Source organism: Solenopsis invicta, chromosome 15, assembly GCF_016802725.1.
Source record: "Solenopsis invicta isolate M01_SB chromosome 15, UNIL_Sinv_3.0, whole genome shotgun sequence".
NCBI classification, from domain to species: domain Eukaryota; kingdom Metazoa; phylum Arthropoda; class Insecta; order Hymenoptera; family Formicidae; genus Solenopsis; species Solenopsis invicta.
The window spans coordinates 6750472-6894650 of NC_052678.1; the positions used below are offsets into that span (position 1 = coordinate 6750472).

Below are 144179 nucleotides of genomic sequence, written 5' to 3' on the forward strand. Positions count from 1 at the left end.
AAAAATTGTTACTATTATTATACTTACGAATTTGATATACATTTCAAAAAAGAAAGTGGAAAAAATTTGTTTTCTGATACTCCTATTATATTGATTCTGTTAAATTAATTAGCAACTATCCAGTCGACACTAATTATCAGTTACATTATATCTGTTAAAATTTCGTAATGTAATTACGAACGTGTGTTATATCACATTTGCTTTGTTGAGTGTGAAATATTAACATAAATATGTATAACTGATACTCGGTGTCGACCAGCTATTGAAAGAATAACTACTTTCACGTATTTCATTATTTTTTTTAATTATTAATGAGCAAAATAAAATATTTCAAGAATAAATTTCTTTTGAAAACGAATACATTACAAGAGAAAAATCAACATTAATTCGATATATTAATATTGATTCTGATCTTCTCAAGATTCTCTTGCAATAAATAAATACTAAAAATCGACAAAAAAAAGTACTAACATATAGTTAAATGTAAATATAAATAGTTATTTAACTCCGTTATCATTTTGAATTGCCGTACTTGTTTATATTACAAGTTAAATTAAACTGTAATTTAATTGTAACGATTGTATGTTAATGTAGCTTGTCCATGTTAATTTTATACACGCCGAGTGTAAATGCGTCTAAATTGTAAAATACCTTCATCGATACCCTTACGTCCTTTCATATTAAACCATGTGGGAGAAACTTGAATAAATCATCATCGAGATGATGGAGTAACAAAAACAGCACGAATAAACGAAATGTCTTCATTCTTTCCTTCTCCTCCACGGGGATGACAGTATAAGCGCGATTAGCAAGGTGCGTAACCTACGACACGCTCACGAAGGTGTTCGATCGTAAGAAACGATATAAGGCCCTCTGATGGCGGTGCGGCCTCAGTTTGTCGACTGGTGCCTCGCGAAAAAGGTGCTCACACTCGCACGTTCTTCTACCTCGATCTAATTGTCTTTTATTTTATCCCTTCTTTTCTTTCTTCCCTTTTCGGTTACCTCGCGAATTCAGCCCCGTCTCTACAGTGAAACTTTTGCACGCACTTTTTTCGCATCGGGGGGATTTTGCAACGACAGAGGCGACACGTAGAGTAGCACAGTGAGTATTAAAATGATTTTACGTGCGTCGCGTGCGAATTGTTATCATCGCGAATAGTTACGCAATTTATTGTCTATGAAAAACATTCCTTTAGATCTACGATAGTAAGTTAATTTCCGTCTTTTTTATAACATCATAATAATAATTATCAATTTTTATGCATCTTGTTATGCAAATTGTAAGGGCGTATTTGGCAAAAGATTTTTAAACAAGACATTGATACGAAAAAAATAGATTTTACGTTTCGTTATGTAATGAAAGTTATACGAGTCAATATAATATGTTGATATTACAACATATAATAATAATAATAATATGTTATACATACATATGCTATAACACGTGCCATTTTTTAGAGTAAAATCTCAGCTGGATTTTCACTTTTTTCCAATGAGATTCCGCTCCAAAAAATTTAGAGAAATAATATTGTTATTATTATTGTTATGTGTAAACTAATGCACTCAATAAAATTATTATTATTATTATTATTATTATATGTTGACTGTTTATAGAATACGTATGCATGTATAAAATATGTAATAAAAACCAAAGAGAATAAATTAACAAATAATTTTTAAAAAAGTATTATAATTATAATTAATAATATAATTATAATATAATTAATATTATAATTATAATACAATCACTGTACAATTTTTGCATTTATGATAGAAAAAGATAAAAGTGTCATAATTCAAGAAACGATAAGTTTGTTTTTTATTGCTGCACTGGATTGCATTAGAATTTTCTTTCTCACTTTCACCAAATTTCAAACACATGCCTATTTCTTTAAGTACAGAAAATCTACACTAGCTTAGCTATTAAAAAATAGGCCTAATTTAGTGCTTTTCGTGAATCCCTATTAAATTGTATCAGTATATCTATCTTTGCCAAATAATACATACAATAGATACATGTGCGCAAAAAGTTAAACACATTGACATTATATACATATAAATATGATTATCAATTATATTGAATCACGTCCAGAAAAAATAAGTAATAAAATATGACAGAAAGAGTGCCACGTTAATATAAATGAATGATAAATTTCCAACCTCGTACATTATTATGTCATACATCAATACTGACTCTAAATTCCATTTAGAATAATTAATATCCTAGTAGTCTCATTCAATCATTTGATATTACTTAATTTTACTATAATTTATCTCCTAATTCCATTTGTGTTCGTGTACAATCAAGCTTTGTCTAAATTGCTTTTTTTCCGTCCAAACTTATTGGACGAAATTAAAAAGCTTAAAGAAAAAAGAAATTTATTGAATTTTAGATTAAATTTTTGTTAAAGTTATAAAATATAAATGTTAATAATCTATTGAAAGAATACTTGTCAATCTACTTGTCAATTATTTTAATAGAATCCAATAATAATTTGTTTTTTTAAACATGTCAGTAATTGATTTTTTAACAATTATATTTTAATTAAATACTTAATAATGACAGTTAATAATTATCTTTAACTAAACATTTTATAATTATATTTAATTATATAGTTAAGAATTATATTTGTCTTAAATGTTACACATGAAATAAATTCTCCCAAATCAAGTCGCAGATATAAATATTTTAAAGTTTTGTCAACAAAATATAACATTTGCATCTAATACATATAATAAATTTATATTCCAATAATTTAATATACTTTTATGTGCATGTCATATACGAATAAATTATTCATCTGATTCATAATTTAATTAAATAATAAAATTATTCAAATCTTAATTCTGATTGTGTAGTGCACAAAAAGTAAGCAAATACATGTTTTTTCTGTCAATCTCGGTAAGATCGTACTTTGTTCCGAACGCCAACAGAGAACTCGTTCGTCCTTCGCAGATTTTTTCTCGATGGCACATTAGCGTGCTTGAGAATCTATTTTTCTTCGTTCCTTAAGGTCGGGCGAATTCCTTTGCGCGGGCATAAAAACGTTGTACGTAATTGAAGGCGAATTAAAATGTGCCCACACGGACACACGCATACGCGCGTTACGCGACATTTATCGAGGGCACGTGCGTTAAGTAACGGCTTAAAAGCGTCGCAACTTACTTTCGTTATCAAATAAATGCGGGAGGATGCACCTGACTCGTCAAGCAAATGGCAGTCTTAAGAGAACGATTCGAATTGCATCACGAGCCGAGCGCGAAGCTCTATATTGCGAATCATTTTTTCACCAAATCAATTTTTCTTTCGCGCTTCGAAATTCGTGTCGCCGTTCATCGAAAAATTACACGAGAACGTTTGAAATTTATTATAAAACACGAGTTCGAAAGAAAACATAAACTTTTAGTGGTGAAGGACGAAGAAGAAGAAAAAGAAGAAAATCCCCGCTCGGTGCAAGAAGGATGCGGCTCCGCGGTTGATGACGATGTCACGGAAATTCCACGGTGATTACCGTACTTTTCGACATGATTTACGACCGTGTGTCGAAACATGTTTGAAAATTCTATGTTGCGCGTCTCGCTGCCTTGCGCGCTGTATGGATGAAAAGTATTCGTACAATCGAACACAAACAATTTTAAAAGACACATAAACAGCCCAGAAAATTGGCCGTAACGTTAGATCGTCGAAAAGCGAGAAGCGTTCCGTGACGTTTTGCGAATCAAAATATTTTACGACGAGCGGATTAACGGTAGCAGCGGTACTATTTCTTATTGAGATCACTTATACAACACACAAGGGCAACCTATAATCAAGAAAATTTGTTAATGTTACACTCGCGAGGAAAGTGAGATTGTAAGTTACAAGAAAATCGCTCTACATCGCGATACGCGATTATACAAACTTACGACTTTGTGTAACAAACACACACGTCCCTTCGGCAATAATAAACATTTACGAGAGGTAAGCCAAGAGATAAAAAGTCATCTGCGCATCTCGTCATTGATTATGATAAATATCGTAATATCTCAAGGAAAGGAAAGAATCATCTTGGTTGCCGATCGGAGATGCGTCTGTTTGATGCATCAAGCACGCTACGTTTGATCGTAGATAAGCTCTCGCACCGTCGCGCCGCGCCGCGCGTCGTCGCCAACAGGTGTCGATGTCTAAATGTTATACGCATCATTAAAAATACCTTCAATATTAATGGCCGTAGAGTTGCCGCATTGCTGCAGGTGCAGGTCGACTCTATTAACGCGGCGGAGTGGAGGAGCGAACAGGATTACAAGACGAGTATCGTATACAGTTACAAACGCGTGTGAGGAACCGCATTTTTCTGCGGTGAGAACGAGTTCTCAGTCGCATGCAGTCTTTAACGAGACGGCCACTTTTCCTTTCTGCAACAAGCGCGCGAGTTGCGAAATTCGCACACGGACCTAAACAAGTCGCGCGGGGCACTGCCCTCCCGTCGTTTTTCGTCAGAATAATGGGGATTTGTTTTTGTAAAAATTTCGCAAAAATGAGTATCGCGTTCTCGCGCCTAGGCCCCCCTTGCGAATCGCGGAACGGAGATATCCGAGAGAAGAGCAACGCCGAATTGGCCGTGAGATCAGAAATACAGGAAATACGCTTCGTTGTTTACGAGACGTGATCAAATCGGCAAAGGGAACCAGATTGACTGGTTTAATAATATATGCTTCAAATGCCAATCACTCTAGAATTGCTAAATCGTAAAAATACGAATTCCAGTTTGCAAGTATATTTGGTTATTTCCATGCCCTAGCTCTCTTGTTCAATTTTATTACAATAAAGTTGCAACAGTAACAAGCATTAACTTTCGCAAATGAACATTAAATTTATGGTCATCAGTCAAAGTTATTTCTCCATAGTACTAGAGTATATAGAAGTTACATAGGTCTTATTTACTTCGAAACTGATTTCTCATTAAAAATACGAATAAAGATCGTCATTTATTACCAGTTTCCAATTTCTGTAGTAACGTTTTTATGATTAAAAGCCCAAGATTAATTTCCATTTGTTTGACTGAACTTTATTCTCAAACTTAGAAAAAAATCCTTTATCCTTAGCCGTTAATTGCTCAAAGACTACTGAAGTCTCCTTCAGCACTCGTCATCTTCAAAAGATTGTAAAGAGATCTATACTCTCCATTCTAAGTTTGTTTAAAGAATCTGTAATTAAATCTGTAATTAACGGAACATTATTTAACATACCTTGAAAATATTACTAAAACGCAAACAGATGATCAATACTTGTCATAATATTGCTACTGTAGAATCAAGTATGTTTAGTTGGCTTTTATGCCATAGAAACGAAAGTCAAATATTGGCATATTTAATGCATTAAAAGTGTCGGATGAACATTGTACAATATTGTAATGGAATCATTGATGAAATCATTACATAGTCAAATTTTTATAGCATGTGCAACTGCACTGCGCATAATATTGAAATGATCATTTTTAAATACTGAACGAATTAAGCATGAAAAACTGAAATTATTCTGAAAATAATGGATTATAAAAAAGAAGATAATATAATACTAAATAACAAATTAAGCTTGGAAAACTCTAAAATTATTAAAAAAAAAATTGATTATAAAAATTTGATAAAAAACATTATAAACAATATAATATGATAGATGAAGGAAATTATCTTCTAGACTTGATTATATAATTAAAAATGAAAAAGATATAGCATCCTCGACTTTCTTGCCCAAATATTTTTGCATGCGCATTCCTTTTTTCTTCTATCTGGCGCGAGTAATATTCTTGTCGTCTTATTTCTGTACAAAAATTTTTTGCAAAAATAATAGAATCCTCTACATTCCTCCTCATGATTAATCGGAAACTTGTGAATCTTGAATAAAATAGTCGCATTTTACCAAAATTATCTTTGAAAATAATGTAACAAAATGTAAAAGTTAGACGAAGTGCAACGCCGCCGTTGACGTCAGCACTTTGTCAAGGCTGAAAAATAAAACCAGTATTCGCTACTGAGGAAAGATCGGTGGGAGCAAGAAGGGAGAGCAATATAAAATCTGCCACAAAGATTTCTGCTCGCGGGGGAAAAACCATTTAGATCACTGGTGTGTTTCCGATCCACTTCAAGCTCAGTGAAAGGACAGTAGTTTAACCTTCCGAGGAGGGACTTTGCGATCCATAGATTCTCGAAACTTTGCGTCGAACAGAGTAGAACAAAGTCGAATAGAGCTAACATCGAGTCGCGTGTCTCGTGAATCAAATCAACAGTTCATCGAGTTGTTCAAGCCGTTCCGTTTGTTTCTGTTGTGCGCTTCGCGATCTCAAAGTGACAAGAAAGAAAAATCACGATAACAGTGTGTGTGATTAATTATGCGTTTTGATTCACCGTTCTTCTTGAATAGTCATATTCTCATCAACTGAAAGAACAAATAATTTTACCAAGATTTCCAATATTTTGAATATAATTGATTTAAAAAAATTCTATTTTATCAAATTTTAAAAATATTTCTTTGACGTTTATACTTTTTTATGTCATTAAGTACGATTGATACAAAATTGAAAAGCAAGGTCTAATTAAAATCGCTGCGCTCCCGCAGATTGTCTATTTGTCTCTTTCTGATTTAATATAATTAAAAAAAAAAAATTTTTAATTAAATGTAGCACGTTTCTTATATTCCAATGTTTAATTATTAGACTATTGTAACCGATATTCTAAAATTTAATTTTTAAATTTAATATTCAAAATAAACCCCCCTCTTAAATCTTTTCTAATTGTCTGTGTCATAATTTCGCATACATGATAAATCTCACAGTTGACAAACGTCATCGACGACTATTAATTATATAATAAACATATGATTCTAACAGCTTCTATATTTCCTAGTTTTGCAACGGGCGTTACGCGCATTGCTTAAACCATGCACTTAAATCGCGTTGCTCAAGCAATAAATATAGTCTTTTATTTGAAACGATATCTAAAATAATCGGTCATCTTATGTAATAATATCAATTGACCTAAAACAGCACTGTTTTTTTCTCTACCACAAAACACGTCGGATTTGTAACTAAATAAAACGACATAAAGCACATTAAACCATGATTACAAACGTCTTCGCTTTAACAAGATTGAAGTAACAAAAACAATGATAAAGTACTTGGATTTTAGATGGCGCAATTAGTACAAATGATTTACGATGGTTATCGAGATCTGATGGACAACAAAAGCGATCCGAGGGTCAACGATTGGTTGATGATGAGCGGCCCATTCCCTACAATAGCGATTTGCTTGTCCTACGCATACTTCGTTAAGGTCTTGGGACCAAAACTGATGGAAAATCGAAAACCCTTCGAGCTCAGAAGAGTGATGATGTGGTACAATTTCTGTCAAGTATTCATCTCCATTTGGCTATTTAACGAAGTAAGTTGCCTAATGAATTCATACTTCATCTAAGAGAAACTCATCAAGATATTTTATCTTTTGTCTTGTGTTCGCAGGCTCTTTCAGGCTGGGGAGGACAATACTCCTTTAGGTGTCAACCAGTGGATTACTCAAACAATCCGCATGCATTGCGTATGGCACGAGGTAGCTGGTGGTATTATATGTCGAAGTTCATCGAGCTCACAGACACAATCTTTTTTGTATTAAGGAAAAAGAACGATCACATTAGCACTCTCCATGTCATTCATCATGGTGTCATGCCCTTATCCGTTTGGTTCGGAGTTAAATTTACCCCCGGTAAGCATACGATCGTTATCCTTAATTTAGAGAACATAATCGATTAATAAAATATAGATTCAAGACTGTGATTCGTATACAACAAATTAAATAGAAGATGGGCCAAAATGGTCATAGCAAGATCTTGGTGTTGAAATAATATTTCATATGCGGTGTTTATATACAGCTTAAAAATATTCCTGGCTGTGATAACATTTTTCGCAATTTTTTCACTTTCTTCGGGATAGGGGAAATTTTAGAGAAGCTAGTTAGCATCGGTATAATTGAAATTAATTTTTAATTTTAATTATATGATAATATTGTTTTCTCAAGTTTATTTTCAAAAGGTGCGTTTGAAACCGAAAAGTAACCGGCGCGCAGTATGAATGAATTTGGTAGCTGTATTGGTCCATCTTCTATTTAATATGTTGAATACAACCGATCAATATCCATCGTCTCGAAATTCGAGTCTATATACGAAATTTTACATTATCATCATCGATATGAGAAATCACATTTAATTTTGCAAATGTGCATATATAAATTTAAATTTTGCGAAATTGATTTCACATTCACTTTGATTAAAAACCTTTTTTTTCATTCTTTTCACTCTTAGACTGCTTAAAATAAGCTTTTCATTTTCTTCAATAATATTATTTAATGTATAAACTCAGGATTTTTCCGTAAACGAATTTGAAATAAATTTGAAATAATATTCAATTCCGTTGATAAAATTGATAAGACGCAGCTTCTCTTAATATTGATGATCTTCATATTTTGCAGGTGGTCACGCCACTTTCTTCGGTTTTGTGAACACTTTTGTACACATCATAATGTATTTGTATTATTTCCTGGCGGCGTTGGGACCGAAAATACAACCATATCTGTGGTGGAAGAAATATCTGACTGTTATGCAAATGGGCCAGTTCGTTCTCATAATGCTCCATGCGTTCCAATTGCTTTTTATCGATTGCAATTTCCCGAAAGTCTTCGTCTGGTGGATCGGCATGCACGCCGTAATGTTTTATTTCCTTTTCCGTAACTTCTATAACGAAGCATATATTAAAAAACAAAAGGATATGAAAAACATGTCAGACAGACCAAAGAACGACAAAAAGGAACTGAACGTGCACAAAGAAGATCTCAAGGAGAACGAGAACGAAAAGGGCGTGATATACGCAAACCAGTACAAAATGGCCACTGGTTACATCTCAGACAGTGGTCTTAGGAATCGTGTTTTCATCTACAATCAAGGCTATAACGAATAACAAGAAATCTCCAATTCAAAAAGATTTCAATTGTGTGTTAAGCATTCAACTACGAATTATCATCGTTTAGAGCACTTTGCTACGTTGCACCACAGTTCATATCCTTTTGCCGTGATCGAATAAAAATAGTTTAGTAAATAGACAAAAGATATTAAAAGACATGAAAAAGGAGGCGAAAAGCGCATTGACGACTACCGCAATTATTGAAAGTCTGATCTTGGTAGCGTTCCTTCTGGGTGTTTCTCGGCGAAGTTTTCTATGTGTAAGAAAATTTTTCTCGCGTTTTCTATTTATATTATGTGTATAAATGGATGTATGTGTACGAATGTATATACTAATTCGTGTGAGTTTCTTAATTTATCAAGCGAAAACAGACTGGAAAGGAGGCAAAAAGCGCTATAACAAAATTACCAAAATGACAAAATATGTTACTCTTCCCAATTAGGATATCGAATCGAAACGCATGCTTTTATGGCTTATTTCTGAAAGAGGTGGCCGTTAAAGAGATGGTTCTTATTGTATGAATATTTACAGACCGTCTACGGATTATTTCCTCATTATTTGCTCATATGGCATCCTCTTTCAAAAATAAAGTAGTAACGTATCGAACTCTTGCCGCGTTTTCTATAAACAGAATAAAAAAAGAAATACAATATTTTGTATGAGCAAAAATTATTTAGCGAAATTAATTTTAGTGGATAAGATGTCCACTAAAAATTTGTAAACCCATTCCCTGAAAATTCTAAGAAAATCCAATTATTCAAGAATTTTTATCAAAATTCCAGATTAGAGAATTTTTGAATGTTGCTTTAAAATAAATTTTTTTTATTATATATACACGCTTTTTAACATTCTCTAAACGTGTAAACACAAAGAAGAGCTACTTAGATTTGAATATTACATTGGAGAAAATATTAAAAGAAAATAATATCAACTAAATGAACTAAAAAATTAATATTGAGTATTAATTGTAAAGTTAATCTGGATAATATATTTATCAAAAAATTACAATAAAACATTGAACGTATCAGAAAGATATACAAAAAAATTAAAACTATATTATTATAAGAAAAGAATAAATATCGAAATATTTAAAAAAATTTTTATTTAGCAGTTTAATACTCTAATACAAGTTTTTGAACTAAAACTCTCAACAATCATTTTTCTTTAATGGAGTACCTTATTTTTGATTACAGAATCTAATAGCTGGTCTTAAGAGCTGTTCAAAACGCTATAATAAAGTTTTTTTTTAAGTATTTTCCGAGTTATGATGTTTAATAGTTCTACGGTAAGAGCAAAAACTGATGTGAGTGAAACATAATTATTTGTTCTACGTTGAAGTAATGAATCTGTGAAAGAATACGAGTATTACAGACAAATATAACATTATTAAATATATATGTATAAACATTCATAATTTCAAAGAAATTGCAAATTTAATATTACACTATTAACCCCTCAATACACATAATCAAAATACGCGATCTCCGCGATGACCGCCGCTCTGGAAGTTAACGCAATAAGAGAACCAATCAGCATCGCAGAAAAGCGGCAACAATAACTGCGATATATTCGATATACTTATTTTTTACATGCTTTAAAAAAAAATGCCTTTTTTTAAAAAGTATTCTAATCGTCTATTCAAATTTAAATAAGGATGTATATGATACCTAAGATAGTCTTAAACATAAGAATCGACTATGAATATCGACCTACTCCAACTACAAGATTTTAGCACAGACTTGAACCATTTTTATCGGCAGTGTCGCAAAATGGATGTGAATTTACATTCCGGCCCAAATGAATGTGATTTGTTAGTACGCCGGGAAATTATATAATAATAAAAATACTTATGTAAAAATTATTTATCTTGAGATATAAAAAATAAATTTCTTTCAAATTAGATCATGTTTGTCGACACATTCTTTATAGATATCTTATTAATTAAAATTACAAAATTATTTAATTGAATTTAATATTTAAAATCTGGAAATAGTCTTAAGTCTCATCTTTAACATAAAAATCATTAATTTAAAAAAAATTTTTTTAAACATCGAGCTACTGTTAACATTTTTTTAATTTTTCTTTTTTTTACCTCTAATTGTTAATAAATTGACACACTCGACTGTAGTTCGTGAACATCTTGTAAAGGTAAGGAAGAACTGTGGTCGCATATATCAATATCAGATAACAAAGAGTTAAGTCCGTTATAACAGAAAATATTTATATCAATATCAAATAATAAATTTTGACCGTTGGTAATAAAAGAATCTTTCATATCTTCTAGGAAAATCATTGATCCAATATCACTATCTTTTTACCAATTTTTTTATTTAACATTAAACCAAAAATTAAAAGTAACCATTAGCAATTTTTTTTCTTTTTTATTTCAAAGTATAAGATATTTTGCAATGAAACACTAATTAGATAACCAATTTTTTGCAGAAATTTTATTAATTCTTTTTTTATTTCTATCTTTGATAGAAAAGACCGAGGTTAAACTAAATCTCACTTACAGTTAACTTTAATTAATATTTATGAAACCGACTACATGACACAAAAATTGTAGTTTAACCTATTATCCTTAGTTTAGTATTGTGCTAACTTTATTGCAAAGATTAATAATTTTTTTAATAACTAACAATAAATTTTAAATTTATGATATAACCCATTGTTAATTTGTAATTTTTATCGCATGTGAATTATTTTCCAAACAACAATGCAAGGCTAAAACCTCTAAAAAGTATTGTAAGAAAGATTAAAAAATATTTTTTAGACATACGTGTTATTTGAGTTTAAAATATTGGAGAAACGTTCAAGATTAATTCTCTACCAAATAATAAAATTTTTAACGCAAAATTAATAATAATAAAAATATATATTTAAACCTATGTCAATTATCATACACAAACCAAAAATTTAATAATAATGATTACTAACAAATACTTATCTAATACAATACAAAAAAGCATGTATTTTATGCTGAAGCGTGATGAGCATTGATCCTTTGTAATAATCGGTTAAATATCGAAGAGAAATGTGTACTACTTGCGAATGTTGAGAAGTACATCAGCGGGTTAACGGTAAAAAAGTACCGGCTTTTAAACTCGTTGAATGGCGATAGCAATCTGCCGGTTATCCCGGATCGCAGTATAACCAAATTCTCGCTCGAAACAGGGACAGCCTAATCGCGCGCACCTCTCCTGAGAATGGGCGAAATAGACGGTGCTAATTTTCAACGGTGAAAGTACACGAATGGTGAAAGTCTCGCAAGACGCAACTTAAAGCAGCCATCGAGTATGTATGTAATCGGCCGCGTTCCTTATAAATAACTCATATGCATCAGTATATGAGACGCATCATTCGTAGATCGAGTTTTTGCCGCGATGCATTCCTTGCATAAATCACAATAAATCAATGTTAAATCCGAAAAAAGGCCTGCGACTTCATTGTATATCTAGAACGTGGAAATATATAATTAAACAATTAAACTTTAATTATATAATATTACACAAATAGAATTATATATTGGAAAGTAAATGCAAGCTTGTTACGAAATTGAGATACATTAAGCAATTTTCTTGTTATATGTGCGTTTTGCTTTTGATATAATAGCAACCTGAAGTCTGAAAAGCAAGTGCTTGTAAACTCAAAATTAAATTCGCATCACGTATCTATTAAATCCTGCGAACCGTAACAAATTATACTCTAATAATGCCATGACAAGTGTATAGCAGTAATCTTACTTTTCCCGGATTTCTTGAAAGAAAATTTATTCTCGCCAATTTATACTGCTTGTAAAGCATTAAAAAAAAAAACCAGATAGAGTGAACAAAAAAATTTAATACTAAAATTGAGTATGGAATAGACACTATCCTTTCTGAAAAAATCCGTGTTAAATCGATAGTCGCAGTCTCTCGAAGTTTATTGTTGCCGCTTTTCCAAAATGCTCATTGGTTGTGCTCGCGTTGTGCTTACTTCGTGAGCTGCTGTCATCGTGGAGATTGCGTTTTGACAGTTATAGTTTTAACTACGTTATAGCTGCGCGCGCGCGCGCGCGCGTGTGTGTGCGTGTGTGTGCGCGCGTGCGTGTGTAATACTAAATATACTAAATTAAAAATGGGAAAAAATGTCCATGTAATCATGTAGATTTATTATAAAAAATATATATTTAGTTAAAAGTATAAATATTTTAATAAATTGGTAAATAGATATGGTAATTGGTGCACACAAATAAAAAAAAATTTTTTAATATTATAAAAAGTGTATAAATTTTTTCACATTTTTTATATTATATAAATTTGTACTCATTTCTTTTATGCTTTATCTGTTTATATCATTACTATTATTTATTTTATCTCCCTTTTTTAAATTTTAGTCATCATAATCTTCTGTATCGAAGTTTGATACGTTAACTTCCAATTTGTATCTTCCGTCAGTTATTGAACCGCAACCTATCTTTTTATTTAATTTATTATTATATAATGTTACAAAATTTATTTTGATATAACCTTCTATCACTATAATAATTATTTATTGTTAAAGAAGAATTTTATTTTATATTAAAATGTTAATGTGATGCATTAAAAAATGTGATGTATTGTATAATTAATTTTTGTTAGTATTGTCGACTTTCTTTATTTATATAATAAATTGATAAACCTGAGAAACTTACTGACTCTTGTTGTTGTATTCAAAATTTCCGAAAAATTAACTTCTTCCGGTTCTGGTAGATTTAATGTGTTTTCAAATTTATATTTTCCTAAACATGAAATTCGGGTACTTAATGAAATTTGTAATTCATAATTAACATTTCCATTATTAAATTGAGTTGCTTTTGGTGGACGAGAATGTGCACCGTCTAAATAAATAATCTGTTAAAAAATGATCAAAATAATTTATTAATTATGCGACATTTATAATATACGTATGTCGTACATGTATGTATACATACATGTATATATAAAGAGAATAAAGTGCATGATGAAAACACCTACATAATTTGATTTTATGTGAGATTCCACCCGGTCAATTTCGTCATTCCAAGATATAACTTGGACACGGAAGTGTTGCAATCTTTTAGCTCCTAACTGTACATACTTGTATGTAGTTTTATTAGGCCAGTATTACATTTATCTTACAAATCTTTCTAATGTATTGAATGGTTACAAAAAGAGGAAAGTCTCAAATTTATAAAAATCTATTATTCTGCAATCAAGTAACAACTTAGAAAATCTGTTCTATATAAATGTAACAAAACTATAAAGGATAAATAAAACATATTTAATTTCAAATGTATTTTATTATAATTGTTAATATTTTAAACATATGATTGATTCTGAAAAAAGAAAGGATAACAATTGTTATTTTAATCCTGTGAGTTAAAATGGATTATGTAACCTATAAAAACTTCTTTTGAATTGAAAGAATAAGAACCACTTTATTTCAATCCAGATATTTTAATTAAAAATTTAAAATGTTCGTATTATTTTCATTAATTTAATCAAATATTTTTTCAAATTTACAAATATATTTTAAATATATTATTTTAATATATTAAAATATCTTTTAAATATATTTTAATATATTTAAATGTGTTAAATTAATATGTTTCAAATACGCTCTGATTTTAAATAGTAAGAAATATGTAGAAAATATTTTCAATTAATTTACAAGTATATATGTAAAAAAGTACATTTGGATTTAAAGTAAAATTTTTATTAAGTAAAAAGTCTTATCATATAACCAATTAAAATTAAAATTTTATCTAATACTTCCACAAGTATGCGATTGAAAACTGATTCCTGTCGATGACACAATCTAAACATGAGAGCGGCAGCTATGCGGCAATAATAAATATATCAAGGCAGTATCCTTGAGACAAACTGCAGTTTTTTAAGAAAACAAAAAAATTTCCCGGTGTTTACCGCTGAATTTTTTTTATGGTAATGGATTAAGAATATTCTTTCCACTACTATGCCCTTTAATTATTCAGAAGCAGAAGCACATACAGACACACACACACACACACACACACATCTTTAGTTATACTTAATTATAACTGTTTTACATAAATCAATAATAATAAAAAAATAAAAAAAATTGTTTTTATTAATTTATGTAAATTTTTTTTGAACTTGATTAATTTTTTAATTTTTTTATATTTATTTAAATATAATATACATTCACTATTAAAAGCTTTATAGCGCTCGCGTAGCGCGCGCTTGTTTTGTTCTAGTATAGAAGAAAAAAAGAATTGCTAATAGATTATTATTATCAACAATTTATTTCGATAGACTTTTATGATATAAAAAGAATAGAAGATATAATCGAATTTAACTTAGTATTCTTAACAATTTCTATTATTAAAAAGAAAGATGATTCATCTTTACTTTTAATTTGTCCTACTTTATAAAATGTGTGTCAGAGCTATCGCCGCGGGTGGAGTAGAAATGCTGTACAAAAATAATTATGTGACGTATATCTAGAAATGTATGTCTATATATGGACCGAAAAAAGTAGTTTGAACGTATAATATTTTTGTAGAATTCATAATATAATATTTTTTGTCTAAGAGAACAGCAAGTATAATCGTTTGTATAACAATACAACACTATGAAATAACAGTAAAGAAATTACGCAAAAATAGAAAAACTCACGAGTTTTTATAAATTTGCACACGTTTACAATTCACTTATAACGCAGAAAATTATTCCTTGCGTGTTATAAAAATAAAATTTATTTAAGGATGTCTGGAGTCGTATGTCATATCTCAAAACATTACAAAAATTTAAAAATTTTATAGAATATTCTATAGACTAACGTTCAAGTATCTGTATAAAATTTAAGCACAATTGACTTCTTGATTTAAAGTTATTTACTTTTTTGTTTACTCTTCATTCTCATGTAAAATCGCGTTTTGTATTTATTTGCAAATGAAGAAGAAGCATAACATATAAGTACTAATAAATATTCGTGCAAAAATTTAGTTTGACTTCTGTTTAATTTACTCTTTATCCTTTTACAGTTCTAAAAATTAGAAAAAGGTAAAAAGATATCCCGCCTAAATGTAGTTTATAAGATTAACTGTAAAAATTGTGATGCCTCATTTGTGAGGCAAACTTGTGAGCTACTTAAAACAAGAATTAATAAGTACAAGAATCGTATAAATAGGGACACTGCCCAACAATCTGTACAGAACATAAAATTGAATTGTCTCATAATTTTGACTAGGAGAACATTGCGATCTTGGAGGAGGAAAAGATTTTCAATAGAAAGCTCATCAGATTTTTTAAATTACAAAAAAAATTTTATAATTTTAAAACTAGTTAATATTAAGTCTTTAACCGAGTTAAGAAGTGTACCGCTACCAGACTATACGATATATTGCCGAACAGTTTATAGAAGTAAGATTTACCAACACGTTTAAATACAGAGCATGTAACAAGATTTTCTTAAACGCAAATCTACTGTTCTTAAGTTTGTTTCATGGAAATAAAAATTAAAACAATTAAATTTAAACTATTTATTTTGGTACATATTATATCTTCAAAACTAATATTACATTATCTTTGTAAAAAATAATTTTATTTCTATTTACATTTCTATTTTTAATATATGCCAAATATAATATATTTTAAAGAGGCTATACAGTTAAGCGCGTAAAACAAAACCTGATTTTGTGAATTTTTTATGAAAAAATGGGAACTCAAGTAGCACATGAAGCTAAAAACGTTTGCGCTAAGCTAAAACGCTGCGATTTAAGACATTTTATAATTTCTTGTGCTACTTGGAGAGATAAAGAAGTCGTATTTATTTTAAAAGTTATATACTTTTAAGTAAAAAAAAATTCTTTCATTTAAATATATTATTAATATATTATTAGCACTATTTAATTAACTTACTTATATCAAACAAGTCAATATTATTTGTTTAATATTACTAGTAGTAAATATTACTAGTTTAATAAATGGTTATTTCAATATGACTAATAACTTTCTTATTTAAATCAAATAATTTTTTCTCTTAGTATGCTCTTCTTTATTTGACATTTTTAAAAAATGACGTTGCTATTAAAGTTTTCCTTAATCGTGTTTTGCGAAAATGGAGTTTACGATGACCACTGCTACTCCCATAGAAAATAAAATGATACAAATAACTTTATAAAAAATTAAAATATAAATCTACACGGTTTTCATAGCCGATTTTTATTTCAAATTGAAGTAATATTTTAAAATGCTAATACGGCTCTGATTGATTGTTAATATCTTAGATGGTACTTAAGATGATCTTAAATATAAGAATCAATATGAATTGACTGTATCTGTTTTTCATAATAGTTGATCAAAGTCAACATAGAAGCTTTTTTTATCAAATTATGAAACGTACAATTAGATCGTTTTTTTGGCTGTGACAAATTTACATATTTACATATTTTTTTATGTAAAAAATTGTATGTAAGAAGTCGATCAGTGGAAACACAAAAATCTGCTTGCTGTAAGATTTTTGAACGTGTTAAATAAAAATTAATATCAATTAAACACGTTAAGAAATCTTACATCAATCAGGTTTTTGTGCCTCCACTGATCGACTTTTTACATAGTATGTTTTACATAAAAAAGATATGGAAAATTACAAGTCGATCGATCACACAGTCTTTAAGATGAATCATGTGTGTCGCATGTTTCTGAAAACAATATGAATAGCAACATGCTACATTACTTTTTAATAAAGTTATAACATCATATGGAGAAAATTTTTTTTATTTGAGAACATTTAAATTTTATTAAGTATGATCTTTACAATAAAAAAATTCGACTTATTTATGTTCTTTACAAAAAAATTTGTCAATTTAAAGCATCGTCTAAGTGTATATGTCCTTTTAAAATATATACCTTTTCTGTTCATTTATAATTGACTAGAAAAAAATCTATATTCTAAAGCAATTTAATTATATTTACTTAAGCAACGTTATGTATATCATTTAATTTATAGAGCAAAGTTTGCATTTAAGTAAACATCATGTTAATTTGTAAAATCGTAATTGTATATATTCTTATTGGTCTTACATTGAATACAAAAAGCAGTTACATAGTAATTATCATCATATTCACTTAATAAAAAGGATATTATAAATAATTATTCAAAACTTCTTAGAATCCATATAGATGTATCTTTTTCAAACATTTACTTAGTAAACAGCATTCGCAAGCATTGTGTTAACGTTAGTAAAAACGCAATTGCTATGCAAAGTCTTGTCGTATACATTCATAAATCAAAATTATTTTCTTTTTATCATGTATACGCTTTATTTAAAAATAAGTGTACATTTTAAATCACCTATGTACTTTTCTAAGTCAGTTCTAAAAGTTTTACAAAACGGTTTATTTTTATTATAATGTCGATATTTAATTTTGGTTGCAGTTTATTTAACGCTACAAATGTTTCGAAACATTCTTTGATTAATCAATTTTTTAATAAAATTATTTGTGCCAAAGTTAATCAAATTCTTCAAAGTATTTGTAGCGTAGACAGCAGCTTTTATGAAGGTTTTACGCAAAATAATTCAAATGCACGTAAATTTTTGTGTGTGTTGTATAACATTCTTATTTTTTACATTTTTGTAAAGATTTAATATCGTCGAATTGATTTTTTAATAATTATATATATTCGTGTATTTTCATATGTACTTATTTATATACACTACTCAAAAAAAAATAGGGAACACTTTCCAGACACCAAAAATTAGGCTATTTTCAAATGACTGTAACTCGGTGAAAAATCATCGTAGATAAAAAATAAAAAAAACATTTTGAAGCTTGAAGATCCAACTTTAACGCTTTATTAGCAGATTTTCAAAATTCTTTTAACTTCCTTGTCTTATGCAGTAAAAAAGCACACCCTGTTTTGTTCCTTAAAATTTCGTATTTTTGACACTTTGCAGCTCAACCAACAAATTTTTTTCGAATAATTCAAGTAAAGCTTCATAAACTACAACATTTTGCCTACAAAATGCTTTTTTAAAAATTTCTCTACGATTTTTTTTGGCCGAGTTACGCAACTTTGAAGCTAAACCTGCATTTTTTACAAATGATATCCGTACTCAGTGAAAAATCATCGTAGACAAAAAATAAAAAAACCATTTTAAAGCTCGAAGTTTCAGCTTTAACATGTTATTAATGGTTTTCAAAAATTTTTTCAATTTCTTAGTACTATGCCCCAAAAAAGATACACTGTTTTTTCCTTGAAATTACGTATTTTTAACAGCCTGTAGCTCAATAAAAAATTTTTTCTCGACAAATCCAATGCAAGTGCCATAAAGTATGACATTTTTTCTACAAAATGCTTTTTTTAAAATTTTTTCTACGATTTTTTTGACCGAGTTACAAGACTTGGAAGAAACACATTTTTTACAGTATCTTTTTCTGAAAAATGACGTCTACCGCCGACATTAGCATTACCCAATATGCACTACGTGGAGGTTGCCGGTCGGATATTTGCACATCGTGTGTGTGTGTGTGTGTGTGTGTGTGCGTGCGTGCGTGCGTGCGTGCGTGCGTGCGTGCGTGCGTGCGTGTGTGTGTGTGTGTGTGTGTGTGTGTGTGTGTGTGTGTGTATCACAGCATAGATAAGGACCCCACAGTTCGCCACTTCTGCGGTATTTAATGACTCCAAACCCCCTCTGCTGTGTGTGTGTGTGTGTGTATGCGCGCGCGCGCATGAGTGTTCAATAGTGTGTATTTCCTCTTCTCTGATCAATTACTGCTTGCAAGCGTTCTCGCATATTTATACATCTTGCAATCCGATCTTGCGGAATGTTGTGCCAAATTTTCATTAAAATTTCTCCTAATTTTTCTAAATTTTGCGGCTGCAAGATGTATAAATATGCAAAAACGCTTGCAAGCAGTAATTGATCAGAGAGGAGGAAATACACACTATTGAATACTCATGCGCGCGCGCACGCACACACACACACACACACACACACAGCAGAGAGGGTTTGGAGTCATTAAATACCGCAGAAGTGACGAACTGTGGGGTCCTTATCTCTGCTGTGATACACACACACACACACACAGCACGCGCGCGCGCGCGCACGCACACACACACGCACACGCACGCACGCACGCACGCACGCACGCACGCACGCGCGCACACACACACACACACACACACACACACACACACACACGATGTGCAAATATCCGACCGGCAACCTCCACGTAGTGCATATTGGGTAATGCTAATGTCGGCGGTAGACGTCATTTTTCAGAAAAAGATACTGTAAAAAATGTGTTTCTTCCAAGTCTTGTAACTCGGTCAAAAAAAATCGTAGAAAAAATTTAAAAAAAAGCATTTTGTAGAAAAAATGTCATACTTTATGGCACTTGCATTGGATTTGTCGAGAAAAATTTTTTATTGAGCTACAGGCTGTTAAAAATACGTAATTTCAAGGAAAAAACAGTGTATCTTTTTTGGGGCATAGTACTAAGAAATTGAAAAAATTTTTGAAAACCATTAATAACATGTTAAAGCTGAAACTTCGAGCTTTAAAATGGTTTTTTGATTTTTTGTCTACGATGATTTTTCACGGAGTACGGATATCATTTGTAAAAAATGCAGGTTTAGCTTCAAAGTTGCGTAACTCGGCCAAAAAAAATCGTAGAGAAATTTTTAAAAAAGCATTTTGTAGGCAAAATGTTGTAGTTTATGAAGCTTTACTTGAATTATTCGAAAAAAATTTGTTGGTCGAGCTGCAAAGTGTCAAAAATACGAAATTTTAAGAAACAAAACAGGGTGTGCTTTTTACTGCATAAGACAAGGAAGTTAAAAGAATTTTGAAAATCTGCTGATAGAGCGTTAAAGTTGGATCTTCAAGTTTCAAAATGCTTTTTTTATTTTTTATCTACGATGATTTTTCACCGAGTTACAGTCATTTGAAAATAGCCTAATTTTTGGTGTCTGGAAAGTGTTCCCTATTTTTTTTTGAGTAGTGTATTTTTCATATTTTTTTCATATTATTGTATAAAAAATATATAAAACATTAAATTTGTTGATATTTTACTATAAAATAACCGTATTTTTATTTTGCTATTACAAATTACTTATTAAAAAAAAAACTTAATCTAAAACTAAATCTAACACTAAACTATTTCCAAAATCAATGCAAATATAGCATAAGCATTGTATGGCTCAAAGTAAAATTTTGATCAATTTTACAATAAGAAATGAGTACGTATGTATTAATAATATTTATTAAATATTAGTAAAATTTGTTATGACTTATAGAAATAAATTGCGTACACAATGTTGTTTTTTAACAATAATAAATATTAACTTGTTCGAAAATTAATTGCAAACTTTAAGATCACCAATTTGTCCACTTCTTTCATATTTGCTATTACTTTTAAGTAGTCAGAATCTATTTTCTGTAATCTTAGTAGAATTATTTTAAAAATAATCATAACCAATAATCTTTGACATTTAAAATCAGATACGAGCGTTCATTATTATGAACAACGACATAAATGAAGTGTAAAGTGTGAAGTACAAAGTGTAAAACTCGCGTAAAAGAGGATCGGTCGGTTTCGCTAATAAAGCGTGGAAAACGTGAACTTTGCGCGAAACGCGACCGTACCTCTTGATACAATTAAAATATTTCAATAGTTTTTTATATTTCTACTTAATAGTACAATTTGCAAATCTGCGCATTAGTTGGTAATTCAGTAGTTACATAATTCATAAAGACTTATACGTATTAGATAGAACACATAACAAATAATTCTTTAGTTAGAAAAAAGTTAATGGTATTTACGTCAAAAACTAGTGCAGATAACAAACTTTGATACGTTTATTACCAGTTTTTAAAAACTCGTCAAAGATTTATTATAAAAGTAAATCTAATAAAAAAAAATTGCACAATTAAACGGTTTATTTAATTAGATAATAATTAGATATCAAGAAAAAATTGATTGGAAATATTATAGGAAGCAATTACTTTCTGTTGAATTTTTTTCTCCTTAAAGTAGAACATAAAAATATAATTAAAATATAAAATAAAATAATTGAGATGCAGCTGCAATTATATTAAAATATAGTTAAAATAAAAAATTCTTGCAAATAAATCATTTGCCTATTCTCTGTGTTCTATAAAAAAAAGTAGAAATGATATCAAATTGTTTGTCTCTTTACACAGAAAACCGCGTTAGTTTTCATGAAACTAATAATAATCTATTATACAAAAGATAACATTTGCCGAAATATGATAAACATTATCATTACGTTTTCGACTGCGTTTACTCCGTAATTTAAGGCGAATAATGTTTGATATAAATATATATATTTTTTAAATTATTAATTAAATTAACAATTCTTTTTTCTCTAATTAAACAATAAAAGAGAGAAATGTATACGTTAGATATTATATATCTTATATGTACATATTTGTTTTAATCATTGGAAAAGTCTGAGCGTTAAAGTGGATCACTTCGGCGAATTTTCGAAAAAATGCGAAGAAATAAATACGCAGCGTGTCATCTACGTAAGTAGATTGTCATGCAAACATCATTAACTCGATTCTAAGGAACGCAGTTGTACGAGCGCGCGTTTTAGCATGTGCAAAGATGCTAAAAGCATTTATGAATATATCTCACGTTGATCATTGTAAACAGAGATCATGTGAATGCAGTGACGTTTCGTGCAAACAAAAGCGTCGGCTGTTCCTTGAAATTGTTGAAAATTTTATTATTCATGAAAATCGAAAATATTGACGTCATCGAAAATATTGACAGCTAAGAGTGCCGCGTATTGTTCGCGTCGCAACTCCACCGTCATCTTCCATATATCGACGCGAAAACAAAATTCAATGAAAAACGACGCGTACGTCGTTCACGTTAATTTTCTTAGTAGGTTTCCGGCGAAAACATCACCTGCACTGTCAAATCTATGAGCGGATTACGCGAGAGACAGACTAGTCACGAAGAGAACGTGAGTCAAAGCTGCAAAATGTTCCGAAATACTTCAGAGCGGAAGAAAATGCCAAGATGCGGGATTTGAGCGATGCGACGTCGCGTTCTTATTTGTCTACATACGGCTTAATTGGAAATGCTTGGAAATAGTTTCTTGAATCAACATACGAGCTACATCTTCCGTGGAAAAATACTCGAGAGTGTTCCGATTCGCTTAGAAATATGTAAAAAGCCGCTCTTTCTCTCTCTCTCTCTCTCTCTCTCTCTCTCCCTCAAAAGGTAGTTTATTTTGCACGCAAGAAGAAACTCGTAAAAAAGTTCTCTCTTCTTTGTACTGGTTGTACTATATATTTAAAATTTGAAAAATCAGAAAAAACTTGTGCGTACGTTAAAAATATCGAATTGTTCATTGTGAAACCATCGCAGAAAATGAAACGTGAAGAAATATTCTATAGAAAATTACATGCAGAGATGCATTCACGCGGATGGATAAGGACTGACCGGATGAAATCTCGTGTTTACGAAATTTCATCCGGCCAGTCCCGTCTGCGTAAATGCATTCCTGCATGTAATTTTCACGAGATACGAGAAACGGAATGAAAAATCGCCGTTCTAAGGCCACGAGAAAAATTGATTTCTGTCGGAATGGCGCACGAACGGGCCAGCATCCCGCGACCGCTCTCGATGAGGACCAGCGGGCAGCAGATCACTTTCGCTGATCGCCGTCGCCGTAACCGTCGTCGATACACACCAGCCGACCGGCATGACTTGCGTAACTTCGCGGAGACTGTTACGTGAAACGGCGACTACGCTTCTTTTTTCCTCGAAGATAACCGGAATCGCTCCCATTCCGGTCCATTTACTCACTTTCTTCTCTCCCGCGATCTCGCGGCGAACTTGACGCGGCGAACTTGCGTACTCCTCGCCGGTAGAAGAGAAGTCACGGCGTTACGAAGTCGGATATGTGATTCGCGAGTTAGCCCAGGGAAAACACAGCCGATTTTATATTAAACGGATTAAGATTTGCGACTGACTTTTACCTCGCATAAAATACTAAATAAACTATTTCAACATAAAATTTTAACGGGCCTAAACTATAAATAAACTATTTAAATTTTAATTAAATCACTTTAGTTGCGTATTTGGGTTGATTATTCTCATATAAAAATATCGAAGTCATAACGGTCAATTGAAACAAAGCGTTGGTACAACGTTTAGTACAATAAGTGTAAAGGTTACATATTCAAGATTTGTAGTTATACGTAAATGGACGTAAGGTAGACATAAACATGACATCCATCATTTTATTATGCACATCTGTTTTCTATTTTTGCTGCCGATATTGGTTTTTTTTTTTAGTAATTACGCATAATTTACCAGTGATTTCATAACAAGACGAGATTAAAATTTGTTATTTCTTCTCTTAGTTTGACAGTTCTCTGTCATAACGTTCGTAAAATAGACGTGAATGTGTATTTTTAGTCGTCGTGCATAAATTTTTTTTAAATAGAAAATTATTGTAAATTATTGTGTAAAAAGTGTAAAAAATTTTGAAAGATAATTGATTTAAAATAATTATGGCGTGTGAAATTCAAAAATATAAAGCGTTTTGTGATTACTTTTGCAATTTATTAGAGAATTTGTTTCAAAATTCGAAAGGACTCGTGTCGGACCTCTACACCGAAATTGTAATTTGGAAACTGCAAATAGGTCCGATTTACCACACTCTTCCTTAAATAATTTTTTAAAAGAAAAAGATATTGATGAACTGTTAGATTATACAGCGTATACAGAGTGTTCATTAATGGTTGTCCCTACGTTTTACCACAGGAGTACACATTTGTTATTTCTAATATAATAATATGTTAAAAATACATATCCGTTGGTAAATCATGCTCCTGTGGTAAAAAGTGGGTACAACCATTAATGAACACCCTGTATATGTGTATATATGTTGGGTCTACTTACAATTCTAAACTTCAATTTATTTATATTTTTATAAAAAGTAAGAATTTCCGCGTAATACTTGAAATATTGAGATTCTAATCTAAACTTTCAATAAATTAGTAGAGATATTTATCTTGTACAATATCTGATGCAACAAAAAAAAGCAGGTTTCTGTAGAACTGGTATTTTACATAATGCAATGATAAATGAAAAAAAAAAAAGAAAAAAATAGTTGCGCTTGGTGCATAAATGTATTGGTATATCCCGTTTAATGATTTATTTTTTTGTAATGCATACCTTCTATGAATAGTTGCAGAATGAATAATAATATGATTATAATGTAGTATGAAAGGTGGTATTGCAACACAACGCATACACACTCAGCGGAAATGGATTCAAAATATTTAAAATAGAAATAACTAAATTCAAAAGATTAAGAATTTGAATTCGACAATGACCATACAAATTCAGTTAATGTTTAAGAATTTCTTGGATCCGTTTTAATCCATAAAAAAAGATTAAAATTATAGAATTTCAATTTTTTTCAAATAATTATAAAAATGTTATATCATATAAATTAGAATAATCTTAAAATGAAAATTTATCGTGCATATCTACATTCAAATGGATAAGAGAATTTATTTTTATTTTCCTGCAAAAAACGTTTAGTCAATAGCATTCTGGTCGTAAGTTCGAAAATTTGTAAGAAGCAATCATAAGTAGAGGATACGTTTATATATAAGAATTAATTTTTTTAATTTCTTCTAAAGTCGAGACTTTGCTTACGTTACATTTCTGTGGGAATTATATTATTCTTTTCTATGGAAGTTATTATTCTTTTAAGAATAATAGGAATCAGTAGATTAAGACTCAATGAAACTGATTATACACTCATTAACACTTGATTTAAATTATATATTAATTTTGTAACACTAAATATTATTAAAAAATTATATTTTTAAGATAAAATAATACTGTATTTTTAATCATTTATTGAAGTTATTATCTGTTAAATCTGTGCCTAATTTTCATGATATTACATTTCTAGGAAACAAAAATTAAAATTGCATGCGATTGGCTTACTGTTCTCATATAAGGTATAACGTCATGACCAATAAAAACGTGTTGCCAGATTACTATTAAAAATTTGAATTTTTTCGTTTCTTTAATTGAAAATATTTCATATTTAAATGATATAAAATTTGAAAACTACTCATTCTTAGAAAAACAATGGATTTATTTACTCGATAAAAATAAAAAAAATATTTTTTAAAATGTCATAATTAAATTTTGGAGTACTTATTTTTATAAAAGTCCAATTATTTTTCTAAACTTTGATCCGCCATTTTGATTTTTGAAATTCTGACGTTGTATTCAGAGATTTAGAGATTTCAAAAACCATAAGATACAAAGTTTCATACTAACTGAAAAAAGATCTTTTCAGACATGCATATATGCTACACAGACTATGAAAGGATTAAACTAAACATTTTATTAATTTTAAAATAACACAAATATTACATTAAATTATATTTAAAAAAAAAACAATTTTGTTTTGGCATTTTTTTATATAGACTCGTCTATGACATCGTTTTTAGTAATAAAACGATTTTACTTAAGTGTTTTATTTATTATATATAAAATAAGATACTATTAATATATCAATTTAAATCGATGTTTGATCAATTTGATCGAAGTCTCAAAACGTAATTCTATCATACATTTGTAATCAGAGAGAAACCTGAGAGAGGCCATGCCGTCGATTTTCGTGTGACGTTTTCTCTAGGTCGTACAGTGGCGCCAATGGATCCACATTTTCAGTCGGCGGAACTTCGGTAATATCTTCTGGTAAGATTTCATTATGTTTTACAGCCGTTGCAATATCTGTAATTGCATGAGTAAGTTCATCCCTTGCTGCAAACATAAAAAAATATAAAAATATATATTTCTAAATTACGTATTTACGTAACATTGGAAAAAAATGTAAATTTTCATTTGCATTTAGTACAAAATATAAAAGTGAGTGCATATATAAATATGATTTACGATGATCATATACTTACACGTATAAGCGACAGCAAAATTTAAAAATGCTTTATTATTATCCTTAGTGGCAATTACAATTTGAGCCATTAATTGGTTTATATCTTCTGGGATCAAGGACAAATTTCCAAACGCACGAAAGCACACTCCAGCATCCATCAATATGTCTCTAAAAATCAGGGTTAGGCACGTTATTTTATAAAAATAACGCGTTACATTTTGTAAAAAGTAACTCGTTAACGTTATTCGTCAGTGATTTTATAAAAGTAACTCGTTACCGTTACCGTTACTTTGAAAATAACGATTTGTTATTTTTTTGTCATTTTTTTCTAATGCTAAAGTATCAAGTTATTAGATTTTAAAATTACTTTATTTAATAATTAATATTGCATGTAGTAGTAAATATTAAAACTTTAAATTCTCTAAACTTATATACAATTGTATAGAACATAGTTTTTTTTATATTTATTTAACTTGTCTAATAATTTTTCAAATTCCTTATATTAATATCTTATTTACTTTTTACTATTTTTATACTGCACAATTTTTATAGACATTTAGATTAAACATTGTTTTTAGATTTAAACTTCGTCACATTTTACATCTCAGAAATAAATCAAAATTTTTTCAACAATATAGTGTGTGTGTGTGTGTGTGTGTGTGTGTGTGTGTGTGTGTGTGTGTGTGTGGGTATTCATAACGAAAGAAATTTTAAGTTTTTATACCATAGTAAATACAAAATTTGGAAAAAATTCCATACAATTTATGTAAAAAAAATATTATCAATTAATTGAATTTTCGTCAGAAAACTGTAAAATATTAAAAATAAAAAATTTAACCGATGTTTTTTTCTTACTCAAATCGTATGGAGTCTTTTAATGTAGAACAATGACAAAAAACCTATTTATTGTGATAAAACGACATTCTATGTACACTCAAAAACTGATTCTTTCACTAAAATTTATTACAATTACGATTCATAATCATCACATTTGAATGATTATGATTGATTATGAATGATGATTAATCAAACATTATTGATCAATATAAAAAAATTGATCAATACAAATCAATTTTAAACTAATTTAATGAGTAAGTGAATATTTAAAACCATTTTCTAATTGTATGTACATTGCGCATTATTATGATTTTGAAAATTTATTCTTCCATTTGATTTGGATAAAAATATTTGTATCCAATCAATACTCTAATGCGCGATCAGCGCGCGATCTATTGAATAAATAATAAGGAACTAAGTAATGAAAAAGTAACGGATGAATTCCGTTACTGTAAAAATGTAACGACGTTACCGTTACCGTTACAGACATAAAAAGATGACGCTCGTTACCGTAAAAAAAATAACGAATAACGATAACGACGTTAAGTCTTGTGTACACCCAAGGACTTTGATTCTGTCCATGTGGAAAATTTCCAAACAGAGAAGTCGCTATCTTTCTACATACTTACATTTCATGATTAACGTAACGATCAATAAGTTCTAGTCGTTATATTAATCATGAACTGCGAGTATGTAGAAAAATGGTGACTTCTCAGTTTAAAAAATATTCTGAAGGACAGAATCAATTACCGTGGGTGTACTTCATAAAAAATAAACATTAAAAAAGTATTAAAGAAATATTGAGTACATGTTATATGAATATTTACTGAAATCATTTTCTCAAGTGAATAATTAAAAGCAAATTTATATAATGTTAAATAAACATTAAAAAATGTTAAATAAAATTATTTTTTGAAATGAATAATTCATAAAAAATAAAAACTTGAAAAATATTTCTCCTATCTTTCTCTATCTGAAAAAGTGCATGTTATTCGATATTATAAATCGATAATTGTATCTTTCTCAAAGTTTATTGTTAACGCTTTTTCGTAATGCTGATTTTGGTTCTCCCGCGCTACACACTGATCGCGAGCTACTGTTATCGCAGAGATCGCATTTTCACGTTATGTATATCCAGGGTTAATAGTAAATTTATAATTTGAAGCTTATATATAATATCGAAAGTTGTGTAACGCGCGCTTGTTTTGCTAGTACATATAAAAAAACAAAGTAAATTAAAAAAATATTAAATAAACGTTACGCAAATGTTTACTGAAATTATTTTGTATAATGAAAAATTAATGAGCAATAAATGTTTGCATAATGTTAAATAAAGATTTAAAAAATGTTAACTGAAATTATTTCGATAACAAATAATTAATGAAAACTAAATATTAACCAAACGTTAAATAAACGTTTAAAAAATGTTAATTAAAATCATTTTTTCTAACCTACAATTAATAGCAAATAAATGTTTACATAATATTAAATAAACATTTAAAAAATATTTTGTAAAATCGTTATCTCAAATGAATTATTAATGACAAATAAATATTTATAAAACGTTAATTAAACGTTTAAAAAATGTTAACTAAAATCATTTTCTGAAATAACTAATTTATGAAAAATAAATGTTTACATGATATTAAATAAACGTTTTAAAAACGTATTTTTGAGATAATAATTTTTAAAATAATTCTTCAGTAAAAAAAAATGTTAAATAAATGTTAAATAAATATTTTTTTCCAAAATAAGTTGAGAAAAGGAATATTAAAAAAAAATAAACATTTAAAAAACATTTTTTAACTATTTCTTTCCTGCTTGGGAAGATTTAAAATTGTGCCGCATTGTAACGCTTGATTTAAAATACATATATATTTTTTAAGAGGTTGTTAAATTTCTGCCTACTGAGATCCATGAGGCCATCAAGTTCCTCTTGGCTACGATTAAAGTTGCCTATGCTGAACGCATAAACTGTGATTTCTTTGATACCAAGGTCCATGCACCAATTCAACGTTTCAATCATTTTATCAAACCTGTCACAAATAAAATATGTAACACATATACAGATTAGCATTTGCAAACTCTTTTCTCAAAGATACATACCCCTTTAAGTGTCCCTCCTTTTTTGTCATGTTTCGTTTCTGCGCGTAGCGTCTGTTACCATCCATGATGAACGCTACGTGCCTGGGAACCTTTCCGGTCTTTATGATGTTCAAAACCAAGTAGGAGAGGCCGAGGTAAGATGTTCCTGGGGTACAATGTTACGGTGATTATAATTTCAACATAAAAAAAATAGCGATATGTTCTAAGTACGTCACGAAACAACAACCGATCACGCAAGTGCGGCAACTATCTTAATATTGCAAATAGCGTTTAACTTAATTTACGCCGCGGTCTGTGCAAAGACATGCTCGTAAATCAAGTAAGTAAATATTTGTCTATCGTAATTTTTTGGTCTATTTTGCTTATTTAAGGTAGTTCCTATTATTTATTGTGTTTATGTAGATGGATAGACATTCAGAAATATGATACACTAGTGTTTATTCGTCTATTTTAATATGTAAGCAAAAAATTGTATCAAGATGTTACATGTGTCGAATGGGGCTAGTTGTTACCGTAATTTGGGGTACGCTGTTACCTTGGAAAAATTTGCCCTGTCGCATATGTGCAGTTGTCTATATCGATTCTCATTTTATTATAGGATGCGGACATATAACAAAAGACAGGAAAAGTTTTAATGGAATATACAACATTTAGTGTCAAAGAATTAAAGTGGAAGCAGAAATGAGAAAATTTTATTAAAATAAAAAATTTTTAAACTACAAAAACTTGACGCTCTTAGATATTTAAATATCTATCTAATAATCAAATGTTGTAAAGTATAATAGTAACTTAGAAAATTATAATAACTTACAATGTTACTTAAATGTTAAAGAAACTTAATCTGTAACTTACTTCTAATTGTTTTTAAAACGCATATTTTACAAGTGTTACATTTATTGCATTCGTTCTGCCAATTCTTTTCCTTGCTTTTCTTATCCAGTAGCGCCATATTTTCATAGGTAAAAAATTTTTTATTTTAATAAAATGTTCTTATTTCTGCTTTCTTTTTTAAGTTTTTAATATTTAACTTTTTATTGTTCTTCTAAAAGGTTGATTACATTTTTATTTTATCATTATTTAAATTAGGTACGTAAAAAGATTACAAAGATTATCTTAATATTGTTTTCCTAAAAAGCTGATCATTATTTTATTTTATTATTATTTAGATTAGATTTTTAAATTTATTATTTAGAAGGATCGTAAAGATCATTTCAAAGTACTGATCTTATAAATACAAATGTTTGTCACAAAAAAATGAGATAAAATATAGTTTCAAATGTGGTTTATAATTATTATAAACTCTATGATTATTAACATAATTATAATTAAATATAAATATCAGTTGTTTAGCTTTAATGTACCTGATTGTCTCGTTACCTCATTAAATATTAATTATAAATGTAATTCACGTGTTTTGATTTATTAAAAGATGTTTTCTTTTTTTCTTTAAATGACTTTATATCTTTTGGTAACAAATTACCCCAGTGCTTTTGGTAACAACTAACCCCATGAAGGGGTAAAACGTTCCTCTCTGACTCTGACACTTATAAATAACTTTGTACAAAAATCAATGATAATATACTACAATTAACCTTATAATCCTAAAATACAATAAATTTGATGATAAATCAGTCAATAGTCAAAGGAACAACAAATTATTTTACTAGTTATTTTTGATATTTTCTTAAAATCGGAACTTTTCTCCCCTATTGCAGCCAGTTCATGATACACTTCGTTATCCATGAAGGTGCATTATCCATAAAGGTGCGTTCCGAATCTAGGGACTCTAGTAGAAGTTGTTAGAAAGTTGTTCCGAATTAGCTATTGCTAGAAACCCTCTAACTATTGCGCGCTTTGAAAGTGCTTCGAGAGTGCGTATAGATACATAAAAGCTACTGCGCTGCTCGATTGTCGGGCGGTCTTTTTATACTGAAGTGATTACGCTAACATAAGCCGCTGCTTGGCGCAATTACTTCCGCTTTGTTAGCGCGTACGCGCGTACACATTTTCGGTCGTTGCCCGATGGATTTATGGGATTGTTGATTTTGCCTCGTATTGCGAAGGTGCTTGCTAAATGGTTTTACTTTCGGGTCATGGTAATTGATTCTTGTTGCCATGCACCGTGTTATGGCTAGGCTATAACACCTTATTTGTATCCAGGGATGGGCATTATTGAATAATTTTTCATTTAAATAATAAAAAAATCACGAATAAAAATTTATTCGTTATTCGGTTATTCTTGTAAATAATAAATAAAAATGTATTTGTTATTTGACCTCTTATAAATGATGAATAAAAATTTATTCGTTACTCAGCCTCTTGCAAATAACGAATAAAAATTTTTTCGTTATTCAACCCGTTGTAAATAATGAATCAAAATTTATTTGTTATTCGGTCTCTTATAAATGACGAATAAAAATTTATTTGTTATTCAGCCACTTGTGAATTATAAATAAAATTTTATTCGTTATTCGGCCTCATATAAACGATGAATAAAAATTTATTCGTTTTTCAGCCACTTGTGAATGATGAATAAAAATTTATTCGTTATTCGGCCTCTTGTAAATAATGGATAAAGTTTATTTGTTATTCAATATTGTCGGAAAATATAATTCGATATAATTTCTTTTTTATATTTTAGCGTTACAAGCGCCTTTGTATTTATATCTAAGCGGCTCATTTCGTTGGTGTCTCGAACCCAAATAACTCACTTTTGTTTATTTCCCCGTGCGTATAGACCCCGCGATTTTCTTTTTTACACAACTGCTTATTTAAAATTTTGATTTCATTCGTTTAAAATATTAATTATTTCAATAATTATAATCGTGTCTTAAGTGTGTTTTCTTGAGCGAATACTATTCGCTAATATTCCGCAATAAACGCCTCTACAACAAATATCTTATAAATAATGAATAAAAATTTATTCGTTATTTGTTCTTTTGTAAATAATGGATAAAAATTTATTTGTTATTCAGCATCTCACAAATAATAAGTAAAAATTTATTAGTTATTCAGCCACTTGTGAATGATGAATAAAAATTTCATCATTATTTAGCTGCTTGAAAATGACGAATAAAAATTTAAACGTTATTTAGTTATTCTTAAATAATGAATATAATCACTTATTCAATACAACCTTTATTCAATACATCTTGAATAAGAAACAAAAATTTATTTTTTTATTCAATTCTCTTTGAATAACAAAATAAACAACTGAAATTATTATTATTTTTATTCTATAAATTCTGAATAACAAATAAAAGTTAATTTTTAATTTTGTTCATAACAAATAACTACCTTAGCATTAACTGAACATATATATTTTAATAATTTAAAATGATTTTGTACTAATAATTAAAAAATGTAAAGGAGCATTTGAAAAAAACGTTATTGGTTAACATAATTTCATCAATAACATCAGTTATTATATTAAATTAATCAATTTAATATAAATAGTGATATTACTAACTCTTATTCGATTTATGCTGTGTTACGACCGAAAATTAATTTGGCGCACATTCTGCTTGAATTCGAAGAAGTATATAAAATTACACAAATAAATATAAGCACTAAGATCTAGCTGCGACCGAAGTAAGTCTTCTTACTAACAAAATCTTAAACATTATTTAGTCATTCTTGACTAAATTATTCTTTATTCAATACTTATTCCTTATTCAATACATTTTGAATAAGGAACAAAAAATTATTCTTTTATTCAATTTTCTTTGAATAACAAAATAGACAACTGAAATTATTATTATTTTTATTCTATAAATTCTGAATACCAAATAAAGATTAATTTATAATTTTGTTCGTAATAAATAAGTACCTCAGCATTAACTGATCATATATGTTTTAATAATTTAAAATTATTTTACTGATAATTAAAGAATGTAAAGGAGCATTTGAAAAAAAAATGTTATCGGTTAACATAGTTTTTAAAATTTTTAATATAATATATTTATTACATTTATTATGGAATTTATAGAATAAAAATAATAATAATTTCAGTCGTTTATTTCATTATTCAAAGAGAATTGAATAGGAAAAAAAATTTTTGTTCCTTATTCAAGATGTATTAAATGAAGATAAGTGCTTATTCATTATTCAAGAGTGACTAAATAACGTTTAAATTTTTATTCATCATTTTCAAGTAGCGGAATAACAAATAAATTTTTATTCATCATTTACAAAAGGCTAAATAACAAATAAATTTTTATTCATCGATCGTTAATCATTAAAAGTCAATCATGCCCATCCCTGGTATAGATAATTTCTTAGATTTTAGTCTTTGTATCTATGTACGATGAAACGGAAGTAACTGTTCATTTTTCAATATTTTGTAAACTGTTATTAACATCTAATTGCTTATCACAAATGTAAATTTATTGTCTTCAATCATTTCTAAAATTTTCTCTTTTGTTTCGATCATTCTTATCCGACGATCACCATCAGTTTCAACATAGTTTTATTAATTAGAAGAGAAGGAGGCTACTGCGGATATTACCGCTACTCCTGTTATTTTCATTATTAAGTGACGAATTCTAACAATTGCTTATAGACTTATTCGTTTGACAACTTTTTGTAGTTTTACCAGTACACTAATGCACAACAGCTAACAATTAAGTTATAAGTCATTTTTATTCTTGAACACTTCTAAACTTTTGAAAAGTATATTTCAGCACTTAATTACATATAAAATAAACATGGGTGTTTCTTCTCCTCTACTATTCCGAGATCATCTAATGCTCAAAAGATTTTCGATCGGAATGCATGCAATTTGGATAATGCTTCGCATTCAATCTTTCCGTACGCACGTTTATACAATTTGCTTCACAGTAAACTAAACATATCATTGTATTCGTTGTTATATCGGTACATTTTTTTTTCACAAAAAGTTACTTTTATGTGAAATACTTAGATGATGCGACCAGTAAAATATTCATAAAGTTTGTAATGTCTGGTGCCACCTCTGGGAAAGTTGAGATGTATCAAATACACAAATATAAAAAAATAATGAAAAAAATTGCATCTATCATGATTTCCTTTTGCGACTAAGCATATTATTGTTTAAAATTATTGTTTATAAAAAGAAAATTATTGTTTATAAAAGAAGAATGCATCATTATAATAACAACAAATACGCCGATATGTATTTAATTTATGGTAAAGCACACTGTGTAAGTATACGTGCAGCAAGATTATATGCAGTACGTTATCCAAATCGTATGCATCCTGATTGCAAAACTTTTTAACCGACTGGACCGCAGAATTCTAAATAGTAATTGTTTGATGTCGGCATCAAAAGTTGACGTAGGTCGTAATCGTCGAATAAGAACGATCGGAATGAAAAAAAGAATTGTAGAAATAATTGCTCAAGATTCTATTACTAGTATGTACACGTGTAATAAGTCACGAATCAGCTACAAAATCTTAGAAACGACCTTGATAACGACTCTCTTTTCGAGGATTTGAATTTGATTATAAAAAAGATGAAAAGATTTTACTGGCTCTTTATATAAAGAGAAGAAGGAAACTATTTATTAGATTACTTATTATTTCAAAATTATTTTTTAAAATAATTTAGGACAACTTAATGATGTCGGTGCCTTCAAATATAGTTTTCGTCTTTTGGGTGGTCTTGCAGGTTTAATTACACGTGTTGGTTCTTTGACATAAACAAGGACGTGAGACGTACTAAATCGAGAATCGGGACATAACTTTGATGTGAAATATCTATGTGTGAAGAAAATACAGATTGTCGTGATTCATTTGTTCGCGAGTGAACGGAATGTAACACTATTGTATTTCTTTATCTTTCGCCGATTAATTATTACTATATTAATGTAAGGTCATCAGCAGGTGACAGAGTTCCGAGCTGGTATCCAACGCGGTATCGCTATAAATTAAATTGTCAGTGTGTACCAGCGAGCATAACATTATGTAACGTTAAAAATGGCATACAAATTTAGAAACTGAAATATGAGATTTTTACTCTTCGCTATCGTAACGTGAGCTTTAACGCGCCGCTCGGGAAGAACCGGTTTTATGAATGGTCCAGTTTTGCATAATTAGTAGGCATCTCTTTCCGCGTAATTACGAGGTGTGTTCAAAAAGTATCGCGAATTTTGAATTTTCGCGGGTTACGTATATTCGAATTTCGATCTTTTTGTGGCGTTATGTTGGTACTCATGTCTCTCACTTATGCCGACAAGCTCGGCCATTTTGAATGTTCACTTAATTGTTGACAGCTGCTTTGCTTGCACGTGTTTTGGATCGTCTTCGATTTTTACCTATTCAAAAAAATGGATCAAAGAACCTGTATCAAATTTTGTGTGAAAAACGAAATTAAGTGCGCGGATGCATTCCGAATGTTGACTGTGGCATACGGAGAAGCTACCTTGGACCGAAGCAACGTTTATCGGTGGTACAAAATGTTCTCAGAAGGCCGAGAAGATGTGAACGACGAAGAGCGTGCCGGACGCCCGAGCACTTCAACAACAGACGAAAAAATTAATGAAGTGGAGAAAATGGTATTGGCCAATCGTCGAATCACCGTTAGAGAAGTTGCTGAGGACCTAAACATATCGATTGGCTCGTGCCATTCGATTTTTATCAATGATTTGGGCATGAGACGGGTCGCCGCGAAATTCGTACCAAACGCCCCTGCTCACACATCGTTGCTTGTGCGCGACTTTTTGGCCAAAAACAACACACTAATGATGCCGCAGCCACCGTATTCCCCAGATCTGGCCCCCTGTGACTTTTTCTTGTTCCCTAAACTGAAGAGGCCCATGAAAGGACGACGTTACGCTACGCTTGACGAGATAAAGACGGCATCGAAGGAGGAGCTGAACAAGATAAAAAAAAATGATTTTTGAAGTGCTTCGAAGATTGGAAAAACCGTTGGCACAAGTGTATAATATCTCATGGGGATTACTTTGAAGGGGACAAAATAGATATTCATGAATAAATAAATAATTTTTGAAAAAACACAAAATTCGCGATACTTTTTGAACACACCTCGTACATCGTTGGCGTACCGGCCAAAACATTTAGTATTTTTAATATTCGCGAAAAAAAAGATTCTATTGTCACACGAAATCATACAAAAATGAAACAAATTGTGTTATTGCGCGAAATGCTGATGTTTATCTTACTTATGTGCTCGTAAAATAGATCAGTTGTTTTAATCCAGCAATTAATCATTGTGCGCAAAAAAATTTTTTATAGTTACTCAAATATGTGTGAATAATAGTTTTTTGCATCAAAACTTGGGTATTATTAAATCATTAAAATGGATAGTAAAGTAACACAGTTCAGCGTAGCTGTCAAATAAATCATTCAAAACACGGCCTGTTAAACGTAACTTTTAAAATAGCTTAATTTTATAAACTTTTAATTTATGTAAGTTTTAAAGAAATATTAATTTAATTAATCCTGAGAATGTGCATAAACAGTAAAAATGATTCTATGTAGTTCTAATTAGCTTACCTAAAATGTATTTAAATCCCATATTCTGCAAATTGCGAAACTGATGATAAATAAATGATATTATCATTGCCAAACAATGTATTATCGTTGTTGTTACATCCGTCATTATGTTCTGTTAAAAATAAATATGCACACATCAGAAATTTTTTCTATTACAATACACGAAAAAATATAGATTAAAAAACAATAGCACATATGAAATTTTTTTGCAAATTACAAAACTGTATAAATAAATAACATCTGTAAGCAGTGTATTATCGTCATCACGATAATATCAGCTACTTTTTGATATTGTCGAATAATGTTCGCGTATATAATAGCAATTTTTTCTACTAATGTAAACGGAAAAGTAAAGATAAACAGATAACAGTGCATGTAAAAATTTTAAATGCAAAAATGCGCAGATTTTCGGCGCCTATATTCAATGCCTATTCGTCGGAGTTGTTAGCGAAGGGGAATGGGGGTTATTGATGGGCGGCCGAATCCCAGGAAAGTATTGGGAGCACTTCGCGTAGGCCAAGCCAGGTTTACTGCTTACGTAAAACATCGTCGTTGGGTTAGGGTAGGTTAGGCTTCGCGGTGAATGTTTAGTTCGATTCCGTGATCCGTCTCGAGATCAGACGCAAAAAAAAGTTGGGTTTTGCCGGTGAGTCTAGGTCGGCGAGTCTCATATACCCCGCGTACCGAGCTGCCGATCGCGCGCCGAGCGCTGTGGCCTCAGGGGCGTTTCCATCTCAGAAGTATGTTGAATATATGCCCTTCTACTAAAGTACCTCAAGGGTAATGTGGAAAGCTATTGTCTAAATTCTAATTACCGTACATAGCTTTCCACATCACACATGAGGTACTATTATTGATGCGTTTTTTTTATGTGGTTTCCCAAGTAGGCCTAGTCCACTAAAAAATCAAAGAAAATAAAATATGTACTGCATAAGGGTGATGTAGAAAGCTATTGTCTAAATTCTAATTACCGTACATTATTGTTATTATAAAAATTAAGTTAAAAAAAAAGTTTTTCTCGAAAGGTACGCTACTAGCGTATTTTTAACGGATGTTCCTGAGGCAGAGCGCCGCTCGCGTGATCGCGAGCTCGACCATCGGCGAGCGGAAGCGGGGGTAAAAGTGAACGTCGCTTAAAAGGAATCGGCCCAAAATGCGCAGATCGTTGCGAACTCTGAGTTAGAGAATAGAGCTACAGTCGTCGGACATGGGGCGACCTTGGAACAACCGGATCCTAATTCCTCGGGGGCAAGCACGACAATCACTTCCATGAAATAAATCTTTTCGTGTCAGCAGGATTCCGGCAGAGCACGTTATTAATGGAAGTCTGCGTGTCCTTGGGTCCGTGTTATATAACAGGTTGACCGTGATCAGTTGACTGATTAAAATTTACTTTTATTTTCATCCAAGGGCGCCGACTACATGAGTGCACATCTATTCGACGTCAATGCCGATGGTTGATATTAATAAGTATTTCAAATCCTTTTCAACCACTCGAAAATTTCGTTTCTATTAGATGTAGTTTTGCAAATATATAATTAACAAAAATAATTAACGTCACTATTGTCTTCTCTTATCCAGATAACATATAGTTGAAAATTGGGTCATGTAGACGTTTTTTATTAAACAGATTTTCCGAAATTTTTTCATATTTAATTTAATTATTATATTATATTGACACAAAATTACTAGTTGCATTCTTATTTAAACGAATAACAGAAAAGCTATTCCAGATGCTATTCCGCATTTGTGAAAATAGTAAAAAAGAATATTACTGTCTGCCCTCAAGCCCCTCACACCGCTTGCAGGCCCCTTAAAACTGAGCTGCCCGCCTAATCTTCGAGCAGGTATCGATGTGCCGTAGGTATTCTTCATATTCATATAAATTGAAATAAGTTAAATACAATATAATATTTAGTCTCCAAAAACTATTTAAAAAAATGATAAATATATAAAGGTAAAAATTAAGTAGCAGGGTGATTTAGATAAATTGTTGTGTTAAATTTTGGATGATAATGGTTAAATAGAACCGAAACGTTGCGCGCCTGCTCACACACACACGCGCAACACACACACACACACACACACACACAAGCGCGCGCACAAAAGCGATGTAAATCCAATCGGACAACCTCCACGCTGTACACTTAATGACACGGATAATTCTAATGCCGGAAGTACTGTGCATTTCAAGCATCATAATTTGCAAAGTACTTTTTGTACTAAATAACTACCAGTTGCTAATAAAGATGAAAAAGATTTGGTGACGGTATTGTTACCATTAAAGACGATCGATGAAATGAGAAATTTTTTCAGGAATTATTATGTTATTTGATATTTATGATACTTTAATAAAATTAAATGACGTACCCAATAAATTTATAAGTCCTGATAATGAAAAATATAAATTACTAGAACTAGTTCGTTATACATCTCAATGTTTATCTTTTTGTACTCGAATATTCTTTTCAATATTTATTTTATGTGTATGCGTCGGTTGAGGAAGATCAAGTTATATCGAAACATGTTCCAAGATTGATATTCGTTAATATTGATTTAAAATTAAACTTACAATCCAATAAAATTGTAATATTGCTCGTTATTTTGGCCTATTATTTTACATCATTTTGTTGCTGACATAAATGAGCTCGTCTACTTGTTAACATACATATTAACTGACACTTTACTCTTGTACGTGTCCACGTTTGGAGCGGTTTTTTGGTCAAAAAGGATGAGCACAAAGATTTCATGGTGTATATTTTGAAAGCGTATAATTAACACTAAATTATAGCGTCAGCACTTTATTTATAATTGTTTTTCTTTAATAAGCATTTTAACTTTCTTGAAAGTTAGCAGAAAAATTATATCTTGCTAAACTGCTGGAGTTAAATAACATTGCAATTAGTGTAATAAATTAACACACAAAGAGCACTAAATCCTGTGTTTGTTTCATGTGATAAACGTTTCTAACAATCAAACATAATTCTTGATAGTATGCCTTTAAGAAAAAAGACACCTTGAGTTTTCTGACGAAGAAGCAAAATTGCAAAAAGTCTAAATGTTAAATTTTTCACCAGTTTTTTTCGAGATCAAAATTAACTACGTTCGATATTGAGACCAATGAAATTACGTCGATTGTCGGAATTCTATGCAAAAATGTTTTGACACTCGACGCGCGACGTCGCGAAAATGGTGAGAATGTCAAGGAAAAACTTCCCGCATATAAATTGGAGTACTTTAGGTGTGAACGCATTCAATTTCACATTCTTTCATTCGATCTTCATCAGCATCTCGTCTGTCGCATTGGATAAAATAGAAATATTCATGCTATGACTAGTGCGTTGAACCGAGCATGAAAGGCGAGTGTTGCAATGTACAACTGGTTTTTCGGATTCTCTCTCACGTTTGCTTGTCGCAGCGTTTCAATTTATTGATTGATGGCCTATCCTAACAAAAGTGATCGACGACGCCAAGCAGCCGTTCGATAAAAGTAAAATGGTCTATTGAGTTGCAAAATAAATTCAAGTTACATGCTATTAGTTGAACAAAAAATTTCTAATACTACTACTAATGACATATTATTCTGAATAATTATAATTTGTTATAATACTTACAATAAGAGCAATTCCGCGTGAAGCGGATCAGTCATCTCTCACAAACTTTTTCTTTTGCTATCAATGGTTATTAATAATAAGTTGCAAATTTTTGCATTATTTAATATATATTATAAATACCAGTAGCAATAATTAACGCAATAATATGTAAATGAATATTAACAAGGAAAGGCACCGCCTCAGATTTAAACGAGCTTTTAAGGGGTAACACCACTGTAGAATTTTTGAAAATCAATTTTTTTATTTCTTTATAAACTGCTTTGTACCTTCTAGAATGAGTTAAAAAAAGTGTTACAAAATTTCTTTTTTAAAATTCGCACTCCTTAAGTGTATTGGATTGCTTCAAAATGACCACCTACGGCACATCGATACCTGCTCGAAGAGAAAGGTGTCGGTCGGCAGCTCAGCTGTAGGTGGGTTGCAAGCGGTGTGAGGGGCTTGAGGGGAGATATTCTTTTTTACTATTTTCACAAATGCGGAATAGCATCTGGAATAGCTTTCCTGTTATTCGTTTAAATAAGAATGCAACTAGTAATTTTGTGTCAATATAATATAATAATTAAATTAAATATGAAAAAATTTCGGAAAATCTGTTTAATAAAAAACGTCTACATGACCCAATTTTCAACTATATGTTATCTGGATAAGAGAAGACAATAGTGACGTTAATTATTTTTGTTAATTATATATTTGCAAAACTACATCTAATAGAAACGAAATTTTCGAGTGGTTGAAAAGGATTTGAAATACTTATTAATATCAACCATCGGCATTGACGTCGAATAGATGTGCACTCATGTAGTCGGCGCCCTTGGATGAAAATAAAAGTAAATTTTAATCAGTCAACTGATCACGGTCAACCTGTTATATAACACGGACCCAAGGACACGCAGACTTCCATTAATAACGTGCTCTGCCGGAATCCTGCTGACACGAAAAGATTTATTTCATGGAAGTGAATGTCGTGCTTGCCCCCGAGGAATTAGGATCCGGTTGTTCCAAGGTCGCCCCATGTCCGACGACTGTAGCTCTATTCTCTAACTCAGAGTTCGCAACGATCTGCGCATTTTGGGCCGATTCCTTTTAAGCGACGTTCACTTTTACCCCCGCTTCCGCTCGCCGATGGTCGAGCTCGCGATCACGCGAGCGGCGCTCTGCCTCAGGAACATCCGTTAAAAATACGCTAGTAGCGTACCTTTCGAGAAAAACTTTTTTTTTAACTTAATTTTTATAATAACAATAATGTACGGTAATTAGAATTTAGACAATAGCTTTCTACATCACCCTTATGCAGTACATATTTTATTTTCTTTGATTTTTTAGTGGACTAGGCCTACTTGGGAAACCACATAAAAAAAACGCATCAATAATAGTACCTCATGTGTGATGTGGAAAGCTATGTACGGTAATTAGAATTTAGACAATAGCTTTCCACATTACCCTTGAGGTACTTTAGTAGAAGGGCATATATTCAACATACTTCTGAGATGGAAACGCCCCTGAGGCCACAGCGCTCGGCGCGCGATCGGCAGCTCGGTACGCGGGGTATATGAGACTCGCCGACCTAGACTCACCGGCAAAACCCAACTTTTTTTTGCGTCTGATCTCGAGACGGATCACGGAATCGAACTAAACATTCACCGCGAAGCCTAACCTACCCTAACCCAACGACGATGTTTTACGTAAGCAGTAAACCTGGCTTGGCCTACGCGAAGTGCTCCCAATACTTTCCTGGGATTCGGCCGCCCATCAATAACCCCCATTCCCCTTCGCTAACAACTCCGACGAATAGGCATTGAATATAGGCGCCGAAAATCTGCGCATTTTTGCATTTAAAATTTTTACATGCACTGTTATCTGTTTATCTTTACTTTTCCGTTTACATTAGTAGAAAAAATTGCTATTATATACGCGAACATTATTCGACAATATCAAAAAGTAGCTGATATTATCGTGATGACGATAATACACTGCTTACAGATGTTATTTATTTATACAGTTTTGTAATTTGCAAAAAAATTTCATATGTGCTATTGTTTTTTAATCTATATTTTTTCGTGTATTGTAATAGAAAAAATTTCTGATGTGTGCATATTTATTTTTAACAGAACATAATGACGGATGTAACAACAACGATAATACATTGTTTGGCAATGATAATATCATTTATTTATCATCAGTTTCGCAATTTGCAGAATATGGGATTTAAATACATTTTAGGTAAGCTAATTAGAACTACATAGAATCATTTTTACTGTTTATGCACATTCTCAGGATTAATTAAATTAATATTTCTTTAAAACTTACATAAATTAAAAGTTTATAAAATTAAGCTATTTTAAAAGTTACGTTTAACAGGCCGTGTTTTGAATGATTTATTTGACAGCTACGCTGAACTGTGTTACTTTACTATCCATTTTAATGATTTAATAATACCCAAGTTTTGATGCAAAAAACTATTATTCACACATATTTGAGTAACTATAAAAAATTTTTTTGCGCACAATGATTAATTGCTGGATTAAAACAACTGATCTATTTTACGAGCACATAAGTAAGATAAACATCAGCATTTCGCGCAATAACACAATTTGTTTCATTTTTGTATGATTTCGTGTGACAATAGAATCTTTTTTTTCGCGAATATTAAAAATACTAAATGTTTTGGCCGGTACGCCAACGATGTACGAGGTGTGTTCAAAAAGTATCGCGAATTTTGTGTTTTTTCAAAAATTATTTATTTATTCATGAATATCTATTTTGTCCCCTTCAAAGTAATCCCCATGAGATATTATACACTTGTGCCAACGGTTTTTCCAATCTTCGAAGCACTTCAAAAAATCATTTTTTTTTATCTTGTTCAGCTCCTCCTTCGATGCCGTCTTTATCTCGTCAAGCGTAGCGTAACGTCGTCCTTTCATGGGCCTCTTCAGTTTAGGGAACAAGAAAAAGTCACAGGGGGCCAGATCTGGGGAATACGGTGGCTGCGGCATCATTAGTGTGTTGTTTTTGGCCAAAAAGTCGCGCACAAGCAACGATGTGTGAGCAGGGGCGTTTGGTACGAATTTCGCGGCGACCCGTCTCATGCCCAAATCATTGATAAAAATCGAATGGCACGAGCCAATCGATATGTTTAGGTCCTCAGCAACTTCTCTAACGGTGATTCGACGATTGGCCAATACCATTTTCTCCACTTCATTAATTTTTTCGTCTGTTGTTGAAGTGCTCGGGCGTCCGGCACGCTCTTCGTCGTTCACATCTTCTCGGCCTTCTGAGAACATTTTGTACCACCGATAAACGTTGCTTCGGTCCAAGGTAGCTTCTCCGTATGCCACAGTCAACATTCGGAATGCATCCGCGCACTTAATTTCGTTTTTCACACAAAATTTGATACAGGTTCTTTGATCCATTTTTTTGAATAGGTAAAAATCGAAGACGATCCAAAACACGTGCAAGCAAAGCAGCTGTCAACAATTAAGTGAACATTCAAAATGGCCGAGCTTGTCGGCATAAGTGAGAGACATGAGTACCAACATAACGCCACAAAAAGATCGAAATTCGAATATACGTAACCCGCGAAAATTCAAAATTCGCGATACTTTTTGAACACACCTCGTAATTACGCGGAAAGAGATGCCTACTAATTATGCAAAACTGGACCATTCATAAAACCGGTTCTTCCCGAGCGGCGCGTTAAAGCTCACGTTACGATAGCGAAGAGTAAAAATCTCATATTTCAGTTTCTAAATTTGTATGCCATTTTTAACGTTACATAATGTTATGCTCGCTGGTACACACTGACAATTTAATTTATAGCGATACCGCGTTGGATACCAGCTCGGAACTCTGTCACCTGCTGATGACCTTACATTAATATAGTAATAATTAATCGGCGAAAGATAAAGAAATACAATAGTGTTACATTCCGTTCACTCGCGAACAAATGAATCACGACAATCTGTATTTTCTTCACACATAGATATTTCACATCAAAGTTATGTCCCGATTCTCGATTTAGTACGTCTCACGTCCTTGTTTATGTCAAAGAACCAACACGTGTAATTAAACCTGCAAGACCACCCAAAAGACGAAAACTATATTTGAAGGCACCGACATCATTAAGTTGTCCTAAATTATTTTAAAAAATAATTTTGAAATAATAAGTAATCTAATAAATAGTTTCCTTCTTCTCTTTATATAAAGAGCCAGTAAAATCTTTTCATCTTTTTTATAATCAAATTCAAATCCTCGAAAAGAGAGTCGTTATCAAGGTCGTTTCTAAGATTTTGTAGCTGATTCGTGACTTATTACACGTGTACATACTAGTAATAGAATCTTGAGCAATTATTTCTACAATTCTTTTTTTCATTCCGATCGTTCTTATTCGACGATTACGACCTACGTCAACTTTTGATGCCGACATCAAACAATTACTATTTAGAATTCTGCGGTCCAGTCGGTTAAAAAGTTTTGCAATCAGGATGCATACGATTTGGATAACGTACTGCATATAATCTTGCTGCACGTATACTTACACAGTGTGCTTTACCATAAATTAAATACATATCGGCGTATTTGTTGTTATTATAATGATGCATTCTTCTTTTATAAACAATAATTTTCTTTTTATAAACAATAATTTTAAACAATAATATGCTTAGTCGCAAAAGGAAATCATGATAGATGCAATTTTTTTCATTATTTTTTTATATTTGTGTATTTGATACATCTCAACTTTCCCAGAGGTGGCACCAGACATTACAAACTTTATGAATATTTTACTGGTCGCATCATCTAAGTATTTCACATAAAAGTAACTTTTTGTGAAAAAAAAATGTACCGATATAACAACGAATACAATGATATGTTTAGTTTACTGTGAAGCAAATTGTATAAACGTGCGTACGGAAAGATTGAATGCGAAGCATTATCCAAATTGCATGCATTCCGATCGAAAATCTTTTGAGCATTAGATGATCTCGGAATAGTAGAGGAGAAGAAACACCCATGTTTATTTTATATGTAATTAAGTGCTGAAATATACTTTTCAAAAGTTTAGAAGTGTTCAAGAATAAAAATGACTTATAACTTAATTGTTAGCTGTTGTGCATTAGTGTACTGGTAAAACTACAAAAAGTTGTCAAACGAATAAGTCTATAAGCAATTGTTAGAATTCGTCACTTAATAATGAAAATAACAGGAGTAGCGGTAATATCCGCAGTAGCCTCCTTCTCTTCTAATTAATAAAACTATGTTGAAACTGATGGTGATCGTCGGATAAGAATGATCGAAACAAAAGAGAAAATTTTAGAAATGATTGAAGACAATAAATTTACATTTGTGATAAGCAATTAGATGTTAATAACAGTTTACAAAATATTGAAAAATGAACAGTTACTTCCGTTTCATCGTACATAGATACAAAGACTAAAATCTAAGAAATTATCTATACCAGGGATGGGCATGATTGACTTTTAATGATTAACGATCGATGAATAAAAATTTATTTGTTATTTAGCCTTTTGTAAATGATGAATAAAAATTTATTTGTTATTCCGCTACTTGAAAATGATGAATAAAAATTTAAACGTTATTTAGTCACTCTTGAATAATGAATAAGCACTTATCTTCATTTAATACATCTTGAATAAGGAACAAAAATTTTTTTTCCTATTCAATTCTCTTTGAATAATGAAATAAACGACTGAAATTATTATTATTTTTATTCTATAAATTCCATAATAAATGTAATAAATATATTATATTAAAAATTTTAAAAACTATGTTAACCGATAACATTTTTTTTTCAAATGCTCCTTTACATTCTTTAATTATCAGTAAAATAATTTTAAATTATTAAAACATATATGATCAGTTAATGCTGAGGTACTTATTTATTACGAACAAAATTATAAATTAATCTTTATTTGGTATTCAGAATTTATAGAATAAAAATAATAATAATTTCAGTTGTCTATTTTGTTATTCAAAGAAAATTGAATAAAAGAATAAATTTTTGTTCCTTATTCAAAATGTATTGAATAAGGAATAAGTATTGAATAAAGAATAATTTAGTCAAGAATGACTAAATAATGTTTAAGATTTTGTTAGTAAGAAGACTTACTTCGGTCGCAGCTAGATCTTAGTGCTTATATTTATTTGTGTAATTTTATATACTTCTTCGAATTCAAGCAGAATGTGCGCCAAATTAATTTTCGGTCGTAACACAGCATAAATCGAATAAGAGTTAGTAATATCACTATTTATATTAAATTGATTAATTTAATATAATAACTGATGTTATTGATGAAATTATGTTAACCAATAACGTTTTTTTCAAATGCTCCTTTACATTTTTTAATTATTAGTACAAAATCATTTTAAATTATTAAAATATATATGTTCAGTTAATGCTAAGGTAGTTATTTGTTATGAACAAAATTAAAAATTAACTTTTATTTGTTATTCAGAATTTATAGAATAAAAATAATAATAATTTCAGTTGTTTATTTTGTTATTCAAAGAGAATTGAATAAAAAAATAAATTTTTGTTTCTTATTCAAGATGTATTGAATAAAGGTTGTATTGAATAAGTGATTATATTCATTATTTAAGAATAACTAAATAACGTTTAAATTTTTATTCGTCATTTTCAAGCAGCTAAATAATGATGAAATTTTTATTCATCATTCACAAGTGGCTGAATAACTAATAAATTTTTACTTATTATTTGTGAGATGCTGAATAACAAATAAATTTTTATCCATTATTTACAAAAGAACAAATAACGAATAAATTTTTATTCATTATTTATAAGATATTTGTTGTAGAGGCGTTTATTGCGGAATATTAGCGAATAGTATTCGCTCAAGAAAACACACTTAAGACACGATTATAATTATTGAAATAATTAATATTTTAAACGAATGAAATCAAAATTTTAAATAAGCAGTTGTGTAAAAAAGAAAATCGCGGGGTCTATACGCACGGGGAAATAAACAAAAGTGAGTTATTTGGGTTCGAGACACCAACGAAATGAGCCGCTTAGATATAAATACAAAGGCGCTTGTAACGCTAAAATATAAAAAAGAAATTATATCGAATTATATTTTCCGACAATATTGAATAACAAATAAACTTTATCCATTATTTACAAGAGGCCGAATAACGAATAAATTTTTATTCATCATTCACAAGTGGCTGAAAAACGAATAAATTTTTATTCATCGTTTATATGAGGCCGAATAACGAATAAAATTTTATTTATAATTCACAAGTGGCTGAATAACAAATAAATTTTTATTCGTCATTTATAAGAGACCGAATAACAAATAAATTTTGATTCATTATTTACAACGGGTTGAATAACGAAAAAATTTTTATTCGTTATTTGCAAGAGGCTGAGTAACGAATAAATTTTTATTCATCATTTATAAGAGGTCAAATAACAAATACATTTTTATTTATTATTTACAAGAATAACCGAATAACGAATAAATTTTTATTCGTGATTTTTTTATTATTTAAATGAAAAATTATTCAATAATGCCCATCCCTGGATACAAATAAGGTGTTATAGCCTAGCCATAACACGGTGCATGGCAACAAGAATCAATTACCATGACCCGAAAGTAAAACCATTTAGCAAGCACCTTCGCAATACGAGGCAAAATCAACAATCCCATAAATCCATCGGGCAACGACCGAAAATGTGTACGCGCGTACGCGCTAACAAAGCGGAAGTAATTGCGCCAAGCAGCGGCTTATGTTAGCGTAATCACTTCAGTATAAAAAGACCGCCCGACAATCGAGCAGCGCAGTAGCTTTTATGTATCTATACGCACTCTCGAAGCACTTTCAAAGCGCGCAATAGTTAGAGGGTTTCTAGCAATAGCTAATTCGGAACAACTTTCTAACAACTTCTACTAGAGTCCCTAGATTCGGAACGCACCTTTATGGATAATGCACCTTCATGGATAACGAAGTGTATCATGAACTGGCTGCAATAGGGGAGAAAAGTTCCGATTTTAAGAAAATATCAAAAATAACTAGTAAAATAATTTGTTGTTCCTTTGACTATTGACTGATTTATCATCAAATTTATTGTATTTTAGGATTATAAGGTTAATTGTAGTATATTATCATTGATTTTTGTACAAAGTTATTTATAAGTGTCAGAGTCAGAGAGGAACGTTTTACCCCTTCATGGGGTTAGTTGTTACCAAAAGCACTGGGGTAATTTGTTACCAAAAGATATAAAGTCATTTAAAGAAAAAAAGAAAACATCTTTTAATAAATCAAAACACGTGAATTACATTTATAATTAATATTTAATGAGGTAACGAGACAATCAGGTACATTAAAGCTAAACAACTGATATTTATATTTAATTATAATTATGTTAATAATCATAGAGTTTATAATAATTATAAACCACATTTGAAACTATATTTTATCTCATTTTTTTGTGACAAACATTTGTATTTATAAGATCAGTACTTTGAAATGATCTTTACGATCCTTCTAAATAATAAATTTAAAAATCTAATCTAAATAATAATAAAATAAAATAATGATCAGCTTTTTAGGAAAACAATATTAAGATAATCTTTGTAATCTTTTTACGTACCTAATTTAAATAATGATAAAATAAAAATGTAATCAACCTTTTAGAAGAACAATAAAAAGTTAAATATTAAAAACTTAAAAAAGAAAGCAGAAATAAGAACATTTTATTAAAATAAAAAATTTTTTACCTATGAAAATATGGCGCTACTGGATAAGAAAAGCAAGGAAAAGAATTGGCAGAACGAATGCAATAAATGTAACACTTGTAAAATATGCGTTTTAAAAACAATTAGAAGTAAGTTACAGATTAAGTTTCTTTAACATTTAAGTAACATTGTAAGTTATTATAATTTTCTAAGTTACTATTATACTTTACAACATTTGATTATTAGATAGATATTTAAATATCTAAGAGCGTCAAGTTTTTGTAGTTTAAAAATTTTTTATTTTAATAAAATTTTCTCATTTCTGCTTCCACTTTAATTCTTTGACACTAAATGTTGTATATTCCATTAAAACTTTTCCTGTCTTTTGTTATATGTCCGCATCCTATAATAAAATGAGAATCGATATAGACAACTGCACATATGCGACAGGGCAAATTTTTCCAAGGTAACAGCGTACCCCAAATTACGGTAACAACTAGCCCCATTCGACACATGTAACATCTTGATACAATTTTTTGCTTACATATTAAAATAGACGAATAAACACTAGTGTATCATATTTCTGAATGTCTATCCATCTACATAAACACAATAAATAATAGGAACTACCTTAAATAAGCAAAATAGACCAAAAAATTACGATAGACAAATATTTACTTACTTGATTTACGAGCATGTCTTTGCACAGACCGCGGCGTAAATTAAGTTAAACGCTATTTGCAATATTAAGATAGTTGCCGCACTTGCGTGATCGGTTGTTGTTTCGTGACGTACTTAGAACATATCGCTATTTTTTTTATGTTGAAATTATAATCACCGTAACATTGTACCCCAGGAACATCTTACCTCGGCCTCTCCTACTTGGTTTTGAACATCATAAAGACCGGAAAGGTTCCCAGGCACGTAGCGTTCATCATGGATGGTAACAGACGCTACGCGCAGAAACGAAACATGACAAAAAAGGAGGGACACTTAAAGGGGTATGTATCTTTGAGAAAAGAGTTTGCAAATGCTAATCTGTATATGTGTTACATATTTTATTTGTGACAGGTTTGATAAAATGATTGAAACGTTGAATTGGTGCATGGACCTTGGTATCAAAGAAATCACAGTTTATGCGTTCAGCATAGGCAACTTTAATCGTAGCCAAGAGGAACTTGATGGCCTCATGGATCTCAGTAGGCAGAAATTTAACAACCTCTTAAAAAATATATATGTATTTTAAATCAAGCGTTACAATGCGGCACAATTTTAAATCTTCCCAAGCAGGAAAGAAATAGTTAAAAAATGTTTTTTAAATGTTTATTTTTTTTTAATATTCCTTTTCTCAACTTATTTTGGAAAAAAATATTTATTTAACATTTATTTAACATTTTTTTTTACTGAAGAATTATTTTAAAAATTATTATCTCAAAAATACGTTTTTAAAACGTTTATTTAATATCATGTAAACATTTATTTTTCATAAATTAGTTATTTCAGAAAATGATTTTAGTTAACATTTTTTAAACGTTTAATTAACGTTTTATAAATATTTATTTGTCATTAATAATTCATTTGAGATAACGATTTTACAAAATATTTTTTAAATGTTTATTTAATATTATGTAAACATTTATTTGCTATTAATTGTAGGTTAGAAAAAATGATTTTAATTAACATTTTTTAAACGTTTATTTAACGTTTGGTTAATATTTAGTTTTCATTAATTATTTGTTATCGAAATAATTTCAGTTAACATTTTTTAAATCTTTATTTAACATTATGCAAACATTTATTGCTCATTAATTTTTCATTATACAAAATAATTTCAGTAAACATTTGCGTAACGTTTATTTAATATTTTTTTAATTTACTTTGTTTTTTTATATGTACTAGCAAAACAAGCGCGCGTTACACAACTTTCGATATTATATATAAGCTTCAAATTATAAATTTACTATTAACCCTGGATATACATAACGTGAAAATGCGATCTCTGCGATAACAGTAGCTCGCGATCAGTGTGTAGCGCGGGAGAACCAAAATCAGCATTACGAAAAAGCGTTAACAATAAACTTTGAGAAAGATACAATTATCGATTTATAATATCGAATAACATGCACTTTTTCAGATAGAGAAAGATAGGAGAAATATTTTTCAAGTTTTTATTTTTTATGAATTATTCATTTCAAAAAATAATTTTATTTAACATTTTTTAATGTTTATTTAACATTATATAAATTTGCTTTTAATTATTCACTTGAGAAAATGATTTCAGTAAATATTCATATAACATGTACTCAATATTTCTTTAATACTTTTTTAATGTTTATTTTTTATGAAGTACACCCACGGTAATTGATTCTGTCCTTCAGAATATTTTTTAAACTGAGAAGTCACCATTTTTCTACATACTCGCAGTTCATGATTAATATAACGACTAGAACTTATTGATCGTTACGTTAATCATGAAATGTAAGTATGTAGAAAGATAGCGACTTCTCTGTTTGGAAATTTTCCACATGGACAGAATCAAAGTCCTTGGGTGTACACAAGACTTAACGTCGTTATCGTTATTCGTTATTTTTTTTACGGTAACGAGCGTCATCTTTTTATGTCTGTAACGGTAACGGTAACGTCGTTACATTTTTACAGTAACGGAATTCATCCGTTACTTTTTCATTACTTAGTTCCTTATTATTTATTCAATAGATCGCGCGCTGATCGCGCATTAGAGTATTGATTGGATACAAATATTTTTATCCAAATCAAATGGAAGAATAAATTTTCAAAATCATAATAATGCGCAATGTACATACAATTAGAAAATGGTTTTAAATATTCACTTACTCATTAAATTAGTTTAAAATTGATTTGTATTGATCAATTTTTTTATATTGATCAATAATGTTTGATTAATCATCATTCATAATCAATCATAATCATTCAAATGTGATGATTATGAATCGTAATTGTAATAAATTTTAGTGAAAGAATCAGTTTTTGAGTGTACATAGAATGTCGTTTTATCACAATAAATAGGTTTTTTGTCATTGTTCTACATTAAAAGACTCCATACGATTTGAGTAAGAAAAAAACATCGGTTAAATTTTTTATTTTTAATATTTTACAGTTTTCTGACGAAAATTCAATTAATTGATAATATTTTTTTTACATAAATTGTATGGAATTTTTTCCAAATTTTGTATTTACTATGGTATAAAAACTTAAAATTTCTTTCGTTATGAATACCCACACACACACACACACACACACACACACACACACACACACACACACACACATATATTGTTGAAAAAATTTTGATTTATTTCTGAGATGTAAAATGTGACGAAGTTTAAATCTAAAAACAATGTTTAATCTAAATGTCTATAAAAATTGTGCAGTATAAAAATAGTAAAAAGTAAATAAGATATTAATATAAGGAATTTGAAAAATTATTAGACAAGTTAAATAAATATAAAAAAAACTATGTTCTATACAATTGTATATAAGTTTAGAGAATTTAAAGTTTTAATATTTACTACTACATGCAATATTAATTATTAAATAAAGTAATTTTAAAATCTAATAACTTGATACTTTAGCATTAGAAAAAAATGACAAAAAAATAACAAATCGTTATTTTCAAAGTAACGGTAACGGTAACGAGTTACTTTTATAAAATCACTGACGAATAACGTTAACGAGTTACTTTTTACAAAATGTAACGCGTTATTTTTATAAAATAACGTGCCTAACCCTGATTTTTAGAGACATATTGATGGATGCTGGAGTGTGCTTTCGTGCGTTTGGAAATTTGTCCTTGATCCCAGAAGATATAAACCAATTAATGGCTCAAATTGTAATTGCCACTAAGGATAATAATAAAGCATTTTTAAATTTTGCTGTCGCTTATACGTGTAAGTATATGATCATCGTAAATCATATTTATATATGCACTCACTTTTATATTTTGTACTAAATGCAAATGAAAATTTACATTTTTTTCCAATGTTACGTAAATACCTAATTTAGAAATATATATTTTTTTATTTTTTTATGTTTGCAGCAAGGGATGAACTTACTCATGCAATTACAGATTCTGCAACGGCTGTAAAACATAATGAAATCTTACCAGAAGATATTACCGAAGAGTTAATATCTGACTATTTGTACACTTACCAATCCTCAAATCCAGAGTTATTGATTCGTACGTCTGGAGAATGTCGACTTAGCGACTTTTTGATGTGGCAGGTAAGAGAACGTACTTTATTCTTGTGACTTAAATATATATTTCTTCTCATAACTTATCAAAACAGATCTGCATTTAAATAATTTTACTAATTTTTTTTTAGCTTTCCAACGCTTGCCTCTACTTTACTGATACCTTATGGCCTGAATTCAACTTATGGAACTTGCTCGGTGCAGTCTTTTATTATCAAAAATGTTATTATATGTATTATATATTTAGAAAAAACTCCCTTTTCTCGTAAAACAGCATTTTATAGTATTCCAACTTTAGACAGAGTATATGCGAGTAACATCCGCAAACCGACCTGTTCGAACGCATTTTGTCCAGTTTTTTTATGTAAAATAGTCACAAAAATTTCCACTTACATACTATATGGATCGCATTTGCCCTAACAAAACTTTGCTGCCGTGACGTTCGAATTCTAGTTGATCAAAAAAGTTGGTCAAACATATCAATCGAAAGAGGAGATTTCAAACTTTTTTTACGTCTTGCTCCGAACCTCCTATCTCATTCCGTCTTCAAATAGCAAGCGTTCAAAGCTTCATGTGGGGTCAGATCCACTTACGTGTTTAAGAGTTAAATTAAGATTACATTAACTTAAGTTAAATTTAAAAGTTAATTTTAAATAATATTATTACATTAAATTAGATTACTCTATTTTATAATAGTAAAACAATTGCAATCATCCAAAATAAATTAAACATTTTGTTTTTAAATTGAGTTTAATGGCATTTTTATATGAAATAACAAAGAAATATTATTATTTAAATAAGATTACTTTTTCCTTTCACAATTTCTTTTTCTTACATAATCTTTTTACGTAAAAACTTTTAACGTGGAAAATGATGTTTATGATTTAAGATTCATATGTATTTTAAAAATAACTATTTGAAGTTAAAAATTTGTTTATTCAAAATTAATTAAGTTAAAAAGTAAAACATTTATCTTTCTAATTGCACAACGTTTAACTTTTTGACTAGTTACTACTCAACCATGCATATACTGCTACATAAATAATTTATTATAAATTAATTTATTATATTGAAATAGCATATAAAAATGATAAGCCGTGTTTTAGATGATTTATTTGACAGCTACGCTGAACTGTGTTGCTTTCCATAGTGATTTTACTATCCATTTTAATGATTTTATAGTATCCAAGTTTTGATGCAAAAAATTATGATTTACACATATTTGAGTAACTATAAAAAATTGTTTTGCGCACAATGATTAATTGGTGGATTAAAACAACTGATTTATTATACAAGCACATAAGTAAGATAAACATCAGCGTTTCGTGCAGTAACACAATTTGTTTCATTTTTGTATGATTTCGTGTAACAATAGAATCTTTTTTTTCGCGAATATTAAAAATACTAAATATTTTGCCGTCAACGATGCAATTACGCGGAAAAAGATGCAAATACTAATTACTAATTATGCAAAACGGGACCATTCATAAAATCGGTTCCTCCCGAGCGGCGCGTTAAAGCCCACGTTACGAAGAGTAAAAGTCTTATAAAAAGCGATAGTGTTTCATGCGGACTACGGAGCGTTACATGATTTTGGCTTCTAAATTTGTATGCCATTTTAAACGTCACATAACGTTATGCTCGCCGGTACCAGAGAGAAACCTGAGAGAGGCCATGCCGTCGATTTTCGTGTGACGCTTTCTCTAGGTCGTATACCTTTTTTCCCGTAGCTGCTACGGACATACACCAATCGAGCGGGAAAAAAGGTGGATCCAGCCATATAGTTCCGCCGACTGAAAATGTGGATCCATTGGCGCCACTGTACGACCTAGAGAAAGCGTCACACGAAAATCGACGGCATGGCCTCTCTCAGGTTTCTCTCTGTTGTAATTATAATTAGAGTATAAATAACAAAAACGCTTGTGACCTTCTGGATTAGGCAAATTTCACACTTGCTTCATTCACCGCCGCTGTAAATCCATCATAAAATTATGGTTATACGTCGTACCGCGGGATGGCGCCAGATTATCGAAAAACGCGCCTCGCCGTTGTCGCGAGCCGAGTCTCGTCGCTCTCGTACCTACGGCATCCACCCATTCCGTCGCTTCCGTCATATCCGTTTCTACGCGATTATCCATACTTGGCGCGCGATTACCGATTAAATTAAAGGACACGAGCGCTCTCAACGAACGTTACATAATCTCGGGGAGGGGGGGAAGCGGAAAAAGGGAGGTCCGTGCACAGTAAGAGAGAGAGAGAGAGAGAGAGAGAGAGAGAGAGAGAGAGAGAGAGAGAGAGAGAGAGAGAGAGAGAGAGAGAGTGAGAAAGAGAGGAGCCGGTGCGGAAATGTGATGTAAAACACGGGGGAAACGAAACGGAGGCTGTAGATGAGCACGGATGAGATTACATCGCGCCGGTACCGAAGGGAGACGGAAGAGCGCGACGGCGACGACGACGGTGGTGGTGGTGGTGGTGGCGACGACGGCGATAGACTGGACGCGATCGGGGGGGGGAGAAAACGATCGACTGCTACGCGCTACTAAGTGAGCAGGCGAACGAGCGAGCGAGCGCGCGCGGCATAGAGGCGAGAGACTCGTCGACGGCGGCGGCGGCAGGTAGTGGACGGACGGCAGCGGACGGCGGCAGCGTCGGGCTAAAAGGCGGGGACGGTCGTCGCTCGAGCGTGACCGCGTGTGTGAGCTTATAGCATCGCGGCGCCAGTCGGCAGTCCTTCGTTTTCCCTTTCTCTCTCTCTTTCACCCAGATCTCTCCTCCGTCTCTCCTCCGTTTCCAACCGTTCCAACGTCCCTCTTCTTCCGCTTCGCCTCCCCCTTTCGTGCATCTGCCGCCGGACGACGTAGAGAAGAGGCGGTGGAGGAGGAGAAGGAGAAGGAGAAGGAGGAGGAGGAGGAGGAGAACGACGGCGACGACGACGACGACGACGACGCGTGCCGCTCGACGGCGACGGGCGAAGAAAACCTGCGGCCGACGGCGGACAGTCGTTATTCGAGTTCACCGAGTCGCGACGACGAGAGCTGACGACGGCTAACAACGCGTGATCCCCTCGTCATTCACTCGTTCGCTCGCTCGCGGCACACTTCATCGTTATTTCTATATCGTTGCGGCCGCGCGGGAACCGACCGACCGACCGATCGACCGACCGACCGTCCGCCGGTGCCGACAGGGGAAGTAACGACGATCACGGAAAAAGCGGCGCCGAGGTTGTTGCCTCCGCGCTTGCCGTTTTCGAGCGCGGAAGGTAGTGGTGCGTCGCGTACCGTGCGTTTATGTGTGCGGCCAGGTGACAGAAGGAGGCGAGAGAACGACGAACGCGGGGTGTTGTCACCGCTGCTATCGCTATCGCTGCCGTTCCTGCTGCTGCTGCCGGTTACGTGGTGCTCGCGTACGCGGGGTGCTCGCTGGCGTCGACCGTCGAAAGTGAACGGGCAGAGGAAGGACACGAGTTCGGCGAGGGCAAGGAAAGAGACGTGGAGTAGCAGGTGGGTGTAACCCGTCGTGATAATTCGCGCGGTCGCGTTACAACGGGGCGAGACAGGGCGGGGTGGATCGAGCCGGGCCGGGCCGGGCCGGGCCGAGCCGCCGCCACCGCCGCCGCTGCCGCGTGATCGAGGAGTGTGCACGCGCCGCGCGTGTACCGGCGTCCGTGCGCGGCTTTGAGGTTAAGTGACGCACCTGCGATCGATTCGCCCCGCCGCGCGCACGGCGAGGAACGCCCGGCACGAAACGGAGGAAAAACGGCGCGACGCGCGAGGAAAACGCGCTTCCTCGACTCGTCGGGATGAATCCGCGAGAAACTCCTCGGAACTTTGCTCTCATCCGCGAGCCATCTCTTCGGGTCGATTAACCTTTTACTTGACATGTTGTTCTTACTCGGTGAGTCATCCTCTTCTTTCTAAGCAGCAGACTGTTCTAACTCAAAATAATTTTGCTCCAAGCTCTTTACGTGATTCTACAATCCGTTCCACAGTAGTAAACATCAAAATCTTTTTGTTTACAATGGGATTACATTCTCAGATTTCGGTCGTAAATCCCATTGATCGCGAGCAGTCGCAAGTCGAATAATATTTACGTATATCACATGCAAACGAAACATGCGAAATGATTATTTTATTACTAAAAAACGATTATAGACCTGTATTTTTGAATGACATTTTTGTTATGGCAATTCTTAACCTTTTTAAAAATTAAATTCGAGATAATGGAAAATAGAGAGATACCTGTAATCATAAGTAATTGTAAGATGACAATTGTACGTCAATTTCTGCCAATGTAAATTAGCTTTAATCTCGGTTTAACTTTTTATCTTTTTCTTACTCCAAGAATAAGAAATACCGCAAGTTAACTTACGTTAATGGAATACAACTACGTTTACGCTATCGCGGAATGGCTTTAATTCGCGGTTCGTTCAGATTTCACGATACGATACTCGGCTTGTTTGCGCGTTATCTTTACGCGATGTCTGTTACCCTTGAACGTAAAAAAGTTCAAGCTAATGATGGAGAAGTTTGAGATTCGCTCGAAGATCGATTTTCACTCATTAACGACGCGTTCAAACATCCTACACAATGTTTGATCTTTTCATGTCAGCGCAATTTATTAAGCTCTGCATACTTCTTATCTCGATAAGATAAAGTTCTTACGAAGGAATTTAGAAGTTTATATTATGTGTATATTTACGTGATAATATTGATATTATAAAAAATATGGAACGATATAACGCCGTTAAATATTAAAGAATCAAATTTAATTCAATTCCTCGAATTAAATATTATTTCGTTATTTTTAACTTTTACATGTCCAAAATTTCTTACTTTAACACAAAATCTGTACTTAAAAGAACAATTTCGTCTAACTTCATCAACTTATTTCTGTGGTTAAATTGCTTAGTCTCAAAATATGTAAGTAGTAACGTATGCATCTCATAAATAATAAATTGAATTTAAATCAAATTTAATATTATAATTAACTTGTTTAACCTCATTGTTTAGTTTAAATTATAAATTAAATTAAATTTTGACGTATATATTAAGTAAGAACAATGGCGATCTACAAGAATAACTAAAAATAATTCAAATTGGATAGAGTTCGACGTTCCGAATTTAACAATGTATGTCAAGTAGTAAATCTCAGTAATTTCTGTAATATAATATACATAATATACATAATATACATAACGTAATTTTATGTAAATAATATTCTATCTAAAAAAGATAATTTAAAAGTAAATTACTATTGCGCGCAAAACCACGTCAAGGATGATGCTTCTGAGGGAATAAATAATGCAGGCGCAAGCTTTCCAATATATTCCGAATTCTGTTACCATTGAATGTAAAAAAAAAGAAGGTCAAACTGAGAAAATTTTTGAAGTTTACTCGACGAATCGTTAACGATGCGTTCAGATAAAATCCTTTACAGAGAGAATATTTAGTCTTTTGTTGTTTGTACAATTTGTTAATCTTTGCTGTTATGTTAATGGAATGTTAAAGGAATATGAAAGTTTATATTATGTTTATGTTTATGTTATTATCAAAAATATGGAGTAGTTTTTCTCAGAGATAAATAATGCAGGTGCAATTTTTCCAATATTTCTATTATCTTTGTATGTAAAAAAAAAAGAATCAACAGTCTGTTTGAAATGTCAGTCAATTAATTTACGTTGCGCCATTTTTTATTCTATAATTTGTGACATTTACGTTTGCAGTTTACTCGTAATTATGCTCAAGATGGAAAAGAGTAATATGTAAACTTATTGAGATAAAATCGAGTAACGTTTAAAGAAAAAGCCTCGTTTTTGTTCGTTCTCCCACGCGCGATCACTGGCAACGTAACAATTCAATCAGCGTTTTCGATAAAACTACGCCGTAATCATACGCTTTACGCAAAATTTACTTTCGTTGTAATCGCCAAGTCTTGCTACTCGAGCGGTTCGTTCGCTTTCTCTCTTACGTTCAAACGGCATGTTGTTAAAACATTATATTAGCTGATAACTAATAATCACCGCAGTGAGCATGAACTTCTTAACTTACTTCAGTGCTCTTATATCTTCATTTCTCTCGTTCAAACTGCGCAAATAGCCGACAGTTAAATTCCAATTTGCGGTATTCGAACTTCCGTTCCGATAAAATTCTAAATCGTTGGAAATTTCCTCAATGGAATTTTAATGGGACACGCAAATGTAAGTTCCCTTTATTAATTAATAAAAAAGTACACCGCCCATGAGAGAGAATCCATGTCCTTTGAATCGCGTGTGTCGCCTTCGCGTTGTAATGTCCATCGAAAATGTTGCTCGGAGCAAATAAATGTCGTGACCACACACGGCGTTATCAGAACAGTAACTTTGTAATTTGAAAATACAAATGCAAATGCGAAATTAAAACTTTACAAGAGCAATATCGCATTGCCGTGAGTATTGACTTTGTAGTTGCGAACGTTATTAAACACTTGTAAAAAGAACTAGGCAACCTGATGATTTACATAAATTATATAAATCCGAAACGTTTACTCTTTTTTTTTGCTTTAGAATAATCATAAGAACTTTCTTGCGATTTTTTCTATTTTTAAATATTTATTAAAGTCAGTATTATAAAATTAAAAAAATATAGGGTGTTAGGTTAGTGTGAAATATTACATATGTAGGATGTTGCATACTTTTTTTCAATAAAAGAAACATTAATTAAATTTTGTGAGAACACTAGGTGTTTTTTACAGAATATATAAATTCGAAATATACGTGGTTTTCCTTTTTTTCTTTACTTTAGAATAATCATGAGAATTTTCTTGCAATTTTTTTTAAATTCTAAATATTTGTATTCATTAAATGTATTCATTAGTACAAAACTTGGAAAAAATGTTGGATGTTTTATACACATAATTGTGTTTAGATGATATCGCAAAGTTGCTTGTGTTAATAAATAAATAATAAATGCTGCACCTGCTGCACGAGTCGGAAACGTAATCGTGCTTCTGTTTTTGAACTCCGCGGAAGGATATCTGTTCAATATTTTTATCTAAAAAAAGCACTGCTTTTTTCATTAAACTGTTTTGATTTTGAGTACTTAACGAACAGGAATAGTTCTTGTATGCAAATTGACATATATGTTTTACACTTATGTAACAAAGTCAAGAAAGTAAATATCAAGAGATACGAAAGATTTGAATTGAATACAAATATTAGAGATTAATCTCTAATTTCTTGGTTCGACATTATGAGGTACGATAGTTTATCATGATATTATGTAAAAGTTACTCACTCGGCAATGTTTTTTTGAAAGTTTTTTTATATATTTCAAAAATATTATTTAACTGATTGGCTAGTGGCAATTTACATTCGCTTTATTATAGTCAATTCAAATTATAATGAAAATTTTCTGAGCCTAATAAAAGAAAAATCTTAACAAGATAATTACTACTTTTTTTCATGATAATATCAAGCAACTTACGTCAAGAAAAGTGTTACGTGAATGTTAACGTTTTCAGATTTCTAATTTTCTAATTAACTATGTACTTAGAAGTTAATTAAATCGTTAAAATGCAAGCATTTTGTGATTGTATGCAAAAGCGCACTCAATTCGCGCATCTAATTTCTTCTTGTATGCCATTCGTAAAATTGTCAGCAGTCATTGGTAACACGCATCGCGATAAGCATCGCGTTTAGATGGTATTGCAGAATTGCTCGTGTTAATAAATAAATAAATAAAAAAAAAATGCTGCACTTGTATAACGAGCTGGAAACGCAATCGTGCTTCTGTTTTTCAACTCCGCGGAAGGACATCTGTTCAATATTTTTTATTCAATATTTATGCATATCTATTCGAATGGAATCTTCTCGCGAGTTCTCACGTGCCCGCAATGTTACACTCCACTGGACGGATTAATTGAAATAATCTCGACTATGGTCCGGAAAAAAAAACGCAAAGTACATCGTATAAATATAGAATACACGCGCTTTGACCGCATAGTCGCGTGCTAACGTTGGGTTATCGATAAAAGTCTCGTTTCTACGTTCGATCGTTGTATTCTTACACAGTACGAAGCTTAGTTCTTTCGACCCTTTATAGTAATGGATTTTTTTTTTTGTTTAATTTTACGATGGATGTTATGATAAAATTCAAGGGTTTGCGTCGGTGTCTGAAAATTGAACAATATGTGCATCGAAAACTGATTGCCACGAAACTATGTATATAATTATTGCCATCTTGTACTAATATTGTGCGATATTGCAATGAGACATTCTTTCGAAGAATTTGCTTACGAAAGAATCAAGAGAAAGTGCGACTTGCATGGCTGATTACGTACTCAAGTTTCAAATACGATTTCTGCGTATGGCATATTTCGGCTGGAGCTGATCGAATCAATTGTCGATTGATTAAGCATCAAGTGCAATTATCTTAAATAAAACAATGAAATGTTGGAAAAGAAAGATCTGAGCAACGTGATTTTTATGCAATTTCTGTATCTTCCAATCTTCGTGCGTCCAATGCCAACGTGAGTATCTACTGTTCGAGTAACACGTATTCATAATAAGAAAATTTCAAATATCAAATTATGCTTGTTTCATCATTTGCGATTTCTGCTTTAATCGTGATCGTCGCAGCCGAACATGACAACAGCTTTTACCTCGCTCTACTGTTGTCTTTCATTGTGATAACGTAATCCTCCATTGCAATTAATTGCAAATGAACGAGGAACTACTCAGTAATTGTGGTAATCAAAATTCGCTGCTATTGTTCTTAATTATGACTCGAAGGTAAAATTCCGTCAACGATATATAAAAACGATAAAGCAGTAATTACGTTCACCGATATTATTTAATCTTTATTACGTGTCGTTCGTATAATCGGCTGTATTACTGCAAGACGGCAAAAGCAAATACAACTTTCTACTCTCATAGAACGCTATAAATAACGCGAAATTACGTTCACTTAAAAACCATAAAGTAAATGCTACCGTTTTTCTAAGTTCGCGCTACAAATCGTGGAATCTTCCGTCGTTTTCTCTGCTTTCTTCTTTCCATTGTTATTTACACGTTTCGCGGAGTGCAACTCGCATATTTCATAGGCAAAACCTACTATGCTCAATTATGTAGTCCGTCAATCGATTTACAACACTACAATTTATCAGTTAAGTGCCACATAATTTTTGTTATTTTTTTTATTTTTTTATTTATTTGATTATTTAACACGTATTTTGATATTAGAATTATGTATTATTTATTTTCTAATTCTCTTATGAAGATTTAAGTAGAATTGTACACGTCAAAGGGTATAGCGTAATAAAGAGAGTGATGTTGGGGCCCCGTGCGTAATCAATCGTTATATTGGGCAAAATATCCACCCAGATAAAAGAAAATGTGCTAAGTTTCATTTCAAAAGATCCTCACAATTCCGTAGCGTAATTTTTTTATTTGAGACTGCTGTCACCAATTGTCATGTCCGAATGAGTGGTATGCCCAAAAACATAAAACAACTTTTGTTAAGAATAAAAAAAAGGGGAGGGAGAGTTGGAAGTCGTTGATAATTGATAAGAGATGAAGTAGACGAATTATTATTTATTTTTAATAGAGGTTCGTAGAAGTATAAACGTATGTAAGTGAGAGTGACTATGTAACATTTGATGTTACAGCATTTTCGTTTACGGATTCAAGGCGAGGTCTCGCGGCGCGTGGCTCGCCAAAGCTCGTTATGGCTCGAGCCTATACGCGCCCTGGAAACAGGGTGGCTCGTTGTCACTCGTGGTTTTAGCCTGCTTTTCCCAATCTGCGAGCCGAGCTTGTGACAAGCCTAGACGAGCCACATGCCGTGGAACCTCGCCTGAAAACGCGAATAAAATCAATGGAATGGAACAACTGAAGCGTGCTTTTCGGATTCCCACGCTTTCGAAAAATATTTCGCGATAATGATGAGTGATAGAGTTATAATTGTGAGCTGGCATCTGCGTATGCGATCTGACGCAAGATTAATCTGAGAAGCGGCAACGATAAAAACACTTTTTTTATCGGGAGGAAGTAATAAGAAACTGATAAAAAGGTTAATGAGAATAATTAGATCTTGAGATTCTAATGATTATCAGAATCGCGCGCGATGGTATGCTGATTGTTACGCTAGACTGCTACACCGCTATCGGCGTAGTCGACCCTGCTTCTCACGGTGCTCGGAATGGGGAAAACCGAGATCCGGACTCTGATAATTACCTTAACAAAAGTATTCAAAAACAACTTAATATATCAACCGGATGTACTTGAGACTAAAAAATAATTTTAAAAATCGGTTTTTTTATTTTTTTCCACATTTTCCATCAAATTAAAAAATTGAAAAAAATATCAAATATAACATTTCATATGACTTATCTATTGAATTTTTTTAGAAAGGGCCATTTTTTAGATCAAGAGAAATCGCGATTTCAAAGATTCTAAATTTGTTTAAAAATAGAATTTTCAGCAAAGAACGACCAAAAAATTAGAGATTATACATGGATACCGTTTATAATCATGAATTTTTTTGTAAAGGTTAATTTAGATTTAGAGGAGAAAAAAATGTTAATGAGAAATCACATTTCTTGCGATATCTCGAAATTGTGGGAGGTCTTTTGAAATGAAACTTAGCGCAACATTTTCTTTTATCTGATTGGATATTTTGCCCTATATAACGATTGATTAGGCGCAGGGCTCAAAATCACTCCTTATTACGCTATACCCTTTATATTTTTCATATTTAAATTATACATTAGAAATTTATACACAGAGAGAACTAGTTTTGCTAGAATATCTAAACAATTTAGCTATATACAGATCTAAAAATAATTTCGTTAGACCTTCAAAATATTTACGTAGAATCGTAGAACGTTCAAGCTGATTGCTAGAACGTCAAAACTTTTTGCAGCATTTTCTATCACGCTTGAACATCCGTCATAATTATTTTAATGATCCAAGAAAATTTATTTTTATATCTGTGCCGAATTAATTTTTTAGATATCTCAGCAAACTTATTCTTTCCGTGTAATATATTCATAAATAATACTCGTAACTATTGCACATTTACATTGAAATTGCACTAAAACGTAACAGGTTTGCATTGTTTTTTTACATATCTTTTTATCTATGATTGCAGAGATGAGTTTTCAATTTCACTTAGTAATAAAGTGTTGTGGATATTAATATTGATTTGATTTACTGCGAGATATCGCTGTAAATTAGTGCATAACTTTTAATTAAACGCACGTTTTTGTTCAGTTCGATTAAATTACACGTAATTTGATGATTCATGGATGACATTTGCGATAGAAAATTTGATAATTCAATCGATAACATTTAACCGATAAAACGCATCGCAACGCGAGTCATGAACAAGCACGACTGCTCGGCAACGCGATTAAATGTATTATGAACGATACGAATCGCAGAATCTCTTCAAGAATTGCTAAGAGAGCGAACTCTCATAAAACTTTACAGAATATCTCAAGATTATGCATTTTTTATCACGATATAATTTAATAAAACGGAAGGTTCTTTGAAATAATCGATAACGGAATGCAAACTTTCGCGAAATACGTAACAGTACACAGGCAGAAAAATTTACAGAGAAATTAAGTCAGATGAAATCATCTTTTTAAAAATATTTCTGGAAGTCAGCATTGAAAATAATCTAGGGTATTAAAACTGATTCAAAGTTGATTTTTGCTTGCAAAAATTTAATTGAACATCATATATTCTTTCACGATAGCCGCAACATGTAATAATCGACGTTAAATATTTTATAATATTTTTTAAATTAATATTTATTTGAAATTGATTAAAAAGCAATAACAGAATTCTTTTCTTTTTTTTAAGTTTGAAACTAAGAGTTTTATTTTTTAGTGCATATAATTTAATTGCTATTAACAATTTTAATAGAAAATATATACCTAGAAAAACTTGGCAACTTTAAAACTGCTTCAAACAATTTGATCGTGAGATTAGAAGTTACGCGCATTATGCATCATTTTGTATATAAAACAAAATGAGTAATTATTTGTAGCACTGCACAATTACATCAAGATATCGTTCATACTATCATTAGATAATTTCTTTTTATCTAGTACACTCAAGATTGCAATAATAATTTATAATGTTACTTAAAGAGCGATTAGCAACTCGCGATCGAATAGACATTACTATTTAAGGGAAAAAAAAGAAAAGAAAAAATTACTATATTTAAAATTGTAATAAATATTTGATAAAAAAAATAACTGAACTGCGATTTACTTTTTTACAATTATTATGAGTTGTAACTCGATAATTAAAAATAAATTATAAAAACTGATTGATAAGAACGACTCATATGGTAGCAAGCCATAAATTATTGCACGACGTAAATTACACGATTTTTCATCAACAGCAATGGCTAGAAATTATAAGATAGGCAATGCTTAATAGAGGATCTTGCATATCGTGCAAAAGAAATTAAGCAATGATAATTTGTAAAAAACATTCGTGTATATTTATTCCTCGAAGAATACAGAAATGCGAAAAGGTAAAAAAATGAAAATCAACTAAAAAAAAATTGATTGCACTGTTGTGGTAATTGGACGGAGTGCTTGCGATTTGTTTGCAAAATTGATTTGTTAGAAACGCAGTTAAATGCACGCTCATAGAAGAGAAATGTCAAACTGATTAATTTAATCTGATTTTGCACCGCTGATAAGCTAAGGTGACCGTGCTAAGGTGTAGTTGCGCCGATAACGAACCATGAATCTTGCACCATATCTAAAAGTTATTACTTTTTAGCGTAAAAGATTAATTTTTTAATTTTTTTAGCTTAATTCCTCGCAGATAGTCGTAAATTGTACGAAATAAATTGCTACAGAATTCTGATCTAATGAAATGAATTTTAAGGGTAATTACGCCACGCAATAATTTATGATGCCGTACTGGATTTTGAATTGATCAGTTTTTATTTTGTCGAATCGCGTGCGTCGAGATCTTTGATACGAAATCGAAAGACATAACAATCCTATAAATATGACAGCTTCTCCAGTAAATATTTATTATTGATTGTATACGCATCTTAATTGATTAAGTCAGTCGCAGTTTTTTTTTTTCATTTTACATGTATTAAACACTTTTTTATTACATATCAATAAATTATTAAAAAAATTTCCTTATGAAATATGTAAGATATGTTAAAGAAGACAAGATTCAATTATAATAGATTTATAAATCAATAATATACATCACACGCGTATGTAATTTATGAACAGTTCCCACATCAATTTTTTATTTCTTACTAGGGAATCACGTTTATGCCTCAATAACCATAAAAATACAACGTAGTATCTATTCTCTAATAAAATAATTTATATTCACAATTTTATGTTTTTATTTTCATTCCTTGTTTTTTTTTGTTTTTTTTTTTGTTATTTTCGCATTAAAATGCTATAATTCATGACAAAAAAAGTAGTAAAAAGATATGTTAATGAACTAAGATAGGATCCGATTGAAATATCTATAATTTAATATACGTCACACACATACGCGCGCACGCCTTCTTTTACGCTACCTAACTCTGGTGCAATTGTTTCTGACGCGTAATCGTGTATTTAGTAACTTTCTCGCGGCACACTTCGCGATGCCTAAGGTGGCCGCTCACGTGTCACTTTTCCGTCTCCCCTTTTTCTCTTTTCCCTTTTTGTTTCTAGCCTGCCACCGATGTCTACTCACCTGTCTGTTTACGTAATACGCGTAATCGACCGGGGAAGCTACGCCACGTCAAGAGAGCGGGAGAGAAATTTACCTGACTCGATAAACCTCAGCTAAATCCCGATTTGACGTGGCAAAATGCTCTGTCGCTATCGGCATTATCTCTCTTAACCTTTCAATTGATGACACATATAGTAAAACATGAAAGGCTCTTTGATATGAAATTTCAACGATAAGAGGACCGGATTGATAAGAGCCAAATTGCAAATGCTGATGTAGCGAATATTCGTACCACGGCTTCTATAATGATCGGAGCTTGTAATTCGAGTTCTTTTCGAGGACGATTTAAAATCGAGCACGAGAGAAATATGCGTAATCCATATACGTAAAAGATACCTGATACGAATTTTTGGGTCAAAGAAAGCTCTCTCTGAAATATTTTATGTATTTTATGTAACATTTTATACCAGCTGTGTATCATCTATATAGGAAAACAAATTGTACTTGAATGTCTGTCGACTTAATCGTCTCAATAGATATAAACGTTACGTTTGCATAGCTAGTCTATTTTCCTATTATCATGAAGCGACATACGTTAATATAGCTAAGAAAATACAAAAGGTAAGCTTAAAGTCAAGCAAAGATAATGAATGTGAAAGTTAAATAAATATTTAAATAAGAGTAATAAATCAAATAAATTAATGCTTATATATTATATTGGAAATTGTGTCATACAATTAATTGTAATGTAATTGGTAATGTAATGAATAACGTTAATAATATAATCATTCGGATATATTGAATACGTTGGACATTCAAGGAGTTGACATGAATGACGGCTACGGGGAAATTAATTGAATAAAACCCTGTCATTGAAAGCAGTCGTGACGGATTCACACGTCATTCTGCGTTGCACAATCGTAACCTAGAAACGTTACACAATAAACAAATTTCTTGGCGTTTCCATTAAAGGAATATTGACAGGTAATAAATAATGTGCATAATGACCATATCGATCACTTCGGTATACAGGAATAATTCTTACTCGTGGTAAAGTCAAACGTGAAAAGTCAAGCTGTCTTTACATCGCTTGAACAACCATCGTACCTGATTTGCATGCGCTAAGTGCACTTATCAAATATGAATTAACTACGTAATCGTACGTAGGCTCGTATTCACTTTATCGCGATCGAGCACGTGAATACGCCCACATATGCAGTCACACGCCTATTTTTCTTACACCGAGATTAGAGCTTGGTATATCAATGACAACGTCATCGTGGTCGTCGTTCAATGAGGAGATTCGACGAAATTTAACTCGCACACATTCTGCGAGCGACCGTTACTTTGACCCACTTACAGACGGCACGATATTTGACATACAAAATCGGGACAAGGCGTGAGCGTATTAAGGAAATCGTATGTGACTGACCGGGAGAAAATTTGGCTGGAATAGTCGAGAAATTTTACTGACACAAGACAAAGTTTAAAAGAAGGAGTAATAGCTTTTTTTTCATAATTATGATTACGCTATTTTTATTATTCTATTATATAAGAAGGGACTACCTATTCTTTTAAAACATTTTATGAACCATTAGTTCTTGTTCGCGAGAAAGTGCGTACGTACTTTTATTAGCGAGTAAGCTGATAAAAGGAAGGAAAAAAAGGAAGAATTTTCACGAATTTTCTATTATCATAAAGATCAATTTTACAGAAGCTATAATTATTAGAAATAAAAGAAAAATGAAGTTACAAATCAAAATGTGAATTAATGCCGTAAGAGCCAGCACAAGAATGTTCATGTGTGAATTAATGTAATTAACAAGCAATTATTAATACAGTACATACGTTTTGATTCTCAGTTTTGGATCATTTTCAATATAAAATTACTCTATTCCACTTGCAATGGTTGATAATCAAACTTGTGCAGCACAGATTCGGATGCAGTACAATAATGTAGACATATGGATTTATTGATACGTTACGGTCCGATTATACAATAACGTGGATTATAACGTACCAAAAAACCCACATTGTCTACATGTACACTATTGTACTGCATTTTGATCTTTTTGTATCTGTGTTACATAAATTTGATTATTATCATCCATCGTAAGTGGAATTGAGTGGAATTTTACACTGACGATGATCCAAAACTGAGGATCGAAACGTCTATATTGTATTAATAATTGCTTGTCAATTACATTAATTCACACATGAACTCTGGGCTCTCACGGCATTAATTCATATTTTGATTTACTTCTTCGGAACCTTTCCTAGTTTAATTTTAAAGTTACAAATATTCGATGTTCGATTCGGCAAATTGAAATCGACGAGTAATTTAGCGCTACGTGGACTCGATCGAAGTCACTCGAAAAGTCACTGCCCTGCCACGGCACCTCATTTATACTTTATAATACTGTTGATGTTCGAATCCATTAATCCGTTCAAATATTAGACGCACCAATGAGAAAAACAATGTCTTACGTAAGGCAACTTATGAGAGTGAACTCTGTACATTAAAAATTAACTGGTTTTATACTGCGTATAGCCAGAGACGTATGCTTCACATTATTTATTCGAACGAAGCATTGTAATATTGCTATCCGACCATAATAGTGTTCGCACAGCTCCGAACAATTTTCATGTATGAATGCATGCACATATTGTATTTAAATATTTTTGCTCTTTAACCTTTTCAGAGACATATTTTTTTCTACCTGACGGATTTGTGTAAAATCTTGTAATTCTATGTTTCTTGCGATCTCTGATTACAAATTAAAAATCAAATTGAAAAAATTCAAAATCACATCCAATACGGTTATCATGTAGGAGTAAATTAATGTAAATGAAATTTGCACTTTCAGTTTTGAATTTTTTAATAGAAAGATGAAGGTCCAATTTTTAATGTCAGATCTTCTCATAGCTGCTAAATATATTCTTTGAAGTTGATTTTTCTGATTTATTTCAGGATTACATATGATAACAGAAACGATTGATAAACAAAAGGCCTTCTTTTTATTATAGCATCAATATTAATGATCGAAATATATTTTTATGCGACCTGAAAGGTATTGAGTTATAAAATTTTCAGTGCTGGTTCTCGGTGAAATTTCTTTTTCCTCGCGTTTTTATGATAACTTATAATGTATACTTTTCATCCTCATGGGATTCATTCAAGAACGTTACTAAAATGTGCACAAAAGAGAAATAAAGATCATTTTCTATTTAATGAAATAACCATGAATACAAATATATGTTCGAATAGAACAATAGAATTTATTTCACATTGGCATTATGATGATTTTTTACATCTATACTGATCTAATTTACATATATTGAATATTCCATATGTGTTATCCTTGATTTAATATAATTTAAGAATTTTTAACGTTGTTTCGAAAGTGAAATACATACAAGCAAAATTAATTTTTACTACATTGTACTTTCAGATTCTATTCAAGATGACGAGCGCGGTAACAAGCCTGGTGCATAGTTATAGGGACCTTATGGACAATCAGTCCGGTAAGTCAGAAAAATGAGTAGGAATGGAAATAACTTGTTTGCAATCACTCCGTTATATGCCTTTATGTTACATTAATATTGCGTTGTAATTTTAATTTTTTTATTTTTAATATTAACGAAAGTTGAATCAATTCATCGTAAGTTAAATCAATTTGTCTATGTTATGACTGATACGGCGGTGCATTACAATCTAAAATGATTCTCTCTATAGGAAATGTAAAAGATTTAATGATTATTTCGTGATACATAATGTTGAGAGATAGTAAAGGATGGACTACACGGAAATATAAGTGTTTAACTCTTATATTCTTTGTTCAATTTGATTTTTTCAATTATGATTGGCAATAAATTTCCTCTTTGATATTCGACAAAAATGCAAGGTATTTTTCAAATTTTTCTTTCTAAATGTAAGAAATAAATATTTCGTATTTTTAATTTTTTAAATAATAATTTTTATTGCAATTCATTTTTCTTAAACGTAGTAAATATTACTTGATAAATTAAATTTTCGTAGGTGCGGTACACACACACACGCACACACGCACACGCACACACACACACACATACACACACACACACACACACACACACACGCACGCACGCACACGCACACACACTGAAATTACCCTGTATGTATATATGTAAATTCTATATTCTTTTTTTTTAATTATTCTAAATATAATTCCAATATAGAAATCGTTTATTGTAAACTCATAAAAGTAAACAAAAAATCGAAAAAATATAATGCCAATTCTCTTATATCTATTCCATGAAGATAGACCATCGCAGACACATGTTATTATTCGGAACTCATTTCGACAATTCGTTTGCTGTTACCATTTCAAAATTGACTATTACGGGCAACTAAAAATTGGAAATCGAAGGTTACAATCATGTGACTGTAAAACTGGAGTTTCTCTCACGATTTAATTGACTCTACTGTTTTGTTTATTTATTGTTAATTTACATAATGTTAAATGTAGTTAGTAATGATAATAATTAAACCCACATAATTAATTTGCTATTGTTAATTAAGTCCAACGCTCGTACCACTTTATAATGACATTCGACTATATATATCTTTTTTTATATCTGTGGTCATTAAATCTTCATTCTTTAACTTTTTTATTCTGAAGATTTCGCATAATACTGCTAAATTAAAAAGAATCGCCAGCATCGTGACCGACATTTTCGATGAAACGGGGACAGAACTTGAATATCGTCTTAGCGCGTAGAAAAAAGTTTTTAACGGTTGTCCGCAAAATATGTTCAGCTAACAATTCGTCGAATCTCTTGACCGAACAACGATAACGATTGCTATTGACACGCTGAGTTTTAATCTCGGCATAAAGTAATACATACTAAGAGTTCTTTGAAAGTTATAGAATCGAATGGCGACAAAAATTGTTCGTTCCACTTTTACTTTTGCAAGTAAATTCATGAGATTGAAAAGTAGCTCGTCAAACGTTCTACGTTGACACATTGCATCAATAAGCCACCTGAATTAATAATGTAATCGTGAAATGTGTTTATGTACGTACTTTTTCACGGGTATTACGTAACATCGGTAGTTTCGCAAATGTGCTAATAGAGGAGATAAAGCAGAGGTAATTTACGTAACGCGGCCCATTAAAGTGTTCCAGTATTGGATATTTAATTAAGTGACATAACGTTTGCTTATGTGATGCTGCCGGATGAAAGAGGAAGAGATCGGTATTTCGCACGCGCTCGATGTTTTCACCGATCATCCATGATCGTATGAAAGAAACCGTGCAAATTTGTTCAAGAGGTCAAGAAGACGAGAGGCTTTTCGCCGGAAATTCCGCGCGTATTACAACCGAAATTTCAGAGATTCCGAGAGTCTGTTTACCGCGCGTATTTTCACGGCGACGAGAAACCCCCTTCCTCGGAACCTTCCGGCGGCAGCGCGGCGCGAGTCAATATCGTGTCGTAACGCCGGCAAGCGTTCCTTTTCTAATTTCTCCGAGAACCGTTCGGAATCCTTGACCCCCCCGTATTTCCATACAAGTCATTCAGCCGTGATTCCTGTTCTGATATCTCTCTCAATCTGTCCGCTTAACGATACGGGAACGCAAACTCCCGCTAATTTTTTAACCTTTAAGTAGGTAAGTGGCCACAGCACCTCAGGCAATGAAGAAATGCAGATTTAGAAACCTTGGTCTAGAAAAGAGAAAAATAGACACTATTGTTTACAAGTTTTTAAATTTATTTATTTATTTATTTATTTATTTTTACAATTCATCTCTTAATGGTTTAACTAATTTAAATATAACATGACAATATTTCTTTGAAATGTCAAATGTCGCAGCACCTAGTTACTTAAAGGTGAAGACTTCGTCATTCATCATTGTTTTTTCCAATTTACTTTTGAAGAAATATTAATACTCTTAGTCGCCACTAACTTAAATACTAGACACCTTCAACGTTCTCGGGAAATTTATTCAAATTAAGCAATTAAATTATAGAAGTAGGCAGTTTACGAGAAGAAGATATTTGCAAAATTTATAATTCTTATTCCGCCTAACTTTCTCGCGTGCGAATTGTTTAAAAAGAGAAATCGGATCGAAGATTAAATCAGGATACCGTGTAACAGGATCCGAATGAACAAAAGTTAACTTTAAGATGACGGACATTTTAATTGTAGATTTGTTAACGTGACTGTAACGGAAGAATTGCGAATTAAAGATGATTAAAGGCTCGATTCCGAATCTCGTGACGACGAACACGTGCATTCGCCGGCAATCGCGGGGCGTCCTGTGCACGCCTATTCCGGAGAACTGTGAGAGAGCTAACGTAAATAATGGACGTTCGTCTACGGCGTCAATACGGCGTTGATACGGGGGTAAGATCGGCGTTATCTTTAATTGGGGCGTGACGAGAGGAGAAGAAAATTGCACAATCGTCCGACGCGTTTCGCTGGCCGCGGCGTCTTGAAATCGATGAGAGCGGCAATCCGCCGGTGTTGGCGACCGATATTTTTTTCCCTTCTTTTTCCCATTAACGTGACGGGAAGGGTGGAGCGGGGCGGAGGGGCTGAGCTTTCGTGTCATGCGGAAAACAGACGTAACTCCGACGAAGCGGCGTCGATGTCGGTATCTCGGTGGCGTGCACGTGTTTTTTTGCGCTAATCATAGGCCGCGTAGACGCGGAGGCGCCTGCCGTAGTTGCTCGATCGTTGCGACGGCCGCCCTTTTGCCGCATTGCCCGTTGATTTCGTCAAAGTCTACGCGAAGACATTACGTAACGGTCCGAATGCACGGATAGACGAAATTCGATGCAATATCCACCGTCGCCTAGCGCTTCGCTTTGTCATTACGGTTGCGTGCCTCGTAACTCTGCCTGCTTGCACCCACTTTCCTTTCCGATATACCAACTACCAACCGGCATGCGGCATGCGCTTGTTATTGGGACATCGCTCCCGCGCCGCTTTTTTTCGCGATCGATCAGCGGGGACCCCGTCTGTTTTGTCTTCGACTTTTCCATGCCAATATCGACAGAAATCTCTTACGTTAAGACTCAATACCTGAATGCTGTAAAACCGTCTGCGCTTGTAACCGTAAAGTAAACGGTCAAATTGGCTCGTTAATTAACAATAGCGTGAACTGTTAAAACCGAAGCATATAAAGTGTAATAACGACGACCAGCCGCGCCGCGTCGCGTCGTAATCGAGCTTGTAATCGAGTCCGTCGGTCAATTGTGTGTTGACCAAGAATCCAAGCTCGCTTAGAATGTTGAAAAAGCAGAGAGAGAGAGAGAGAGAGAGAGAGAGAGAGAGAGAGAGAGAGAGAGGAAAAAATCGTTCTATGTATCGGTCGCGTATCCGTCAGGTCGCACGAGTACAAGGGTAATTTAGCGGAAGGCGACTGCTCACTCATTCGCACCTAGCTCATGCACGCACTCGCGCCTTTTTCTGCTTCCCCGTCTCATCGAGGGTGGATAGAAAGATGGCGATGGCGGTTTCTAGGATGCTCGGAAAACCGAACATATTACCGTTTGAAAATCATCGCTCGAGAAGAAAGGGGTAATATGGCACCCATTTTCATTTTATTGAATAACTTTGTTAATAATCAATATTTTATATTGAAACTTGAACCATTGTATTTATCGAAGTGTTGTATAGTAGATTCTAGATTCAAAGCTACGAAATATTTATTAGTTAGGACGTGATTTAGAAAATGTGACGACCCTGCGTAATGGATAGAAGAGAAAACAGATTGGTAATATGACCAAAAATAAATTTTAAAAATTGGTTTTGTTTAAAAAACACATAGTATTTTGTTACAAAATTATATATTTTAATTTACCATCGTTTAGAATTTTCTCGCGTTAAGAAACGTTAGAGATATCGTTAGTCTTACTAGCGTTAAACAATAAGGATAAAACGATGTCTCTCTAATGTTTCTGAACGCAGTCCTCTAGAGTGTGACAATCGATTTATCGAAGAAATATTTTGATATGAAAATTTCGCTTAAAAAATCAGATTAATAAAACGCTATACTGTTGAATAATTTTGTATAACTCTCGAAATACGTATAGCCGAAAAGTTAAATAATAAAAAAACACTTGAATGTACATACATTCGTATGACAATACGATCAGGTTTGGAAACAAATATATCCAAGTAGCATATCGAGCTATAAACGTCAACGATAACATTGTCGCACCACAATGCTACGATTTAAATTGCGACAACCTTATCGCAAATGTTTTATAGCTTCATGTACTACGTGCGTAATTAAATGTTAAAGTATACATTTAAATTAGTTTCGAATGTTTAAAAGTAAAAATGCCTTATAACAATTGTCGGCTATTGTGTATTGGCATATTAACGCCGTTACATAATGGCAAGTTACTAAACAAATGATTTCATAAACAATTGTCACCTAATAATGCTCTTGAAAAAAAAAAGTGTTTCAACAAACCGATTATTATATCATTAACTGATGATATTTTATCAGTTAACTGATGAAATATGTATCAGTTACTAATATAGTAATCAATTTATTAAAACACTTTCTTAAGGGTGGAGATAATAGAAGTAGCTGTGATGTTCACAATAGCAATAATACATATATCTCCTGTTTCTTTAATAATCCGCTTTTAGGCAAGGTTGGATAATAATTAGTTAAAAAAATTAAATAATGAAATGAAAAAGTTAATAACTTTTAACTTGACTTGGTTATTTTTTAATAATTTAATTTTTAATTTTAACTAGTTATTTTTGAAACACATAAACTTTTATTAACTTTTTTCCTAAGTTAAATCGATGTAAATAACAAAAATTATAAAAGAAGAAATATATCCCCATGTAAGAACCAATATTTCTTTGTTTTATTTCATGTAAACTTGATTTATAAACAAGATATTAAATTTCTCAGCAAACGAGAAATAATTGAATTGAATTGAATTGAATTGAATAAATCCGTATGAATGAAGTTTTTGAGTCTGCGAAAAATACAATAATGTAGACTCTAGTAGATTTAGATGGATTCAGAAATGAAAATATGAATCCGTTCTCTATATCTGTAAATTATATACAAAACTATTCGAGTAAATAGAAGTTAAGAATAACAGATTTTATATATGAATATTAATTTTCAAATTAGAAGTTGGTTACTTTATCGGATTTAGACTGAGTAAGAAATCACTTGTTAGTGTGCTTCGGTAATTTCAGTGAAGAAGTAGTGAAAGTACGTCTTCGGGCGTTGTGTTCCCCAACGAAAAGGTAACACATTGGTTCACTTCTTCTAGTTCTGCTTTTCAACAGGTGACATTCTCTGTTCATGTTTCCTCACTAAATATACACTGAGTATATAGTATACACACTGAATTTTCCGAATGCTGTTATGTATTAGTGGCACCAGTGAGTGTCTCCAAACGCAACCTCAGATGGACTGACGTTCAACTATTATTTTAGTAAATTTGAATTGTGCTTCAATTCGTTTCAATACCACACATAAATATAAACGAATTAGTCGCACGTTCATTGCATTGTAGATTGGGTATGATATCAAAAGCAAATGGCTAATTTATAATTATGGATTCAAAAAGATTGGTAGCAAGTTTCTCGATGGTCATTGATTGAAATACAAAAAGTAATACGGACAATCTGTATTTATGGATTCAAATACATTGGTCGCACATTTCTAGGCACATTGAGGCTATTGGGTAAGATACACAAAGCAAATAATCAATTCATAATTACTGATTGAAATAAATTGCGGATAGAAAATGTATTTAAAAAAAAACGAAAAAATTTGATATTTAACATTGTTTCAAATAATTTTCAGTGTTTTTATGATCCATATTATATTTGCTTTGAATAATTTAATTTTAAAAATTACTAATTTCTAATAATTTAATACATGTATGAATAACACTTTCCGAAATTAATTTTTAATTTAACTTAATTTAATCTTAACATAACTTTTAATTGAATTAGTTTTTTTATTCACGTAATTTTTAACATAACTAATTTCATAAGCCATTAACTTTAACTTAATTTAGGTAAAAAGTATATTAACTTATTCAACCTTACTCTTAGGTATTTAAAAATCTTAATTGAATTAGTTTTTTTATTCATGTAATTTTTAACATAACTAATTTCATAAGCCATTAACTTTAACTTAATTTAGGTAAAAAGTATATTAACTTATTCAACCTTACTCTTAGGTATTTAAAAATCTTTTAGAAAAACTGTGCGCGAAACTGCCACTACGACGTTTTGCTAATATTTTTTTCCATAACTGATAGCCGGCGTTACGACATCGGCAAATTCGTAAACGCAAACTTGTCAACAATGGTGTAACAAACATTCTTTTCCGCAACGTACTTCCTGTCGCCAGTTACAAATTTTGACCCCGTTAGAGGTGCGCGTTACACAAGACATTGCATAATGCGAAGACGACTTTTAAATTGTTACTGCTCGCTCCACTTTCCAATGTGCAAGGTACATATTGCGAAACGTTGATACTTTTTGCAAGAGCGGAATTTTGCTTTGTTTTTCCGCCGGCCCCCTCTCCCCAAAAAGTTTTCGTCGACTTTTTTTTTAAACCGTGGCTTCACAAACAAAGCTCTCCCGCAACTTCTTTTCGTCCATGATTTGTCTCTTGTTTTTCTAACGTTACATTCTCTGTTTTCAGATGCCAGGGTGAACGATTGGGCGATGATGAGCAGCCCCTTTCCGACCCTGGCGATATGTCTATCGTACGCTTACTTTAGCAAAGTTCTGGGACCGAAACTGATGGAAAACAGAAAGCCTTTCGATCTTCGGGGAGTTCTCATAACGTATAACTTCCTACAGACTCTCTTCTCCACGTGGATATTCTACGAGGTTCGTTTTTCTTACATTTCTATAATCCCGGATTTATTGTCATAAGTAATGACTGTGAAAGGTCAATCTACAATGTAGCTTTTTGCTTCCTATTTCTTTTTATTTTTTGCTTATTGCTTATTGCTTTATACCTCTCGCCATACGAGTCATCAACAGATGCAGAAACCTTTTGAAAATCAGATATCTTTTTGGTCAGACTATAATTAATTTTATATCTTAGAATCGGCCTCATTAACTCCGTTTAACTTGTTACTCAGCCAATTAAATGTGATAGTAGAAACGGGTGGGTCTCTAAATTCCAAAAATTCCTCTCTTCCACTAAAGATTACGAATTTAAAAATTCATATGTACGGAATGTTGTGTGGATTCGAATTCGCGACTTGCAAGTCTGTCGCTCTCACATGGAGCCACAATATTCCAGCTAAACAAATAAATAATGTCCGGTATATTTATATATTTGCGAACCAACAGTTTTTGTCACAAATTTACGATCCACGATTGTCCGTGTTGAACGAAGTTGGCAAGATTCTTCCTTTTGTATTCATAGTCGATTCTTATATTTAGGCTATCTTAATTACTATTTTTACGATGTTAACAGTTAGCCAGACAGCCGTATTAGCATTTAAGATGCTAATACGGCTGTCTGGCTAACTGTTAACATCGTAAAAATAGTAATTAAGACATTGCCTAAAATGGACTTGAAATAAGAATCGACTGAATATCCGCCATAAATTCTTAATCGCGACGATTTGACCGCGATTGTCCTCGCGCGGCGATCGACAGGAAGTTTCCTTCAATTATTTCTCCTCCGCCTTTTGTTTCGGTGGTCAATAACTACCGTTGGCTCGAACAGGTAACAACATGCGGTTCCGAGGAATTATTTCAAGAGAAATCGCGGCTTCCCAAGAGTTAAAACGATCTTACCGAAAAGAAAACTACACAGTCCATTTATGATGATTGCTAAAAACATTTTGAGATGAAATACCGAGAGTAAATTACTCTTCTGGAGCACCAAATAAACACTTTTTTTTACATTATTAACTCTTTTCTCTTAATTTATTCATATTTACGAACAACTAGATTGCAGAAAGAGTGAGTGGCGTGTATGAGTGGCATATTCTGATTGATATCTAAGCGAATACCGGCTAGTGAAACTCCTCATAAATATGTATCTATATTATGATTGAAATATTTTATTCTTATCTTTACAAATATAATAACGTAGAAATAACAAGCTAATGGAATTGGTCAGAACTACGATCAATTTGCGATATCGATTCCTATTTGTAAACGTAAACGGAAATGACAATTGCCTGATCGAATATCTATTCAATATAATGTAACATCCATTTACGTCACGTGCATATTAATGAAACATACATATTTAACAATATTATAATTTGACCGAAGACGTATTTCCTGTGAAAAGGTTAATCTCTAGGTGGTCAATGCTTTGTATTTTAAGTAAATTTTAAAAATGTAATTTACTCAAGACATATTTCCTATGAAAAAATTAATATCAAAGTCTTGTATTTTAAACAAATTTTTAACAATACTTAACTTTGTCAATAATTCGAAGCAATAATGTTGCAAAATAAAAAAAAATAATGGTTCTTGAACTCAATCATGGGTATTACCCAATCACGTCCGACTTCTATCCATGGAAGTTTTTTTTGAAATTTTAAAGATGATTAAATTATAGTGTATTTTTTTCACCAAAAAAAAGTGTTCTAAAAACATGTTCTAAAAACTGGAAAATATATTCAAGAATTTTTAGACATTTTTTTTAATCACTTTAAATAAAAAAGTAATTAGATTTGAGAGATATCCATGATTGTGACAATAAGGTACTCTTTTTCATATTAAGAGTTAATACGATTTAAAAGATTTAATTTGCTTGAAAATTTCTAGTTTTGACGATAAAGAAATATTTTTGTATAATGCAAATATACGTAAATATTTATCAATATATGAACGTGTGTACGTGCACATATGTATGTTTCACAATCATTCAGGATTCGACCAATCTATATACGTGCATATATAAAAAGATAATAATCGTATTTGGATCCACGTAGACAATATTGCGTGATACAATTACACGCATATGAACATGTTATCAGTGCCACGCGGAAATGATCAAAATCTTATCACAGCGATAAAAGAGATAGGTCACGGTCAAAGCAGTTCGCGTTATTATTTTCTTTTTTATACCAATATTAAACTTATTAAAAGGAGATATGTCACGAAACGCATGTATAATAGTGATACGCAATCTTTTGTAAACTGAGGGCCATTTTCAGAAACTCACGCATACACGCGCGTATACGTGTGTTTATGTTAATACAAATACATATGTGTGTATAATAGACAGATAAAAAAAATTTATATTTCAATACTAACAAGGAAATAAAAAATGACATAATTTCTAAAACTTAAATTTTATCAACATATTTATTTATGAAAAAATTACATTTTGTAATTTAAATTCTTAAAAATATACTTAAAAATACAGATATAAAATTGTAAAACTGTAAACATTTCATACATATTAATGTGATATTTAATGAATATATGATTTTATTATATATTTTCGACTATGAGTCGGCGGGCCTCATGTGGGTTGCGCATCACTATTATAAAATGATTGTAAAAAGGCACAATTGCAACTATATAACTTTAAGAAAAAAAAAAGATAAAGGCATCTACACAAAATGGATTTTAGTTTTTACAATATTTTTTTTTAATTGATTTAAAAATGTATATTTTTCGTTATTTTTATTGATTTAAAAATGTATATTTTTCGTTATTTATTAAAAAAATATTTTTTAGTTATGATAGTTATCATAATTACAACAGTTTAGAATATAAATCGACGCTTTTTAAGCAAATGACGATTCCAAATGATGATTTTATATAATTGCCATTTTTTCCTGCACTTTAAAATTGATAAGTCTAAAAATGGATGGTTAAGTTCCGTTCAAACGAAATTTACCACCAAGTCAATTTCTTCCTTGGTTGTCTTGACATGAGTCGATTATGCTAACAGATTCTCTAATTTATTCATGACATTCCTAGAACCTATCGAAGTGATACATGGTAGTTCTTCTTGTCCTAAATATAAAGCTTCGTTGAATTTAAATGAGATGCTCAAATTATGTTTACGATGTTAATCGTAACTGTTTAATTAAAGCTTTCTTTTGAATGAGATAATTATTACAAATGACATATAATCTGATTATGATTGATTTTTCCTGGGATACTTTCTGTACATTTAAGCAATTTTTTTAATTATTTTAGAAAAAATATACAATATTATTGCAAAATCTTGTGATTGGATACAAGAATTCTTGTTTTGTCATGATCAAGTACTCGATGCAAAAATTTTAAAATTTTAGTTACATTATACACGACGCTGATGGCAAAACTTTTATTATTTAGATATAGCACGAAAATATTACGCATGCATCATTTTACGTATTAGTGGATTTTATCATTAATATTGATCGAATATTCAGTACGATAAACGGTATTCAATTATCAATGCGATAAATTAATTTTTATGTTGCGCATAAAACATGACCGATACTGCAAACTTTGTTGTACTTGACATTATATTCAACGAAACGTGGATTAACGGCGACCATTAAATACAACAATTTTTTACGAAATTTATGAATAGTACAAGGTGAGCGTATCGCTTAAAAAAATTCCTAGCTTTCCGACGAACAGATACGTATTTCGCGATGTATAAAATTGCCATTTAATGATCTTAATTGCAATTGCGCGTGTAATCACAACTTGATTATTGTGTCTGTTAATTGTGTTATACGCTACGAGAGATAATCTTACAAGACTATAAGTTACAAATTACTTCACTCTATTAATAAATTAGGCAAAAAAGAAACTTAATAAAGTTTTAATCTTTTTAACCGTTATTATTTTTTATTTTTTTAAATAACATATGGCATAAGGAAATGTTTACTAATTTATACAATATTAGTAATAATCGTCGCGTTACATTTTCTGCTCTCTGTTCCAAGATCCCAGGTTTAAATTCAGAATATAGCAAATTCTTTTTTTAATCGATCGCCACCACTCAGAAGGCAATGACAATCCATCGAGAATGTCAACACTACTCTACATATATTTTTTGAATGCTACAAGGAAATTTGCGACTGTTTAGAACTAAAGGCCTAAAGAATTAAAACTGTAGTAAAGCTTAAGAAATTACGATTAGCAAGAGCCTAAAAACCTAGGACTACGTCAAGCTTAAAACTTCATTTATGAATGCCGTAACCGTAAAAAATTAATAAAACACAATCGATTATTCTTCTATAAATCAACTGCTCAATTTCTTACCATTACTCAATTGCTCAATTGCTTACTATTACGACCTTCATAAACCGGCCTTTAAAAAAACCTGAGTCCTAAGAAGAGCATTTCATAACAGTGATAACAATTTTTATTTAAATTTTTTTTAATTAAAAAAAATAAAACTTATCGCTTAATTAAAAAAACATAAAATTTTTATCACTGTTATAAGATACTCTTCAGATGATTCAAGAAATACTCTTTATTTCATTTAGAACATTCTTCCTACATTACTTTTAAAAATTTGAAAAAATTTGAAAATCACTAATCACTTGGTTACTTTTTTTATTTTTTTTTTTTAAATAACTGAAAGGTTACTTTTTGTCATTTTCCCTGTCAAAATGTCGTTTCTTGTATTCCACTTTTTTTATCCGATGACTAGATGAAATTTTAATTATGATTTTATTTATTGTTTGTCCATTTACAACATGTATTATTTATATAATTTATATTATATATACATATTGTATATTGTATATTATTCATTTTCGTTATATTGATAATCATTGTTTTATGCATTATAAAATGTTTAAAATAGATGTTTTATCATCTTCATTTTGCGCAGACTCGATGAGTCCAATAGGTGACATGTTCTGCTCAGATACGTGTTAATCGCGATGTATCAGAAACATGCATGAAAAGTCATTAAAAAAGTGTTGAAAATCCGTTACTCAACGTGAGATTTATCGAGTGAGAAGACGTTATATAATAGGCGAGTAACGTAATCACAACTAACGAACCAACATTTATTTGCAATTTTCAAGTAAATTACTAATCCTTGATCAAAGATTTATGTCTATTTCAAACTCATGAATATTATCAATTTTGAATTGCTGACAGATAAAAAATACATAGGTGGGATAAAAAGTACGTAAAAGAATATTGATATTCGCGTGCAATTTTCTTTTTTTATTTTTACTTTCTTTTTAGTATCATATATTTTTGAATTATTTAACTTATACATTGAAAAAAAATTGTTTATGTTGAAGTAAATATATTTACTTTAATATTATTTCCTTGATTGCAAAAAAATATTTCCCAAGTTTAAAAATCAATTATTATATACTAATATTTATTTAAATCAAGAAAATTAATGTGAAAACAAATATATTTACTTGAACATAGAAAAAATTATTTTTTTTTTTAGTGTACGCTCTTTCATATTTAAATCTTTGTTAAAAATAGATTGCGACATGATTAGTTACGTTCAATGAGGATTGTTATAAATGATAATAGGGAGTGTAAGACTAATTTACACCGCAAACATAATGGTCATTTCGACGCACAACGGATTATAACGATATTGCAACTGTGTATAATTGGAGTCATTTAGCGAATTAATTTCACGCTCATAACTTTATGAACATACGACGCCTTTCAGCTACGCGAATCCATTCTTAAATTCAAAAAAATTCAGTTAAGCAGACTATTAATCCAAAAAAATTACATTCTTTTTAGCGGACGTGCATAGATACGCTCGTTCATGTTTCAGTCGTTCTCTCAGTCTAAACCTTGATTCTAAAAAAATATCGTAGAAATATACATTTTGTAAAAGTTATTCTATAAAAAAATGCAAACTGCATATAAATACGGATGAAACAGTCAGTCGAAAATGTTATTAATACTATTATATCAACACTATTTTTGTTTGATTGTCGCGTCCGCATTTACGACTTGCGTTTTAAGTTATGTAGAATGGCCTTAATTTGAATAAAAATCACGTAAAGAGCTCATTTGTTTTGAATTTCAGTAATTTTATATTCCGTCAAAAAAGTTTAATTTATCACATACTTAAATTGTAAACATTTTTTTGTACCATATATTATAAATTTTGTGAACACTTTTGCATTTTGGAAATACAAAAAGTGAAAAGTTTTAAACAATTCTCTAATAAGTATAATTTTAATCGTGACTTCAAGCGCGATTGCATATAATTAATAGTTTTCCAGGATGTGTTTTCTCGCGGTTTGTAACACATACGGATCTAATAATCATGTCAAGAACTCGCATAAAAAAAACTTGATTACCTAATCGTTATAACATTAATAAAACAGTGTTTGAAGCAGCGTAATCAAATGGTTCGAATTACTGTTTCAGTATCTTATGAGCGGTTGGTTAAAAGGTTACAGCTTGCGATGTCAACCGGTGGATTATTCGTCCAGCTCGATGGGCCTCAGAATGGCAAGAACTTGCTGGTGGTACTATTTTAGCAAATTTACCGAGTTCTTCGATACGGTAAGTATCGATTTTCAGTTGACTTCTCGATATAAGATAGACTACAGCATATGTAAAAACACGGAAAGTACTGTGTTCGATAATAATTTACTTATATAACTTTAGCATAAATTTCAACCAGCATCTTCAGAAGATCTTGTCGAAGATCTTGTCGAAGATCTTTTCAATAATTTGTAGAAAAATAGATGGCTTTGCCTCCTTTATCTATTGCTTTATTTAATGTTTATATTTTTAAAGAATATGTATTTATTGAAACTCCATGTCGTTAATTCTAATTTTTTTTATTCTTACTAGTAGAGAGAATAAAAGAATCATATTATTTATGGCCATTTGATATCTATATAAATATATTGGAATATTTTTTATAAAGTTGAATCGGAATAGTATATGGTTCGTTGTATCAGTGACACGCCACTCACGATTCATAATCAAAAACATAAAATCACACATTTTATGCAAATTATAAAAAAAGAGTAACACAATACAATTTGCAAATTATTTTGATAATAATTTAAACATAAAAATTTTTTTGTCTGAATATATAGCGTGTTTCATAAATAATTTACAAATAATTAAATATTAAATATATGCGATATCATAATATTTACTAATTATTTATTTATAAAGTTAAGTTAATTTTTTCCAGCTAAAAAATTATGGTTGTACTTGCAAGATCATTTTTTGAGTGATAATCTGATAATACATGCATCTGTACATGAATATATGTGTGTATGTGTATGTTAAAACAAAATTTTATCCATTTCTGAAAATAGTCTCTAATTTAAAAAAGATTGTACAACACTGCATTATATTAATCAAGAAATAATTTGTGAGAGAGGGGGGGGGGGATATTTTAAGTAAAATTGCCGGAATACCAAGAAAACTAATAAAGAGACTAATTAAAAATTTTGCACAATTATTTCAGCTGTTCTTTATCCTGAGGAAAAAGAACCAACACGTTTCAACGCTTCACGTAATTCATCACGGGGTAATGCCTTTCTCTGTGTGGATGGGGGTGAAATTTGCACCGGGCGGCCACAGCACGTTTTTCGCTCTCCTCAACACCTTTGTACACATCGTGATGTATTTCTATTACATGGTAGCCGCGATGGGGCCGCAATTCCAGAAGTACATCTGGTGGAAGAAGTACCTCACTGCCATGCAAATGGTAAGTTCGGCATCACCTCGCGTCATTACGAATTTAGAAATAACAATTGCAATTATTATAGACCTACACTCGTTAGTGACAATTGCTTACAAAACGCAGTATCCTTTGGTAGCATTCTTTCGATATTTCGTCGGCAATTTAGTATTTTATACTATTTTTCAAATGTATTTCACATTTAATATTGTAATACTCAATTTATATTACTTTTTTAATACATTAATGAATGAGAGATTTTTTTCGCGATAATGGATATGAAAGACTGGAAAGAATACCGTTTCGGGTACCGTTAAAAATTTATTTTCGCGGAAAACGTGTAACTCTTAATCGTAAAAATGACCGTTTCTGATGTCCAATAAAATTAATTAAATAAATGGAATTGACAAAGGGGATTAAAACGAATTACTGACCGAGTTCTCAATTTGAAATCCTATTCACTTTGTAATCCCACCCATCTGTCGGTATTGCTATCGGTTTCTGTAGTCTTTAAAATACATCGAATATTTCGAGCCATCGCGAGTCGGCGATATAAATTTCGCATGCCATAGAGCGTTTTTTTGTATTATCACTTTCATTATTACTTACCTGATAATTATCCTTCCTTCTGCTTTCAGGTACAATTCGTGTTGATCATGGGCCATCAATTCCAATTGCTCTTCACTGAGTGCAACTATCCGCGAGGTTTCATGATCTGGATCGGCTTGCACGGTGTCCTATTCCTCGGGCTGTTCTCAGACTTCTACAAGACGAAGTACAACGGCGGCATGAGGAAAAACTCCGCGAAGAAGATGCAAAACGGTTCATCCGGCGGCGCTTGCATGCCAGTTTTGGACGATAACGACAGCGCGATGCACAACGGCGTGTCCTCGTATGCCACAATCTATAACAAGGAGTACAACAGCTGTTACAGCAACGGCACGAACAACGGTTACGTCGCCAATAATAATATCGCGGAGAAAAAACTCGCTTAGGACACGTGGGAAGTTCAAATATTTTTTTCGGCGTACCGGTCAGCCGTTTACGTTGATCTTATCGTACCTACAATTACCATTTGTCTATTGTGAAAAATCATTTCTCGCAACATGTTCACAAACATAGGAGAATACAAAGTCAAATTACACATATGTTGTGTAAGGAGGATACAAGAGACTAGGTTCTTAAACGAAAGAACTGGCATGTATAAAACGAGCCGTCTCGTTAAATATTCTGCATTAGCAGAATATTTAACGAGACGGCTCGTTTTATACATGCCAGTTCTTTCGTCTAAGAATCTAGTCTCTTGTATCCTCCTTACACAACATTTGTGTAATGTGTTCACTAACATAGTTGTGTTCACTAACATAGTATCACATCGACGACAAGGGCTGTTGCAATGTCCGTGTTAAAAATAATAGGAAGAGAGTGAAGGAAAAAAAAAACAAATGCGATACAACTAGAAGAAAAATATTAAATCATTTTTGAGTCTTCGTGAGACTTTTAAATTAGTGAGTCGTGACATCTGCCATACGAAAATAGAACATCGATAATATTATCGGAGAAATCGTTAATAGTTCAGATAAGAGCATTAGCGGAAAAAACCGGGAAGACTACTTTTATGTGGTTTTCATATTTTGATTAAACTATAGCAATTTATAAAATCTCAAAATTGCGATTAGTTTGGCTAATTAGCAGAAAAATCGCATTTGACGAGACGTGTGAATGTGAGAACAAACTGAGTATCGTTAAAGCGCACACATATATGACGAAGAATATGGATTTCATCGTCGATAGCTATACTGGCAAGGGTGGCGTGTTCGCTGTGCGTGCTACTTTTTGTTTTTGTACTAATTGTGAATACGTATTGAATACGAGTGTGGATGTTTCTTAGTCGTACGTAATTTTTCAAAGCATCTCCCAGATTGAAGCACATTACCGGAACTAAACCCTTTCCCTCTTGCCATCATTATCGACCTATCTCTTTCTAGCCTCGACTGTGTTCAAAACTCTGGTGTTCTTAAAAATTAGCGTATAAATCAATTTGCCCGAAATATTGTACGACCAAGTTACAGCTACAGAATTTTATTAGTAATTATAAGCTGATTCGAGTAAAAATTATCACCAATGAGTAAATGGAAAATACCTCGTATACCTTTCTTTTTAATAACTGTTGAATTTTCCTTAATATAATTACAGTATCTTGCCATTATTTAATCAGACCTACGAACATGATTTATGATTTTAAATTTGCCCTATATTTGTCCTAAATTATAGATCCCTAAATTTATATATTCTCTTTGAAAATATATTTTATTTATATTACGCTATATTGTCCAAAACATAATGATAATTTATTCAACATAATTTATTAACAACAATAATTTATTAACAATTTTACCTCTTATTGACAATTTTTACTTCTTATTCTGTAGCTTTACGGAAAACTTACGAATTATTAGCAGTACGTGCCAACCTCATCTGCTAGATCTACATAATTACACGTTTAATTCACTCTGCGTGGTTTGATTCTACTACCAATGATATGGCGATGTTTACAGTAAGCTGTCGAAAAGAAATTGGTCATCGCTTTAATCGCTTCGTCTTCGAATATGAACGGCTATGTAAACCGCAGTGCGGATTATTATCATGCAGCACTAGCGCTTTAATCGATCGAAAGAAGTACACGGCATTCATGTCGCGAGAATCACGAAAGTCTAGTGTCGTAGAATCAAGCTTCAAGAAAGTGAGCGCGCACATACTGTGAGTAACAAGCCTCTCTTACACGCAATCTGTGAGTTTAATCACGCGGTCGCGGAGGAGTCGAACGAGTGCGAATGTGTTAAGATTTGTATACACAAACGCGAATAACATTATATTTGAGGGGAAGGGCAAATGTTTAGAGATCGTAATAGTCGCGCACTATAAGATTAATATATTTGTACACACTTCCTATTTTTATGAATATATTATTTATGATGATTCAAAACATAATAAAATTTCTGATGATAAAACGTTTCTCTCGACTGTAATAAATTCAACCTCGGCTATTTTTACAGGCGAACAAGCTAGCTCTAACGAACAAGAGTGAGAAAATGAAACGTATTACATCGTGTTCGTCATAATGAGCTTCCTCATGAAAGTATACATAAATTTGGTGACGAGTAGTTAGCGAAAGAATCTTCGAAAACGAAAATCATCATCGAAAAGCGTTCGCACTTTTTTTTTATTTATACATACAACGAGTTTGTAAAACGTTCCAATCCTGCTTTATGCAAACGCACAATGACTTTTGATTAAACTCAGAAGCGCATATAGTACGTAATTTTATATAAACCTGGATATGAATTATAGAAATGTTAGAGGACTATGTATATTTCTATAGATTATTATACGCATAGGGTTAATTTATCTACGTAAGCGCGTTTTTCTTTTTTTTTCAATTTATCGTAATAAATTTCGAAATTGCAGTACAACGACTTTGTATCAATTTGATCATTCGCTATTCGTTTATCGAAGCTTAGCTTTGTCGCTCTGATTCAGCATAAGCGTAATAGAGAACATTGTCATCTCCATTATAATAAATACGAATGTCAACGCACATACGCATAATCTGAAGAACTGCCGTAATTGAATAAGAGAGCGTGCGCGAAATTTCATAAGAGGCATGAATTAAAAGCGGAAATCTAAGCTAAGAGAAGTATTTAGCGAGTTGTCTCTCAAGCGTTTGAAGATAGAGCTTCATGCGATTTTTTTATCCTACGCACAATAAAATACGATAAAAAGTAAAGTTACTTCCTAACTAGTTAGACGTCTAGATGGTAATTACATAAACGTACTGTGTTACATTATCTTAGTCTTGTTTAAGTTGTGATATTGCGGTATTGCGGTGTAAGAATATTAATTAGCATGTTTAAGAAGAAAGAAAATTTGGCGAAATAGACAACGCGGCGCAAATTACAACTTTTTTATGAGCATCTTCATAGACAACCATTTCTGGCGAGAGTGATAAATCACGCTAGGAGTCTAGAGTCTGTGTCAATGAAGGATCCTACTATTTATTAAAATACACAGAGCTAAATGATGAATGACGTTGCGCAAGACGTTTGCATTTCCTCATGGGATTGTAAAACTTAATAGCAGGAAAATTTCCTGATTCTTTTCCTATTAACGCGCGGACGCAATACTTTTTCTGGAATATATTATCGCTACTTTTTGCACTTTGATTGTACTATTAACTTAAGTGAACGAGCGAGGACTTCTTTTTTACGTGTTAATCACACAATATTTTTCTAATGAGAAACCAGATTGTCTGCACAACAGCTATTTGCGGTTTATTCACAGTATAGCTTTAATTTTTTCATAAATATACTTATGAAATGAGAAAATCATTATTTACTTGGTTAATATCTTATTTTTTCCAGCAACATTTGTATGGAAGTTTTATATGAAGTAAGACAGCCGTGTATACGCCGTATTTTATTTCTTTTTAAATTTAGGCTATTTTATTTTTAAAATTCAAACTCATATATTTGAATCTGCATTTTTCTGAAGTAATCTTTATATTATATTTGTCTAACAATAAGTTTATGCAAAAAACGCAAGAATACGCATAGAAATTTAGTGCATAATGTTGAATAACAAAGCGATACGTAATGTTGAATAACAAAGTTTTCACTTGTACAGAAACAAGCGATCTGCGCGTATGGTGTGCTATCACATTTCACGATTTCATATTTTTAGGCGCACTTAAAAGATCTACTAAAAAGTGCGAAAAACTGTGACAATGAGAGCGTATCGTGTCATGTACCTAAACGTTACGAACTCTGTAATGATTCTCATTATATTTTTGTACATAATTGGGGAGAATTACGAGAGAATAATAAAACGATTGAAGTGAAAGAATTTGGTATGCTCGAATATTGCCAGGGAGTTACACAAACAATACGAAATTTGTTATACTTAAAAGTAAATTTGCTGTATGATTTTTTAATGATATACATATATAATTTATACAATTAATTAATGTTTACGTAAACAAAAATCTACATGTTAAATTACTTTGACAAAATATAAACACAAATATTTATTTTATATTCTTTCATAGGCATAAATATTAATATTTAATACTAATGCTTTTTATGTATACAGAAGATTTTTAAATGTGGGTATCTTTGTGTTTGTGAAAAAATTTGTTTGAATGTCACAAAAATCTCAGCAATACAGAAATATTACAAGATTATTTTAGTAACAAATAATCATTATCATTCATTAAATTTCCAAAAATAGAATGCAATTTTTAAGTACAAAAGTGATACGAATTTTTGCAGACAATAATTATGACTTTTAGTAACGCGAAATGTTACAATAGTAGAAAATGGTATCTTTTATTTTAGATAAAAAATATGTTGATATATAGGTATACTATGTTCATAATGCCTATATATCATGTGATTGCAAAGATTAATAATAAAAAAAAGCTTAATAAAAACAAAAGTTATTTTCTAAATAATTTGTTTTATATATGTATTAATATGTACTTCAGTCATCCAGGAGTTTTGTTTTGTTAAAGAAAATATGCTCCTAATCTGGAATCACAGAAAAGGTTTGGCATACAAATATCAGAATGGATGGAAAATGATTCAATTTTACCACATATAATTCTTTTCTATTTATGTGCATGGATTAACAATTTGTATTCAAATGGATTAGAAATTTTTAATCCATTTCCATTGCTGGGCGTACACTCCTTTTAAAATGAAGAGAATATGGTTTTTTTTATTGAAGATTTAAATTACACATAAAAAAATAAGAAACTTGTGTCTCAAATTTTTTTCTAAAAATATCTTCATTAACCTTTCTATTTAGGTTTATTTTTCCTCACATTTACTTTTAAGATTAATGAAGATGTTTCCAGAAAGAGGAGACAAGTATGTATAATCTGTCATAAAAAGTACATTAAAAAAATTCAACATCCGATCTGATTAATTATCCGATTAAAACTGGAAGTAAAAAATGTTACCATTTGATAGAGCCATTAACTTATACAAATTTGTGGGATTTTTAATAAAAAATCTTTCCTTCCATTTTAATGGGAAATTCTATTTTTAGAACACTGCATATGTGATCTTTTATTTTCTTTCCGTACGATTGTTCATCTACAATTTTTTCGATTCGCTCTTTTTATTTTCATGGTGGGCAGAAACGAGTTTGCAAAATGCCGTAATTGTAAAATAACGAAGAATAATCTGGACAGCACACAACATTTATAAAAGATTTACAAAATATAATAATTATGTAAATATTTTATAAATATTTACGAAAATATTTTTGTGATTTTATATTGAACAGATTATAAAGATCTATCATAAATATCACTTAAAAATATTTATTAAATATGTATAAAATGTTACTATAAATATTAATTTGTTTATTTACCATAAATGTTACATAAAATATGTAGTCTATATTGTAATAACATTTTGAATAAATATTTTATGATTTCTTCGTGTATATAAAATATATAAAATATTTATATATTTAACATATAAAAAAGTAAATAGTAATAAATATTTATAAATATTATGTGCTGGGAAACAGATGATATATCGCTCACCTTGTAGCCGCTTTCCCGGGCATCTCTCGCCTTCGTCAACGCTGCGTTCGGAAACTTCACCCGGGTGCACCCGAGGAAACTCAAACTGTTCCACAATTTGTGTAATAGCGATGGAGTCGTTCAGATTGTACGGAAATATTGGATGCACTCAGGGGTCAAATTTTCACCTTGAAATTTCAAAGTGGATTCGAGTAATTGTATAGCGGTTTGAGTTTCGTCGAGTGTAGCCGAGTGAAGTTTCCGAACGCAGCCCAACATGGGGGCATTTTCACACGGCACCCGCGCAACATTCGCGAAAACGCGATTTGCGATAACACGCGCGTAAATATCGCTCACGAAAATGCGAATACGGTCGTGTGTCACTTCGTACGAAATTCCCGACGTTGATCGCGTGCGGCACGCACTTTTTTTCGATCGCGCGGCAACGCGGAGGATCGACGCGACGAAAATTTACGGCCAAGGCTGCGTTCCGTAACTTCCTACTCGAGCTGTAACGAACAAATGATGGAGGAAATTCGAAAATCAGCGGCAACTTCACGCGCCACCAGACGGGTACTTTCGCGGTACGGCGGTGCTACACTTTGTACATCCAGCGCGATAACGCGCCAGATACACCAAACTCCTCTTCCCGTCCCGATATTCCACATTCAAACGCGAATAAAGGAACAAGGTTAAGAATGTATTTTATAAAGCACACGGCTCAAAATTGTATCCCTCTGTCTCCCTCCTCTCTCACACCCTCTCGATCAGCGGCAACCGCGGCAACTTCACCCTTAATACGCCGTGAGTCAATTTAACGACCAAGTCGACCGCCAATCAGAAAAATCAAAATTCAATACTGTACGCATGAAAATATAAAAAAAAATATTGATTGTGATTCTACATAAATTAATATAAATTAATATTGATGTTCTGAATGTATTCGACAGTAATATTTTGCTCAGAGCTTTGAGCTTTCACGCGAATCTTTTTTGATAGAAGGTTGGTGGCCTTCGCTGCTGTCTCGTTTCGAAGACGTTCGAAAGACGATAGAGTGTTCACGAGAGAGAGAGAGAGAGCGGCGACCGGAAGCGGTGCGCGACCGCTTCCTGTGGCCGTATTCTGTAACTCTTAACGACAGCTAGGGATATCGTTACGTGTCGTCGCGCAGCTTTTCTACCATGTATAATATCTGCGCAACGACGCTGTAACGATACCGAATTGTCGCTAAGGAGTTACAGAATTCCGCTACTGGTCGGTCGGAGCTGGTCGGAGCTCTTTCGCGCTCAAGGCAGAGGCAGAGATAGGCAGAGAGAGGGACGCCGCAACGACTCACGTTGCACGTGTGGTGTGGTAAGCACGTCCCGAAAAGATGGCGCCCGAATGAAGGACGCTGAGCGCGAGTGTTTGCCAGTTCCGAAGTCGCGTTTCGCACACATCCGTACAGTCAGGGCCCCGACGTGGTCGGCCCGCCCGTTCGCAGAATGAGCAATTTGTCGCCGTTCGGTGGCGGCAAGAATCCACCGTGGGTCCGCAATGCAGGTGAGCAGTTCTCGACGCGCGTTTTTCCCATTGCGAGACAGAGACGAACGATGGTGCTTCATGTGTCACCCTCGTCATCGTCGCCGTCGTCGTTGTCCCGTGTGCAACGTGACGGAAGGCTGCCAAATTTCTTTTATCGCCTATCTACTCGCGCACGAGTGCAGCTTCGATCGCGATTCGTTACGCAAGCCACCGACGCGTGCAGCCGTTCATTTCGGAGCACAAGTCACCAACGCCACGCGGTGACCTCTAAATTGGCCGTTGCTAATAAAACGATGCTCCGGAAAAAACGGTTGTTTTATTTCTTCCCCGTGTTGTCGATTATCTTCCGCGGAGCTTTGCCTGGAGCAAAAATCGGTCCCTAACGATTTTCTGAACGCATCGCCGCCAAAATAGAGCAATATCTTGAAACGTTTTGTCCTTTTCTTTTCTTAGCATTTCGTTGTGTGGTGGAGAATATAACAAAATTGCGATATAAATATTTTAACCGCATAATGATTTTGGATGATGTTTTTTGTGAAAGGACAAGGTATACAAAATATCCAGCAGCAAATGTTGGGTCAAGCCATGGGAAGTATCGGAGGACAGCCTATGGTGCAATATCAACAGCAGACCCAACAAGTGTACCAACAAAGTCTGGGGCTGCAGCAGGTAGGATATCAACAATTAGTGTTTTCATGTATTTAGGATCACTTTGACCAACTCTGATTAACTTTAATCAATGATTAACTGAATCAGCAGAGTTACCAACATGGAAAGTAAAACAATTTATTATTAGAACAAGATGGAAAGTTTTTTTTCTATTTATATTCTAATTGGGTGATAATAGCATTTAATATATTTTCTAATTTTCACAGAGATAAAATTATTAATTTTTTATTATTGTTTTTTTTTTATTATTTGATAAATGTGTGCTGTTGGCAGCACTACTGATAGAGTTAATCATTGATTAAAGTTTATCGGAGTTGGTCAAAGTGGCTTTCAATATTAGATTAATTATTTGTAATGAGGTCAATGATTATACACAGCCTAATATTACCATGGCATCCATGGCAACCCTTGGATCAAATTTACCATCGGGTATAGCAGGACAGCTGTATCCCCAGGTTGCTACAGTTTCTTATCCAACGCCACGAGCATTGAACACAAACGCTTTCCAACCTTCTGTGGCTGGTGTACCACAGCAGGTGCAACAGAATGTACCTTCCTCATCGACAAAACAGAGAGTTTTCACAGGCACTGTTACTAAAGTACATGATAACTTTGGCTTTGTAGATGAAGATGTATTTTTTCAAACTAGGTAAGTAAACCAGATACAAGAAGATACATTTTTCTTATGCCTTTGCATACTCTAATGGGTCTCTTTTTTTTCTCTGTTTCAGTGCATGCGTGAAGGGATCTAATCCTGTAGTAGGAGATCGCGTGCTCGTAGAAGCGTCCTACAATCCCTCAATGCCATTTAAATGGAATGCTACTAGAATACAAGTGCTGCCCATGGGTAACAATAGCAACAATGCAAACACTCAACAAACCAATCCGCCGAACCGTCAGCAACAGCAGCAACAGCAACAGCCGAATAGGACGTCGGGTACTTACAATGCTGTACCTCCTCCTGCAGAAAATCCTAATAACAGGTGAAAATGATCATTGATTATGTTACATTGAATATTCTAATCACGCTTTCATAATATCAATGTCAGTTAATTTAAATTTGTCAGCTGTTTATGCAACAAATATTCAAACTTGAAGACAATTATTGAGAATAAGATTTAAATAATCAAGACTATTTGAATCCAACAAGTGCTTTAGTATATTTATAAATCTAGATTTTGAAACCAAGTGCAAGTTTTGATGTATATTCTTGATAAATGATGCTTAATCGATAAAATTCTACATATCGTAGTAGGTTTACAACAAGTACGACAAATTCCAACACTACCAGCAACCGTAACAAAGTCAGTAGAGTAAGAGAAAGATCTCCTCGCGAGCGGAGGAATGACGACGAGGAGATAGAAAGAAAGAGACGTCGCGAAGAGAGAATAAGAGAGCGTGAGAAGAAGGAAGACCGAAGCCCATCGAGGACCAGAAGGAGCAAATCGCCGAGGCCTCGCCGGCGTACGCGAGTTGTACCGCGTTACATGGTGCAAATACCGAAAATTGCACTTGACCTGTAAGTGCAATATGATCCATCTTATGTACGCGCATCATATTGGCAGAATTTTATTGCTGCTTATTATCACAGGCCTGAAGCAGATGTTCTTGAGATAAGAAGACGCTATCAAAATATGTACATTCCTAGCGACTTCTTTTCCACTAACTTCAGATGGGTCGATGCCTTTCCACCTCATATGCCATTTACTCTTAATAAACCGTGCTCCTTTCATGTTATGCATAAAGATGTTGATCCGTGTAATGAAAATACAGCGGTACTAGAACCATCGGATGCCGATTATCTGTTCTCTGCGAAGGTCTGTCACAAAAGTTGTGTTACGGTCATCATATATGACAAGTTAACAAGCAATTTAAAATTGTGTATAAAAGCGTATATTTGTAATGTAATAGAGATCTGAATACATACATATGTGCATCAAAATAATTTCTTGTACTGAATGTTTCTTAATTATTTTTAGGTCATGCTTATATCCATGCCTGCTATGGAAGAGATATACAAAAGATGTTGTGGCGTTTCCGAAGATAGAGATCCCGATCGCGATTACGTTCACCCTACACGCCTTATAAATTTCTTAGTAGGCTTGCGGGGGAAAAACGAGACAATGGCTATAGGCGGGCCGTGGAGTCCCTCGTTAGATGGTCCTAATCCTGAAAAGGATCCGTCTGTGTTAATTAGGACAGCCGTGAGAACCTGTAAAGCGCTTACCGGCATAGATTTGTCCAGTTGCACTCAGTGGTATGTCTTTTTAAATAGAAATACTTTTTGTTGAATGTACATCTCTGGAGCACTTTCATGAACAGCTTTTTTTTAAAGCCCCGATTCGTTACCAAAAGAGCAATGTGGTATCACTGAATTTTTCTGCCCGTTAACATTGCACATTCTGTATTTCCGTCGATATCTCTTTACAAACTGAAGGTCACAATTGCGGAATTTTTCTTTTTTTTTTTTAAATTCCATCCTTTTTTCTCAATTGTTTAGGGCTACATTTCTAAAACTATCTCTCACGACATAAAAACGAATTATTCGAGAAATAGAGTCTAGATAAAACACTATGATGTTAAGATATATATACGATAGGTGTACTGTCCACAATTTCGACAGAGAGTAACTTCTAATATCAGTTCTCTGACTTGATAAACTATAAGATTGTAGCTCGATCTCTCTTCAATGGAGGTATGTATTGTATTGTAAACACGAGCGACCGATGGAGATTGCTGCACTGGATCCCGGTTTCGAGCACACCCTTCCCCTCGTCGACGACGATACACGAGCAGTCGCGGCAGAACAAATCATCACTATTGTTCTATTATTATATGATTGTGACCCACTGAGTTGTGCTTTCTCTCTCAAATGGTCTCTGCGTTGTGCGCTGTACGTGGCTTTGTATGCAGTGCGTGGGCTTTACGAACAAGCAAGCGAACACTTAGCATATAAGGCAACGCTAAGCGGCATTAATCTGACTTGATTTGGGTATTGTTTTTTCCTTGCGGCACAGGTACCGCTTCCTGGAACTCTACTACAGACGCGCGGAAACGACCCACAAGTCCGGGCGAGTGGTACCCTCTCGCGTTGAAACCGTCATACTATTTCTCCCAGATGTATGGAGCTGTGTACCTACCAGATTGGAATGGGACGGGCTGCAACTCAACTATAAGAAACAACTGGAACGAAAGTTGCTGCGTGCTGCCTCTAATCCCGACGATTTGGATGCTGCCAATGAGACTGATGAGGCTGCCGCCGCTGATCAAAAGGCACTGCCAACATCATCCCATAATTACTTTTACATCTTTTTATTACATTATTATATATTTATATATATATATATATATATATATATATATTCGTGCCACCGTTTCTTCCCATTACTAAACTGGATTTTCAATAGGCTATACTTGTCCATCGATCCTATTAGTAAATTAATTTATCTCGGAGATACTGCCTTTGTTTCTTTTATGCAACAGATTTCATTCGTCATCGGTTAAAAAAAAAATTACAATTTAGGTATATTGGATATATTAACGTACGGGATATGTTTCATTGATAGACAACAGTAAAGTTACCTTAATATGCAAATGTAGTTATATTAATAATAGATGTCTAAACTCCAGTCTTTTTAAATGAAATACATGTCTATAGATTTGACTTCTTTCATAAAATGAGTGTCTTATTTTATGGGACAAGTCATTTATGATATAGCAAAACTAAAGTGTCATATATGTACAACTTTTAATAAGGCAAAGCTTGTATGTATATAAGTATATTAAGATTGTTGTTTTATTGTTATGTGTAAATTAATGAGAACTTTTAATGTAAACGCTTTTAAATGTGGCAAACGAGGATCGAAGGGTAATGTATCGCTCCCTTAGCCAATGGCAGTTCACATTGCATTAACAAGAGAAGCAAGCAAACCTAGCTCGGAGAAGAGCGCAGCTGAGCCATTCCCTTTCCTGTAAACCTTCACCAACATTGAGAAATCATTCAAAAGTTTTTCATTTAATCATCGTTTTATACAACATTATTGATATTATCCATAACCTACCGAATCACACAGACACCAGAGCCAGGACACTATGAGATTCTAGCAGTTACTTGAGTCATACTTGACGGTCATCGTGAATGAAGATATGTGTATATCGTTACAATGTGAGAGAGTGTTCGAAAAAAGTAGAGAGTGATGAAAGAATGAAGAGGGAGTGGTTTCGTTTCGTTATAGGGGCTGCTTCTGTTTTGTAGTTTTCTCTCTGGGCTTTTTACTTCTCTTTCATTAACGTATATTTTCTTCTTTCAGGATGATTCGATGCCCGAGAAAAAGGATCCTACGCATTATTCCGAGTTAGATCCAAAATCGATGAACGTTAGTATTTAAATAAAGGAACAAAATTATATTCTATCTTTAGCCTGATACTTTCCAATTTAAATCTAATATGTCTTGATCAATGTAGGTGAACGAATTGCGTCAAGAATTAGCAGCTCGTAATTTAAGCTCAAAAGGTTTAAAGTCACAATTGTTAGCTAGACTTTTGAAGGCTGTAAAGTCCGAGCAAGCCAAAGAAGAAGGTCGGCAGGACGAAGCGGATGAAAATGAAGAAGATGTCTCACCAACATTGAAGGAAGAGGATGACAAAAAATTCAGAGATAGTAAAGATGTAAATAATCGATTCAAGATAGTTTTGATACCGACATTGAATATAAAATGATTTCTTGACAATGTTTCATACTTTTAATGATCTATTCATTTTTGTTATTTACAGCATGATGAAGATAAAAGAAAACTTTATGAACGCGAACGTACTGTACTCGAAAAAAGATACACTTTGCCTGATTCATCGCACATTATTGTTCATCCATCTAGAATGGCTAAGAGTGGCAAATTTGATTGTACAGTGATGTCTTTGAGCGTGTTACTGGACTATAGACCAGAAGATACCAAGGTATCTTATACTGTATTTTATGCTTTAGAAATTTGAATTATTTTCACTTATTTCAAAAAAGACATGTGCTATTTAAATCTTTTGAATATGTAGGAACATTCTTTTGAAGTATCTCTCTTTGCGGAATTATTCAACGAAATGTTGATGCGAGATTTTGGTTTTCGTATCTATCGTTCGTTATCCAGCCTCCCTGAAAAAACCAAGGAGAAAGACGAGGATAAGAAAAAGGATAAAAAAGATGATAAAAGAGATGACAAGAAAGACGATAAGAGGAAGGAAGATGAAAAGAAATCCAGTAAGAAGGATGAAAAGCGAGACGATAAGAAGAGAGAAGAAACTAAGGATAAGAAAGATGAAAAAGATGCGAAATGTAAGGTGGACGACAAAGACAGAGAAAAGGAGAAAAATGATGACGAGGAAGAAGATGAAGATGATGAATCAGATGTAAGAAAGAGAATTCATCTTTTACATTCTATGTTTCATATAAAAACATTTTCTTTAAATAGCATTTATATAATATATAATGTAGATAAATGCATTTTTTGTAATATAAACATTATTGCTTATGTAGGATGATGACTCTGTGAAAGACGGTCGGAAGGACAAAGATAAAGACGGAAAGAAGAGAAAAACAAAATTATACACACACGATCCTTATCTTTTACTCTCCTTTGTGTATTTTGATCAGACGCATTGTGGATATATATTTGACAAGGATATCGAGGAACTCATTTATACCTTGGGATTAAATTTGTCAAGAGCTCAAGTGCGTAAATTAGTACAAAAAGTTGTTACGAGAGATTCTCTACATTATCGCAAATTAACGGACAAATCGAAAGAAGATGACTTAAAGGATGAAAAGAAGGACGATAAGGAAAGTGACAAGGGGGAATCAGGCAAAGCGGATAATGAGGAGGATATATTACGTTCGCTCGCTCTTGGTAATTCATTGCACATTTTTCCAGTATGAAACGTCACACAATATGCTATTAAGTATAATTATTACTATGCATTCACGTTTACAGGAAATAAAAAATTATTACCTGTATTTGTGGGTAGTGGACCACCCTCAAAAAGAGCACGAAGAGAGGACTGTATTGTAGAAAAAACTGATGAAGAAACGATTCCGGAAGGTATCGTTATGTACAAAGGTTCTTTACTAGATGTAGAAAAACTTGTCAGTCAGTTGAAGAGATCTGAAAAAGCACGTTTAGATACCGAGGATCGTATGATGGAATTGCAACACGAGCTAACTGTAGTTAATGAGAAATCGACAAAACAAACTAGTAGTATTAAGGGTCTTTCGGAAGACTTGAAAATGTACAAAGATAAATTACGGAGTTCAGACGAAAAGCTCAAGAAAGTCTCTGTGAGTATATATGTTTTTTGAAATTTTTTTAGTTTTTTCAGTTTTTTAATTCATAAGAAACATAAATCAAAAATATCATTTTTTTTTACTTTCTTATTTTCTTCTCAGGCGGATTGCCATAGTTATCTGACTGCTGTGAAAAATATATATCACATAGCAGCCAAAGTGATGCAGAGTGATACGAGAAAGGTAGAGGTAGTAGAAATTCAAGATGAAAAGGTTAGCGGAGAGATAAATGGCTCCGAGATGGAAAGCAAGTTTAAAACCGATACTAGGTGGGGAGATAACAAAGTCCAAGTGAAAAAAGAACCCACCGATGTAGACAAAGATAAGAAATCTGACAATAAAACTTCTGTCAAGAGAGAAATTGCTGAAGCTGACAAGGAAAAGAAATAAATCTTATCTATTTATTATAGTAAATATATGCACCGACATGAAGTTTAATCTTATTTCATGTGCACGTGTGCATGCACACGTGCTGTTAGAAACACACAAAAAAACAAAGCAGATGCAACTAGCAAGAGGTTTAGCCAACACCAAACTAAGTGATTGGGACTCGATTTTGTAACTTTTTTCACTCAAGTGATAATATGTGATGGCATCTTTAAATAGTAATAACAAAGAGAAGCACTTAAAAGCATGCATAACAATTCATAAAATCATCGTTAAAATATCTTTTTTTTTTCTTGAATTTTTTCGCATCATTCAGAATAAATGGATAAATTTAAAAAGGCTTACAAAATACCATTGATCTGCCATTAAATGCCAGATATTGATACGCCGATAGATTATATCATTTATAAGTTCAACAATATATTAATACCAGTTATTTGATTCAGATAAAAAATGCGTGAAGGTTTTTACTGAAAGTAATAATAATGTAAACATGAAATATGTGTTTTCACCATCGTTTGTCTACATTATCATAAAATAATTTTTTTAATGAAACTTATCTATAAGAGCATTTGGAATTATTTTGTGTATTTTAAACTTAAGTTATATATAACATAATATCAATTAGATCGTAATACATACATTTTTGTTATTTATCATTTTTTAAACTATGTTTCTTAATGAAAACAGATTGATAATTTTAATCTAACATATGATACATGCTTTAACGCAATAAATGTAATACCAATGATAAAATTATATCAATATTTGGTTTCTGTAGGCATATCTGTATTATTGCGTTTTTATTGAATCTTGCGAAATTCTCTCTTATCTCGCGCGCTGCTGATCGATGTTATAATATAGCCACAGCATGCGAAGTATTTCAAATTTGTTCTTATTGAACAATTGTTTAAAGAAAATTTATTTTTTGAAATTGTTCAAAAGTGACTAAACTTTCCAATAATTTTGAGAATAATGAAATAAATAATTATTTTATTACTGTGCAGCAATAAACAAATTTTTTTGTCGTATGTTGTAGATGAGAAAATATCTATAGTTTCAAAGCAATTCGAGTCAATGAGTTTTTTTTCTTAGCCTAAGCTAGTATAAATACAAATTCATAATATCCTTTAAGTTATACATTGTACGTCCACCGAATGTCAGACACATTTATCCAAAAATTATACTACGCAAAAACGTGTTCTCGAACGTGAGCGATCGTGCGTGATCGCGCGTTCTATCTCTCAGACTTGCAGTTTGCAACTCACGATGCCAAGGATACTATTTTGTACATATTTTAGCTATTATATAGAAATTTTTTGTAGTTTATTAATAGAAGGCCACGTTCTTGTCAAAAAAAAGAAACAAAAGTAGCACCGTGTGAGAATATATAAAATAAGAGCATAAAATGCGCAAAGTTCTGAAACTGTGTATGTCAACTGCTATACAAATCTTATAAAAAAAGAGAGAAACTGTAATTATCTCCTTGGGCACATGGTAGTCAAAAATACAACGGTAACAATAAAAATTGTTTAAACAATGACATGCGTGTTTGATAATTTATAATACCAGAGAGGAACCTGAGAGCGGCCACGGCGGTCTTTTTCCTATAACGCTTCGAAACTCCCGTACACTAGTGACGCACATCTATTCTGGTCAGAATGGGAACTACGTGTCACAGCCATTTTGCAACCCGCCGTTAAAAACAGTGTTGATGTTAGCACGGATAACAACCCATATCCATCTCTCGAGAAATGGATGTAGGTTGTTGTCCGTGCTAACATCCATTTTGCTGCAAATAAAATCTGACGCGTATCGCATATGTTGCATCCAGAACAGGGGTCCAGAATGTGCACAAATGATTAATTACGTCTACTTTCGCGTAATTTTTATTTATTATAGTCTGAATTATTTACATTAACATTGATATTAATACATATCAATACGTTTATGCCCATATTTTGCACAATCATATTTTTACTTAAAAAAGGTGTTTAATAGTAACAGAGAGAATTTGAATCTTTAATAAAGAAACATTCATTTTACGCAGTACTTAAAAAATAATTGTAATTAACATCGCATCATATGATGAAGAAGAAATAAATGTTTTTCCACGAATAAATATACCATCTTTTTATTTTTACATAATTCTTTATTATTTAAATGTCTTCAAATTATGCTTTTGAAATATTAGCTTTTTTAATATTTTTAAATCTTGACGCAACTCTCTCTCTCTCTCTCACTCTTTCTCTCTTTCTCTCTTTCTCTTTTAACGTGATTGTCCTTTAATTGTTTAGGCCTTCAGTTAGAGAGAGAAAGCATCGCGGTGATAGACATGGAGCAAGCGGCGATGTTATCTCTATGGATACCCTCCTCTTCACTCCCCTCTCGACCCATCACGTTTTTCGTGATACGTTTAGGCCGTGAAATTCAGAAAGAAGATTTCGGACGATTTCTGCGCAGGGACGTAGAGAGACTAGAAAGCGTCCACTCTTTTTTTATTATGTTACAATGGCATATACATGCATACGCATGATTTACAAATGACAATACGCGCGATTAATATGGCACAATAAATAATAATAATAATAATAATAATAATAATAATAATAATAATAATAATAATGTAATAAAAATCAATGAAATATATGGATACTTGAGTATTATTTTTATTCTCTAACTTACAAACGTGAAGATTATTGATCTGATTTTAATACAACCTTTCAACAGTTTTTACGAAATATCACGTAAAGATTAATCAAAACTTTACAAAAAAAATTAATTAAGAATTATATAATAATATACGATATAAGGTATTAAAGTGTTAATCAGTAAAGTAACGGATTTTAATCAAATTCTTCTCGATTATTAATCGATGGCAATTGTGGAAATGATGGAAATGGGATGGCAAAGGGATGGAAATATTGGAATGAATGCAATGATGTTAATGGAATGGCAATAATGGAAATGAAGACAATGACAATATTTATAGCCTGACGGCAATGACGGCAATGGTAGAAATGATGGCAATTATGACAATGTTCTCGATGTTAATGATGGCAATGGAATGGCAATATGGAAATAGAATCGCATAATGAAATGAATGCAATGATGGAAATGTTATCAAAAAAATGGCAATGATGGCAACAATAAAAATGGTGGCAATGTCGGCAGTGGCGGCAATGGCGTAATAATAATGGCAATGATGAAAATGGGATGACAATGATGGCAACGATGGCAATAATAACAATGATGGAAAAGATGAAAAATAGGCCATCCCATTGGATGGCATTGATGGAAAGAATGCAATTATGGAATGCAATTATCGATTCCTGAATGACATGAGCTTGCTGCTGTATTTGGTCTGCAGCCATATAATATTTCCATTTCATCATAGAATGGACAACGTTTAGTTGCAGCTCCACTAACATTATTATCTCTTTAGCATTTAAAGTATGCAAGTTTTAAATTTTTTAATTTTAGCTTTATCTGCTCTGCAGTTTTATTGTAACCTCTTTGTTCCATTTCTGAAACAAGTAGCCGGAAAATTTCAACATGTTTATGTCTTTTTCCATCCATTATTGATAATATTTGTTTTTCCGTGCATAATTCTAAAAAAACACGCGTCTCCTCTTCTTCCCAATTTTGTCTTTTTTTACACATTATATTAATTATCGCAGATTTATTCTCACAAGACGAAGACATTATTATGTGGTTAACTCAGAAGCAGAAGATAACTGCAATATCTCTTGTGCCAATCTTTTATTGATATAGCTGTCAAACATTGATCTTTATTGTTCCTTACTCTCATTCGAAATAATCCTTTCGTTCTGTCTGCTATTAGTACTGGATTGTTATTTTCAAGGATAATTGACTGACTTGCATTTGCTTGTTGAGTGTATCCTTTATCCAATGCAGTTGTTAACGAGAAAAGGTTGAATGTTAACTCTGGTACATACAAGACTTGCTGAAGTACTATGGGATACCATTCCTTACCATTATAAGCTGTCATGTGTACATCGCCCATGTTATATGATTTTAGTTTCGTTGAATCCCCTAACATTATCGTTGCAGAATTTTCTATCGTTGTGAGATTTGACATCCAACTTAGATTTCCAGTCATGTGATGTGTTGCTCCACTATCTTGATACCATGATTTATGATCATCTGATATTTGTTCTATTTCCGTTGCGGACAAGGCAATTGATATGAAAGCTTTTACACCTTCCTTTTGCAATTTAGGACACTCTTTTATAAAATGGCCAACTTCCTGACAATTATTACATTTATACTTTCTTTTACAATAATCCAAATACTCTTGACACGGCTTTCCATGACACTGACTTTTCTGATGTCCAACTTTGCCACATTCAAAACATTTATTGTTGTAATTGCTTGATGACTGATTCTGATTTCCTTTCCATTGTGATAAATTTTTCTTGTGATGCGTTTTATTATAGAGCTTGTTATTTTTGCCTTTAGAAATTAATGCACTTTCTACTGAATTGCCGTCTCTCAATTTTATACGTTGTTCTTCTTGTTGAAGTCGCACCATTAATTTTGAAATTGTTTTATCAGTTGATACTGTCGAATCCCAGGCAGAATGGAAGTGACTAAACCTTTCTGGTAGACTATTCAAAATTCGAGAGATAATCCAATCATCTTCTATTTTTTCACCAATAGCACCCAGCTCTTGCGATAACCCATCTATGGCAAGACAGTTGTCGACTGCAGTTTTATTATCATCGTATTTATAAGCGAAGAATTGCATGCGTAGTCCATCTTTGGTCGATTGAGACCTTTTACTATACAGCGTTTCCAGAAGTTCGAGAATTTCCGAAGCAGTTTTGCATACACGTAGTTTCAATGCTATACTTTCATCAACGTTTATGCCTATGATCGTTTGTGCTTCCAAGTCGTTCCTACACCATTCATCATACGAAGCATTGTTTTTAGAAGGCTTGACTGTAACACCTGTGGCTATATTATAGAGTGCTTTCGTTCTTAGTATAAGATTTACTTTGAAGCGCCATGATGTGTAACTACTTAGACCTGTATTATCAGACTTTTCGACTAGCTTGTCCAAGTTCAATTTTGCTTCAACCATGATAAGATTTCAATACTAATACTTGTTTTATTCTTGTCTATATAACCTCACTTACTGACTTTTACTTGCCTTACTCGGTTTTTTTTTTTTTGTTACGGTACTATTTCCGCTATTTTTGCACCTGGACCCATAACCTGTCGTTATTGTGAGATACAATTGATGTGCAGGGAACCGTGCAAAAATCAGGGAATCTGGAATCGGACCAATTAAGATAGAAATGCAACTTGAACTTTTATTAAAATTATACTCAATGTACACTCAATGGGCTAGCGCCTGCAACAAGAATACAAGTAATTCATTTCTCGCAAACTAAACTAACAATATTGCAACTTAATAATTAAAGGAATATTACATGCTATGCACTTGCACGTATAAAATAATGATTTATCACACTTACGATTAGACAAAGAAGATGAAGAACGACCGTACACACAGTGCATAGAGATACAACAGTACGCCAGATAGTCTCATGAACTAACAAAAAACTACTTATCATGGCCAACTACAAACACTTAAACCCAACAGATCCATTATGATAAAAGTTAAAACTCTTCGGTGGGCTATCAGAACAGAGATATTGGAGAAATTCGCAAAAAAAATATTACTGAAAAATTTCGAACTTTGACTGCTATAACACTTTCATTTTTCACTTTAGCGATTCGATCCATTATGATAAAAGTTAGAACTATTCTAGGGGATATCAGAACACAGAGATAGTGGACAAAGTCGCAAAAAAATTTTACACAAAAATTGCGAACTTTGACTGATATAACTTTCGTTTTTTACTTTAGCGATTCGATCCATTATCATAAAAGATAGAACTCTTCTGTTGGCTATCAGAACACAGAAATATTGGAGAAATACGAAAAAAAATTTTACTCAAAAATTTCGAATTTTGACTGCTATAACTCTTTCGATTTTCACTTTAGCCATTCGATGCATTATGATAAAAGTTAAAATTCTTTTGGTGGCTATCAGAACACAGAAATATTGGAGAAATACGCAAAAAAAATTACTCAAAAATTTCGAATTTTGACTGATATAATTCTTTAGTTTTTCAATTTAGCGATACGATCCATTATCATAAAAGTTAAAATTCTTTTGGTAGCTATCAGAACACAGAAATATTGGAGAAATTCGCAAAAAAAATTCTTCTCAAAAATTTCGATCTCATATAAGTCTTTCGTTTTTCACTTTAGCGATTCGATCCATCATGATAAAAGTTAAAATTCTTCTGGGGGCTATCAGAACACAGAGATATTGGAGAAATTCGCAAAAAAAATTTTTCTCAAAAATTTTGGTCTGATATAAGTCTTTCGATTTTCACTTTAGCAATTCGATCCATCATGAAAAAAGTTAAAACTCTTCTGGAGGATATCAGAACACAGAAATATTGGAGAAATTCGCAAAAGAAATTTTTCTCAAAAATTTCGATCGCATATAAGTCTTTCGTTTTTCACTTTAGCGATTCGATCCGTCATGAAAAATGTTAAAACTCTTCTGGGGGCTATCAGAACACAGAAATATTGTAGAAATTCGCAAAAAATTTTTCTCAAAAATTTTGATCGCATATAAGTCTTTCTTTTTTCACTTTAGCGATTCGATCGATCATGATAAAAGTTAGAAGTCATCTGGGGGCTATCAGAACACAGAGATATTGGAGAAATTCGCAAAAAAATTTTACTCAAATATTTCGAACTTTGACTGATATAACTCTTTCGTTTTTCACTTTAGCGATTCGATCCTTCATGATAAAAGTTAGAATACTTCTGGGGGCTATCAGAACACAGAAATATTGTAGAAATTCGCAAAAAAAATTCTTCTCAAAAACTTCGATCTCATATAAGTCTTTCGTTTTTCATTTTAGCGATTCGATCCATCATGATAAATGTTAGAACTCTTCTGGGGGCTATCAGAACACAGAAATATTGGAGAAATTCGCAAAAAAAATTTTTCTCTAAAATTTTGATCTGATATAAGTCTTTCGTTTTTCAATTTAGCGATTCGACCCATCATGATAAAAGTTAGAAGTCTTCTGGGAGCTATCAGAACACAGAGATATTGGAGAAATTCGCAAAAAAAATTTTAATCAAATATTTCGTACTTTGACTGATATAACTCTTTCGTTTATCACTTTAGCGATTCGATCCATCATGATAAAAGTTTGAACTTTTCTGGGGGCTATCAGAACACAGAGATATTGGAGAAATTCGCAAAAAAATTTTACTCAAATATTTCGAACTTTGACTGATATAACTCTTTCGTTTTTCACTTTAGCCATTCGATCCATCATGATAAAAGTTAGAATACTTCTGGGGGCTATCAGAACACAGAAATATTGGAGAAATTCGCAAAAAAAATTCTTCTCAAAAATTTCGATCTCATATAAGTCTTTCGTTTTTCACTTTAGCGATTCGATCCATCATGATAAAAGTTAGAATTCTTCTGGGGGCTATCAGAACACAGAAATATTGGAGAAATTCGCAAAAAAAATTCTTCTCAAATATTTCGATCTCATATAAGTCTCTCGTTTTTCACTTTAGCGATTCGATCCATCATGATAAAAGTTAGAATACTTCTGGGGGCTATCAGAACACAGAGATATTGGAGAAATTCGCAAAAAAAATTTTTCTCAAAAATTTTGGTCTGATATTGGTCTTTCGTTTTTCACTTTAGTGATTCGAACCATCATGATAAAAGTTAAAACTCTTCTGGGGGCTATCAGAACACAAAAATATTGGAGAAATTCGCAAAAAAAATTTTTCTCAAAAACTTCGGTCTCATATAAGTCTTTCGTTTTTCACTTTAGCGATTCGATCCATCATGATAAATGTTAGAAATCTTCTGGGGGCTATCAGAACACAAAAATATTGGAGAAATTCGCAAAAAAAATTTTTCTCAACAATTTTGGTCTGATATAAGTCTTTCGATTTTCACTTTAGCGATTCGATCCATCATGAAAAAAGTTAAAACTCTTCTGGAGGATATCAGAACACAGAAATATTGGAGAAATTCGCAAAAAATTTTTCTCAAAAATTTTGATCGCATATAAGTCTTTCTTTTTTCACTTTAGCGATTCGATCGATCATGATAAAAGTTAGAAGTAATCTGGGGGCTATCAGAACACAGAGATATTGGAGAAATTCGCAAAAAAATTTTACTCAAATATTTCGAACTTTGACTGATATAACTCTTTCGTTTTTCACTTTAGCGATTCGATCCTTCATGATAAAAGTTAGAATACTTCTGGGGGCTATCAGAACACAAAAATATTGGAGAAATTCGCAAAAAAAAAATTTTTCTCAAAAATTTTGGTCTGATATAAGTCTTTCGTTTTTCACTTTAGCGATTCGATCCATCATGAAAAAAGTTAAAACTCTTCTGGAGGCTATCAGAACACAGAGATATTGGAGAAATTCGAAAAAAAAATTTTTCTCAAAAATTTTGGTCTCATATAAGTCTTTCGTTTTTCACTTTAGCGATTCGATCCATCATGATAAAAGTTAGAATACTTCTGAGGGCTATCAGAACACGCAGGAGATTGAACGCTCTCAGGAGATTGAACGCCCTCAGGAGATTGAACGCCCTCAGGAGATTGAACGTCCTCAGGAGATTGAACGCCCTACAGGAGATTGAACGCCCTACAGGAGATTGAACGCCCTCAATGGGTTGATGCCCAACCTCCGGGGTCCGAGGGTGGGTGCTAGACGCGCGTACGCCCTCGCGATCCATCATGTCCGGGGCTCTGTACGGAGCCCCGGTGTGGTCCCGCGAGGCGCAGGCCAGCCGCCGCATCAAGAAGGTGTTGCACGATGTGCAGCGGCGGCTGGCGCGAAGGATAACGCGCGCGTTTCGCACCGCTCCCAACGCGGCAATCATTGCCCTGGCGGGACTCCCCCCGGCGGAGTACACGGCCGATGCCCTGGCGTGGACCTACGCCAGGGCAAAAGCCATCCGCCTTGAGGGGGGGATAGTCACCCCCAGGGCCGCCGCGTTGCTACGGGAGAGGGCTCGTCGGCGGGTGATGAGGTCATGGAAGAGGAACCCCATCGACAACCCGTCGGCGGCCGGATCTCGGATCTTGGAGGCCGTCCTACCACACCTGGACGAATGGGTGGGCCGCCCGTTTGGCGGCTTGTCCTACAGGACGACACAGGTGCTCACCGGGCATGGCTGCTTCGGTGAGTACCTGTGCAGGATAAGGAAGGAGCCGACGACACAGTGCCACCACTGTGGCGCCGCCTGGGACTCCGCGCGGCACACGCTGGAAGAGTGTCCAGCGTGGGAAGAACTGCGCGGAGTCTTGAGGGCCGAAGTGGGAGATGACCTCTCCCTGCCGGCCATCATTAGTCAGATGGTTGGCAGGGAGAGCGCCTGGAAGGCGGTCTCCTACTGCGAGCGAGTCATGCTGCAGAAGGAGGAGGCCGAAAAGGTGCGGGAGCGTCAGCCGGGGGGTCGTATGCCCCCAGGCGACGCGAGGAACAGAAGGGGCGGCGGAGACGGGGGTCACGTTTCGTCTCGGCCCCCGCCCCGACCGCCCCGACCGAGAAGAAGCGGCCCCCGCCCCAGGAGTTCCACCGGGCGGCGGCGGGGCAGAAGAGCCGTGGCGGTCGCCCCCTCGCTCACCACTATTGCGGAGGAGAGGGACGACGGCGATCGCCACCGAAATGATGAAATGGAGCGACCCTTCTCCCCTGCGGCTGCCGGCCCAGCTTACGGGACGCGCGGCCGTGGGAGGAGGGCCCCTCCCCATGTAAATGAGCCCGGCGAGGCAGACCTGACTTAACGGTCCGGGGGAGCGAACGCGCGTCACAATGCGCCATCGCTCCCCCTCTAGCGCCTCGCCGGGGTGCTGGTGGGGGGAGGGGAAGGAACTCCTTCCTACCTCCTCAACCCCCAACACGGAGAAGAGTATGCCGCCGCGCCGGACTAGTCCGGCGCGTAGGGGCCCGGGACATCCGGCCGGGGGGCCGGACTCCCGGGCTTTACCCCCGTAAACATCAAAAGGGGAAGAGGTGGGGGAGGGCTGGTGTCCCTCTTCCCCGACCTGAGGCCGGCTTGGCCTCACGGCCCTGCCGGGGGACCCGCACCAGGTGCCCCCGGCGTGCTGAGTCGGCCTCGGCCGACCGGTCCGGGGGGCTCCGGAAGCATGCTGCACGCGTTCCCGGAGTCCCCCAGCCAAGGACCAGAGCCGGACACCCGGAGGGGTTTTAGTGGGTATGCCACCGTCGTCACGTCGACGGCGGGGGAGAGCCCCACATAACCGCCAGGCCTTCCCCGAGGCCTGGGGTATGCGGTAACGCATTTCCCCTTCGTCAAAAAAAAAAAAAAAAAAAAAAAAAAAAGGCTATTAGAACACACAGATATTGGAGAAATTCGCAAAAAAATTTTTCTCAAAAATTTTGGTCTGATATAAGTCTTTCGTTTTTCACTTTAGCGATTCGATCCAACATGAAAAAAGTTAAAACTCTTCTGGAGGCTATCAGAACACAGAGATATTGGAGAAATTCGCAAAAAAATTTTACTCAAATATTTCGAACTTTGACAGATATAACTCTTTCGTTTTTCACTTTAGCGATTCTATCCATCATGATAAAAGTTTGAACTCTTCTGGGGGACTATAAAAGTACAGAGATATTTGAAATTCATAAGTTATACTCAAAATTTCGTATTACTTTGATTGATATAACTCTTTCGTTTTTCACTAACGATTTTATTCATAGCGATAAAAGTTAGAACTCTTCTCAGAACACAGAGATATTAAAGAAATTCACAAAAAAAATTTTACTCAAAAATTTTGAAATTTGACTGGTATAAGTCTTCATTTTTTCACTTCAAAAATTCGATACATCGTGATAAAAGTTACAACTCTTCTGTGGGCTATCAGAACACAGAGATATTGGAGAAATTCGGAAAAAAACCAAGTTTACTCAAAAATTTCGAACTTTGACTGATATTACTCTTTCGTATTGCACTTTAGCGATTCGATCTATTATGATAAAAGTTAGAACTCTTCTGGGGGCTATAAAAACACAGAGATATTTGAGAAATTCGCAAAAAGTTTTACTCAAAAATTTCGTACTTTGATTGATATAACACTTTCGTTTTTCCCTTTAACGATTTGATCCATAATGATAAAAGTTAGAAATCTTCTCGGGGCTATCAGAACACAGAGATATTAAAGAAATTAACAAAAAAAATTTTACTCAAAAATTTTGAAATTTGACTGATATAAGTCTTCCTTTTTTCACTTCAAAAATTCGATACATCGTGATAAAAGTTACAACTCTTCTGTGGGCTATCAGAACACAGAGATATTGGAGAAATTCGGAAAAAAACCAATTTTACTCAAAAATTTCGAACTTTGACTGATATTACACTTTCGTCTTGCACTTTAGCGATTTGATCTATTATGATAAAAGTTAGAACTCTTCTGGGGGCTATAAAAACACAGAAATATTTGAGAAATTCGCAAAAAATTTTACTCAAAAAATTCGTACTTTGATTGATATAACTCTTTCGTTTTTCACTTTAACGATTTCATCCATAATGATAAAAGTTAGAACTCTTCTCGGGGCTATCAGAACACAGAGATATTAAAGAAATTCACACAAAGAATTTTACTCAAAAATTTTGAAATTTGACTGATATAAGTCTTCCTTTTTTCACTTCAAAAATTCGATACATCGTGATAAAAGTTACAACTCTTCTGTGGGCTATCACAACACAGAGATATTGGAGAAATTCGGAAAAAAACCAATTTTAATCAAAAATTTCGAACTTTGACGGATATTACTCTTTCGTCTTGCACTTTAGCGATTCGATCTATTATGATAAAAGTTAGAACTCTTCTGGGGGCTATAAAAACACAGAGATATTTGAGAAATTCGCAAAAAGTTTTACTCAAAAATTTCGTACTTTGATTGATATAACTTTTTCGTTTTTCACTTTAACGATTTGATCCATAATGATAATGGTTAGAAATCTTCTCGGGGCTATCAGAACAGAGAGATATTAAAGAAATTCACAAAAAAAATTTTACTCAAATATTTTGAAATTTGACTGATATAAGTCTTCCTTTTTTCACTTCAAAAATTCGATATATCGTGATAAAAGTTACAACTCTTCTGTGGGCTATCAGAACACAGAGATATTGGAGAAATTCGGAAAAAAACCAATTTTACTCAAAAATTTCGAACTTTGCCTGATATTACTCTTTCGTCTTGCACTTTAGCGATTCGATCTATTATGATAAAAGTTAGAAATCTTCTGGGGGGTATAAAAACGCAGAGATATTTGAGAAATTCGCATAAAAGTTATACACAAAAATTTCGTACTTTGATTGATATAACTCTTTCGTTTTTCACTTTAACGATTTGATCCATAATGATAAAGGTTAGAAATCTTCTCGGGGCTATCAGAACAGAGAGATATTAAAGAAATTCACAAAAAAATTTTACTCAAAAATTTTGAAATTTGACTGATATAAGTCTTCCTTTTTTCACTTCAAAAATTCGATACATCGTGATAAAAGTTACAACTCTTCTGTGGGCTATCAGAACACAGAGATATTGGAGAAATTCGGAAAAAAACCAATTTTACTCAAAAATTTCGAACTTTGCCTGATATTACTCTTTCGTCTTGCACTTTAGCGATTCGATCTATTATGATAAAAGTTAGAAATCTTCTGGGAGGTATAAAAACGCAGAGATATTTGAGAAATTCGCATAAAAGTTATACTCAAAAATTTCGTACTTTGATTGATATAACTCTTTCGTTTTTCACTTTAACGATTTCATCCATAATGATAAAAGTTAGAACTCATCTCGGGGCTATCAGAACACAGAGATATTAAAGAAATTCACACAAAGAATTTTACTCAAAAATTTTGAAATTTGACTGATATAAGTCTTCCTTTTTTCACTTCAAAAATTCGATACATCGTGATAAAAGTTACAACTCTTCTGTGGGCTATCAGAACACAGAGATACTGGAGAAATTCGGAAAAAAACCAATTTTACTCAAAAATTTCGAACTTTGACTGATATTACTCTTTCGTCTTGCACTTTAGCGATTCGATCTATTATGATAAAAGTTAGAACTCTTCTGGGGGCTATAAAAACACAGAGATATTTGAGAAATTCGCAAAAAGTTTTACTCAAAAATTTCGTACTTTGATTGATATAACTTTCTCGTTTTTCACTTTAACGATTTGATCCATAATGATAAAGGTTAGAAATCTTCTCGGGGCTATCAGAACACAGAGATATTAAAGAAATTCACAAAAAAAATTTTACTCAAAAATTTTGAAATTTGACTGTTATAAGTCTTCCTTTTTTCACTTCAAAAATTCGATACATCGTGATAAAAGTTACAACTCTTCTGTGGGCTATCAGAACACAGAGATATTGGAGAAATTCGGAAAAAAACCTATTTTACTCAAAAATTTCGAACTTTGACTGATATTACTCTTTCGTCTTGCACTTTAGCGAATCGATCTATTATGATAAAAGTTAGAACTCTTCTGGGGGCTATAAAAACACAGAGATATTTGAGAAATTCGCAAAAAAGTTTTACTCAAAAATTTCGTACTTTGATTGATATAACACTTTCGTTTTTCCCTTTAACGATTTGATCCATAATGATAAAAGTTAGAAATCTTCTCGGGGTTATCAGAACACAGAGATATTAAAGAAATTAACAAAAAAAATTTTACTCAAAAATTTTGAAATTTGACTGATATAAGTCTTCCTTTTTTCACTTCAAAAATTCGATACATCGTGATAAAAGTTACAACTCTTCTGTGGGCTATCAGAACACAGAGATATTGGAGAAATTCGGAAAAAAACCAATTTTACTCAAAAATTTCGAACTTTGACTGATATTACACTTTCGTCTTGCACTTTAGCGATTTGATCTATTATGATAAAAGTTAGAACTCTTCTGGGGGCTATAAAAACACAGAAATATTTGAGAAATTCGCAAAAAATTTTACTCAAAAATTTCGTACTTTGATTGATATAACTTTTTCGTTTTTCACTTTAACGATTTGATCCATAATGATAAAAGTTAGAACTCTTCTCGGGGCTATCAGAACACAGAGATATTAAAGAAATTCACAAAAAGAATTTTACTCAAAAATTTTGAAATTTGACTGATATAAGTCTTCCTTTTTTCACTTCAAAAATTCGATACATCGTGATAAAAGTTACAACTCTTCTGTGGGCTATCAGAACACAGAGATATTGGAGAAATTCGGAAAAAAACCAATTTTACTCAAAAATTTCGAACTTTGACTGATATTTCTCTTTCGTCTTGCACTTTAGCGATTCGATCTATTATGATAAAAGTTAGAAATCTTCTGGGGGGTATAAAAACGCAGAGATATTTGAGAAATTCGCATAAAAGTTATACTCAAAAATTTCGTACTTTGATTGATATAACTCTTTCGTTTTTCACTTTAACGATTTCATCCATAATGATAAAAGTTAGAACTCATCTCGGGGCTATCAGAACACAGAGATATTAAAGAAATTCACACAAAGAATTTTACTCAAAAATTTTGAAATTTGACTGATATAAGTCTTCCTTTTTTCACTTCAAAAATTCGATACATCGTGATAAAAGTTACAACTCTTCTGTGGGCTATCACAACACAGAGATATTGGAGAAATTCGGAAAAAAACCAATTTTAATCAAAAATTTCGAACTTTGACGGATATTACTCTTTCGTCTTGCACTTTAGCGATTCGATCTATTATGATAAAAGTTAGAAATCTTCTGGGGGGTATAAAAACGCAGAGATATTTGAGAAATTCGCATAAAAGTTATACACAAAAATTTCGTACTTTGATTGATATAACTCTTTCGTTTTTCACTTTAACGATTTGATCCATAATGATAAAGGTTAGAAATCTTCTCGGGGCTATCAGAACAGAGAGATATTAAAGAAATTCACAAAAAAAATTTTACTCAAAAATTTTGAAATTTGACTGATATAAGTCTTCCTTTTTTCACTTCAAAAATTCGATACATCGTGATAAAAGTTACAACTCTTCTGTGGGCTATCAGAACACAGAGATATTGGAGAAATTCGGAAAAAAACCAATTTTACTCAAAAATTTCGAACTTTGCCTGATATTACTCTTTCGTCTTGCACTTTAGCGATTCGATCTATTATGATAAAAGTTAGAAATCTTCTGGGGGTATAAAAACGCAGAGATATTTGAGAAATTCGCATAAAAGTTATACTCAAAAATTTCGTACTTTGATTGATATAACTCTTTCGTTTTTCACTTTAACGATTTCATCCATAATGATAAAAGTTAGAACTCTTCTCGGGGCTATCAGAACACAGAGATATTAAAGAAATTCACACAAAAAATTTTACTCAAAAATTTTGAAATTTGACTGATATAAGTCTTCCTTTTTTCACTTCAAAAATTCGATACATCGTGATAAAAGTTACAACTCTTCTGTGGGCTATCAGAACACAGAGATATTGGAGAAATTCGGAAAAAAACCAATTTTACTCAAAAATTTCGAACTTTGACTGATATTACTCTTTCGTCTTGCACTTTAGCGATTCGATCTATTATGATAAAAGTTAGAACTCTTCTGGGGGCTATAAAAACACAGAGATATTTGAGAAATTCGCAAAAAGTTTTACTCAAAAATTTCGTACTTTGATTGATATAACTCTTTCGTTTTTCACTTTAACGATTTGATCCATAATGATAAAGGTTAGAAATCTTCTCGGGGCTATCAGAACACAGAGATATTAAAGAAATTCACAAAAAAAATTTTACTCAAAAATTTTGAAATTTGACTGATATAAGTCTTCCTTTTTTCACTTCAAAAATTCGATACATCGTGATAAAAGTTACAACTCTTCTGTGGGCTATCAGAACACAGAGATATTGGAGAAATTCGGAAAAAAACCAATTTTACTCAAAAATTTCGAACTTTGACTGATATTACTCTTTCGTCTTGCACTTTAGCGATTCGATCTATTATGATAAAAGTTAGAACTCTTCTGGGGGCTATAAAAACACAGAGATATTTGAGAAATTCGCAAAAAAGTTTTACTCAAAAATTTCGTACTTTGATTGATATAACACTTTCGTTTTTCACTTTAACGATTTGATCCATAATGATAAAAGTTAGAAATCTTCTCGGGGCTATCAGAACACAGAGATATTAAAGAAATTAACAAAAAAAATTTTACTCAAAAATTTTGAAATTTGACTGATATAAGTCTTCCTTTTTTCACTTCAAAAATTCGATACATCGTGATAAAAGTTACAACTCTTCTGTGGGCTATCAGAACACAGAGATATTGGAGAAATTCGGAAAAAAACCAATTTTACTCAAAAATTTCGAACTTTGACTGATATTACTCTTTCGTCTTGCATTTTAGCGATTTGATCTATTATGATAAAAGTTAGAACTCTTCTGGGGGCTATAAAAACACAGAAATATTTGAGAAATTCGCAAAAAAGTTTTACTCAAAAATTTCGTACTTTGATTGATATAACTTTTTCGTTTTTCACTTTAACGATTTGATCCATAATGATAAAAGTTAGAACTCTTCTCGGGGCTATCAGAACACAGAGATATTAAAGAAATTCACAAAAAGATTTTACTCAAAAATTTTGAAATTTGACTGATATAAGTCTTCCTTTTTTCACTTCAAAAATTCGATACATCGTGATAAAACTTACAACTCTTCTATGGGCTATCAGAACACAGAGATATTGGAGAAACTCGGAAAAAAACCAATTTTACTCAAAAATTTCGAACTTTGACTGATATTACTCTTTCGTCTTGCACTTTAGCGATTCGATCTATTATGATAAAAGTTAGAAATCTTCTGGGGGGTATAAAAACGCAGAGATATTTGAGAAATTCGCATAAAAGTTATACTCAAAAATTTCGTACTTTGATTGATATAACTCTTTCGTTTTTCACTTTAACGATTTCATCCATAATGATAAAAGTTAGAACTCTTCTCGGGGCTATCAGAACACAGAGATATTAAAGAAATTCACACAAAGAATTTTACTCAAAAATTTTGAAATTTGACTGATATAAGTCTTCCTTTTTTCACTTCAAAAATTCGATACATCGTGATAAAAGTTACAACTCTTCTGTGGGCTATCAGAACACAGAGATATTGGAGAAATTCGGAAAAAAACCAATTTTACTCAAAAATTTCGAACTTTGACTGATATTACTCTTTCGTCTTGCACTTTAGCGATTCGATCTATTATGATAAAAGTTAGAACTCTTCTGGGGGCTATAAAAACACAGAGATATTTGAGAAATTCGCAAAAAGTTTTACTCAAAAATTTCGTACTTTGATTGATATAACTTTCTCGTTTTTCACTTTAACGATTTGATCCATAATGATAAAGGTTAGAAATCTTCTCGGGGCTATCAGAACACAGAGATATTAAAGAAATTCACAAAAAAAATTTTACTCAAAAATTTTGAAATTTGACTGATATAAGTCTTCCTTTTTTCACTTCAAAAATTCGATACATCGTGATAAAAGTTACAACTCTTCTGTGGGCTATCAGAACACAGAGATATTGGAGAAATTCGGAAAAAAACCTATTTTACTCAAAAATTTCGAACTTTGACTGATATTACTCTTTCGTCTTGCACTTTAGCGATTCGATCTATTATGATAAAAGTTAGAACTCTTCTGGGGGCTATAAAAACACAGAGATATTTGAGAAATTCGCAAAAAAGTTTTACTCAAAAATTTCGTACTTTGATTGATATAACTCTTTCGTTTTTCACTTTAACGATTTGATCCATAATGATAAAAGTTAGAAATCTTCTCGGGGCTATCAGAACACAGAGATATTAAAGAAATTCACAAAAAAAATTTTACTCAAAAATTTTGAAATTTGACTGATATAAGTCTTCCTTTTTTCACTTCAAAAATTCGATACATCGTGATAAAAGTTACAACTCTTCTGTGGGCTATCAGAACACAGAGATATTGGAGAAATTCGGAAAAAAACCAATTTTACTCAAAAATTTCGAACTTTGACTGATATTACTCCTTCGGTCTTGCACTTTAGCGATTCGATCTATTATGATAAAAGTTAGAACTCTTCTGGGGGCTATAAAAACACAGAAATATTTGAGAAATTCGCAAAAAGTTTTACTCAAAAATTTCATACTTTGATTGATATAACTTTTTCGTTTTTCACTTTAACGATTTGATCCATAATGATAAAAGTTAGAACTCTTCTCGGGGCTATCAGAACACAGAGATATTAAAGAAATTCACACAAAGAATTTTACTCAAAAATTTTGAAATTTGACTGATATAAGTCTTCCTTTTTTCACTTCAAAAATTCGATACAGCGTGATAAAAGTTACAACTCTTCTGTGGGCTATCAGAACACAGAGATATTGGAGAAATTCGGAAAAAAACCAATTTTACTCAAAAATTTCGAACTTTGACTGATATTACTCCTTCGTCTTGCACTTTAGCGATTCGATCTATTATGATAAAAGTTAGAACTCTTCTGGGGGCTATAAAAACACAGAGATATTTGAGAAATTCGCAAAAAGTTTTACTCAAAAATTTCATACTTTGATTGATATAACTTTTTCGTTTTTCACTTTAACGATTTGATCCATAATGATAAAGGTTAGAAATCTTCTCGGGGCTATTAGAACAGAGAGATATTAAAGAAATTAACAAAAAAAATTTTACTCAAAAATTTTGAAATTTGACTGATATAAGTCTTCCTCTTTACACTTCAAAAATTCGATACATCGTGATAAAAGTTACAACTCATCTGTGGGCTATCAGAACACAGAGATATTGGAGAAATTCGGAAAAAAACAAATTTTACTCTAAAATTTCGAACCTTGACTGATATTACTCTTTCGTCTTGCACTTTAGAGATTCGATCTATTATGATAAAAGTTAGAACTCTTCTGGGGGCTATAAAAACACAGAGATATTTGAGAAATTCGCAAATAAGTTATACTCAAAAATTTCGTACTTTGATTGATATAACACTTTCGTTTTTCACTTTAACGATTTGATCCATAATGATAAAAGTTAGAACTCTTCTCGGGGCTATCAGAACACAGAGATATTAAAGAAATTCACAAAAAAAATTTTACTCAAAAATTTTGAAATTTGACTGATATAAGTCTTCCTTTTTTCACTTCAAAAATTCGATACATCGTTATAAAAGTTACAACTCTTCTGTGGGCTATCAGAACACAGAAATATTGGAGAAATTCGGAAAAAAACCTATTTTACTCAAAAATTTCGAACTTTGACTGATATTACTCTTTCGTCTTGCACTTTAGCGATTCGATCTATTATGATAAAAGTTAGAACTCTTCTGGGGGCTATAAAAACGCAGAGATATTTGAGAAATTCGCAAAAAATTTTACTCAAAAATTTCGTACTTTGATTGATATAACTCTTTCGTTTTTCACTTTAACGATTTCATCCATAATGATAAAAGTTAGAACTCTTCTCGGGGCTATCAGAACACAGAGATATTAAAGAAATTCACACAAAGAATTTTACTCAAAAATTTTGAAATTTGACTGATATAAGTCTTCCTTTTTTCACTTCAAAAATTCGATACATCGTGATAAAAGTTACAACTCTTCTGTGGGCTATCAGAACACAGAGATATTGGAGAAATTCGGAAAAAAACCAATTTTACTCAAAAATTTCGAACTTTGACTGATATTACTCTTTCGTCTTGCACTTTAGCGATTCGATCTATTATGATAAAAGTTAGAACTCTTCTGGGGCCTATAAAAACACAGAGATATTTGAGAAATTCGCAAAAAGTTTTACTCAAAAATTTCGTACTTTGATTGATATAACTCTTTCGTTTTTCACTTTAACGATTTGATCCATAATGATAAAAGTTAGAACTCTTCTCGGGGCTATCAGAACACAGAGATATTAAAGAAATTCACAAAAAAATTTTACTCAAAAATTTTGAAATTTGACTGATATAAGTCTTCCTTTTTTCACTTCAAAAATTCGATACATCGTGATAAAAGTTACAACTCTTCTGTGGGCTATCAGAACACAGAGATATTGGAGAAATTCGGAAAAAAACCAATTTTACTCAAAAATTTCGAACTTTGACTGATATTACTCCTTCGTCTTGCACTTTAGCGATTCGATCTATTATGATAAAAGTTGGAACTCTTCTGGGAGCTATAAAAACGCAGAGATATTTGAGAAATTCGCATAAAAGTTTTACTCAAAAATTTCGTATTTTGATTGATATAACTCTTTCGTTTTTCACTTTAACGATTTGATCCATAATGATAAAAGTTAGAACTCTTCTCGGGGCTATCAGAACACAGAGATATTAAAGAAATTCACACAAAGAATTTTACTCAAAAATTTTGAAATTTGACTGATATAAGTCTTCCTTTTTTCACTTCAAAAATTCGATACATCGTGATAAAAGTTACAACTCTTCTGTGGGCTATCAGAACACAGAGATATTGGAGAAATTCGGAAAAAAACCAATTTTACTCAAAAATTTCGAACTTTGCCTGATATTACTCTTTCGTCTTGCACTTTAGCGATTCGATCTATTATGATAAAAGTTAGAACTCTTCTGGGGGCTATAAAAACACAGAGATATTTGAGAAATTCGCAAAAGTTTTACTCAAAAATTTCGTACTTTGATTGATATAACTTTTCGTTTTTCACTTTAACGATTTGATCCATAATGATAAAAGTTAGAACTCTTCTCGGGGCTATCAGAACACAGAGATATTAAAGAAATTCACAAAAAAAATTTTACTCAAAAATTTTGAAATTTGACTGATATAAGTCTTCCTTTTTTCACTTCAAAAATTCGATACATCGTGATAAAAGTTACAACTCTTCTGTGGGCTATCAGAACACAGAGATATTGGAGAAATTCGGAAAAAAACCTATTTTACTCAAAAATTTCGAACTTTGACTGATATTACTCTTTCGTCTTGCACTTTAGCGATTCGATCTATTATGATAAAAGTTAGAACTCTTCTGGGGGCTATAAAAACACAGAGATATTTGAGAAATTCGCAAAAAAGTTTTACTCAAAAATTTCGTACTTTGATTGATATAACACTTTCGTTTTTCACTTTAACGATTTGATCCATAATGATAAAAGTTAGAACTCTTCTCGGGGCTATCAGAACACAGAGATATTAAAGAAATTCACAAAAAAAGTTTTACTCAAAAATTTTGAAATTTGACTGATATAAGTCTTCCTTTTTTCACTTCAAAAATTCGATACATCGTGATAAAAGTTACAACTCTTCTGTGGGCTATCAGAACACAGAGATATTGGAGAAATTCGGAAAAAAACCAATTTTACTCAAAAATATCGAACTTTGACTGATATTACTCTTTCGTCTTGCACTTTAGCGATTCGATCTATTATGATAAAAGTTAGAACTCTTCTGGGGGCTATAAAAACGCAGAGATATTTGAGAAATTCGCAAAAAATTTTACTCAAAAAATTCGTACTTTGATTGATATAACTCTTTCGTTTTTCACTTTAACGATTTCATCCATAATGATAAAAGTTAGAACTCTTCTCGGGGCTATCAGAACACAGAGATATTAAAGAAATTCACACAAAGAATTTTACTCAAAAATTTTGAAATTTGACTGATATAAGTCTTCCTTTTTTCACTTCAAAAATTCGATACATCGTGATAAAAGTTACAACTCTTCTGTGGGCTATCAGAACACAGAGATATTGGAGAAATTCGGAAAAAAACCTATTTTACTCAAAAATTTTGAACTTTGACTGATATTACTCTTTCGTCTTGCACTTTAGCGATTCGATCTATTATGATAAAAGTTAGAACTCTTCTGGGGGCTATAAAAACACAGAGATATTTGAGAAATTCGCAAAAAAGTTTTACTCAAAAATTTCGTACTTTGATTGATATAACTCTTTCGTTTTTCACTTTAACGATTTGATCCATAATGATAAAAGTTAGAAATCTTCTCGGGGCTATCAGAACACAGAGATATTAAAGAAATTCACAAAAAAAATTTTACTCAAAAATTTTGAAATTTGACTGATATAAGTCTTCCTTTTTTCACTTCAAAAATTCGATACATCGTGATAAAAGTTACAACTCTTCTGTGGGCTATCAGAACACAGAGATATTGGAGAAATTCGGAAAAAAACCAATTTTACTCAAAAATTTCGAACTTTGACTGATATTACTCCTTCGTCTTGCACTTTAGCGATTCGATCTATTATGATAAAAGTTAGAACTCTTCTGGGGGCTATAAAAACACAGAGATATTTGAGAAATTCGCAAAAAAGTTTTACTCAAAAATTTCGTACTTTGATTGATATAACTTTTTCGTTTTTCACTTTAACGATTTGATCCATAATGATAAAGGTTAGAAATCTTCTCGGGGCTATCAGAACACAGAGATATTAAAGAAATTCACAAAAAAAATTTTACTCAAAAATTTTGAAATTTGACTGATATAAGTCTTCCTTTTTTCACTTCAAAAATTCGATACATCGTGATAAAAGTTACAACTCTTCTGTGGGCTATCAGAACACAGAGATATTGGAGAAATTCGGAAAAAAACCAATTTTACTCAAAAATTTCGAACTTTGACTGATATTACACTTTCGTCTTGCACTTTAGCGATTTGATCTATTATGATAAAAGTTAGAACTCTTCTGGGGGCTATAAAAACACAGAAATATTTGAGAAATTCGCAAAAAAATTTTACTCAAAAATTTCGTACTTTGATTGATATAACTTTTTCGTTTTTCACTTTAACGATTTGATCCATAATGATAAAAGTTAGAACTCTTCTCGGGGCTATCAGAACACAGAGATATTAAAGAAATTCACAAAAAGATTTTACTCAAAAATTTTGAAATTTGACTGATATAAGTCTTCCTTTTTTCACTTCAAAAATTCGATACATCGTGATAAAAGTTACAACTCTTCTGTGGGCTATCAGAACACAGAGATATTGGAGAAATTCGGAAAAAAACCAATTTTACTCAAAAATTTCGAACTTTGACTGATATTACTCTTTCGTCTTGCACTATAGCGATTCGATCTATTATGATAAAAGTTAGAAATCTTCTGGGGGGTATAAAAACGCAGAGATATTTGAGAAATTCGCATAAAAGTTATACTCAAAAATTTCGTACTTTGATTGATATAACTCTTTCGTTTTTCACTTTAACGATTTCATCCATAATGATAAAAGTTAGAACTCATCTCGGGGCTATCAGAACACAGAGATATTAAAGAAATTCACACAAAGAATTTTACTCAAAAATTTTGAAATTTGACTGATATAAGTCTTCCTTTTTTCACTTCAAAAATTCGATACATCGTGATAAAAGTTACAACTCTTCTGTGGGCTATCAGAACACAGAGATACTGGAGAAATTCGGAAAAAAACCAATTTTACTCAAAAATTTCGAACTTTGACTGATATTACTCTTTCGTCTTGCACTTTAGCGATTCGATCTATTATGATAAAAGTTAGAACTCTTCTGGGGGCTATAAAAACGCAGAGATATTTGAGAAATTCGCAAAAAAGTTTTACTCAAAAATTTCGTACTTTGATTGATATAACTCTTTCGTTTTTCACTTTAACGATTTGATCCATAATGATAAAAGTTAGAACTCTTCTCGGGGCTATCAGAACACAGAGATATTAAAGAAATTCACAAAAAAAATTTTACTCAAAAATTTTGAAATTTGACTGATATAAGTCTTCCTTTTTTCACTTCAAAAATTCGATACATCGTGATAAAAGTTACAACTCTTCTGTGGGCTATCAGAACACAGAGATATTGGAGAAATTCGGAAAAAAACCTATTTTACTCAAAAATTTTGAACTTTGACTGATATTACTCTTTCGTCTTGCACTTTAGCGAATCGATCTATTATGATAAAAGTTAGAACTCTTCTGGGGGCTATAAAAACACAGAGATATTTGAGAAATTCGCAAAAAAGTTTTACTCAAAAATTTCGTACTTTGATTGATATAACACTTTCGTTTTTCCCTTTAACGATTTGATCCATAATGATAAAAGTTAGAAATCTTCTCGGGGCTATCAGAACACAGAGATATTAAAGAAATTAACAAAAAAAATTTTACTCAAAAATTTTGAAATTTGACTGATATAAGTCTTCCTTTTTTCACTTCAAAAATTCGATACATCGTGATAAAAGTTACAACTCTTCTGTGGGCTATCAGAACACAGAGATATTGGAGAAATTCGGAAAAAAACCAATTTTACTCAAAAATTTCGAACTTTGACTGATATTACACTTTCGTCTTGCACTTTAGCGATTTGATCTATTATGATAAAAGTTAGAACTCTTCTGGGGGCTATAAAAACACAGAAATATTTGAGAAATTCGCAAAAAAATTTTACTCAAAAATTTCGTACTTTGATTGATATAACTTTTTCGTTTTTCACTTTAACGATTTGATCCATAATGATAAAAGTTAGAACTCTTCTCGGGGCTATCAGAACACAGAGATATTAAAGAAATTCACAAAAAAAATTTTACTCAAAAATTTTGAAATTTGACTGATATAAGTCTTCCTTTTTTCACTTCAAAAATTCGATACATCCTGATAAAAGTTACAACTCTTCTGTGGGCTATCAGAACACAGAGATATTGGAGAAATTCGGAAAGAAACCAATTTTACTCAAAAATTTCGAACTTTGACTGATATTACACTTTCGTCTTGCACTTTAGCGATTCGATCTATTATGATAAAAGTTAGAACTCTTCTGGGGGCTATAAAAACACAGAGATATTTGAGAAATTCGCAAAAAAATTTTACTCAAAAATTTCGTACTTTGATTGATATAACTTTTTCGTTTTTCACTTTAACGATTTGATCCATAATAATAAAAGTTAGAACTCTTCTCGGGGCTATCAGAACACAGAGATATTAAAGAAATTCACAAAAGAAATTTTACTCAAAAATTTTAAAATTTGACTGATATAAGTCTTCCTTTTTTCACTTCAAAAATTCGATACATCGTGATAAAAGTTACAACTCTTCTGTGGGCTATCAGAACACAGAGATATTGGAGAAATTCGGAAAAAAACCAATTTTACTCAAAAATTTCGAACTTTGACTGATATTTCTCTTTCGTCTTGCACTTTAGCGATTCGATCTATTATGATAAAAGTTAGAAATCTTCTGGGGGGTATAAAAACGCAGAGATATTTGAGAAATTCGCATAAAAGTTATACTCAAAAATTTCGTACTTTGATTGATATAACTCTTTCGTTTTTCACTTTAACGATTTCATCCATAATGATAAAAGTTAGAACTCTTCTCGGGGCTATCAGAACACAGAGATATTAAAGAAATTCACACAAAGAATTTTACTCAAAAATTTTGAAATTTGACTGATATAAGTCTTCCTTTTTTCACTTCAAAAATTCGATACATCGTGATAAAAGTTACAACTCTTCTGTGGGCTATCAGAACACAGAGATATTGGAGAAATTCGGAAAAAAACCAATTTTACTCAAAAATTTCGAACTTTGACTGATATTACTCTTTCGTCTTGCACTTTAGCGATTCGATCTATTATGATAAAAGTTAGAACTCTTCTGGGGGCTATAAAAACACAGAGATATTTGAGAAATTCGCAAAAAGTTTTACTCAAAAATTTCGTACTTTGATTGATATAACTCTTTCGTTTTTCACTTTAACGATTTGATCCATAATGATAAAGGTTAGAACTCTTCTCGGGGCTATCAGAACACAGAGATATTAAAGAAATTCACAAAAAAAATTTTACTCAAAAATTTTGAAATTTGACTGATATAAGTCTTCCTTTTTTCACTTCAAAAATTCGATACATCGTGATAAAAGTTACAACTCTTCTGTGGGCTATCAGAACACAGAGATATTGGAGAAATTCGGAAAAAAACCAATTTTACTCAAAAATTTCGAACTTTGACTGATATTACTCTTTCGTCTTGCACTTTAGCGATTCGATCTATTATGATAAAAGTTAGAACTCTTCTGGGGGCTATAAAAACACAGAGATATTTGAGAAATTCGCAAAAAAGTTTTACTCAAAAATTTCGTACTTTGATTGATATAACTCTTTCGTTTTTCACTTTAACGATTTGATCCATAATGATAAAAGTTAGAAATCTTCTCGGGGCTATCAGAACACAGAGATATTAAAGAAATTCACAAAAAAAATTTTACTCAAAAATTTTGAAATTTGACTGATATAAGTCTTCCTTTTTTCACTTCAAAAATTCGATACATCGTGATAAAAGTTACAACTCTTCTGTGGGCTATCAGAACACAGAGATATTGGACAAATTCGGAAAAAAACCAATTTTACTCAAAAATTTCGAACTTTGTCTGATATTACACTTTCGTCTTGCACTTTAGCGATTCGATCTATTATGATAAAAGTTAGAACTCTTCTGGGGGCTATAAAAACACAGAGATATTTGAGAAATTCGCAAAAAAATTTTACTCAAAAATTTCGTACTTTGATTGATATAACTTTTTCGTTTTTCACTTTAACGATTTGATCCATAATGATAAAAGTTAGAACTCTTCTCGGGGCTATCAGAACACAGAGATATTAAAGAAATTCACAAAAAAAATTTTACTCAAAAATTTTGAAATTTGACTGATATAAGTCTTCCTTTTTTCACTTCAAAAATTCGATACATCGTGATAAAAGTTACAACTCTTCTGTGGGCTATCAGAACACAGAGATATTGGAGAAATTCGGAAAAAAACCAATTTTACTCAAAAATTTCGAACTTTGACTGATATTACTCTTTCGTCTTGCACTTTAGCGATTCGATCTATTATGATAAAAGTTAGAACTCTTCTGGGGGCTATAAAAACACAGAGATATTTGAGAAATTCGCGAATAAGTTATACTCAAAAATTTCGTACTTTGATTGATATAACACTTTCGTTTTTCACTTTAACGATTTGATCCATAATGATAAAAGTTAGAACTCTTCTCGGGGCTATCAGAACACAGAGATATTAAAGAAATTCACAAAAAAAATTTTACTCAAAATTTTGAAATTTGACTGATATAAGTCTTCCTTTTTTCACTTCAAAAATTCGATACATCGTTATAAAAGTTACAACTCTTCTGTGGGCTATCAGAACACAGAGATATTGGAGAAATTCGGAAAAAAACCAATTTTACTCAAAAATTTCGAACTTTGACTGATATTACTCTTTCGTCTTGCACTTTAGCGATTCGATCTATTATGATAAAAGTTAGAACTCTTCTGGGGGCTATAAAAACGCAGAGATATTTGAGAAATTCGCAAAAAATTTTACTCAAAAAATTCGTACTTTGATTGATATAACTCTTTCGTTTTTCACTTTAACGATTTCATCCATAATGATAAAAGTTAGAACTCTTCTCGGGGCTATCAGAACACAGAGATATTAAAGAAATTCACACAAACAATTTTACTCAAAAATTTTGAAATTTGACTGATATAAGTCTTCCTTTTTTCACTTCAAAAATTCGATACATCGTGATAAAAGTTACAACTCTTCTGTGGGCTATCAGAACACAGAGATATTGGAGAAACTCGGAAAAAAACCAATTTTACTCAAAAATTTCGAACTTTGCCTGATATTACTCTTTCGTCTTGCACTTTAGCGATTCGATCTATTATGATAAAAGTTGGAACTCTTCTGGGGGCTATAAAAACGCAGAGATATTTGAGAAATTCGCATAAAAGTTTTACTCAAAAATTTCGTACTTTGATTGATATAACTCTTTCGTTTTTCACTTTAACGATTTGATCCATAATGATAAAGGTTAGAAATCTTCTCGGGGCTATCAGAACAGAGAGATATTAAAGAAATTCACAAAAAAAATTTTACTCAAAAATTTTGAAATTTGACTGATATAAGTCTTCCTTTTTTCACTTCAAAAATTCGATACATCGTGATAAAAGTTACAACTCTTCTGTGGGCTATCAGAACACAGAGATATTGGAGAAATTTGGAAAAAAACCAATTTTACTCAAAAATTTCGAACTTTGCCTGATATTACTCTTTCGTCTTGCACTTTAGCGATTCGATCTATTATGATAAAAGTTAGAAATCTTCTGGGAGGTATAAAAACGCAGAGATATTTGAGAAATTCGCATAAAAGTTATACTCAAAAATTTCGTACTTTGATTGATATAACTCTTTCGTTTTTCACTTTAACGATTTCATCCATAATGATAAAAGTTAGAACTCTTCTCGGGGCTATCAGAACACAGAGATATTAAAGAAATTCACACAAAGAATTTTACTCAAAAATTTTGAAATTTGACTGATATAAGTCTTCCTTTTTTCACTTCAAAAATTCGATACATCGTGATAAAAGTTACAACTCTTCTGTGGGCTATCAGAACACAGAGATATTGGAGAAATTCGGAAAAAAACCAATTTTACTCAAAAATTTCGAACTTTGACTGATATTACTCTTTCGTCTTGCATTTTAGCGATTCGATCTATTATGATAAAAGTTAGAACTCTTCTGGGGGCTATAAAAACACAGAGATATTTGAGAAATTCGCAAAAAGTTTTACTCAAAAATTTCGTACTTTGATTGATATAACTTTCTCGTTTTTCACTTTAACGATTTGATCCATAATGATAAAGGTTAGAAATCTTCTCGGGGCTATCAGAACACAGAGATATTAAAGAAATTCACAAAAAAAATTTTACTCAAAAATTTTGAAATTTGACTGATATAAGTCTTCCTTTTTTCACTTCAAAAATTCGATACATCGTGATAAAAGTTACAACTCTTCTGTGGGCTATCAGAACACAGAGATATTGGAGAAATTCGGAAAAAAACCAATTTTACTCAAAAATTTCGAACTTTGACTGATATTACTCTTTCGTCTTGCACTTTAGCGATTCGATCTATTATGATAAAAGTTAGAACTCTTCTGGGGGCTATAAAAACACAGAGATATTTGAGAAATTCGCAAAAAGTTTTACTCAAAAATTTCGTACTTTGATTGATATAACACTTTCGTTTTTCACTTTAACGATTTGATCCATAATGATAAAAGTTAGAACTCTTCTCGGGGCTATCAGAACACAGAGATATTAAAGAAATTCACAAAAAAAATTTTACTCAAAATTTTGAAATTTGACTGATATAAGTCTTCCTTTTTTCACTTCAAAAATTCGATACATCGTTATAAAAGTTACAACTCTTCTGTGGGCTATCAGAACACAGAAATATTGGAGAAATTCGGAAAAAAACCTATTTTACTCAAAAATTTCGAACTTTGACTGATATTACTCTTTCGTCTTGCACTTTAGCGATTCGATCTATTATGATAAAAGTTAGAACTCTTCTGGGGGCTATAAAAACGCAGAGATATTTGAGAAATTCGCAAAAAATTTTACTCAAAAATTTCGTACTTTGATTGATATAACTCTTTCGTTTTTCACTTTAACGATTTCATCCATAATGATAAAAGTTAGAACTCTTCTCGGGGCTATCAGAACACAGAGATATTAAAGAAATTCACACAAAGAATTTTACTCAAAAATTTTGAAATTTGACTGATATAAGTCTTCCTTTTTTCACTTCAAAAATTCGATACATCGTGATAAAAGTTACAACTCTTCTGTGGGCTATCAGAACACAGAGATATTGGAGAAATTCGGAAAAAAACCAATTTTACTCAAAAATTTCGAACTTTGACTGATATTACTCTTTCGTCTTGCACTTTAGCGATTCGATCTATTATGATAAAAGTTAGAACTCTTCTGGGGGCTATAAAAACACAGAGATATTTGAGAAATTCGCAAAAAAGTTTTACTCAAAAATTTCGTACTTTGATTGATATAACACTTTCGTTTTTCCCTTTAACGATTTGATCCATAATGATAAAAGTTAGAAATCTTCTCGGGGCTATCAGAACACAGAGATATTAAAGAAATTCACAAAAAAAATTTTACTCAAAAATTTTGAAATTTGACTGATATAAGTCTTCCTTTTTTCACTTCAAAAATTCGATACATCGTGATAAAAGTTACAACTCTTCTGTGGGCTATCAGAACACAGAGATATTGGAGAAATTCGGAAAAAAACCAATTTTACTCAAAAATTTCGAACTTTGACTGATATTACTCTTTCGTCTTGCACTTTAGCGATTCGATCTATTATGATAAAAGTTAGAACTCTTCTGGGGGCTATAAAAACACAGAGATATTTGAGAAATTCGCAAAAAAGTTTTACTCAAAAATTTCGTACTTTGATTGATATAACTTTTTCGTTTTTCACTTTAACGATTTGATCCATAATGATAAAGGTTAGAACTCTTCTCGGGGCTATCAGAACACAGAGATATTAAAGAAATTCACAAAAAAAATTTTACTCAAAAATTTTGAAATTTGACTGATATAAGTCTTCCTTTTTTCACTTCAAAAATTCGATACATCGTGATAAAAGTTACAACTCTTCTGTGGGCTATCAGAACACAGAGATATTGGAGAAATTCGGAAAAAAACCAATTTTACTCAAAAATTTCGAACTTTGACTGATATTACTCTTTCGTCTTGCACTTTAGCGATTCGATCTATTATGATAAAAGTTAGAACTCTTCTGGGGGCTATAAAAACACAGAGATATTTGAGAAATTCGCAAAAAGTTTTACTCAAAAATTTCGTACTTTGATTGATATAACTCTTTCGTTTTTCACTTTAACGATTTGATCCATAATGATAAAAGTTAGAACTCTTCTCGGGGCTATCAGAACACAGAGATATTAAAGAAATTCACAAAAAAAATTTTACTCAAAAATTTTGAAATTTGACTGATATAAGTCTTCCTTTTTTCACTTCAAAAATTCGATACATCGTGATAAAAGTTACAACTCTTCTGTGGGCTATCAGAACACAGAGATATTGGAGAAATTCGGAAAAAAACCAATTTTACTCAAAAATTTCGAACTTTGACTGATATTACTCTTTCGTCTTGCACTTTAGCGATTCGATCTATTATGATAAAAGTTAGAACTCTTCTGGGGGCTATAAAAACACAGAGATATTTGAGAAATTCGCAAAAAAGTTTTACTCAAAAATTTCGTACTTTGATTGATATAACACTTTCGTTTTTCACTTTAACGATTTGATCCATAATGATAAAAGTTAGAAATCTTCTCGGGGCTATCAGAACACAGAGATATTAAAGAAATTCACAAAAAAAATTTTACTCAAAAATTTTGAAATTTGACTGATATAAGTCTTCCTTTTTTCACTTCAAAAATTCGATACATCGTGATAAAAGTTACAACTCTTCTGTGGGCTATCAGAACACAGAGATATTGGAGAAATTCGGAAAAAAACCAATTTTACTCAAAAATTTCGAACTTTGACTGATATTACTCTTTCGTCTTGCACTTTAGCGATTCGATCTATTATGATAAAAGTTAGAACTCTTCTGGGGGCTATAAAAACACAGAGATATTTGAGAAATTCGCAAAAAAGTTTTACTCAAAAATTTCGTACTTTGATTGATATAACTTTTTCGTTTTTCACTTTAACGATTTGATCCATAATGATAAAAGTTAGAACTCTTCTCGGGGCTATCAGAACACAGAGATATTAAAGAAATTCACAAAAAGAATTTTACTCAAAAATTTTGAAATTTGACTGATATAAGTCTTCCTTTTTTCACTTCAAAAATTCGATACATCGTGATAAAAGTTACAACTCTTCTGTGGGCTATCAGAACACAGAGATATTGGAGAAATTCGGAAAAAAACCAATTTTACTCAAAAATTTCGAACTTTGACTGATATTACTCTTTCGTCTTGCACTTTAGCGATTCGATCTATTATGATAAAAGTTAGAAATCTTCTGGGGGGTATAAAAACGCAGAGATATTTGAGAAATTCGCATAAAAGTTATACACAAAAATTTCGTACTTTGATTGATATAACTCTTTCGTTTTTCACTTTAACGATTTGATCCATAATGATAAAAGTTAGAACTCTTCTCGGGGCTATCAGAACACAGAGATATTAAAGAAATTCACACAAAGAATTTTACTCAAAAATTTTGAAATTTGACTGATATAAGTCTTCCTTTTTTCACTTCAAAAATTCGATACATCGTGATAAAAGTTACAACTCTTCTGTGGGCTATCAGAACACAGAGATATTGGAGAAATTCGGAAAAAAACCAATTTTACTCAAAAATTTCGAACTTTGACTGATATTACTCTTTCGTCTTGCACTTTAGCGATTCGATCTATTATGATAAAAGTTAGAACTCTTCTGGGGGCTATAAAAACACAGAGATATTTGAGAAATTCGCAAAAAGTTTTACTCAAAAATTTCGTACTTTGATTGATATAACTTTCTCGTTTTTCACTTTAACGATTTGATCCATAATGATAAAGGTTAGAAATCTTCTCGGGGCTATCAGAACACAGAGATATTAAAGAAATTCACAAAAAAAATTTTACTCAAAAATTTTGAAATTTGACTGATATAAGTCTTCCTTTTTTCACTTCAAAAATTCGATACATCGTGATAAAAGTTACAACTCTTCTGTGGGCTATCAGAACACAGAGATATTGGAGAAATTCGGAAAAAAACCTATTTTACTCAAAAATTTTGAACTTTGACTGATATTACTCTTTCGTCTTGCACTTTAGCGATTCGATCTATTATGATAAAAGTTAGAACTCTTCTGGGGGCTATAAAAACACAGAGATATTTGAGAAATTCGCAAAAAAGTTTTACTCAAAAATTTCGTACTTTGATTGATATAACACTTTCGTTTTTCCCTTTAACGATTTGATCCATAATGATAAAAGTTAGAAATCTTCTCGGGGCTATCAGAACACAGAGATATTAAAGAAATTAACAAAAAAAATTTTACTCAAAAATTTTGAAATTTGACTGATATAAGTCTTCCTTTTTTCACTTCAAAAATTCGATACATCGTGATAAAAGTTACAACTCTTCTGTGGGCTATCAGAACACAGAGATATTGGAGAAATTCGGAAAAAAACCAATTTTACTCAAAAATTTCGAACTTTGACTGATATTACACTTTCGTCTTGCACTTTAGCGATTTGATCTATTATGATAAAAGTTAGAACTCTTCTGGGGGCTATAAAAACACAGAAATATTTGAGAAATTCGCAAAAAATTTTACTCAAAAATTTCGTACTTTGATTGATATAACTTTTTCGTTTTTCACTTTAACGATTTGATCCATAATGATAAAAGTTAGAACTCTTCTCGGGGCTATCAGAACACAGAGATATTAAAGAAATTCACAAAAAGATTTTACTCAAAAATTTTGAAATTTGACTGATATAAGTCTTCCTTTTTTCACTTCAAAAATTCGATACATCGTGATAAAAGTTACAACTCTTCTGTGGGCTATCAGAACACAGAGATATTGGAGAAATTCGGAAAAAAACCAATTTTACTCAAAAATTTCGAACTTTGACTGATATTACTCTTTCGTCTTGCACTTTAGCGATTCGATCTATTATGATAAAAGTTAGAACTCTTCTGGGGGCTATAAAAACACAGAGATATTTGAGAAATTCGCAAAAAGTTTTACTCAAAAATTTCGTACTTTGATTGATATAACTTTTTCGTTTTTCACTTTAACGATTTGATCCATAATGATAAAGGTTAGAAATCTTCTCGGGGCTATTAGAACAGAGAGATATTAAAGAAATTAACAAAAAAAATTTTACTCAAAAATTTTGAAATTTGACTGATATAAGTCTTCCTCTTTACACTTCAAAAATTCGATACATCGTGATAAAAGTTACAACTCATCTGTGGGCTATCAGAACACAGAGATATTGGAGAAATTCGGAAAAAAACAAATTTTACTCTAAAATTTCGAACCTTGACTGATATTACTCTTTCGTCTTGCACTTTAGAGATTCGATCTATTATGATAAAAGTTAGAACTCTTCTGGGGGCTATAAAAACACAGAGATATTTGAGAAATTCGCGAATAAGTTATACTCAAAAATTTCGTACTTTGATTGATATAACACTTTCGTTTTTCACTTTAACGATTTGATCCATAATGATAAAAGTTAGAACTCTTCTCGGGGCTATCAGAACACAGAGATATTAAAGAAATTCACAAAAAAAATTTTACTCAAAATTTTGAAATTTGACTGATATAAGTCTTCCTTTTTTCACTTCAAAAATTCGATACATCGTTATAAAAGTTACAACTCTTCTGTGGGCTATCAGAAAACAGAGATATTGGAGAAATTCGGAAAAAAACCAATTTTACTCAAAAATTTCGAACTTTGACTGATATTACTCTTTCGTCTTGCACTTTAGCGATTCGATCTATTATGATAAAAGTTAGAACTCTTCTGGGGGCTATAAAACCACAGAGGTATTTGAGAAATTCGCAAAAAATTTTACTCAAAAATTTCGTACTTTGATTGATATAACTCTTTCGTTTTTCACTTTAACGATTTCATCCATAATGATAAAAGTTAGAACTCTTCTCGGGGCTATCAGAACACAGAGATATTAAAGAAATTCACACAAAGAATTTTACTCAAAAATTTTGAAATTTGACTGATATATGTCTTCCTTTTTTCACTTCAAAAATTCGATACATCGTGATAAAAGTTACAACACTTCTGTGGGCTACCAGAACACAGAGATATTGGAGAAATTCGGAAAAAAACAATTTTACTCAAAAATTTCGAACTTTGACTGATATTACTCTTTCGTCTTGCACTTTAGCGATTCGATCTATTATGATAAAAGTTAGAACTCTTCTGGGGGCTATAAAAACACAGAGATATTTGAGAAATTCGCAAAAAGTTTTACTCAAAAATTTCGTACTTTGATTGATATAACTTTTTCGTTTTTCACTTTAACGATTTGATCCATAATGATAAAGGTTAGAAATCTTCTCGGGGCTATCAGAACACAGAGATATTAAAGAAATTCACAAAAAAAATTTTACTCAAATATTTTGAAATTTGACTGATATAAGTCTTCCTTTTTTCACTTCAAAAATTCGATACATCGTGATAAAAGTTACAACTCTTCTGTGGGCTATCAGAACACAGAGATATTGGAGAAATTCGGAAAAAAACCAATTTTACTCAAAAATTTCGAACTTTGACTGATATTACTCTTTCGTCTTGCACTTTAGCGATTCGATCTATTATGATAAAAGTTAGAACTCTTCTGGGGGCTATAAAAACACAGAGATATTTGAGAAATTCGCAAAAAGTTTTACTCAAAAATTTCGTACTTTGATTGATATAACTTTTTCGTTTTTCACTTTAACGATTTGATCCATAATGATAAAAGTTAGAAATCTTCTCGGGGCTATCAGAACAGAGAGATATTAAAGAAATTCACAAAAAAAATTTTACTCAAAAATTTTGAAATTTGACTGATATAAGTCTTCCTTTTTTCACTTCAAAAATTCGATACATCGTGATAAAAGTTACAACTCTTCTGTGGGCTATCAGAACACAGAGATATTGGAGAAATTCGGAAAAAAACAAATTTTACTCTAAAATTTCGAACCTTGACTGATATTACTCTTTCGTCTTGCACTTTAGCGATTCGATCTATTATGATAAAAGTTAGAACTCTTCTGGGGGCTATAAAAACACAGAGATATTTGAGAAATTCGCAAAAAGTTATACTCAAAAATTTCGTACTTTGATTGATATAACTCTTTCGTTTTTCACTTTAACGATTTGATCCATAATGATAAAAGTTAGAACTCTTCTCGGGGCTATCAGAACACAGAGATATTAAAGAAATTCACAAAAAAAATTTTACTCAAAAATTTTGAAATTTGACTGATATAAGTCTTCCTTTTTTCACTTCAAAAATTCGATACATCGTTATAAAAGTTACAACTCTTCTGTGGGCTATCAGAACACAGAGATATTGGAGAAATTCGGAAAAAAACCTATTTTACTCAAAAATTTCGAACTTTGACTGATATTACTCTTTCGTCTTGCACTTTAGCGATTCGATCTATTATGATAAAAGTTAGAACTCTTCTGGGGGCTATAAAAACGCAGAGATATTTGAGAAATTCGCAAAAAATTTTACTCAAAAAATTCGTACTTTGATTGATATAACTCTTTCGTTTTTCACTTTAACGATTTCATCCATAATGATAAAAGTTAGAACTCTTCTCGGGGCTATCAGAACACAGAGATATTAAAGAAATTCACACAAAGAATTTTACTCAAAAATTTTGAAATTTGACTGATATAAGTCTTCCTTTTTTCACTTCAAAAATTCGATACATCGTGATAAAAGTTACAACTCTTCTGTGGGCTATCACAACACAGAGATATTGGAGAAATTCGGAAAAAAACCAATTTTAATCAAAAATTTCGAACTTTGACGGATATTACTCTTTCGTCTTGCACTTTAGCGATTCGATCTATTATGATAAAAGTTAGAACTCTTCTGGGGGCTATAAAAACACAGAGATATTTGAGAAATTCGCAAAAAGTTTTACTCAAAAATTTCGTACTTTGATTGATATAACTCTTTCGTTTTTCACTTTAACGATTTGATCCATAATGATAAAGGTTAGAAATCTTCTCGGGGCTATCAGAACAGAGAGATATTAAAGAAATTCACAAAAAAAATTTTACTCAAATATTTTGAAATTTGACTGATATAAGTCTTCCTTTTTTCACTTCAAAAATTCGATACATCGTGATAAAAGTTACAACTCTTCTGTGGGCTATCAGAACACAGAGATATTGGAGAAATTCGGAAAAAAACCAATTTTACTCAAAAATTTCGAACTTTGCCTGATATTACTCTTTCGTCTTGCACTTTAGCGATTCGATCTATTATGATAAAAGTTAGAACTCTTCTGGGGGCTATAAAAACGCAGAGATATTTGAGAAATTCGCATAAAAGTTTTACTCAAAAATTTCGTACTTTGATTGATATAACTCTTTCGTTTTTCACTTTAACGATTTTATCCATAACGATAAAAGTTAGAACTCTTCTCGGGGCTATCAGAACACAGAGATATTAAAGAAATTCACACAAAGAATTTTACTCAAAAATTTTGAAATTTGACTGATATAAGTCTTCCTTTTTTCACTTCAAAAATTCGATACATCGTGATAAAAGTTACAACTCTTCTGTGGGCTATCAGAACACAGAGATATTGGAGAAATTCGGAAAAAAACCAATTTTACTCAAAAATTTCGAACTTTGACTGATATTACTCTTTCGTCTTGCACTTTAGCGATTCGATCTATTATGATAAAAGTTAGAACTCTTCTGGGGGCTATAAAAACACAGAGATATTTGAGAAATTCGCAAAAAGTTTTACTCAAAAATTTCATACTTTGATTGATATAACTTTTTCGTTTTTCACTTTAACGATTTGATCCATAATGATAAAGGTTAGAAATCTTCTCGGGGCTATCAGAACACAGAGATATTAAAGAAATTCACAAAAAAAATTTTACTCAAAAATTTTGAAATTTGACTGATATAAGTCTTCCTTTTTTCACTTCAAAAATTCGATACATCGTGATAAAAGTTACAACTCTTCTGTGGGCTATCAGAACACAGAGATATTGGAGAAATTCGGAAAAAAACCAATTTTACTCAAAAATTTCGAACTTTGACTGATATTACTCTTTCGTCTTGCACTTTAGCGATTCGATCTATTATGATAAAAGTTAGAACTCTTCTGGGGGCTATAAAAACACAAAGATATTTGAGAAATTCGCAAAAAAGTTTTACTCAAAAATTTCGTACTTTGATTGATATAACACTTTCGTTTTTCACTTTAACGATTTGATCCATAATGATAAAAGTTAAAAATCTTCTCGGGGCTATCAGAACACAGAGATATTAAAGAAATTAACAAAAAAAATTTTACTCAAATATTTTGAAATTTGACTGATGTAAGTCTTCCTTTTTTCACTTCAAAAATTCGATACATCGTGATAAAAGTTACAACTCTTCTGTGGGCTATCAGAACACAGAGATATTGGAGAAATTCGGAAAAAAACCAATTTTACTCAAAAATTTCGAACTTTGACTGATATTACACTTTCGTCTTGCACTTTAGCGATTTGATCTATTATGATAAAAGTTAGAACTCTTCTGGGGGCTATAAAAACACAGAAATATTTGAGAAATTCGCAAAAAGTTTTACTCAAAAATTTCATACTTTGATTGATATAACTTTTTCGTTTTTCACTTTAACGATTTGATCCATAATGATAAAAGTTAGAACTCTTCTCGGGGCTATCAGAACACAGAGATATTAAAGAAATTCACAAAAAAATTTTACTCGAAAATTTTGAAATTTGACTGATATAAGTCTTCCTTTTTTCACTTCAAAAATTCGATACATCGTGATAAAAGTTACAACTCTTCTGTGGGCTATCAGAACACAGAGATATTGGAGAAATTCGGAAAAAAACCAATTTTACTCAAAAATTTCGAACTTTGACTGATATTACTCCTTCGTCTTGCACTTTAGCGATTCGATCTATTATGATAAAAGTTAGAACTCTTCTGGGGGCTATAAAAACACAGAGATATTTGAGAAATTCGCAAAAAGTTTTACTCAAAAATTTCATACTTTGATTGATATAACTTTTTCGTTTTTCACTTTAACGATTTGATCCATAATGATAAAGGTTAGAAATCTTCTCGGGGCTATCAGAACAGAGAGATATTAAAGAAATTAACAAAAAAAATTTTACTCAAAAATTTTGAAATTTGACTGATATAAGTCTTCCTTTTTTCACTTCAAAAATTCGATACATCGTGATAAAAGTTACAACTCTTCTGTGGGCTATCAGAACACAGAGATATTGGAGAAATTCGGAAAAAAACCAATTTTACTCAAAAATTTCGAACTTTGACTGATATTACTCCTTCGTCTTGCACTTTAGCGATTCGATCTATTATGATAAAAGTTAGAACTCTTCTGGGGGCTATAAAAACACAGAGATATTTGAGAAATTCGCAAAAAGTTTTACTCAAAAATTTCGTACTTTGATTGATATAACTCTTTCGTTTTTCACTTTAACGATTTGATCCATAATGATAAAAGTTAGAACTCTTCTCGGGGCTATCAGAACACAGAGATATTAAAGAAATTCACAAAAAAAATTTTACTCAAAAATTTTGAAATTTGACTGATATAAGTCTTCCTTTTTTCACTTCAAAAATTCGATACATCGTGATAAAAGTTACAACTCTTCTGTGGGCTATCAGAACACAGAGATATTGGAGAAATTCGGAAAAAAACCAATTTTACTCAAAAATTTCGAACTTTGACTGATATTACTCTTTCGTCTTGCACTTTAGCGATTCGATCTATTATGATAAAAGTTAGAACTCTTCTGGGGGCTATAAAAACGCAGAGATATTTGAGAAATTCGCAAAAAATTTTACTCAAAAAATTCGTACTTTGATTGATATAACTCTTTCGTTTTTCACTTTAACGATTTCATCCATAATGATAAAAGTTAGAACTCTTCTCGGGGCTATCAGAACACAGAGATATTAAAGAAATTCACACAAAAAATTTTACTCAAAAATTTTGAAATTTGACTGATATAAGTCTTCCTTTTTTCACTTCAAAAATTCGATACATCGTGATAAAAGTTACAACTCTTCTGTGGGCTATCAGAACACAGAGATATTGGAGAAATTCGGAAAAAAACCAATTTTACTCAAAAATTTCGAACTTTGACTGATATTACTCCTTCGTCTTGCACTTTAGCGATTCGATCTATTATGATAAAAGTTAGAACTCTTCTGGGGGCTATAAAAACACAGAGATATTTGAGAAATTCGCAAAAAAGTTTTACTCAAAAATTTCGTACTTTGATTGATATAACTTTTTCGTTTTTCACTTTAACGATTTGATCCATAATGATAAAAGTTAGAACTCTTCTCGGGGCTATCAGAACACAGAGATATTAAAGAAATTCACAAAAAAAATTTTACTCAAAATTTTGAAATTTGACTGATATAAGTCTTCCTTTTTTCACTTCAAAAATTCGATACATCGTGATAAAAGTTACAACTCTTCTGTGGGCTATCAGAACACAGAGATATTGGAGAAATTCGGAAAAAAACCAATTTTACTCAAAAATTTCGAACTTTGACTGATATTACTCTTTCGTCTTGCACTTTAGCGATTCGATCTATTATGATAAAAGTTAGAACTCTTCTGGGGGCTATAAAAACACAGAGATATTTGAGAAATTCGCAAAAAGTTTTACTCAAAAATTTCGTACTTTGATTGATATAACACTTTCGTTTTTCACTTTAACGATTTGATCCATAATGATAAAAGTTAGAACTCTTCTCGGGGCTATCAGAACACAGAGATATTAAAGAAATTCACACAAAAAATTTTACTCAAAAATTTTGAAATTTGACTGAAATAAGTCTTCCTTTTTTCACTTCAAAAATTCGATACATCGTGATAAAAGTTACAACTCATCTGTGGGCTATCACAACACAGAGATATTGGAGAAATTCGGAAAAAAACCAATTTTACTCAAAAATTTCGAACCTTGACTGATATTACTCTTTCGTCTTGCACTTTAGCAATTTGATCTATTATGATAAATTTAGAACTCTTCTGGGGGCTATAAAAACACAGAGATATTTGAGAAATTCGCAAAAAAGTTATACTCAAAAATTTCGTACTTTGATTGATATAACTTTTTCGTCTTTCACTTTAACGATTTGATCCATAATGATAAAAGTTAGAACTCTTCTCGGGGCTATCAGAACACAGAGATATTAAAGAAATTCACAAAAAAAATTTTACTCAAAAATTTTGAAATTTGACTGATATAAGTCTTCCTTTTTTCACTTCAAAAATTCGATTCATCGTGATAAAAGTTACAACTCTTCTGTGGGCTATCAGAACACAGAGATATTGGAGAAATTCGGAAAAAAACCAATTTTACTCAAAAATTTCGAACTTTGACTGATATTACTCTTTCGTCTTGCACTTTAGCGATTCGATCTATTATGATAAAAGTTAGAACTCTTCTGGGGGCTATAAAAACACAGAGATATTTGAGAAATTCGCAAAAAGTTTTACTCAAAAATTTCGTACTTTGATTGATATAACTTTTTCGTTTTTCACTTTAACGATTTGATCCATAATGATAAAGGTTAGAAATCTTCTCGGGGCTATCAGAACAGAGAGATATTAAAGAAATTAACAAAAAAAATTTTACTCAAAAATTTTGAAATTTGACTGATATAAGTCTTCCTTTTTTCACTTCAAAAATTCGATACATCGTGATAAAAGTTACAACTCTTCTGTGGGCTATCAGAACACAGAGATATTGGAGAAATTCGGAAAAAAACCAATTTTACTCAAAAATTTCGAACTTTGACTGATATTACACTTTCGTCTTGCACTTTAGCGATTCGATCTATTATGATAAAAGTTAGAACTCTTCTGGGGGCTATAAAAACACAGAAATATTTGAGAAATTCGCAAATAAATTTTACTCAAAAATTTCGTACTTTGATTGATATAACTTTTTCGTTTTTCACTTTAACGATTTGATCCATAATGATAAAAGTTAGAACTCTTCTCGGGGCTATCAGAACACAGAGATATTAAAGAAATTCACAAAAAAAATTTTACTCAAAAATTTTGAAATTTGACTGATATAAGTCTTCCTTTTTTCACTTCAAAAATTCGATACATCGTGATAAAAGTTACAACTCTTCTGTGGGCTATCAGAACACAGAGATATTGGAGAAATTCGGAAAAAAACCAATTTTACTCAAAAATTTCGAACTTTGACTGATATTACTCTTTCGTCTTGCACTTTAGCGATTCGATCTATTATGATAAAAGTTAGAACTCTTCTGGGGGCTACAAAAACACAGAGATATTTGAGAAATTCGCAAAAAGTTTAACTCAAAAATTTCGTACTTTGATTGATATAACTTTTTCGTTTTTCACTTTAACGATTTGATCCATAATGATAAAGGTTAGAAATCTTCTCGGGGCTATTAGAACAGAGAGATATTAAAGAAATTAACAAAAAAAATTTTACTCAAAAATTTTGAAATTTGACTGATATAAGTCTTCCTTTTTTCACTTCAAAAATTCGATACATTGTGATAAAAGTTACAACTCATCTGTGGGCTATCAGAACACAGAGATATTGGAGAAATTCGGAAAAAAACAAATTTTACTCTAAAATT

The 144179-nt window shown here is 32.1% G+C and overlaps 3 protein-coding genes and 2 pseudogenes across 7 annotated transcripts; 4 read left to right on the plus strand and 1 right to left on the minus strand.

Annotated features, from left to right (window-relative positions):
• Positions 1 to 779: 779 nt before the first annotated feature.
• On the plus strand, positions 780 to 10886 carry LOC105205086 (elongation of very long chain fatty acids protein). The gene is made up of 4 exons (XM_026139228.2): positions 780 to 1104; positions 7167 to 7418; positions 7496 to 7736; positions 8499 to 10886. The coding sequence occupies exons 2-4, from the start codon at positions 7167 to 7169 to the stop codon at positions 8981 to 8983; spliced, it is 978 nt and encodes a 325-aa protein (XP_025995013.1). The 5' UTR covers positions 780 to 1104; the 3' UTR covers positions 8984 to 10886.
• Positions 10887 to 26536: 15650 nt separating this feature from the next.
• LOC105207363 lies at positions 26537 to 38601 on the minus strand (annotated as a pseudogene).
• Positions 38602 to 41989: 3388 nt separating this feature from the next.
• LOC120359678 lies at positions 41990 to 55923 on the plus strand (annotated as a pseudogene).
• A 1163-nt stretch (positions 55924 to 57086) lies between these two features.
• LOC105196722 (elongation of very long chain fatty acids protein AAEL008004) lies at positions 57087 to 91346 on the plus strand. Of its 4 annotated transcripts, XR_005576410.1 has the most exons (7): positions 57087 to 57436; positions 71082 to 71154; positions 78318 to 78508; positions 84980 to 85117; positions 86043 to 86285; positions 86897 to 87392; positions 87570 to 91157. XR_005576410.1 is itself a non-coding variant. In XM_011162794.3 (6 exons), exons 2-6 carry the CDS (start codon positions 71094 to 71096, stop codon positions 87251 to 87253), a joined length of 990 nt encoding a protein of 329 aa, XP_011161096.1. In that variant the 5' UTR covers positions 57087 to 57436; positions 71082 to 71093; the 3' UTR covers positions 87254 to 91157. The 4 variants fall into 4 exon arrangements, 3 of the variants coding, with proteins under 3 accessions (XP_011161096.1, XP_039313662.1, XP_011161097.1); XM_011162794.3 differs by having other exon boundaries at positions 86897 to 91157; XM_039457728.1 differs by lacking the exon at positions 57087 to 57436 and adding an exon at positions 57604 to 57830 and having other exon boundaries at positions 86897 to 91157.
• Positions 91347 to 94003: 2657 nt separating this feature from the next.
• On the plus strand, positions 94004 to 103301 carry LOC105196723 (cell division cycle and apoptosis regulator protein 1). Of its 2 annotated transcripts, none has more exons than XM_011162797.3 (15): positions 94004 to 94392; positions 94916 to 95043; positions 95421 to 95692; positions 95775 to 96026; positions 96296 to 96562; positions 96635 to 96860; positions 97023 to 97300; positions 98061 to 98316; positions 99354 to 99419; positions 99508 to 99711; positions 99817 to 99996; positions 100090 to 100440; positions 100568 to 100937; positions 101022 to 101365; positions 101474 to 103301. In XM_011162797.3, exons 1-15 carry the CDS (start codon positions 94335 to 94337, stop codon positions 101759 to 101761), a joined length of 3540 nt encoding a protein of 1179 aa, XP_011161099.1. In that variant the 5' UTR covers positions 94004 to 94334; the 3' UTR covers positions 101762 to 103301. The 2 variants fall into 2 exon arrangements, with proteins under 2 accessions (XP_011161099.1, XP_011161100.1); XM_011162798.3 differs by having other exon boundaries at positions 94005 to 94392; positions 96299 to 96562.
• The last annotated feature ends 40878 nt before the right edge of the window (positions 103302 to 144179 follow it).

Coding starts and splice junctions, on each gene's coding strand:
- LOC105196723 (XM_011162797.3), top strand. CDS start 94,335: ATGAGCAATTTGTCGCCGTTCGGTGGCGGCAAGAATCCACCGTGGGTC. Junction 99,997..100,089: donor ATAGACCAGAAGATACCAAG/GTATCTTATACT, acceptor TTGAATATGTAG/GAACATTCTTTTGAAGTATC. Junction 100,938..101,021: donor ATTACGTTCGCTCGCTCTTG/GTAATTCATTGC, acceptor TCACGTTTACAG/GAAATAAAAAATTATTACCT.
- LOC105205086 (XM_026139228.2), top strand. CDS start 7,167: ATGGCGCAATTAGTACAAATGATTTACGATGGTTATCGAGATCTGATG. Junction 7,419..7,495: donor CCATTTGGCTATTTAACGAA/GTAAGTTGCCTA, acceptor TTGTGTTCGCAG/GCTCTTTCAGGCTGGGGAGG. Junction 7,737..8,498: donor CGGAGTTAAATTTACCCCCG/GTAAGCATACGA, acceptor CATATTTTGCAG/GTGGTCACGCCACTTTCTTC.
- LOC105196722 (XM_011162794.3), top strand. CDS start 71,094: ATGACGAGCGCGGTAACAAGCCTGGTGCATAGTTATAGGGACCTTATG. Junction 71,155..78,317: donor CCTTATGGACAATCAGTCCG/GTAAGTCAGAAA, acceptor CTCTGTTTTCAG/ATGCCAGGGTGAACGATTGG. Junction 86,286..86,896: donor ACCTCACTGCCATGCAAATG/GTAAGTTCGGCA, acceptor TTCTGCTTTCAG/GTACAATTCGTGTTGATCAT.